General features: G+C 48.9%; 1 protein-coding gene and 2 long non-coding RNA genes across 3 annotated transcripts; all 3 read right to left on the reverse strand.

Annotated features, from left to right (window-relative positions):
* Positions 1–3,455: 3,455 nt before the first annotated feature.
* On the reverse strand, positions 3,456–5,128 carry LOC135286951 (uncharacterized). Its single transcript, XR_010350917.1, has 3 exons — positions 4,858–5,128; positions 4,461–4,711; positions 3,456–3,758 (listed from the first exon to the last, which is right to left on the reverse strand). It is a non-coding gene; the product is annotated as an uncharacterized LOC135286951 (long non-coding RNA).
* A 10,140-nt stretch (positions 5,129–15,268) lies between these two features.
* On the reverse strand, positions 15,269–18,786 carry LOC135287228 (uncharacterized). The gene is made up of 2 exons (XR_010351042.1): positions 16,506–18,786; positions 15,269–16,386 (listed from the first exon to the last, which is right to left on the reverse strand). It is a non-coding gene; the product is annotated as an uncharacterized LOC135287228 (long non-coding RNA).
* An 8-nt stretch (positions 18,787–18,794) lies between these two features.
* UNC5D (unc-5 netrin receptor D) lies at positions 18,795–111,207 on the reverse strand. The gene is made up of 16 exons (XM_064400593.1): positions 110,826–111,207; positions 71,761–71,979; positions 66,542–66,685; positions 63,121–63,224; positions 47,117–47,297; positions 46,772–46,939; positions 45,788–45,952; positions 37,054–37,239; positions 35,074–35,451; positions 33,333–33,417; positions 31,627–31,795; positions 30,524–30,751; positions 27,807–27,956; positions 24,952–25,116; positions 23,084–23,262; positions 18,795–21,298 (listed from the first exon to the last, which is right to left on the reverse strand). The coding sequence occupies exons 1-16, from the start codon at positions 110,908–110,910 to the stop codon at positions 21,097–21,099; spliced, it is 2,808 nt and encodes a 935-aa protein (XP_064256663.1). The 5' UTR covers positions 110,911–111,207; the 3' UTR covers positions 18,795–21,096.
* Between the last annotated feature and the right edge of the window lie 31,438 nt (positions 111,208–142,645).

The raw sequence follows: 142,645 nt of genomic DNA on the forward strand, positions 1-142,645 counted from the left end.
GGTTTCTGCGTTTGTTTCATTTTTTAGGAGCTAATGACATCCCAGCGGGGGCTTGGGTACTCTGACACCTGTGTGACAGGTGATTAACGTGCTTTACCAAAGACTGACTCCAATAAAAACTGAAAATATGCTTTTAACATTAAAAATGTGCTGAAAATGCTTTCCTCCCACTGCTCAGGACAAGGAACATCATGGTTACTTTATTTTATTACTGCACTTCCACAGTTATTTTACTGTTATTTTATTACTGCACTTCCACCATGGTTTGTCCATCCAGGGGTGTAAATAATGCATCAGGATCTCCCTTGGATGATCTCATGGAAACAATTAGATGGCATCACCTAAATACCAGCTTAGCATTACCTGTAGGAAATCTGAGAGCCTCTGAGAAGTTTGGAAAAAATTGTGATGTAAAGGTCATCAGCTGTCAGCTGCCATTAACTGGGAATTTACTCCTGTGGAGTAATTAAGTGGGGTAAAGCGTAAGCCTGAAGAATAAATTGCATCCCACTGTGGGCCTGTCTGTTTTTTAATGATTTGTTGCAGGATTGTTATTTAAAAAATAATAAAAAAGAAAGCATTGCTTGTACTCAATTTACAAAAGGAGCTCATGGAATGTTTATTTCCTCTGAAGAGCTGCTGACAAGAGGAGGGGAGGGCAAACAAAAATCACTGATTAAGCTTTTCCCAACTGTTCAATGGTTTGGAGTGGTTATTGTTGCTGGGATTTTTATTGGAGCTTATTTCCCCAAACAGGTTCTCAGTGGCTCTCAGGTGGAGAGCAGCTAATTCATCAGAACAGGTGGAATTTGGGTTAAATTCACTCAGAAGCTGGTGTGCAACAGGGTGAGCCCTCACAGGGTCAGCTCTGGGGTTTTGGCACTGGTCGCAGGATCCTGCCCACAGCTGCTTTTGTTCCACCCAAGGGGAGACAATTTCTGCAGAGCTGTTCACTGCCTTTGCTGAAAATCCCTTTACAGAACCTCTTTAAACCCGCAGATGATGCTGTGCATATCATTCTGTACTAAATCAAAGTGTGGGATCAAGTGTGAGGTTCACAGCCAGGTTTAGATTCAAAGGCTGGTGCTCCAAGGGCGGTGTTGTTGATGTAGATGAGCATCTACCTTTCAGCACTCAGCTTTGAGTTTCCACAGACTTGGCTTTTTATAAAAAAAAAAAACAGAGCTGAAATAGAGATGGAAGAGGGATAATCCTGACACTGCTTGTGATCTCAGCTGCCTCTGTGACCTTTTCCCGTGGCATTAGCTGGATTCTCAGTGGCTTTGTACTTCCTTCTCCAAATTTCCTGCTGGAAGATGAAAGCTGCTCATGCTCCAGGGAGTAATTGTCCCAATAATTGTGTGCAGGGAACGCCTCTGACCAGAGTGGCCGTGACCTGTGCTGGTGGCAGTGGGCAGACCCCTGGTGTGGGTGGTCTGAGCCCTTCCTGGGCTGCTCAGGCTGTGATCAGCAGCAGGTGGGCTCTGCAGCACATCCCGTGCTGGGCTGTGGGGGACAAGGAGTTAACTGGGGCCTTGGGAGAAGGAGCAGGGTGAGAGCTGAGCGCTGGTTCCTGTGAGGTGAACCCAGGCAGGAGACGGAGAGCAGCTGCAGAGATGGGGTCTGGGGGCTACAGGATGTGCCCTGGGCCGGGTCTGTTCCATGCCAGGTGTGTCCCACGCCAGGCATGTCCCCTGTTGGGTGTGTCCCCCTCTGGGTGCATCCTGTTGGATCCCTGGAGCCAGGTGTGTCCTCTGTTGGGTGTGTCCCCCTCTGGGTGCATCCTGTTGGATCCCTGGCCATGTCCCACACTGGGCGTGCCCTGTGCCAGCTGTGTCCCCTGCTGAGCGTATCCTGATGGCTCCCTGGTGCTGGGTGTGTCCCCTGCTGGGTGTGTTCTGTTTCAGGTGTGTCCCACGCCAGGCATGTCCTCTGTTGGGTGCGTCCTGTGCTGGGCATGTCCTGTTGGATCCCTGGTGCTGCATGTACCACACTGGGTGCGTCCTGTGCTGGGTGTGTCCCCTGCTAGGCGTGTCCTATTGGATCCCTGCTGTTGGGCATGTCCTGTCCTGGGTGTGTCCTGTTGGATCCCTGCTGCTGGGCGTGTCCTGTTCTGGGTGTGTCCTGTGCTGGGTGTGTCCCCTGCTGGGTGTGTCCTGTCCTGGGCATGTCCTATTGGATCCCTGCTGCTGGGCGTGTCCTGTGCTGGGTGTGTCCTGTTGGATCCCTGCTGCTGGGCGTGTCCTATGCTGGGTGTGTCCCCTTTTGGGTGTGTCTCCTCCTGGGTGTGTCCTGTCCTGGGTGTGTCCTGTTGGATCCCTGCTGCTGGGCGTGTCCTGTCCTGGGTGTGTCCCCTTTTGGGTGTGTCTCCTCCTGGGTGTGTCCTGTCCTGGGTGTGTCCTGTTGGATCCCTGCTGCTGGGCGTGTCCTGTGCTGGGTGTGTCCTGTTGGATCCCTGCTGCTGGGCGTGTCCTATGCTGGGTGTGTCCCCTTTTGGGTGTGTCTCCTCCTGGGTGTGTCCTGTCCTGGGTGTGTCCTGTTGGATCCCTGCTGCTGGGCGTGTCCTGTGCTGGGTGTGTCCCCTGCTGGGCGTGTCCTGTGATGGGTGTGTCCCTGCTGGGCATGTCCTGTGCTGGGTGTGTCCCCTTTTGGGTGTGTCTCCTTCTGGGCGTGTCCTCTCCTAGGCATGTCCTGTTGGGTCCCTGCTGTTGGGTGGCTCTGCAGCCAAACCAAACCAAACCCAACCTCCACCCCCCAGCCCCGAGAGCGCCCTGCACCCCTCACTGCAGGTTTGTGGGTGCCCAGCTCCAGGAGCACCACAGGGATGGACGGGCGGGGCAGTCACCAGGGGTTTGTCCCCTGGTTTTGCCAAAGCCACCGGGAGTGTGGCCACGGGGGCTGTGGCTGTGTGGAGCTGATCCCTGGTGGCCTGGGATGGCCCAATCCAGCCAGCAGGGCTTTAATTTAACAACTCCCCAGCAGCGGCTCCCACTCACAGAGATGCTGCAAAGTGATTTTGTGCACTGCTTAATTAAGAGCTGCTTGCAGGAGAAATCCTAATCCATTAGAGGTCGATTTATGCCTTGAAGCAAGGTCAATTTTTCTTTTCCTTGCTTAAATCCGCACAAAGTTGGAACTTTCTCAGTGTGTGAGCTTGATTTTGCTTTTTTATCTGTTTAGAATTTTGCTGTCTGATTGCTGCTGCTCAGCAAATGGTACAGAACATGTCCTGGGTTTTGTGAGTTTTGTTTCTGGTCCACTGCTCTGCCTCGCTCTTGAATAATGAGAACTGGAGAGGGAAGTGTCTGATTTGCCACTTTTGCACCTGTTTTAACCCAGTGTCTCTTTGACACTCATATTTACACACAGATATAGATATAAAACATACATGGAAACATCTTGCACCTTTTCACCAGTGATTTCAGTGCAGTCAAGTGGAGATAAGGAGGAATCTCATATAATTTAATGAAGAAATTGTAAACCCTGAATTTGCAGAAACAGCTGCACGCCATGGTGGGCACCCACCACAGCTTTGCTGTGCCTTTAACTGGTTAAACTGGGATGAAGAGAGCAGGCTGTGCTTTGCAGGAGGATGTTTTTGGAATTCCTCAGCACTGCTGGCTGGCCCTCGGAGATGTCCAGTCATGTCTGATGTGCTTGAGCAGAGCTTGTTGCTAAACCAACCTTGATAATCCCAGCCCCCAGAGGCTGCTGCTCTGCCAGGGATTCATTCCTGCCAGCCTCGGCCTCCACAAACCCTGCCAAGGCAAAAATCACATCCACTTACCACCACTTTGTCAGTACAACACTGAGGAACAGAAAAAAAAAACCCCAAAAAACAACAACTTTTAAAGATGGAGACTAGATAGACTGAAGAAAATTCTGGATGTGTTCTAAACCCAGCCTCAGTGTAGTACAGCTCACTCAGGACACTTGGAGCTGCTTGGCCAATTTCTCCCTACAAAATCTGTTGTTCATGATTTAACCGAAGGAGTTTGGGGTTTCTGTCATTGCAGGCTCTCGTTTGAGGGGCTTTTGCACAAGCGGGGGGCCACCAACTGGGGCTGTGGGCAGCATTCCCTCAGGGTGGGAGAGCATCAGCAGGGGAGCTGGGGAAAGCACATCCCTGAGCCTGACCTGCTATAGACCCTGGGAATTTCTTGAGCTTGAATTTGCAGCAAACCCTGCTGAATTTCTGCAGTTCTCTGTTGCACACCCAGCAAGTTGCATGGGCATGGGAAAACAAGCAGAGAATGAAAAATGCAGTAAAATTCCTTTCCTAAAGAATGAGATCCTTTGAACTGGGCTAATTCCAGCCCGGGGAGGACAAGAGGGGTGCAGGAAGCGGGGCAGGAATTTGTGATTGAAGGTTCCTGGTGAGGAGCAGAGCAGAATTTGCCCAGACTTTGAGTGAACATCATTCCCTGCCAGGCTGGAGATGCCAGCTCTGAAGAATTAACTCTGCATCCTTCAGGGAGTGTGGGCACAGCTGGTGGGGGCTCTGCTGAAAGGAAAAGCCTCTGGCAAGTTCCTGCTCTGCAGGGAGAGGAGCAGGGCTCTGCACAGACAGATGAAGCTGTTGCTCAGGATGGAGCTGCTGTTTTCTGTCCAGCTGCTGCTCACAGAACAATTTGTATTCTCTGAGGGGGCTGCTTTTCCTCTGCCTTCGCTCTCCAAAGTTCAAGCTCCTCTTCTAGAAGTCGCATTTAACCTTTAAGAAACAAGCTGAAGTCGCTGTCCATGACCTTGGAGCACGGGGGCAGAGAGGGGAAGAAATATCACAGTGTCTCACCAGAGACACCTTTAGAAGTACCTAACAAGGCATTTAATTTCAAACGGGAGAAAAGGACACTTAACTGGAGTGACAGGAGCTGGAAAGGGGCAGAGGAACATCCTGCCACAGGCACGCTCAGGACAGGCGGTGACAGGCGCAGGAGCTGGAGTGGCAGCGTCCCTTTTGTCACACAGCCCTGGAAAAGGTGCCAGAGGAACGGAGATAAGAGCAGAGCAGGTGCGGGAGAACGAGCCCGTCCACGTGGCAGGTGACTTTTCACAACGGATGGAAAGGTTATCACCGCGCAGATTGCAGGTGATAGTGCTGGGAGGAAATGTCATTTCTCCCCTCTTTTCTCCCTGCCTTTCTTGTCCTGTTGATCGCTCTGTGACACAAAGAAGGGTCACAGCCGCTGCTTTTGAGCTGTCTGGAGGCAAACGGTGATTGTGATGCAGATGGTTTGTCTGATGTGGTTCGGGGAAGGAACTCGGTCTTTGTGAGGCTCGGAGTGAATAGCAACTCCTGCAGTATTGATCACTAATCTGACAGGAGCAGCAGACAGACCTTCCCCATGGGGAGCGGGGGCAGCTGAGGGTAATTCTGGTGCCTGAGCTGGTCAGGAGTCAGGAGGGGTGTTGGTTGTTTTTTTGTATTTTTGTGGTCTTGCTACAAAGCATATTTCCCAGTTCTAATTCTCTAAAGTACCTAGTCTTTTTTTAAGGTCAGGTTTTGCAACTTGTTGAAACTTATTTCTAGTCCAATCTTTCTCTCAGCAATGTCATCTCTATTCCATGGCCCTCCTAAGCCAGAACACCTCATCTCAGAGTCTGTATACAGATGTACAAGTCTGTGCGAGCCTTTGTCTCAGGTTTAGCTGGGTGTGGTTTCAATTTCCACCCTTCAGAGCTGGGGCAGTTCTGTTCATTGGGAAGTTTTCTTTCTCTCTTCCACAGCCATTCCTCCCTCCAGGAGATCTCTTCTGTTCATGAGCCATTAATTATTAATTATCTTCTGTTCATGGCCAGTGAGTGTCCCTGCATGGCTGATCAAATCCCATCATCCCATTGGGAGATGCTCCGCCCAGGGGAGGAGCCAAGCATTCCTACCTGGATACAATCTGAGGTTTGGGACACCACAGCAGCCTGTGCCCACTGCATTCCCACAGGAGCAGCTTTCTTCTCTCCTGCATTCCCAGAGGGAGACCAGGCCCATCTACTCCTGTGCTGTGCCATCCCTCGGGGGCAGTCGGGATAATTGGAGGTATTGGGGGTCAGCTCCCAACAGAGACCCCAGTGCTCCCCTTTCTGCAGGATCCACTCCCAGTTCTGTGGGATCTGTTCCCCTTTCAGTAGGATCTGCTCCCATTTTCATGGGATTCACTTGAATTTCTGTGGGATCCACTCCCATTTCCGTGGGATCAGCTCCCGTTTCCATGGGATCCTCTTCCCTTTCTGTGGGATCCTCTCCAGTTTCTGTGGGATCCTCTTCCCTTTCTGTGGGATCCTCTCCCTTTTCCATGGGATCCTCTCCCCTTTCTGTGGGATCTGCTCCCATTTCAACAGGATCCTCTCCGGTTTCTGCGGGATCTTCTCCTGTTTCTGTGGCATCCGCTCCCACCGCAGGCCCAGCACGAGGCACCTGCTCTGTCACGGGCATGCTCACCTCTCTGCAGAGCTGTAATTGAGTTAGGGAGGTTACCATGGCAACCCCTGCAATTAATTAAAGTGCCTGGGCACGGGAAGTTTATAGATGCAGAAAACATTTTCATATATAAATAGTGCAATCTGTTTGTGCTCCGAGGATTTGCCCCTTCCCTGGTTCTCCTCTAATCTCAGCTGAAGAATTGAGTTGTTTTGTTTTTTTTTCCCCTGTATTTTTTTTTCCCCTCTGGGGATTGATAAACAACTGAGTTATTGCCCATAAAGTGGGTAAATAAAGTCCCTGCAGTCCGTGTCCACCTGCAGAATGCTGAGTGGGACGATGAGCCTTCCCAGGGCAGCCCAGGCCACTGTCCCCAAGCTCTGCTGTCCCCTGGCTGGGGTACCAGGACAGGGCACTCCCAGCCCAGCCGTGCCACAGGTGGAATGTGTGACCTGGGCAGGCAGCAGTGCCCGGGCTCTGCCCTGCCTTGGGTGCTGTTTTACAGAGGAAAATCAGCAGCCAGGCAGAGCAGTGCCCCATGCCCAGCCCCGTGCCCCCGTGCCCAGCCCCGTGCCCCGGGCCTGCCCTTGGAGCTGCCAATGGCACAGGGAGGTCTTGGCACTTTCCAGGTTTGGTTCTTTCCCCTTCAGTGCCAGCTTTGCTGCTCTTGGTTTTGCTCTGGGCTGGGAGAACTCCATCCTGAGCTCCCTGGGGTCTCTGTGAGGCTCAGGTGGTCTGAGGGCTTGCTGTGCCTCCTGCAGGGAGGGTGGTGGCCCAGATCCCCAGAAACTGGATGTGCTCTGTCCCCAGGATGGACCTGCAGCACCTCCCACCCTCTGAGGGGAGGGCAGAGAGCCCCAGAGAACATTTCCATGCAGGATTTTAATGGAGCCTGGGGTGAGTACAGCTGTGCTCTGCCACCCGTGTGCAAATCAAAGGCACAAATTCAGGATTAACGCTGAAAGGCCCAGCTTTGAGCACTGAGCTGATCTTCAAAAGCCATCGGCTCCTGAGCTGGCTCATCAGAGTGATTATCAAAGCACAAAGGAGCCCCTGCTGCTGTGACAAATTGTCCAGGATCTCACCTGCAGATGGTCCCTGGCAGCCTCAGAGCTCCAGGAGGGGCTGCAGGTGTGGGGGGAGAGGTTGGGAATGCCCCTGCACACCTGAGCACTCCCACAGCAGCTTTTCCAAGGCTCTCCTGCTCAGGGCTGCCTTGTTGGGCTGCAGGAGCTCAGTGTGGAGCCTCAGGGTGGAGCAGCTGATCCCTGTTAAATCTGGGGGCATTTGTGGGGTTGTGATGCAGTGAAAGCCTTGGGCAGGATGGGCAGAGCTGAGGAGGGACAGCTCAGCTCCACCAGGGGCTCAGTGCCAGGTGGGACTGGCAAAAATAATCCCCAAGAGGACAAAACCTCCAGATGCAGAAGGAGAAGAAAAGATGGGTGGTCGTTCTGGCAGAGGAAGGGATTCAGGCTGGCAAACACCTGCAAATACCTGCTGGGTCTGGACCGAGTTTTGTGAATTCAAACTCTGTCTGTTCTTTGTGCTGGCACCTTCAGGAATGGGTGGATGAAGGGTTGGGGACAGCCCCAGCAGTGTCTGAGAGAAACCCCTGAGTTAAAGCTGCTGCCAGGACAGGGACCCGTTCTTGGGGTGGTCTCCAGCCCTTTCCTGCATTTCCACCCCCGGAAGGTGCGGATTTCAGCCCCCGGCGTTATTCCCTTCCTCCCCCTTATTCCATGGTTTTATCCTCGTGTACTCCAGTGCACTGGGGATTTCTAAATGGTGTGTAAAATGAACATCTGCCACCGCAGGGTTGGCACATCTGGAGCCGTTAATTTTTCATTATTTCCCCGTGTTGGAGGTCAGATGTTCACGATGTGGGAACGCAAGAGATTCCACTGGTGGGTTTAATGTCTCTGAAGCAGATAATTCTATTTACAGAAGTGTTTTAAACCCCCCAAACTCTGAGAGCTAACTGCTAGAAAGGTTTCATTTTCTAATTATGTATTTTTTTTTAATCAAGAATCCTGCAGAATTTACCCAAACACCAACCCATTTATGACTTATAAAAGTTTGGAAGGTGGATTATTCTTCTCTCTGTTGTTCCCTGGATGGCTCTGCTGGGCTTTGCTCTATCTCTCATGTGCTTTTTACCTCTTTCCTCTTTTAAGCAGTCACTTATTGGCATTGAGAGTTTGGAAGCAGAACAAATAGAGGTTAAATATGTTAAATATATTAAATATACAGAGCTCTAAGGTAACTTTTTTGGCCCATTGTTGCTTTTCTTTGGTGCCAGCAGGGAGGTGCCCTCATCCCAGGAGCTCTGGAGCTCTCCTAGGGGGAAACTGTGCTGGTTTGGTAAAAAATGATCAGTAAAACTCAGAGTTGTGACCCGTGTGCTGTGCCCTGGCTGAGATTTCAGCTTCCTCCCTGCACCCCAGCCCTTCCCTCCCTGCCCGGGGCTGGGCTCGTCCCTCCTGCTGCTCCCAGCACAGCAAATGTCACCCAAAGGTCACCCAGCAGCACAGAGCTCTGCTGGAGTGGATGCTGCATTTCAATGGGGAGGAAAAAAAAATAAAAAAAATTAAGGAAGAAAGGAGGAAAGTTTTAATTTTCTTGGCATTTGCTGCGTGCGGAGCGGCATCGCCTCGGGCCGGGCTCGGTCTGAGCAGCGCGCTCTGCAGAGCTCAGCCTCTCTCAGGCTCCTCACTTCCACCTGCAAGGACAAACCCAAGGACAGGCGAGGGACAAGGATGGAAGGGACCCAGCTGAGCCTCTGAGGGCAACGTTTTTACCTGAATTGTGGGGCAGGGAGGAGATGCCACCCCGAAATCCTTGCTCCCCTCCAGCCCTCCCCGGTGTCCTGCTCAGCCTGACTGGGATGTTCCCCCTTGAAACCTCTCCAAGCAAAATCATCTCCTGGTTATTCCCGCAGCCAAACGGAGCTCTCCAGTTACAAACCCTGCAGTTGTGTCCAGATTAAGCTCTACCAGCAGAGATCCCTTGTTGAATACCCTGCTTGCTAAAGCTCTGCTGCTTCTCCACCCCGTCCATGCTGAGGAGCACCTCAGAATTATTGAAATAAGTAAAAGGACTCCTCCGTCTCCTTTTTGGACATAAACCTCTGGTGTTTGTGGATTAATTTTCCTAACAGCAGCAGAAAGTCAATTAAAATTCTGACTGGGAAGGGTGCTGTGGTTCCCTTCCCCACACCCTGTCCCTCCCTGGTGGTTTGTGTTTTGTTCTCCCTGCTGTGGAGGGCACTCGGAGCTCTCTGCACACACGGGGCTCATTAAAGCCCTGCTCCAGAGTTTACACAGACTACAGCAAAAGCCTTACACCTAAAAAAGCACGCTGCTCTTTATAAAGTGCATTTCCCCCTGACTCTCCTTCAAGGATGATTTACACCCCAGCTCATTTTCCTAAACAGATGTTGGGTCCTTTAGGAAATATCCTGAACAGGCAGAGCCCGTTTTTTCCACCCTTCTAAAAATCCCATTGCCTGGGATTATTTTATTATTTATTATTTTATTCTATTTATTACAGATAAAAAGAGGAAATGAGGCAGCAGAGGTTGTTACGGGGGACCCTGCTGGAGCAGGAGCCTCACCTCGGGCTGGCTGGAATTGAAATTTTGGGGCTGAATTAATAACGAGCCCAGCTGGGAAATGCTGCCTGTGCCCTGCAGGGCTGGAAACGTCTTCTGACATTAATAAAAAAGGGAGGGGGGTGGTACCTGGGCAGAGCAGGGAATTAAACCCACGGAATAAAAACCTTCCCTGAGCTCCTGACAGGCCGAGGGAGGCTCCTGCTGGCTCTGAAACCTTGCAGGAGGAATTTCACACCTCCCTCCATCCTTCCCAACACTTCCAGGGATTTTTGTTATCTCTGACCAGGGAAATGACCTCATTATCTCCATTTTCATCCCTAACAGCACCAGGGAATGTTCTGGCAGGGTGGTCACAGAGCAGATTAAAAACCAGGGAAAAGCAGAAATGAAGGGTTTTTCCTCCCTCCCCAGCATTGTGTTTGTGGGCAGGTTTCATTGGGCTGGGCTCGGGGAAAGGAGCACCAAAAAACACCCATCCCCACCTCAGGAGCACTAAAACCACTCATCCCCACCTCAGGAGCACCAAAAACCATCCATCCCTGCCTTAGGAGCACCAAAAACATCCATCCCCACCACGGGAGCGCTAAAAACACACATCTCCAGCTCAGGAGCACCAAAACCACCCATCCCCATCTCAGGAGTGCCAAAAACCATCCATCCCCACCTTGGGAACACCAAAAGCCCCCATCCCCACCTTGGGAGCACCAAAAAACACCATCCCTGCCTCGGGAATGCCAAAAACCATCCATCCCCATCTCGGGAATGCCAAAAAACATCCATCCACATCTCAGGAGTGCTAAAAACATTCATCCCTGCCTCAGGAACACCAAAAAAACACCATCCCCACCTCAGGAGCACCAAAATCCCCCATCCCTGCCTCGGGAGCACCAAAAAACATCCATCCCCACCTCAGGAGCACCAAAATCCCCCATCCCTGCCTCGGGAGCAGCGGGGCACTGAGCAGGAGCCTCCTCCAGCTGTGACTCCAAGCAGCTGCTCCTGCCCTGCCCTGGCCCTGCAGCTCAGCCAGGGAGAGGGGGAAATTCTTCCCAGAGATAAATTCACTGCAGAGAGCAAAAGGGGAAGGATAAAAGGGCAGGGAGAGGCTGCCAGGGTGCTCTGACGGGCTGCCAGGTGGGTGATGCACAGCCCGGCCTCTGCTCCTCCATCAGCACCTGAACATCAGCTGGGCTCTGTTTGCCAGGACATTTCCCCTCCCCAGAAAGCCTCTGCTCACACCCCGATGTAATATATGTTATAAAATAATCCCTGCTAGAGGAAATTAAAAGCCACAGCATTTTGTGTACTAAAGGCAGCGTTGGCAACGAGCAGGAAGTGATAAGGATGGAGATCCCACCACCAGGAGGACGACTGTCTCCAGAGATGTGTATTCCAAGGGATTCTTTCCTCTGACAGGAGGAGGCATTTGATAGGCATCATCAATAAGATAATATTCAACGCCAGAAGTTTGTCCCAGAAGATTTTCACCTGACAGGATTTTGGCAATTATTCACCAGTTCCGAGAAACGCAGCAGCAAGAAAGAAAAAAAAAAAAAGAAAGAAACTACGATAATATGCTAAAGAAGGGCCCATTCCAGATCCCAAAAGACTGGATAAAACAAACCCCTTGGAAATGACATCTGGAGACCCACGGGGACTTTGGTGCGATAAAGGATGTTATAGGTAAAACACTGATCTAGCTAATTTTAATAAACATTAAAAGGTAGAATTTATTTGTGACTGATATTTCATCTCTTCAGTTAACAGTCAAGGGCAGCACTGACCCTGGGATCGAAGCTGGGTGAACTCAGATCCGGCTCTATCACACTGAACTGTGCAGCAATCCCCCTCTCCCTTGCTGGTGTGATTTTAAACCATTATATTATATTATATTATATTATATTATATTATATTATATTATATTATATTATATTATATTATTTGAACAATCATATTCTATCAGCACGAATTACCATCATATCCATAACAAGGCCAAATCCTGCGTTTCCCCGACTCTGATCAGAGCCGCATTGCTTGTGGCTTTTTCCAAATCCATACTTTGATTATCTAATAAATTTCCTTAATTATTGAATTGGAGTATTCCTTTGTACCGCCAAGGACAAAGAGCAGCAGCATCACCTCAGCCCAGGCGGGAGGTGCTGAGAGCCCGGGACCAGCTCAGCATTTTGCAGAGCAGTGAATTCAGCCGAGTGCACCCGGCAAGGCCAATAAATGGACACGGCTTGGGTCACTGAGCGCCAAAGTCAGGCTGCTCACGCCACAATTACCGTCATTAACGTGCCCGTTATTGGTGATTGGGGTTGGGAGGGAAAAACAGCGAATTAATACAACGCAGAGTACAAAGGGAAAGCGTTCCAAGCTACAAACAGCAGCACGACCCTGGAAAAAACCCACAGCTTGTTTGGGAAGACAAATCTGCCCTTCCTCTCACTGCGAAGCCAAACGGTGAAGTTCCCTCCCCAGAAATGTGGAATGCAGAGGTGCCAGTGCTGTCACTGCCCCTTAAATGGGGCTGATGGTGACAAATCCTTTCAGGAGCGCTTGTCACTCCTCGGCGAGTTTGTAAATCGAGTCAGAACTTAAGGTACTTCTTCTTGCCTTGCATTTTAATGTTGTTGGTGTTTCCACAAGCCCGGATCTCTGCTCCTCGTTTCCTGCTCAGTCCCAGCTCCCTGAAGCTGACAGGTGCCCGGGATAATGAGCAGTAAATAATTGCTAGCCGTGGGCAAGTGTCTGAGCAAAAACCCGAACATTCCAGGTAATGAGGGGGAAAATTCATCTGCAATCCACCCAGTGGGGCTGGGGAAATCCAGGGTCCTGCTCTGCGAGGTGTTTGTCACCCACAAACGGGCTGGCATTTCTCAGAAAAGCTCAGATGCTAATTAGCACCTTTAAAAATCTGATTTTTTAGCCCAAGACGTCGCGGCAGCTCGCAGACCCTCACAGGAGTGACAGCAGTGCTTCGGGTGTTTCTCGGTGCTGGGTCTCGAGGGGAATTCGTGGATCTGGGCTTTGGGAAGGGCTTTAAGGTCGGGCTGTGCTTCAGGTGAGGCTTCAGAACCTGCCCAGAGCTTGAGGACAATGGGATCAAACAAAGGGAGCTGTGGCTGCTCTGAGGGGAAGATGCTCGGGTGGGGAAGGCACCACCTCTATTTTTTTTCTTTTAATTTCCTCTTTTTTTCCAGATTTTACTTCACTGATGTTGATTTAGGGCTCTGCACTGGAACTTGCAATCAGCACAGAACTCTTGGCCACCAATGTGCACTGGGTTTGATGGGAATGTTTGATTTTACTCCACTCAAAGCAAAATTAGCTGCAAAGCCTCTCCTCCCCACCTCCAGAACACGGTCCTGGAGCTGAACTCAGCTCGGTGAGCAGAGCTTTGAGGGCACAGAGGAATTCTTTTTTGCTGTGGGAATTTTGCCCCGGCCCTGCCGCTCTGCCCACGTTCCTGGAAAGTCTTGAATAATCAAATGGGTCATTTCTGCTCAGCTGCTGTAATTTATTGTCCCACAGAACCCAGATCTTCTGAATGCTAATGAAAAAAATCCCCATCAGCCGGGCTGATGCCATTCTGCTTTATGACCTTATTAAATCTTACACTTTCCTATCATGTGGTGACAATTACTGGAGGACAGGCCAGGGCTCCTGCCACCAACACTCAGCGCTGTCAGCGCCGGGCCCGGGAGATTTACAGCCCTGAGCAGTCCTGAGAGACATTTTTACACTGCTGACAGGATTATATAACAAGAGAAAAGGCCATTAACAAATACAAAGGAACGGGCGGCAGCGAGAGGGCAGGTGGGGAATGGGGCGGTAAATCCCGGCTCTGGCAGCCGGCAATAAAATCACCTTGTGGGAAGATTTAATGAGCTGAGAGGGGGCAGCGCTGGCACCCCGCACAGCCCGGGGCTCAGGGTGGGCACTGGGCACAGCCCGGGCCTGGCTGGGCATGTCTGTGCCAAGGGATGTCCCTCAATTGTCCTGGGATGTCCCTGGGATGTCTCTGGAATGTGGGCACAGGGCCAGGCCCTGGCTGGGCATGTCTGTGCCCCTGGAATGTCTCTGGAATGTCCTGGGATGTCCCCAAGTGCTTTGGGCACAGCCTGGCCCTGGCTGGGCATGTCTGTGCCAAGGGATGTCCCTGAATTATCCTGGGATGTCTCTGGGATGCTCTGGGATGTGGGCACAGGGCCGGGCCCTGGCTGGGCATGTCTGTGCCAAGGAATGTCCCTGAATTGTCCTGGGATGTCCCTGGGATGTCCCTGGAATGTGGGCACAGGGCCAGGCCCTGGCTGGGCATGTCTGTGCCAAGAGATGTCCCTGGGATGTCCCTGAAATGTCCTGGGATGTCCCTGGAATGTGGGCACAGGGCCAGGCCCTGGCTGGGCATGTCTGTGCCCCTGGAATGTCTCTGGAATGTCCTGGGATGTCCCCAAGTGCTTTGGGCACAGCCTGGTCCTGGCTGGACATGTCTGTGCCAAGGGATGTCCCTGAATTGTCCTGGGATGTCCCTGGGATGTCCCTGGAATGTGGGCACAGGGCCGGGCCCTGGCTGGGCATGTCTGTGCCAAAGAATGTCCCTGGGATGTCCTGGGATGTCCCTGGGATGTCCTGGAATGTCCCTGAGTGTGGACACAGCCCGGGCCTGACTGGGGATGTCTGTGCCACTGGGATGTCCCTGGGATGTCCTGCCATATCTTGGAATGTCCCTGAGTGTGGGCACAGCCAGCCCTGTCTGGGCATGTCTGTGCCCTGGGATGTCCCTGGGATGTCCCTGGAATGTCCTGGGATGTCCCCAAGCGCTTTGGGCACAGCCTGGCCCTGGCCGGGGATGTCTGTGCCCCTGGAACATCCTGGGCTAGGAAACAGAGACTCTCTAACACCTCGGAGTCGTCTCTGACCACAGAGATTCCGAGCTCTGCCCTGCCTGGGTTAATGATGGTTTCACTGCTCAGGTGAGAGCCGTGGCCAGGAGCTCACTGTCACCCACTGAGGGCTCATGGTGCCGGGGCTTTGTCCCTCCTTCAGTCTCTGGGATGGCACAGGAAGGGTTCCGGGGGCCTTTCACCACTGCCTGGGGAGGATTGAATAATAAATTATAGGATTCAATTAATAAATAATTAATTAAAACCAAAAAGCCACCCCCAAAGCTCCGTGTGAGCCACCCTTCCCAGTGCCTGGCCTGGTTTGACCCCAGCAGTGACAGGACAGCAGGGTCAGGTGTCAGTAAAAGACTCTTTATTCATAAATAGCTGATATCCAGAATTCCAATCTGTACACCTCTCCCCAAAGGCCGGGGCCACACAGCTCTGAAACTCTACAGAAAACACCCAAAGTGTCCACTTTGACTTCTCCAGGACAATAGAACACAGCTGGTTGGCATTACCAAATATATATATATATATATGTATATATATTTATATATGTACATGTGCTGAAAAAAGAAGCCAGTGCAGCCTTTTCCAAGGAGTCTCTCCCAAGTATTTTCACTGTACAACATTCAGAATTTACATTGATAGAACAAGGCACAGAAAGTGTGGTATGAAGCCAAGGCCATGCTTTTGATCCCGTGTTGTGTCTCCCTTCCCCACTCCTTCAGCTTCACCCCAAGAAGGGTCCAGAGCTCTGCCCTCCTTCACCCCAAACACGCCGAGCCCGGGGCAGGGAGGGATGCTCAGGCAGAGCAGCCAAGGAACGACCTTTTCACAACCTTTTCACTGCAAAAATATAAAGGAGCAGAAGAGAAAACAGGTCTCTCTAGAGGAATACTTGTGGGTTTGGGTTTTTTTTCTCTTTTCAGGAATTATTTATATTTCGTGTTGGGCTGGGTCAAAGTTCCTCCTCCCGTTTTCACCCAAGAGCTGGTCCGAGGTTCTGCAAGTTGAAAATGCAATGGGAATTTTGTTATTTCTTGTCTGACACTGCCCAGAGTCTCACCAGACTGACCAGCACCACGTTTTATCTTCTCCAAATCAGCAGAAGGAGCACACTTCACACATTTCACGTTTTTGTAGCCGTTTATCAGCTGGGATATCGGAGTCACAGCGGGGTGGGGAGCTGGAGGAGCGCCTGGTGAGGGGATGGAGTTGGTGTTCCCAAAGCTGATTGTGAGCCCAGGGTTTGTGTGAGCCCTGCCCAGCTGGGAGAGGCACTCAGGAGCCCTGGGGCTCAGCAGGGGGAGCTGGGCTGGAGGCTGAGGGGGAAAAGATGGAAAAATCCACAGCTTCACCTAAAAATTTGGGGCTGGGCTTTAGGGTTTCCTCCCTCCCCCTCCAATGCCTGAACAAGGGACACATGAAGGGATTCCTTGAGAGGATATCCCCGACAGGGACACCTGGAGGGATTCCTTGAGGAGATATCTCCACAAGGACACTTGAAGGGATTCCTTGAGGACATATCCCAGCCAGGGACACCTGGAAGGATTCCTTGAGGAGATATCTCCAACAGGGACACCTGGAGGGATTCCTTGAGGAGATATCCTGACCAGGGACACTTGCAGGGATTCCTTGAGGAGGTATCCCAGCCAGGGATACCTGGAGGGATTCCTTGAGGAGATATCCCAGCCAGGGACACCCAGAGGGATTCCTTGAGGAGATATCTCCAACAGGGACACCTGGAGGGATTCCTTGAGGAGATATCCTGACCAGGGACACCTGGAGGGATTCCTTGAGGAGATATCCCAGCCAGGGACACCCAGAGGGATTCCTTGAGGAGATATCTCCAACAGGGACACCCAGAGGGATTCCTTGAGGAGATATCTCCAACAGGGACACCTGGAGCGATTCCTTGAGGAGATATCCCAACCAGAGACAGCTAAAGGGATTCCTTGAGGACATATCCCAGCCAGGGACACTTGCAGGGATTCCTTGAGGAGATATCCCAACCATGAGTCAATATTCCCAATTCCAGCATGGGGATGACAGGGGCTGGATGTTCCATTCTGCCAGAGCTGGGAGGGTTTGGGAGGAAACCCCAAACCTTCCCCTCCTGCTGTGCCAGGCTGGGTGCAGGGCACCCCAAACTTCACCAATTCCACCCAAATCCTCGGGCTGGGCAGGGAGGGCTGTGCACACCCCAGCCCCTGCTGGATCAGGAGCAGCGTCCAGGGAGGAATTTCACCAGAGCTCATCCCAGGAATGAACAGCCCCTGGGACACCATGGGCAGGCTCTGGGTGAGGGGTGTTCACCCTCTCCTGCTGTGCCAAGGTGAGAGAGAACTCCCTGGGGGAATCAGCCGAGGAAAGGCCAGAGAGGCAGCCCTGGAGATCATCCCTGGTTGTCAAGGACTTAAATCTCATTTCCTGTTTTCCACTCAGTTAATTACCGGCCAAGAACTAACGCAGCTCTTTGCTGCAATCTGTGTTTTACAGGCAGAAACAGCCTGGAAAATGAGGATTCAGGTGGTGACCAGAAGCCCAGCCCGGTTCCTCCCTTGTTTAACTCCCCGTGGACCTGAGCTGTGCCTTCCTTTTGTGGAAAATTGCAATTGATCAGTTATTGAATGCTTTAAAACTCTCACAGCGCTGCCTTGCAGGTGGAAAAGAAGAATGGACTTGCAGTGTGATGTGAATATCCTGGACCCTGCAAGATCCCTTTTTGGTGATTTATGCTGAATAAGATTCTCTGGAAGGCAGCGGTGCCCAGGCCAGAGAGGGGGAGAGCAGCTGTGGCCAGAGATAAAACCAATGACAAAAGCAGTTCACTGGATTCTAAGAGAATTGTGTTGATATCTCTTCATCTATTACAAAAATCCCAATAAAATTTCTGTGGGAGTGCAGGGCGGTACGAAATGGAAATGAGCTTTATGGTGCTGGCGGAGCTGGGAGTCATTTTTAAAATGCAGCCATTAGTCTGCAATGAGTCATGGCACAGAAATACCTGGGCAAAGTGCTCAGGAAGATGAAAATCTATTAAAGCAGATTCTTTGGTGATGTAAAATCAGAATGGCTCTTTCCCCTGCATGGAGCCAGGGCAGCCACGTGGAATCTACAGGGGGGAAATTCACATTTCTCCTTCTTTTACTTTCTAGTTCGGGCAAATTGTTTTTCAATTATCATAATTTATACAACAGAAGAAAGGAATGAATTTTTAATTTCTGGCCTCTAATCCTTTTCCAGGTGCTCCTCCACATCTGTGTTTTGGGTCAAATCAGATGAATACGTGCACAGATTTCCAAAAGGTCTTTTTAAGAGAAAGGGAGAAAGGAAATAAATATTTGGGGCATTTCTGGTTCATTTGAAGAACACAAGAGCATCAAAGCAGTCAGGAATTGGAAGGAAAGCTCGAGAGTTGTTGATTCAGGGTTCTCAAAGAGTGAAATCAGCAACAAAGGGAAGAAATACCAGGGACAAAAACCTAAAGGGCAGCGTCCAGCTGAGCCCTGCCCCGGGGCATGGGGGAACAACTTCCCTCTGGAATTGTCCAGTTTGGACGTTTATTCCCTTTCAGGACACGACCCCCGTGGGACTGTGGGTGGAACTGGGATTCTGGGGCAGGGCTGGGTCCCTCTGAGCGGGGTGTCCTGCACTGGGAGGGTCTGCAGAGCTCCAGGGCTGGACAGAACCTGAGGAAAGGCAGCAGGGGCTGAGCCCTCGCGGCTCTGGGGCCCCCTTGGGGTGTCGGGGCAGCTCCTGTGGAGCACAGCAGCTCTCAGGAACCCCTGGAGCCGTGCTGGGGACACAAACCCAGCCCGCTCCAGGAGCAGAGCAGCTCTCAGGAACCCCTGCAGGCATTGCAGGGACACAAACCCAGCTCCAGGAGGAGAAATCTCTCAGAAACCCCTGCAGCCGTGCTGGGGACACAAACCCAGCCTGCTCCAGGAGCAGAAAGCTCTCAGGAACCCCTGCAGCCACGCTGGGGACACAAACCTAACCTGCTCCAGGAGGAGAAAGCTCTCAGGAACCCCTGCAGCTCTCAGGAACCCCTGCAGCCACGCTGGGAACACAAACCCAGCCTGCTGCAGGAGCAGAAAGCTCTCAGGAACCCCTGCAGCTCTCAGGAACCCCTGCAGCCGTGCTGGGGACACAAACCCAGCCTGCTGCAGGAGCAGAAAGCTCTCAGGAACCCCTGCAGCCACGCTGGGGACACAAACCCAGCCTGCTCCAGGAGCAGAGCAGCTCTCAGGAGCCCCTGCAGCCACGCTGGGGACACAAACCCAGCCTGCTGCAGGAGCAGAAAGCTCTCAGGAAGCCCTGCAGCCGTGCTGGGGACACAAACCCAGCCTGCTCCTGGAGCAGAGCAGCTCTGGGTGCTCAGAACAAACTCCCTGCTGCAGGCAGAGCGGGGCTGGTTTCCCCGACAACGGCAGCTCGCAGACTCTGCTGGTTCCCCAGTGCCATCCCTTGTTTTGTTTTTTTTTTCTAATGCCTGACATTTTGTCCAACGAAGAACAGGTTTCTGGAGGAGGACTGGCAGTCAGTGGAGATAGAAGTGGAGGAGCATGTGCTGCTGAAAGCAGTGACAGCTTGCAGCCGGTATTTCTGTCTGCCCCGAAACCTGCGCCAGGAGCTTTCCTGCCAGGCTGCAGGAGGTGCTGAGCTGCAGGAAAGCTTTGCACAGGTCTCAGGATTTCCAAGTCTCAGGATTTCCAAGTCTCAGCCTGTTCCTGAGCTGGGCAGGCAGTGACATTGGTGATTTCAGAGCAGCAGGAGCAAGGACAGAGCTGGTGTTGCTGTTGTTGATGTTGTTCAGATTTTCACACTGCAGTCCTGGGTGGAGGAGCAGCTCCAGACTGGACCTGCCCTGGGGGCTGTCGTGATGCTCTCAGCCAAACACGAGGCTAAAACAGCCCCCAAATCCCTGGGCTGGGTTTCCTGCATTTCCACAAAGCTCCCAAAGCCTCGTTTCTGCTCCTGTCTCTCCTGACTGTGCCCCGGCAGCCCCACGGGCTGAGGAGCACCTCGGTTATGGTGAAGGATGTGAGTGAAAGGAATGGACAAAATAATGGTGACATTTGGCTCAGTACCAGCTCCACCAGGCCCTCGCTCACAGTGACAGCTCTTTTTGGTTTGGTTGAAGTCACAAATCATATTTATATGGAATGGGTGAAAAACGAGGCGAATTCTCCAGTTAGATCCTGATTTTGGGGGTAAATGCAATTTGTAACTAAGCCAAGGTAACACAACCAGCTCTGGATCCTGTGAAATTCCCAAATTGTGCAACAAAATCCAGGCCACTGTTGGCAGGGCTGTGTGGGGTTTGTGATTTCAGTCTGAACCCAAACCAAGCCAAAATGAAGCTGTTCTGATTGCCTTCACCTTCAGCTCAGCCACAGAGAATGAAGTAACAAAAATAAATGTCTCAACTTGCTAAAATAGGGCTGGAAATTTCCTGTGTGTTATTTGGTTATTTAAATCCACCCCCAAAGACAGTTTTTTGACTAAGAAAGTTTGCAGACGTAGAAAATTAGAAAATTCCTCTGGCGTGTGCCCACCCCCCAGTCTCAGAGAGAAGGGGTTTGTTCTGGAATTTTGGTAACAGAGCAGGCAGCAAAGCTCTGCAGCAAATGTACATTCATTAAGGGGCTGAATTTTTAAAACACATTATTTGGAATACAAACGATGTGAAATAATTATGAGATCTTCTAATTCCTCAAACATCTGAACAGGATAAGGCCAAATTTTCAGTTTTCCTGTAGCAGACATAAAGTGACAACGTGATAGGATTTTAAACCACTCTCAAAGCGAGAAACCTTTTAACCAGGACCAGCCTCCAGTGGCTCGAAATATCCAACGTTATTTGTTGATTTTCACTAGGCAGTACATGAACACGACTGTTCCTAAACACAGAATAACATTTACCTCCTATGGCTCTGTGTCTCTCTCCCTCCTGCCCCGGCACTGACACGAGTGCAGGTTTGTTTGGGGCACCAAGAGATGGATTTTAAGTGGAGGAGGACAGGGAGGAGCTCGATTTCCTCATCACCAGAGGGTTTTTAGCTTCTGCTGCTCCCGCTGCCACGGAAGTGGGGTGAGTTCCATCCCCACCAACCCTCCTGGCCGGGCTCAGGGCCGGGCTGGCTGTGTGTCCTGCTGGGGCAGAGGGACTAAAGCCCCTTCCTGCTGCAGGGGAACTCGGGCTCCTCCAGCTCGGGCTCTGGCACCTCGGAGGGCTTGGAGTGTGTCCTGCCAATCTCCTCCAGGGCGCAGGCCAGCGAGTCCAGGTCCCCGTCGTGCTGGTGCCGCGCCTCCCACAGGTCCAGGATGACGGCGGAGGGGCTGCTCTGGGTGGCAAAGAAGGAGAGATTCCTGCAGGGAAAGGAGGAAAAGGGATCAGGAAGGAGGTGAGATTTCTGCTGGGAAAGGAGAGAAAAAGGGGTGAGGAAGAAGGAGAGATTCCTGCAGGGAAGGGAGGAAAAAAAGGATAAGGATAAGGAGAGATTCCAGCAGGGAAAGGAGGAAAAGGGATCAGGAATAAGGAGAGATTCCTGCAGGGAAAGGAGGAAAAGGGGTGAAGAAGGAGAAGAGATTCCTGCAGGGAAAGGAGGGAGAAAGGATGAGGAAGAAGGAGAGATTCCTGCAGGGAAAGGAGGAAAAGGGGTGAGGAAGAAGGAGAGATTCCTGCAGGGAAGAGAGGGAAAAAAAGGTGAGGAAGGAGAGTTTCCTTCAGGGAAGGGAAGGGAAAAAGGGGTGAGGAAGAAGGAGAGATTCCTGCAGGGAAAGGAGGAAAAGGGGATAAGGAAGGAGGAGAGATTCCTGCAGGGAAGGGAGGAAAAGGGTGAAGAAGGAGGAGAGATTCCTGCAGGGAAAGGAGAGAAAATGGGGTGAGGAGGAAGGAGAGATTTCTGCTGGGAAAGGAGAGAAAAAGGGGTGAGGAAGGAGAGATTCATGTAGGGAAGGGAAGGGAAAAAGGGGTGAGGAAGAAGGAGAGACTCCTGCAGGGAAAGAGGGGAAAAGGGATGAGGAAGACAGAGAGATGCCTGCAGGGAAAGGAGGGGAAAAGGGATGAGGAAGAAGGAGAGATTCCTGCAGGGAAGGGAGGGAAAAGGGGATGAGGAGCAGCCGATGCTGCAGCTGTGCCCTGTGCCCAGCATCATCGACGTGTTTGGAAAATAAAAACCCTCCAGCAGAGCTGGGGATGAGCTGAGGAGCCGCTGGGGGTGGTGGTTCCTCACGTGGCACCTGCCCAGCTGGCACAGGGACAGTGACCACGAGCCCAGGGTGTCCCCAGGCCCAGCAGTTCTGCCCCTGGGATGGGCAAACAAATCCCTTCTGGGAAGCATCACTAGGAAATACAGCAGGGATGTGACAGGGAGAGGAATTTACAGCAGGTGATGCTTGGGTTGTGCAAAGACACAACGCCTTTTATCTGTGATTTTCTATTTTGTTAATGTGCTGTTTTTAGCACCCTGCAGTGGTGATTTGCACAGAATTTAGTAAAACAAAGTGTTTATCCAAAACTCTTTTTCCTTTGGCTCAGATGTGGCTTATTGAGGCTCCCACACAAAGCAGGAAGCCAATGGAAAGTTACTTTGCTTGATTTAAGTATTCCTCTGCTCTCCTGGGAACGCATTTATAGAGTTTGTGACAATCAGAAAATATTTTTGTGAGGAAGCTGCCTCCGCCAATTTAATTTAGCCAAGCAGAAAAAGCAAAGTAAGAAGTAAATTGGTTTTTACAGCATCTTTCAGTTTTAATAATCATAATATTATTACTCCTAACAGTAGAGCATGACTGTCTCTTTTAAAGATGTCTTTCCCTTAAAAAAAAAAAAATCTGCAGGATTCATTTTGGAATAGGAAATGCACCCATGAGAGCCAAGGGGATTTGTCTGGGGGAACGTGCAGCCTCCTAAGTGCTTCAAACAGCAGTTCAATGATGGACAAAATCCTTCTGCAGCCTTGGACTCCTCAGGGTGGACAGAAGAACGTCCAGCCCAGCAAGAGGAGCTGAAATGACCGAGCCCCACTCAGCCCGTAATTCCCACCCACACCCCTGACACCAGCAGCAAACCAACCAACCAACCAACAACCCCTGAACGGCCCCAAATCCCCATTCCGGGTGCCAACCCCGGTGCCAGGGCGCTGCCATCACCTGCTGATGCTGTTCTTCTGGGCCAGCATCTGCCAGTCCTTGCCCTTGGCGCCAGGCGCGTCGAAGGTGGCGCAGATGCGCTGGCGGATGGAGCGCGGGATCTTGAAGGCCTTGGGGCCCAGCTGGGCGGGGAAGGCGCTGTCCTCGTGGCCAAAGAAGGGGATGTTTTCTCTCTCAGCCTGCAGGGAACGGCAAAGCGAAGCAGGGAAGGGAGAATCAAGCCTCAGGTCGGTTGAAGTGGCAACAGAAAATGGCTGAGCTGAGAGGTGCTTTTGTGAGTTGTGAAAGAACACCTAGAAGGTGTTACTTCACCATCACAAGGACTTGTGCAAAAAAACCCTTTAAAATGGTGGTTTTCCTTCCATGAGTTTTCTTTTTTGGTTATTTTTGTGTTGCAGAGCAGTGCTGGGTTTCTGAATCTTTAATTGCTTAAACCTGAAACACGGACACACAAATTTGTGTTTGTTTCTCTGTCTTTGGGGTTTTTAAATACCTGAATTCTGTAAGCACCTCAGCTCTCCCAGCCTCTCTGGAATCCAGGTCCTTTGTGGATCTGGCCCCTCTTTTCCTGTGGAATCACACCAGCCTTGCATAACAGAGTCAAATTTCAGTGCATTACTCATCGGAGAGTGACACAGCATCAATATTAACCAGCAGCCACGGTGCAGCCTCCATCCACCGTCTGTGACAGGTCCCCAGGGCCAGCCAGGCTCAGCACCCGGTGCTGCAGCTCTGCCCTGGGCTCTGCTCAGGATGCAGAGCAGGAGAAGCTCCTGCCCTGCACGTGTGAGATAAGCACAGCGACCCGGGCGCTGCGGGGATTGTCACGCACGGAGCGGCTCCGGGGGGGAGTTGTCACTCACAGATTTATTTTGCAGTCAAATTATCCTCCCTCTTCAATCACTTGCTGGAGATAGGCATGAGAAAGCCTTCCACAGCAGCAAATCTGCTTGAAGCAGAACGGGAACATGCTCTGGGGACTTGTGTGCAGACAGGGCCCTTAAAAACACAGCAGAGAGGGAGAGCAAGGCAGCAGCAACACGGGCTGGAGACACAGAGAGTGACAAAGGGTTTTATGAAATAACAACAGAGGAGCAGAAAACACTCGGCCAGTCCTGAGGAGTTTTTACACAGGATGATGTTCGTGATGCTCTTGTCCAGCTGCTGCACTCCCTGCTCAGAGCATTTAGGGGTGTAGAGCTCTAATCCAGAAGTATTAATCTGGATTAATGAACAAAGATGCTCAACAATCTAAAAAAATGCAGCTGCTGAAGCTCTCATGGCTGTGGGACACATCAGCAGCTTGCTCAGCTGTAGGTCTGATTTCTTTTATCATGAGCAGGGCCCAGTCCCCACAAGGCAGAGTTTGTACCCCTGTCCCCAATCCTTAGTGCTCTGCAAGGGCTTCTTGCTAGGAAACAGCAGCCACCAACCCAAACAACGAATAATTAAATTATCGATAAATTATTGTTGGTGCTGCAGAGTCTGTCTCTGTGCCTTGATTTCTGCTGGAAATGGGATCTGAAAGGCTTTAAAGACTGCTTCCAGCTTTGAGCAAAAACTACAGGAGGAGGAAAGGACAAAACCGGAGAGAACCGGTGCGCAGAGAGGTGGTGCCCCATCCCTGGGTGGGTCCAAGGGGTGGGATGGTGGAAGGTGGCTCTGCCCATGGCAGGGGTGGGACTGCATGGGCTTTAAGACCTTTCCAAGCCACCCCAACCCAATCCAACCCAACCCAGCCCAACCCAACCCAACCCAACCCAACTCAACCCAACCCAACCCAACTCAACCCAACCCAACCCAACCACCCCAGGATTCTGTTCCGTGACCACAGTGCCCTACAGAGCAGGGGGTGCTGGTGGCCGTACCTCGAGGATGGAGGTCTGCACGTGCAGCAGCTGCTCGTGGCCCTGCAGCTGCCTGACGCACACGGTGCAGCACAGCTGGGTGGTGGCGGGGCTGAAGCGCTCCAGCGAGAAGGCGCCGAGCAGGGGCCGGGGGCTGCCGCGCCACACGCGGGAGAACGGCACCTCCTGTGGGACAGGGACACGTCAGGGGTGGGGACACGGCCAGGGGGTACACAGCCAGTGCTGCTCTGATGGGGTGAGCTCGGTAACGGCCCCTGCATCTCCAACCAAACCAAAAAATGAGGATTGGGTTGATGGAACTGAGGTGTGGCAGTGACCAAGAGCTCAGGAGAACAAGTAACAAGAGACTCTTACAAAAGATGCTTAAAGAGACTTCAAAAAGACGCATTTCACTTCCTCCCCCTTGCCAGGATCAGGATTCCTGTGTCTCCTTGGAATCACCTTGTAACCAGAATCCAAGGAAAGGAGCTTCCCACTGAGAGCTGCCCTGGCCCTGCCAGCCTTCCCTTCTCCACCCCAAAGGAACTGCCCTGGCCCTGCCAGCCTTCCCTTCTCCACCCCAAAGGAACTGCCCTGGCCCTGCCAGCCTTCCCTCCTCAATCCCAAAGGAACTTCCCACCAAGAACTGCCCTGGCCCTGCCATCCCAAAGGAACTTCCCACCAGGAACTGCCCTGGCCCTGCCAGCCCTCCCTTCTCCATCCCAAAGAAACTTCCCACCAGGAACTGCCCTGGCCCTTCCCTCTGTCCCCAGCTCCCTGCCTGTCCCCATGCTGGATCCCCAGCAGCAGTAGTAAGATGCTCCCAGTGATAAAGGAAGCATTAGTAAAATGTTAGAAGTGGAGCAACTGTAATTAGATTTTTTTCAGGGTGATGATCTCTGCTTTCACTCTGAGTGGAAGAATCAGTCAGCTGAAAGGAGTTGTGTGAAACAAAGCAGAGCAGCAAGGAGTGCTGGAACAATGAGTGGTTGGAGTATTCCAGCGATGCTTTCAGCTCCACTCTGAGTTTATAATTAAGCTCCTTGCAGACAGAGGGGCTGTAAATCATCTCATGGCCCCAGGCAGAGCTGGATCCTCCGGGAGATGCAGGATGGGAGGCAGATTTGAGCAGCCAGAGGTGCCTGCCCAGCTCCTGCCGTGCCCATCCCTGCTCTGCCTGCACCACCCACAGCTTGCAGGGATCCCCTGCGGGAAGGGAGCCAAGCCCCGGGCAGCTGCTCGTGCCAGGCCAGGACAAACACAGGCTCTGAGCAGGATCTGCAGGAATCCTGGTGCCACCTGCCACCAGCTGCCTTCCAGCAGCTCCTCAGTGTGATTTATTCATCTGCTCGGCCTCAGAGTGGGATTGCTGCTTGTCTGAGACATCATTTCCATAAATCCTCCTCCCCACGCTGCCCAGGGAGGCTCTGCTGCTGGACCAGAGACATTCCTGGAACAGCCTGTGTTCAGTTGTTCCTGCCAGGCAGCACAAGCAGCTGCTCTCACAGGGTGGGATGTAGGAGAGGAACCCAGGGAACACTGGAAGAAACTCCACGTGCAAAAATAGATCCTTTTCTCTATAAAGAGGCTGGAAGCAAACCAGAGCTGTCACCAGACTTTTCACTGCGAGGGAAGCACCGAGCCAGGGGAGGTTCTGCAGCTCCTGTGAGGAGCAGTGATTGTGTTTCTGAGCTGCCCAAGCCATCCCAGTTACACCAGTTATAAAATGGAAATTTTCCTCTGGGTCAGGGCAGCCCTGGTCAGCCCATTCTGGCAGCAGAGGTTTGGCACAGGTTTTTTCCAGCCCCGAGCCCCTGCTCTGATCAGGCTCGAAGTGGCACTTGGAGGTTGAATTCCAGACATTTATTCTTCGTGTTTGGAGAAGGGATTAGGAGACAATAAAATAATCAAAGTGTGGAGCTCTATAATCTGCTGAGGGCAGAAGTGAATTTGTTGCATTAAGAGGAAACTCCTCTGATTTGATTTTCTGTTGGGCACACACTGGCAGGACTGGGACATCCTAACCCTGCTTGGTTTGGCTTTTAAAAAACAGGTGAGTGAGAAGAACAAGCTAAACACCCAAAAGCTCTTCTCCCTAAGAAGCTGAAAAGGATTAATTTATTTCATTTTTTAAGTTGTAGCCCAAATTATCCCCACGTTGTTAACGAGGAGAGGCTTGCTCTGGCTCTGCCTCTGTGTTTATAACTTTCAGAGCCCATTACCCTCATGTTTTGGGGAACGTGGCAACACATTTAAAACAGGGTTTTTGCCAAAATCCTGGAGGATGCAAAACTGTCTCTGCTTCTGGGAGAAGGGAGATTGTACATTCTAATTGAGTGCTGTGTTTTAAAACCAGCCCACTCCATGTGCCAGCACATTCCTTAGGATTTCCAGTCATCAGAATCCTTGGAAATTCTTCTTTTGTTTTGATTTTTCCTTTTCGGTTTTCAACAGCCTCTCTAATTAATGGAGAAGAGAAAAACCAATTTGCTGCCCTTCAGTTCTAATGCTTGCTCTCTGCGTGCTGTGAGTTGAACTCATGGTTACATTTAAATGTCACTTTGAGCCATATTTCCATAGTTATATCAAAACTGGAATGACACATATTAGAAACATCTTGAGGAGTGGTTAAGTTTGAGCAGGAATATTTGCCTTCTGTTGGAGGCAACTGAAATGGGGGAAAGCACAAGCATTTCTGTCAAATGACAAATTTGCAGCATTCTGGTGTAAACGAAATCTGTGTTTGTCAGAATCAAAAGGCAACATGTTTTTGTTAAATGCTCGGGGGGGGGTTAAAGCTTTTTTAAATCAAAGGAACCTTGGTTCATTTGGGTTTTTTTCCCCAGTGCAGAGGGAAGCAGTGAAATGCCAGGTACCTGACAGGCAGTGAAGGGTTTGATTCTCCACAGGAAGGGAGGCACATCCAGCACTGAGATCTGGAGGCTGCAGGTGTTGCCTTTAAAATGCAGAAGTTTGGGTTCCTCCAGCAACTGTCCCCCTTGGAGTCTTTCATCTGAAACCACTTCCTGCAAGGGAGGAGGAGAGAATATTTCCAGGATCAGGAACAAACCCCAAATCCAGTGAGAATCCCTTTCTGTGGGGGTCCCAGGTTCCCCCCCAGTGGAATGCACAGTGGAGTCTCTCTCGTGGGCAGCTGATGGTGTTTATATTTATAAATATTTGATATTTCCCAGAAGGCTGGGTTTGGGCACTGCCAGCCCCATTTCTGGACAGATAGTGCTGGTTGGACACTGAATTTTTGGCTCTCCGATACCCCCAGTGCAGCCCAGCACAGCTGGGGAACTTCTCTCAGGGCTTTTCAGAGCCCTTAAATGCTTCAGGTGAAATCATTCACTTCCATTTCCCACCTCTGGGGCACTTCCAGAATCACTGGACAAGATCCTGAGCAGAGTGAAGGGCAGACTCTGGGCAGGGGTTTGCACTACAGCCCTCCAGAGCTCTGCTCCAAGAGAAATTTTTATGAAATTCGGTGAATTTAAAACATAACGGCAAAAAAAAAAATCACCCCTGCCGGTACTTGAGCAATGTTTATTCCTGTGCTGCTGCAATAAAAACACCAGCGAGGGAGGAAAGGTTGCAGAAGTCTTTAAAAATCAGCAGGCAAGCAGTGCTTCCAAATTACCTTTCTCAATCCACATAAATTATATCAAATGTGTGTCCATCCGGGGGTTTAGTGCTTGTCAGGACCAAAGTTGTCATTAGAGGAGCCCCTGGAATCACTGTGACCTTCTGCAAATTCAATGCTCCAGCTCTCTGAAACTGCACTAATGGATTTCTATTATAAACTGATTTTTCCAGGCATTTAGGTTGGTTTAACCCCTGGTGGTTGGGTTCGTATGAAGGAAAAAAAATGGGAGATGTCAGTTTTTGGTTTCCAGCCACAGAAGGAGCAGATTATTTCTTAACTATTCTCAGAATTTCTGGAGAATGTTGGATGGTTTTGAATGTTCTGTGAGTGCTGCTCTGCCTTCAGTGACACACCTGGGACTCCTCCAGCAGCAGCACTGGGGTAAAACACCAAAAGGACCTGGGTCTCTTCAATTTTGAGAGCCAGGAGTTTCCAGCACACTCAGAACTTCCCAAAGGCCCAAAGCAGCTGCTGGAGGAGCGAGGAGAATTTTCAGCCAGGCAAAAAGTCAAAACCAAGGGAATTTTGTCTCTTACATAAACCTGCACTGTGCAGGATTAACTGCCAAGCACCACTTGGCAACCCCAACTCCGATATTTTATCCAAAACCTCTATAATTCACCATATTTTATCCAAAAACCTCTGACATTCCACATATTTTATTCAAAAATCTCTGTAATTTCCCATATTTCATCCACAAACCTCTGCAATTCCCCATATTTTATCCAAAAACGTGTGAAATTCCCCATATTTTATCCAAAAACCTCTGAAATTCCCCATATTTTATCAGAAAACCTGTGAAATTCCCCATGTTTTATCCAAAAACCTCTGAAATTCACCATATTTTATCCCAAACCTCTGTAATTCACCATATTTTATCCAAAATCCTCTGAAATTTGCCATATTTTGTCCAAAAATCTCTGTAATTTGTCGTATTTTGTCCACAAGCCTCTTTAATTCGCCATATTTTATCCAAAATCCTCTGAAATTCCCCATATTTTATCAAAAAACCTCTGAAATTTGCCATATTTTATCGCAAAACCTGTGAAATTCCCCATATTTTATCCAAAAGACTCTGAAATTTGCCATATTTTATCCCAAAACCCTCTGAAATTCCCTATATTTCATCCAAAAACCTGTGAAATTCCCCACATTTCACCCAAAACCTGCGGAATTCCCCGTGCTCCCCACTCATCCCCTTGCTCTCAGGGCTGCCTCTCTCCACGAACTCGGCTGTCTCAGTGTCTGCACACACCCTGCTCACTCCTGGCAAGGCAGAGAACTGGTAATTATTCTTCTGATCATTTCCTCCAGACTCATCAGGAAGACACCGGCACCCACTAATTGTCTAAGTGTTATAAAGAGGGTAATTAGGAAGCCATTGTGAGCCTCTAACAATCCTTTTGGTGCCTTGCCTTTTATTAGAAGCTTTTCTTGGAAGCACGGAGGCAGCAGCTCCAGTCAGAGCCGTGTTCCCATTCCTGTGCCACAGCAAGAAAGAAAAATTCACCTCACAACTGTTTGCGTTTCAGTTCCCCAAAGAGCAGCGTTTTGTTAAAGCTCCTGAGTTTACCAAAAGCCAGAGAATGTCATTGTTGTGTCCTGGAACTCGGTGCAGGAAAATAATTCTCATTCCAAAGCCAAGGATTTGCCTTTTTTTTTTAAGGAAATGCAGGATAATTGATTTTTGTAAACTAGGGCTGGGTGAGTTTGGGTAGCTGAGAATGTGGCAAAAAATGAGAGAGCAAACAAGAAACTTTGGCTGCCCTAGAGCTCTCAGTGTAAATCCACAACTGCAGGGAATTTAAGGGATTTATTCTAATGGTGCAGCGGTGCTTAAAAAATCCACTATTCTCATTGGGTTAAGGCTGGGGATGCCCAGGGAGTAAAAGGATTTAATGGGAGAACAAAGCAAGCCCAGAGGAGCAAAGCAAAGCCATTTACCTGGAATGCACAAGGGGTGTTATCCACACAATAAACCCTCAGATTGTAATCCAGAGAATTGCAAGACAGGCAGCCAAAAACGGCGACTTTCAGCTGTCGAACGGCGCAGTCTGAGATGGGTTCCCCAATTAGGGCATAAGTTCCAAAGCTGTTTAAGAGAATGTGACAGGCATAAGGATCCAACAGGCAGTAGCAAGAAGTAGTTTCCTCTTCCACAGACATCACTTCCTGCAAAATGAAATTCAGGTTTAAAGAGAATAAAGCGAAGTCGAATCAATAGGCCTCGACAATAGGAGTCATGGCATTAATTCTTTATTTTTATTCAACTGGAATGCAGAGTGTTGCTGGGAGCCAGGCTGCACTCTCAGGGAAGGGGAGAAGGGGGACTGCTTCCCTGAGTAAATATTCCCAATTTAGCCCTGAGTCAGCAGGAGGATTTATGGCCATGCCCTGCACAGAGCTCGCTGTGTACATACAATAATAATATGATGCCTAAGCAATTTTAGCAGCTTTTTTCAAGTGCTCTTGACTTTCTGGCTAATTTTTTCTCCCCAGTGTCAAGTTAAAAAATTACCTTGAAGGTTAAAGTCAATAAGCAAACCTTGAACAATGGCTGGGGTTTGACTTCCTTCCAGAACACCCATTACAGCCACGTTTCCCTTCCTCAAAAAGTCCCTCTGCTCTGCCTCTGCTGCTCAGTCCTGCTCTGTGTCCCCACGTCCCTGTGTCCATCTGTCCCTCTCCTCAGTGACCCAAGCTGTCTGAGGCCAGCACTGCTGGAGCTGCCCAAGGACTGGAGCTGCCCAAGGACTGAGTAAATGTGAATCAGGAAAATGGGGCTGGGAATGGTTTAAAACACAGCAAAACCCAGGCAGGGGCTCAGAGAGGGACAGGACAGAAGGACAGGCTGCATCCATGGCTGAGCTTTGTACCCATAAACTCCTGCACATCTTGGTGAAACACCCAAAACCAATTCTGCTGCTTCTTCACAAAGTTTTTTCGCCATGATTGTTTCTCCCACATGTTTCTCTGTGTCTATCCCCGCCAGAATCTCTGCACAACCAAGAGTTAACTCCATTTCCACGGGCTGGAGCTGGGCTTACCTCCCACTTGCCCTGCTGGGTCCTCCTTTTGAGGTGGATGCTCCAGTGCTGGGGGTCGGCGTGGGCGCAGTGCGGGATGCTCAGGGCGCACGGGGTGCTCACGGCCAGCTCGGGGGGCCCGCAGCTCACCTCGGGCCCCAGCAGCACCTCGGGGCCCTCCGGCTCCAGGCTTGGGGCAGCAAAGACAAGAGTGGCTGTCAGGAGTGAGAATTCACTGAAAAGATTTCAGTTCAAATCCAAGCACCTCCCTCATCTGCTCATTTCTGCTCGTTTCACGTGGAAGCAGCAGCTGGAGATGAAACAAACCCATTAGACCCCATCTAACTCCAATCAGCGGCCGGTCAGTTTAGGACTCTGGTATTTAAAGTAGGTTTCAATTTGTTTAACCCAAATCCAGCACTGAAATTGCTCTGTGCCAGCCAGCCCAGCTCCAGCTGGTCCCGTCCCCACCGTGCTCTGCCTTCAAACGCTGCCATCAACAATATTTTCGCGGGAGTGAAGATAAAACAAATTATGGCTTAAAAAACACAGGCTCATAAATTCTTCCAGATTGAGTGCGATCTCCCCGCTTTGAAAACCCATTTGCATTCTGCAGGAGGAAGGAGCTCAGTGACTTTTACAGACTCAGGGACAGGGCTGTGCTTGGAATTAGGGCCGGGCCAGGTGGAGCCGTGGCTGTGGATCGGGGACAGGCAGGGGAGATCCCACCTGAGCTCCAGGGATTCTCCTGGGCTCAGTTAATGCTCCATCCCCTGCCTGCTGCCTTCCAGAGATGTGGAATCTGCTTCTCTTCTCTCCCACTCCAACAAAGTGGACCCACTCCCACACCCAAGTGATTTCTGTATCTCTTGGAATAAATCCCCGGGCAGGAGCGGTGCCAGAGTGGAGGAGAATCCCTTGGACACTGAAGCAGCAATTGAAACCTCTTGTCCTGCTGGTTTTGCTGCTGTTTGGTTGTATTTTAATCCATTTGGGTGGTGTGATCCCCATGATTGGTTTCTAAATCACTGGGTGTGCAATTCCCTCTTCAAATGAAAGCAAATGGTGTTTCCAAGATAAAAAATAAGAAGAGGAACCTCAACCAAGGTAAAAATTAGGGAAAGAATCTCAAACAATGTAAAAACAAGAAGGTACAAGAATAAAACCAGGATATAAAAAGGGGAAAAGCCCAAGGTGACTTGGGTACCCCATTCCAGTGCCTGTGCTGACACCCTGACGTGGAGCTGTAGCTGTGGGTGCCCAGAAAATTCCCTTTCCAACCCCCATTCCTGCTAAAGAGAGGCTGGAATGTTCCAGTCTGTGTGTACAAGTGTTGGTGAGAGGGAGACTGCAGGGGAGGGGAAAAAGGCACAACAGGGTAACAAAAAATGGCCAATTCCTTTTTTTCCTTCCTCAAGTGCCACAATAATAAATTCTGCTGAAGCCTCGGTGCTTCCAAGTGTCTGTAGGATTCTCAAGCTAAAAAAAAACCTCAAAGCACCCCCAGAGCCCGAGGTGCTGAGCTCCTCCTGAGCAGGGAGAGGAGAAAGGAGCAGCAGGCACAAGAATTCCAAGGGTTCCAAGGGAGCAGCACTCCAAGGCCATTTCTGTGTCCCTCTCAGGGTGCCAGCAGGGTGGTGACCCCAGCAGTGGGGACAGGAGTGGCTCCTGCATGTCCCACCCCAAACCCGTTAAGGGAGGCAGAGCCATGACCCCGGATCTCTCACCTGGACTCCTTCTGGGTGATGGCCAGGTAGATTTCCCAGGAGCTCTCCTCTGGAATTGCCCCGTGTGGAATCAACAGACTGACCCCTGGAAAAGAGCGAGGGCAGGGCTGACCCTTGGGAAGGGCAGGGGTGTCAGGGACAGGGAGCCCTGAGGGAATGTTCCTCTGCATTCCTCTTCTCACAAAGGAACACAAACTAGCAAAGGAAATAAAGCTGATGCTTTTCCATTAAAGGAAAAGACATCTTATTCCCCAAAAAGCCTGTTGGAAGCTCTTTCCTTTTTGAAATCCCACATTGTGGGATCCCAGGGAATCTCCCCATGGAGATTGTGATCCCCCCTTTGTCCCCACACATCCCAGCTCTTGCAAGTGATCCCATTCTCCTTCCACACCACCAGAGTGGATCAGCAGTTAACAGGGCAGTTTTCCACCGGGTACCACTGCAATTAAACTGCTTTATCTCATTCTCAGGAGAGGGGGGATGTGTTTGGCTTTGCATCTGTCACACCATGCAGAGCCTTGGTGAGGCACTGACTCGATCACACTGGAATTTACAACTGCTTGGCACAGCTGATCTTACATAAAGGCAGCAAGGATTACATAAATTTCAAGTGGACCAAATACATATTTTAATAATCTAATTGATGGGGCTATCATTACATAAAGTAGCTAAATATACAGTATGAGGGAATTCTTAATTCATGCCTTAACTTTGTGCCTCTGCAATGTTCCTTCCTCAGCACAAAACCAGTCTGTGGAGAAATGAAAACATTCCCCACGTTGTGCATGCCTGGGTTGTCACTGTTATCAATCCTCTCTAAACACAAACCACGTTTTTTATGGTAACCTTTAAAGCACCCGTTTTGTGGGACATGAAGGATAAAGCTCTAAATCATCCAGTTCAACCAGAGAGCAGCAGATAATCCTGGAGCCACTGCTCAAACGAAAACAGAGCTGAATTTAAAGTGAATAAATATCACTGGAGTTGAAGGATGATAACACCGAGCTGGCAATGGGGCATCTGGCTTTTTGTGCTGCCTTTTGGGGAGAGAAAACACCCAGGGTAAGGGCTGGGATTTGGGGTGATGCAAACACAGCTGGGCTGTGACCCTGCCAGGCTCTGATCTGCTGTGCAGCTCATTCCACAAACGATCCTGCAGGTCTGAAACACCCCACAAAGCCCCAAGGTCACAAAACTGTCACAAAGCAGAGGGAGCATCTCAGCCTGGGACAGGGGCCCTGCTGTGGGAATCTGGGGAGCTTTTTGCTCCAAGAAAGGGGAACAGGCAGGCAGGAGGGGCAGGAGCTGGGCAGTGGGGCTGTCCCCGGGCCTGGCTGCTGTCCCTGTATCCCCCAGGGCTGTGGGGCTGGAGCTGCTGCTGGAACGTGAGCCCTTTATGTAAGATCCAGGGCCGACCCTTCCCGGGGAGCCTCTCCTTTGGAGCAGCATCCAAGCAAGGCACAGCTTTGATTAATGTGACTTTCATGCTGAAGACATCAAGAGAGGCAGTAATTTAAAACAGTTCAAACAGGCATAATGCCTCTTCAGCCCAGGCTTCCCTCTGATCACTCGTGTCCTGTGTGGGCAACGTGCCCTACTTCCAAAATTTGCATTAACGGGGCCCCTACTTCTTCTTTTTAAAAAAATTCATTTTTAAAAAAAAAATCAGTTATAAAACACTACATCAGGCAGCCTCATCTGAAATTCCTTTATGTGCTTTGATGGTAAAGAAGCCACCCACCTGTGTTGGGGACCACCAGGCGACCCCCCAGGTGCCCGAACAGGGCCGTGCTCCTGAGCTCGCTGCTGCTGGAGATGGAGGCCAGGTTCTGGATGAACATGGCCTTGTTCCTGGCCTGGATGCTCCCGAAGGGCCTGGGGCTGCCGTGGGGGAAGGTGCCAGGGTGGGCCTTGCCGTGGTACTCGGCCCTCTCGGTGACACCCAGGGACACCATGAAGGAGCTCTGCACCTTGACCTTGATGTCGGCCAGGGGGTTGAAGAGGGAGGACTCGGTCATCAGCTCCTTGTCCAGGGGGTCCTGCAGGCAGATGGGGCCGCTGTAGGTCCTGCTGACCGTCAGCTCGGGCTGCAGGGACGAGTTCAGCAGCAGGGAGTTACCTGTGGGGACAGCAGCAGGCATGGAGGGGACACCTCAGCAATCCTGCCACCCTCCCCGAGCTCTCAGAGCCCAAAATCTGACACTCTGTGTTTGGCACGCCTCAGGCAGCTCCAGAGTGCAGAATAATCCAAGGAGGAGCCTCCTTTGGTTGGGATTCACGTCTGTGTGTTTGTCCTTTTGCCTCCCTTGTTGTTTTCTTTCCTTACATTAAACCCCACTGGGTGACAACATCTTCCTGCAGACCTTTTACACAAACCCACAACTTCGTGCCTGAGGGAAACTGGGCTGAAAGGGAGGTGGGACAAGAGTGATACAGGGAAGACACCACAGTTATTCATTTTGAGGTGTTTTACCTCAGAAAACACCCTGAAAAATGAGGAGTGGATGGATTTAGGGCCTGAATCCTCTGGCTGCTTGGTTTTGTGGTGGGGTCTTTTTCTTTGTTTGGTTGGGAATTTTCAGAGCATCCAGAATGAAAGGTTTTAAGCATTAAGCCAAGCAAACAATTCCCCAGACTCAAAACAAGATTCAGACTGAACCACAAAGGAAAACATTCTTGTTTGAGACAGTCATTGAGATTTACACAGCCCTAATTAAAGGTTTGGATTTAGAAATGGATGAATGAACTTCCTTCAAACGTCCTTGTCTGCCAAGCCCTTTTGCCAATTTCTTGCAAGTCATGCTTGGTGAGGAACGTCTTCAGGAAATAAAGAAACTGTAAAAACAACCCCACAAAACCCCCCCAAACAAACTCTGCAACATATTTCCCTTTTCTGAAGAGAGAACAGAGACATGGGGACACTTTCACACCCTGCCCACGCTCCCACCCACCCACAATCAGGCAGGTCTGAGGTAGAATGGCAGCACAGAATCAATAAACATCCTGCTTTCATCCCCGCTTCTCTCCCTCCCCACCTTCCTGTTCGGAGGGAATAACATTCCTGGAAACCTGAGAGCTGCTTTTAGTAAAGGTTTTGTCCATATTTTATGGCACTGGTGGTGTTTTCTAGAGCTTTAGGGGTCCAGTCTTACACACATTGATTTCCCTCAGTGCCTGTGTTACAGCAGCTTACAAAACACTTCCAGCTGGGGGGCTGAGATTATCAGGAAAAGAATAATTCCTTTTATTGGAGGGAAGGAAAGCTCTGTAACTGAGAACAGGAGGAGCTCCAGCTGTGGTGCCTGGGCTTGCTCTGATTCGGTTGCTTTGCTTTAATTTGAGCTTTTCCTAAATCAGTGTAGGAGCTGGGGATTTTGGAAGGGACACGCGGATTTTGGAAGGAACACGGGGATTTTGGAAGGGACGTGGGGATTTTGGAAGGGATATGGCGATTTTGGAAGGGACATGGCGATTTTGGAAGGGACGTGGGGATTTTGGAAGGGACATGGCGATTTTGGAAGGGACATGGCGATTTTGGATGCTGGACAGCACTCCTAAAGCATCTGGAGTGTGGCCAAGGAGGATCCTGTGTTTGTGGGCCAGAGCAGAGCCAATTCCAGGTCGCTGTCCCTGCCCTGGCTGCCCCAAACCCCCTCCCCAAACGCAGGCGAGCCTGAGCAGCGGGAGCTCTGCAGAGAAGAAAGGAAATCGCCGCACTAACCTTGTCTGACTGTTTTAAAATTAAAAGTCTGGAAGCCTCCCGTGAGTGCAGAGGAATCAATGACATCCACGCCGTACTCACTCTGACTGCGCCGGTACAGGGTCACCCCCAGCGCCAGCACGGCCACCGCCAGCACCGCCGCCGCCAGCCCCGAGTACAGCGCCACGTCCCCGCCGCGCTCCACGTCTGTGGGACAGAGCTGTGTCAGGGACAGGGACAGGGGACATGGGGATGTGGGGGACATGGGGGGTGTGGGGGATGTGGGGGGACAAGAGCTGTGTCAGGGACAGGGGACATGGGGACACATGGGGACATGGGGGGTGTGGGGGGACAAGAACTGCAGAAGGGACAAGGGACATGGGGGATGTGGGGGGACAAGCGCTGTGTCAGGGACAGGGGACACGGGGACATGGGGGGTGTGGGGGATGTGGGGGGACAAGAGCCATGTCAGGGACAGGGGCACGGGACATGGGGACAGGGGGATGGGGGGGTGTGGGGGACATGGAGGGGGACAAGAGCCGTGTAAGGGACAGGGACGGGGGGGTGTGGGGGACATGGGGGGTGTGGGGGACAAGAGTTGTGTCAGTGACAGGGGACACGGGGGATGTGCAGGGACAGGAACTGTATCAGGGATGGGACATGGGGACATGGGAGACAAGGGGATATGGGGGGTGTGGGGGGGACAAGAACTGCATCAGGGATAGGGGACATGAAGGATGTGGGGATATGGGGAATGTGGGGGGACAAGAGCTGCGTCAGGGACAGGGGACATGGGGGACATGGTGGATGTGTGGGATGTGGGGGGACAAGAGCTGTGTCACGGACAGGGGACATGGGGGATGTGGGGGGATAAGAACTGTGTCAGGGACAGGAGACATGGGGACATGGGGGACGTGAGGGGAAGAGAACTGCGTCGGGGACAGGGGACATGGGGGGTGTGGGGGGACAAGAGCTCTGTCAGGGACAGGGGACATGGGGACATGGGGATATGGGGGTCAAGAATTGCATCAGGAATAGGGAACATGGGGATATGGTGGACACAGGGGGACATGGGGGATGTGGGGGGACAAGAACTCTGTCAGGGACAGGGGACACAGGGACGTGGGGGATGTAGGGGGACCATTTAACCAAGAAAATACTCCTGCAGAATTTCTGCTGTATTTTCAAGTAATCTCCAAATAAAAAACAGTTCTGCTTTTAACACGTTCACAACTTGCTGGGAAGGAAAAAGAAAAGCCACCAAGTCTGCATGGAAGCATCAGCTCTGGGGAGGAATCCTCCTTCTGTGGCAGGCCAGGAAACCACATTGAACAAACTTGTAAGGTGACAAAATTCAGCTTCCTAGAACAATTCCATTGCCACACAGAGTTTGTTGGTTTTTTTTTTCCCCTGAAACCTTTTATTTCCATGAGATCCCCCCTTGAAAAATGCTGTAAAGAGAATTTTAAGCTCAGTTAGGGATTGCAGAGAGTGAGACACTGGCTGACAATGCAACAATGGCAGAGGCCAGGCAGAAAAAGCAAATGCAAAGCCCCAGGGTCACGAAGGCAAACTGGAAACATCTCAGATGGGACCAAAACAACACAAAGCCCAGTCCAAAGCCCCACTCCCACAGCTCTGCTTTGTTCCCCAGCACCAGGTGCAGAAAAGGAAGCACAGGCAATAATTACATTTCTATTTCTTCCAATTTCCTATTCCCAAGTTGCTTTGTTGTTACAGGGAATTAATTACGAAATGCTATTGTTGAGTTAATTTCTGTGGGTAATTAGAGCAATGAATGAGGCGGGAGGAGGGAGGGGATGGATCTCCACAAACCCAGGAACAATTGGGGTCTTTCCCTTCCCGGGGAGAGCTCGTGGGTTTTGCAGCATCTCTAACTCTTCCCTTTGGATCATTGCTTTAAAAAAGGAAAGTGCTGGAAATGGGAATTACCCCTCCTGCCTTGCTGGGATGAGAAACGATTGAGTCTGAGATGCAGAAATATCCTGGCAGGAAAAGCTTCCAGCCCCAGCACAGCAGGGGAGGATCCCAGAGCTGAGCTCCTGCTCCCCTCCTCAGGTGCTCACTGTAATTGCCATTTCTGGCCCTAAATCCCCTCAGGTGCTTCAGCATCTCCTTTTCCATCGATTCCCTTTCAGGCAATTCCCCTTCCCCACTTTTAAACTGTTGTCCGTGGATTAAAGATGAGAAGGGGGGCACAAAATCCAAAAAACTGGGAGCAGTTTGACTCAAGCAAAATCCTTCTGAGGAGAAGAATTCTCTTTTCATTGACTCTGAAGTGTCTCCAGGGCTTGAACTGGAGCCTGGTCCATAAATTTGATGATTAAAACCTCTCACAGGAATTCTTGCTGAGGGTCCTTCCCTGCAGTGAGTTGGTCATGGCTCTGTTCCCACAGCCAGGAAAATGCCCCACAAACCTCAGGGAACACAGAGCTCAGAGGCAGAGGATCCTTCCCAGGCTTTAGTGGGGTTTTAAACAGCTTCATGCTAAAAGGGCAAACCCAGAGCAACTCATATTCCTTGAATTATTCCAGGGAACACAACTCCATGAGAAAGGAGCCTTTATTTTTGGTTTGGGATTTAGAAACAACCACTATTTGTTTTTTGTTTTGTTTTGTTTTGTTTTTTTTAAGTAATTTTTACCTCTTCACCTTCTGATCTTTTCTTTTGGAGAATCCCTTCCCCGGGAGATGACTGGAAATTAAGGGAAGGAGGAAGACGTGGGAAATCTGGGGGAGCAGGGTGAAGTTCAGCTTTTCTTTTTTTCCCAGAAGGGAACAAAGTGGAAACCAAGCAAACAAACCAGAAAAGCAAACATTTATAGTCCACCAATTATTCCTTAATGAGCTGTGTCCTCCCGGCCCAGGGGTGGGAGGGACCCTGGCAGGCACCACAAATTTTATCCCTTTCTGCTCCAGGATCCTTGTTTGTGGTAATTGCAACCCATTTTTCACTCCACCTCCTGCCACTGTTACACAACATTTATTGAAAGCACATTTGATGGTAATGAAGTTTCTATTAACTATGATTAAGTTTCATAAAGCACCTGAAGATAATTTAAGATGTGCAGGAGCAGAAAGTGAAACATTTGGTTTAGTGCATTAGGAGAGGTAATTGATTAAATTATCTCATTTACAAGGAGAGCTTTGCAGGAGCTGTGCAGGGCCCTCCTCCCCAGCTCCAGCAGTAGATCCCAGAGGTTCTTCCCAGGGATGGGCTCTTCCCCATCCCTCCCACAGCCCAAAATCCTTCTCCTCACTCTTGGAGCACGGGGATCACGAGTCAGGAGCTCAGGGAAGAAATCCTCCAGGCTGTCCCTCAATGATCTTCATCCCTGGCTCTGATTTTGCATCCCTGATGAGTGGGGAAGTCCTGGAGCAGCTCCTGTGAGCTCTGTGTCCCTGCCCCAGGGTGGAACTGAGCCCTTTCCATCTCCAAATCATCCCCACCGCAGCTCGTTTTTGGGTAAATCACAGAATCCAGAGATTTCACTGGGATTCTCTCAGTTTCCTCTGTGAAATGGAACTGCACAGACAAAAAAGTGAGCCCGCTACCAGAGCAGTGGCCCATCAGGGCTGATTTTGGGGACACCCAGACAAACCCAAAGGTTCAAGGCATCCTCAGCCCCTTTTGCAGATTTTGGGTATCCTGAGAGAAAACTAAGCACCAGGAATGTAAAATCACAGAATCACCAAGGGTGGAAAAGCCCTCGGAGATCACCAAGCACCACCAAGGGCAGCACCAGCCACGGCCCCAGGTGGCACCTCCAGGGGTGGGCACCTCCTGGGCATCCCCTGCCAATGCTCTGCAGCTCTTTCCAGGGGGAAATTCCTGCTGATGTCCCACCCTGGCACAGCTCAGGGCCCTTTCCATGAGGAAATTCCTGCTGATGTCCCACCCTGGCACAGCTCAAGGCCATTTCTAGGGGAAATTCCTGCTGATATCTAACCCTGGCACAGCTCAAGGCCCTTTTCATGGTGAAATTCCTGCTGATGTCCCACCCTGGCACAGCTCAAGGCCCTTTCCAGGGGGAAATTCCTGCTGATGTCCCACCCTGGCACAGCTCAGGGCCCTTTCCATGAGGAAATTCCTGCTGATGTCCCACCCTGGCACAGCTCAAGGCCCTTTTCATGGTGAAATTCCTGCTGATGTCCCACCCTGGCACAGCTCAAGACCCTTTCCAGGGGGAAATTCCTGCTGATGTCCCACCCTGGCACAGCTCAAGGCCCTTTCCAGGGGGAAATTCCTGCTGATGTCCCACCCTGGCACAGCTCAAGGCCCTTTCCAGGGGGAAATTCCTGCTGATGTCCCACCCTGGCACAGCTCAAGGCCATTCCCTCTCCTCCTGGCCCTCGTCCCCCTGGTCTCCTGCCCTGTTGGGGTGGCAGAGCTGCAGGTGCAGGACAGCAGCCCTGGGATGATCCCAGGCACAGAAACACCCTCCAGGTGAGACAGGAGGGAGCTGAGCAGGGCCAGAGCCAGCAGCAGAACCAGATCTGCACCAGGAACCCCAAACTCTTGCAGAAATTCCTTTTTTTCCTAATTCCAGGTGCTGCAGAGGTCGATCCCGAGCCGAGCCAGGGCTCCCTGTCAGGAATTGGTGGGGATGAGCACTCCCCTGGCTCGCTGAACCTGGGATCACACAGCTGCTTTCAGCACATGCTAAAGCCTCTCATAAAACCTTGGCTCCTACTTAGCTCCTAAACAAATAACCCAAACGGCAGAGGAGACGAGGAAAATCATATTTACAAGAGAAAAAAAAAAGATCTTTGGGATTTTATTTCATGAGGAGGTTTTTTATCTGAGAGGGAGAGGGAGAGGGAGAAAGAGAGAAAGTTGCACTTAATAAATTTACATGGAGCATATCTATCTCCTATATTGCTTCTGTCTCACTCTATAAATGAAACATTTTCTCCTCGTTTGCTGACAATATGAATATTTTATGTTGTCCATGTTTTTCTCTTCATCTTCTCTTTTTTTTTTTCCCCTCTAAATCCCTATCAGGAAGTTCCTTTGCAGCAATTTCTCACTTGGTTAATTCAGGTTATTTGTTGGCTCTATTGGATGCTGTTGTTTATTTACACCTCAGCAAGAAGGAAGTTCAATACCTTGCAGTGGATCATTGGCAAAGAGACTCAGGTCAGAATTAATGATTCCTTTGTGTGTGTGATCTATGGAAAGGCTGGTGATGGGCACTTCAATTAGTTATAAGATATAAAAATGCCCAGTTTATTCACATTTTTGTACTAAACACCCCCAATAATGGCACCTCTCCGTGTGTACATGAACACACACATCCATGTGCCCCCAGCAGATGGAAATATGGGACAAAAGGGGTTTTCTGTGGAACTGCAGCTCTCAAAAATTACCCTTCCCTGCCTCATGCCAATCACTTGAGTCATCATTTATAACCTAAAACCTGCCAAAGTTATCCCTAAAATTGGGAGAGTCAGGCACATTATGAGGCTCCTCTCTTCATTTTAATGTTTGTGAGGCTGCTCAGTTTAGAAATACTTAACCCAGAAGATCACTGGATTTTTGGCTCCTCACCAAAAACCCGGTGGGATGAGGTTTTTATTTCCCTGCCCAAGGCTGGTTTTGGTTTTGCAGGAAAATGAGGCACAAAATGACCCAGAGAGGAGGGTCAGACTGGAGTCTGCAGTGGAGCAAAGCCTTCCCTGCTGCTGGCTGCACCAAACTGCAAAGATTTCCCGTGGAAATGGAGATTCCTGGGTCCAGGAGCCTCCTGGCAACAGCAGCAGCACTGCTTGGAAAATGGAAAACAAAATGATTTGTGATTGTGCTGTGATTATTCGGGGTGCATTAGTAAAAACATGTTTGCAGGTCGGTCCTTGTGGCCCTACTTGTTTGTTTTGGTTTTGGGCACTGAGAGAAGAAATCAATAGGTTTTGAAGTCGGGAAAAATAACTTTAAAGCAAACAGATAAAAGTAAAACAAAAAGCTCTCAAAAAAACAACAACCCTCTCTTTTATTAAGCAAAGAGAAAGCTTTCACCTCTGCAGGAAAGAGAGAGAAATCCAGCCTGGCAAAGCATCCAACTGGGAATACTGGGAGGGAATAAACACTGGGAGAACAAACATGTAGAAGACCAGTGAGGTACTGGGACTGTCTGGGGCCCAGGGAATCGATCTGGCAGCCCTGGAAATCTTTCATCCCCACATGAATCTTCTTCCTGCATCCAAGTCTGGGTCTGCACAAGAGTTGTAAGTTCCAGGAGAAAATCCCTGAAGGAAAAGCTCTTCCAGCTGCTCCTCAGCAAGGGCTGGACCTTTGGGATCCTCCCAGGGGATCCAAGGCCAGAGGGAGCTCTGGGATGTTCCTCAGTGGTGTCTTGGGGTTATTCCCCAACTCTCCAGTCAGGGACTGAATAAAGAACCCCAGAGTTGATCCATTTTATCCCCGTTCCATTCTCTGCCTCCCAAGGATCAGGATTTTCCCAGGCTGGCTCTTCCCTGGCACCCTCCATTCCCATCCTCCCCTTCAGCTCATCCTGATTTGTTAACCAAAGGAATGTTGCTATTTCTGCCTCACAGAAGGAGCAAAGTTAACGAGTTGTGCCTGATAAAAAACCTCCAAGAGATTGGTTTGCTGTGGCTCAGGGCTGCATTTCCTCCACAATTCCCCACGGGATGAGAAGCGGAGCAGGAAAGGCACATACTGGAAGATGAACAGGGGAGAAGAGATTTTTTTTTTTAAAAAATAGGCTAATTGCATCAATTCCTGTTAGCTGAGGAAGCAATTACAACCCTAAAAACAACGAGGACATAGGGACAGCTCCAGCTCGAGCCATGAAGGAGGGACAGGATGACACCTGGAGGGAGAGGATTAACCTGGAGGGACAGGATGACACCTGGAGGGACAGGATCAACCTGGAGGGACAGGATCAACCTGGAGGGAGAGGATGACACCTGGAGGGACAGGATCACACCTGGAGGGACAGGATCACACCTGGAGGGACAGGATGACACCTGGAGGGACAGGATCACACCTGGAGGGACAGGATCACACCTGGAGGGAGAGGATTAACCTGGAGGTGGAAGGAGCAGCAGACACAGAACTCTCCAGTCCAGCTGGACCCACAGGGAAATGCAGCTCCTGGAGCACAGGACAGGGCTTGGAGCCACCTGGGACAGGGGAAGGTGTCCATGGAAGGTGTCTCCATGGAGGAGAGTGGGACTGCAGGGCTTTAAGGTCCCTTCCCACCCAAATCAGGGTTCTGGGACTCCGGGAAAAGGAGGGAATGAGTTTGTGTGGCCCCAAAGGCCTCGCAGGGCAGAGCTGAGCCAGCTCCCTCAGTGCCAGAGGCTCCCTGGCACAGTCCTGGCCCTGTCCCTGTGCCCCCAGGCATGGGTGGGGTGTGGCAGTGCCCCCACAGTGGGTAAAGGAGGGAATTTGGGGCAGGACAGGAGCATTTCCCACTGGCAGTGCTCCTTCAGGCAGTGACCTGAGTGGGGCCACCTTGAGCTGGCCCTGGGGACACCACTGACAAAGCCAGGGGGTGGCAGGTCCCCTCTGCTGTCACACCTCCACTTGCAGCCTCAGCTGCTGCTCCTCACGCCCTTCCCACGTCCTCCTGCCAGCCCCCCACAGATATGCTGATGGGATGGATTTGGGATTGAGCCAGCCATCAGCAGGAATAGGAATTCATCAATGGAGAGGAGAGAGACCCCAGGAAACATCCCAGTCCCTGAGAGCTGAGTGAATGGCACTGCTCCCAAACCTCTCTGGTTATTCTTTCTTGAAACACAGGGAAGGAAAAAGAAATTAAATTACATTTCTGTCCTTGGCTACCTTGGAGCTGTTCTGTAGCCCTGGGAATTTTAAGTGCTGGGATCCACAGCCAGAGTGCTGAGTGTTCCCTCCCACCAAACCCCAGCAAAATCTGATTGCAGCTCTCAGCTCAGGTACCTCTGAAGCCTGAATAAATACACAGGATGCTCTCTGCCACTGGGAAAGTATTAAAATCTCAGGGCAGAAAAAAAACCAGAGTTCATTTTGTTTATAAGAGAAAAGGCAACGCAGAACTACAGAAACAAGGACAGAGGGCTGGTTAAACACAACATTACAGAAAACAGACACATCCTTGTTTACATCTCCCAGCCCTGGCACTCCTGATGGCTCCCAGGGCTGCTGTTCCACCTGACGAGGTGACAGCCCCTCCACAGGGACAGGAGCAGGCTCAGGGCAGGGATAAACTCACAAATTCCTCCCGTGTGCGGAGCCTGCGCAGCTGCAGGGCTGCTCTGCCCAGCTCCCGTGCTGGGGGCAGCAGCAGCTTCCCAGTGCCAGATGCTTCCCAGACACTGGTGAAGGGCAAAGCCTTTCCCAGGGAGCTGCAGATCTGCCTGGCTTTAACTCCTGCTAAAGGCAGCAAAAGGAGCAAACTCCGACCTTGACCGGCTCCTGCACCCGCAGCTCTCCCGGGGGCTTTGCCCGTTTGCTTGCAGGGAAAGGCTGAGGAAGCACATTTGGTCGTGGAGGTGTGAGTTCCACCCTGCAACCCCCCTGGATTTGGGATTTTAGCATCACCTGATCATTCACAGGCAGAGAATGAACAACGCAAATCCATAGACCCGGAAAACTTCAAACTCCGCACGAAAAACCAAAAAGCCACCTCCCTTTTCACGGGAAGAGCTCCGACACAAGACCCACGCAGCTTCCCTGGCCTTCAGGCCATGCCAAACCCCGTTCCCAGCCCCGTGGCACAGCTCACCTTGGATGCAGAGCCCCTCGGTGCAGTTCTCGGACTCCTGGCTCAGGCCCTCGCAGTGCTTGCCGCCGTTGCGCGGGGCGGGCGCGGCGCACTCCCGCACGCGCAGGTGCTCGCACTCGGGGCTGCACACCGACCACTCGCTCCACACCTCCCAGCCGCCGTCCACTGCGGGCCCAGGGAAGCACAGTCAGCTCTGCCTGCCTCGCCAGGGAGCGCCTGCAGCAGCCCTGTTTCATCGCTGCCCTCCGTAACTCTGCTTCTAAGCCAACTTTCGCAAGATAATTAATGCTTTTAACAAAGTTCTTATCTCAGGTGTTGCCATGATATTTTATGAAAAATCCTTTGCTAGGATTTTTTCCCTCCTGAGGAGCTGAAGGCCTCAGGAAAGAAATGTAAACAATAACTATCTGCTGCTTGGAATGCAACAGGTGCAGCTGTGATTGGTGCATGTTGGTTGTTTCTAATTAAGAGCCAATCACAGATGCAGCTGCATCGGACTCTGAGAGTCACAAGATTTTGTAATGCATTCTATTCTTATTCTTTCAAACCTTCTGATGATATTTTCTCTCTATTATTTTAGTACAATTTTAATGTAGTATTTATATATATATATGTATATATCATAATATAATAAACCAGCCTTCTGAGAAACATGGAGTCAAGCCTCGCGTCTCCACACACTGGGAATCCCCAACGCTCAGGTTTCTGTGTTTCTCTTTCTGGTGTTGTTAACATCGGCTCCCTTCCCTGCATTAACCCCAGACCCCACCCAGGTTCCTTATTTCTCCCCCTGAGCAGGGTTTTGGTGGTGCCAGGGTAAGATCCAGCCTGCCCACATGTAGCTGGCACTGCACCCACACCCACACCAGGCTCGGCCTAAACACGCTGCATTTCCCGTTCCCTTCCCAACTCCCTGCTGCTGCTTCCCACCGAAAGCTGTCCCGTAACTGCAGCCCCCGAAGCCCTCCCTGGCCAGGGACTCACCGGGGCAGAGGGAGGTGCAGGTGATTTTCTGCACGGACATGCCCTCGCAGAAGGCTCCCCCGTTGAGGGGCGCGGGGTTGGTGCAGGTGCGCGAGCGTTTCTGCCAGCCCCGGCCGCAGCGCGCGTTGCAGCTGGACCACTCCGTCCACGAGGACCAGCCCCCGTTCACTGCAAAAAATCAACGTGGGGGGAGCTGAGGGGCTGTGCCAGAGCCAAACCCACCCAGCGGGAAGGGCTTGGGTGATCCTGAGTGTGCCAGGTTTGAGTGAGTGCAGCGACAGCAGCACAAATCAAAGCAGGGCACAGCAGGCACGGCCACCTCTGCCCCCCAGCCCTGTCACTGACCATAGACCACCACGGTGGCTGACAGGCTCCTCCTCTTGGCCACGATGTTGGCAGCCATGCAGGTGTAGTTGCCCGAGTCGGACAGGCGCGCCTGGCGGATGATGAGGTTGTGGTCGGCCCTGGTGTCGATGTTCTCGTCCAGGTTGGAATCGATGGGCTCCTCGTTCTTCAGCCACTCCACCTGGCAGGGAGGAGCACAGGAAAACGTGGAGCAGGCCAAAGGCATCTCATGACCTCGTTAATTGGATGGGAAAATGCTTCCTTTGGCTGGTAACTTAGAAAAGCTGATTTTTCCTCAAGGAACATGGAATAAAATCTCAGCTGAGAGAGAATAGAAATTTCTCCCAACAATATTTTTACATATTGCTTCTGCTGCACCATGCATTGGATGTTCAAATACTTGGACAACTACCAGTTCTATAAAACAGATAATAAGTATTATCAATTCCACTTTTTTTTGTGAAGAAACAAGAAAATGAAAATTGCCTGACATGGCACAGGGGAAGAGCCGAGTCATCATAACAGATTCCCAGCTGACACAAACATCCTGAGAACAGAGGCCATTAGTGTTTGCTGCCACGGTCCATAAACCCCCTGAAAGGCTGTGCACGATGTGTTCCAATCCATCTTCTGCAGTTCACCACCCAACGTCTCTGAGCGCGCCCAGGAATCACCGCAAGGCGCCTTTCCGCTCGAAACATTAACAGAAAATAGTTAAGGCATGGCAAGCTGCTGTCACAGGAGAGCAAAATTAAAAATAGAAATAAAATCAACGGATTCTATTAAAAGACCAAAGAGCAGGGGGTTGTTTTAACAGCTTTTCTAGATCTGGAGGAGCTCTGGCTGTGCCCTGCAGTCAAACTCCCTTCTCCACTCCCTTTAGATGAATAACCTTGTTTAGCAACTTGTGGAAGGACTTGGAACTTTGTGGTAATGAGCTTATGGCTGTGGTAGCTGCAGGCATTCATTAGCACTCAGCTCTGCGCAGATGGGCTGCAATTTGTACATTTTCCAGTTCCTAAACAAATCTGCAAACGCTGACCATCAAAGCCAATTACGTTTGGTGCCAGGCAGCAGATTCCCCTCCACAGCAGCACTCCCGGCTTTGCTGGGACAGATCCAGCCCTGCACATCCCGGCCAAGGGCTGCAAACTCACCTGGAAAAGGCTCCGGGTCTGGGACACCTCATCCCACACGGTGGCTATGGAATGAAATCATGATTTGACACATCTGTGCAAATGTGATTTACCCGAGGGGGAGGTTCAGAATCACACTGAAAACGGGGGAAAGATTTGAGCTCTGTGATCCCTTTGCCATCTCTCTGTCCTCCTGTGTCCAACCCTCCCTCCCAGCCAGGGGACACTTCCCCTGTGCCTGCAGGAGCCTGGGCACAGCTCAGGAGCAGGGACCAAGCAGCTGTGCTAAATCCAGCCATGCCAAACCTTTCCCTGGACAAAATCCCTGGGAGTGTGTTCCAGCCACGCCAAACCTTTTCCAGCCATGCCAAACCTTTCCCTGGACAAAATCCCTGGGACTGTGTTCCAGCCATGCCAGACCTTTTCTTGGGCAATATCCCTGGGAGTGTGTTCCAGCCATGCCAAACCTTTCCCGGGACAATATCCCTGGGAGTTCCAGTCATGCCAAACCTTCCCCTGGACAAAATCCCTGGGAGTTCCAGCCATGACAAACCTTCCCCTGGACAAAATCCTTGGGCGTTCCAGTCATGCCAGACCTTCCCCTGGACAAAATCCTTGGGCGTTCCAGCCATGCCAGACTTCTCCCTGGACAATATCCTGGAAGTTCCAGCCATGCCAGACCTTCCCCTGGACAAAATCCCTGGGAGTTCCAGCCATGCCAGACCTTCCCCTGGACAACATCCTGGGAGTTCCAGCCATGCCAGACTTCTCCCTGGACAATATCCTGGAAGTTCCAGCCATGCCAGACCTTCCCCTGAACAAAATCCTTGGGAGTTCCAGCCATGCCAGACTTTTCCCTCGACAATATCCTGGAAGTTCCAGCCATGCCAGACCTTCCTCTGGACAATATCCCTTGGATTTTGTTCCCTTTCCCTGTGGTCTAAAGACACAGAACAACCAAGTAATCCACTCACTATTCAGTTTCCCTTCTGCAGTTAACCTTAACAGCAATTATCCGAGGGGGTTTCAGCAAAGAAATTAGGAATTCAATTTAAATTATGGAGCAGCCGCACGGGCATAAATCAAGTGACAGGAGTTCGATGTGAACACACTTTATGTGCAGTGAAATGGGCAGAGAAATGACAAACACGGCCAGCATTCCCAGAGTCCATTATTTCACAAGTGTGTTTATAAATGTTGACTCTCCTCAGGCCAGGGGATTTCTGGGTGGTGAGAGAGGTTCAAGGGCCCCGTTCCTGTCAGCCTCAGCCTTGGAGGGAGCACACGCTGATCCTGTGTGTGCTGAGTCTGGGAATGAGGGGTTTGATGAGCAGCAAACATTAAAACATTTACATTAAAGCAGAGCATTTCAAAGAATGATGATCCCAGCAAAGGGAGAACATTAAGCAGACAGAACATAAACACCAAAGTGTCGGGACGTGAGATCAAACCCTGATTTTCAGGGAAGATGGCACTGCCAGTGCTCCCCTCATTCCAGCCCCCCTTCCCTGAGAAAACCAGGTTTATCCAAGGCCATCCCCTGCTCTGCCTCAGCAGATGGAGGGTTTCAGAGATAGAGAACCAAGGGATGGATTTATGGGATAAAAATACATTTAAAGGAGTCGTGATGACAAAAGATGTTTGTCACTGGCAGGGATGTAACCTTTGGGAAACTTCAGCCCCCGCACAAACACTCACAAAGCAACCAGGGAAAATAAAAGCAGCCAAGAACCTAAAACATCTCCCCCTGGGATGAATGATGGGGTCTGGACTGCAGTGTCTGAAGAGCAAACCCCAAACTCCTCAGAGTTTCACTTCCCTCACCCCAGAGGTCACACAGTTAATTGTACCTGAATTAAAATCCTTTTCCTTTTAAGAATTGATGATATGGAACCAGACTTTAACCTGCTATAAAATGCTGTAGGTTTGTAGAAAAAGATCTGGTTTTTTTCCCTCTGAAATTCAATCTGCTCAGAATTAAACCCCCCTCCCCAGTTTCCAAGCAGGGCTGATCACATCAGGATCTGCAGCTCGGGGGCACCAGGGATTAACTGGGCCCCTCCCTGGGTGGCAGCAGCCCAATTAGCATCATCATAAATTTGTCCCAGTTACAGAAAGCAATTACCACAGACCGGCTTATGGATTATCAGAGCAAAATCAGCTCAACACCCCAGAGCCTGGGCAGATTATGGGAGTTAGAGAACTCTTCTCCCTGAAAAACAAAGCTTATCCCAACTCATCCACTAAGAGTTCCTCACCAGTCGCTTCTGATGGACATTCAAACATCCCAAAACCTGGGCCTGAATTTTTGGCTTTTTTTGGTGACCTGGTTTGAGATACCAACCAGATTTAACACCTGATGCAGCTCCCAGCCCTCGTGGGCACAGTGATAATTCAGGAGGTCAGCAGACAAAGGGCCTCCTGTCCCTGCTTTGGGATTATCCTCTGCTGCCCTTTAAACACAGCCTGTGCCTTCCCCATGGCCAGTCCCAAAAACATCCACACCCCACAGGACGCAGTGACAGTGCCAGCTCCTCCTCAGGGGACTGTCACATTCATATTTTCTGAAAAATCCCTTCACCCAGGATTTTTCTCCTGGGAAACTGAGACTCCTCCAAGAAAAAGGAAAACAATTTTATCTCATTTGCTTCTCCTGTGTTGTGCTCCTTTGGAATGTGATTGGAGCTTGTTTACCCACAGGTGATTGTTTCATTGGGTTCTACTGTAAATTATTTTGACTTATTGGCCAATCAGGGCCAAGCTGTGTTGGGACTCTAGAGAGGGTCACAAGTTTCCATTATTATCTTTTTAGCCTTCTGTAAGTATCCTTTCTGTATTCTTTATATAATATAGTTTAGTATTCTTTAATATAATACAGTATCATAAAATAATGAATTAGCCTTCTGAGAACATGGAGTCAGATTCATCATTACTTCCTTCATTGAGGCACCCCACAAACACAATAGGGGACAAGCAATGGCTTCCTGACCCCAGGTAAAAGCTCAGGATTTGGGATGGGGAAGGAAGATGACTCAGGACAGCACAAAGGGTTCTTGTTCCAGTCCATGGCGATGTTTTCCCCTCTCTCTCAGGTGGAAAAGCAGCAAAAACCTCCTCACCTTTCTCTAACATGGAACTCCTGCTCCTAAAAATTCAGGCTGGAGGAATGTTCCTGGCTGTTGCAGCTGGAATTCAGACGGGGATGGGCAGAGCAGGTCCCCCGTTGTCACAGTTTCATCTTCCACCCCGAGACTCAAACCAGGAGGGGAATCCTCTGGTTTAACACGAACCCAAGTGCTGCACACGCTCCTCCCTGCCTTTATTATTGTGATTTTATCAACACCATCACAAGCCATTAATCCTGCAGCAGAGCCCCTCACAACAGCCGGAGCAGGTCAGCTGTACCTGCTGCATTCCATTTAAATTAATCCACTGAGAGAACTCTGCTCTTGAATCATTTAATCGCAGCGCTGTCACACCAGGCTGGTAAGCATATTTTTCCTTCATTAGATTGAATATATAATCTCATTACAGGAATCTGACACGCTGACTAACCCATAAATCAGCTGGAGGAGGCTCTGCTCCGAGGGGAGGCACTTGGTGGTGGCCAGAGGGATCAGCTGAGAGCTCCAGTGCTGCCCATGCCCATTTCTGGGTGGTTATTCCCACTGCAGGGAAGGTTTTCCTGCACAAACCTCCACCAGCAAGGGGAGACATCCTCGTTTGTGGCCACAGCTCCTCCTCTGAGCTCTGCTCCCTCTGAAATCCCAACCAAAGACCCAGAGGAGGGAACGCAGGCCAGCATGGGAGGGGGTGAGTCAAAACTCAATTCAAATATGGTTTGGGGTGGGTATGAAGGGAGAGGTGACAGCCTGGACGTGTGCATCAATTTATAGTGGTAGAGGTGGGCAAGGAGCTGACTCAGCCAGGCTATTTTGGATCCCTGGGATGAGGAGCCATTGCTAAAAATGCCACTGCTAATGGTACCTTGTCTGCTTGGTGAAGACATCATCAGATCCCAAATAAGTTTATCTTTATTCCTATTTTTGGAGTGTCTACCATTAACTGGAGCACTGGTTTTTATCTCCATGCTCAAATGATGACCAAATCAGCGTTAATAACCCCAAAGGTCATTAGGGGTGGGAGTTTCCCAGTGGGACAGAGCACACACGTGGCCTGACTTCAGTTACGGGATGGTGAGCAGAGATAAAGGATCCTGCTGCAGCTCAGATCCCTGTCCCTACCGAGCTCAGCGGTGCAGGTGAGCAGCTGAACCTCAGCCTTTGTTTTGCTAAATGGCTCCGAATTGAAGGATACAGAGAAACCCACGGATCTCCTTTGAAACTGTTCTCAGCACACGATATTCGGACAGTAATTAAAGTGCTGCTGACACTGAAAAGCCCTCTTTAGATAAGGCTTGCGGGTTCTGCCTGTCCTGATAGGCAGGATCACATTTATATAGGAAATGCTTGGAGATAAGGAGAACATCACAGAAAGCTTTCAGTAATTGAAACCAAAGCCTTCCAAGGCTGTAATTTCACCGTTCCCTCGCGTTCTGGGGGATCAGCAATACCTGACAATGTTCATTTTTGTTAGCACCTTCAGATGGGAGAAACTCAAGGACGCAACTGTGAGATCTTGTAGGAGCCACAGAACGACCTGCGTTGGGAGAGGCCTGACAGATCACTGAACACCTTTAGATTCGTTAAAGAATCATCTTTTTGCTGGAAATAGTATTTATTATCTTCACCTGATAGACCCCAAACTACAGAAATACAATTGTTAGTTAACAAATGTGTGACGCTTGCCATGTCACCGACTACTAAATGCAACAGGCACGAGATTCCCGACTTCCTGCTTTCTCTTTTAATGCTGTTTACAATTAAAAGAGGTGTTGATCTCTGTGCCCAGAGGCAGAACATTCCCCGAACCATGAAAGCATTTCAGTGTCACCACTGGTGGGGCCTCCAGCTGGTTCAGTCCCCACCTCCATCACTGCGAACTTCCCAAATCCCTGCAGGACGCACTCACACAATCATCCCCATGATTACAAACACAACGATAAAGTCTCACAACTTCTCCTTTCATGTTCAAGCATTCAAAATTAAAACCATTTCTGGCAACAGGGCGAGAGAAAACAGACACGGCTGCAAAGCAGCACATCAAACCCAGAGAGGCCCCAGAGCACATGTCTGTATAAAAAGGAATTATCTATTCAGGAGAACTACAAAGTTATCTCCCTTCTTTCTTCTTTTCAGTTTAGCAATCTAATTCAGAAGTGCTTTGCTCCAGCATTTCTATTTCATGACCTCGCTACCTCCTGGCTGTATTGATTTATTCACAAATCTCAGAAGGAAAACAAACATTTTTTCTGCAGGAAGAAAACCCTGCACAGCTCCCCTGCCTGCCTGAGAGGCAGCACAGCCCCTCATCCAAGGGCTGTGTCCAATAAAGGGGAGATGTGCAGGGACTGAAGAGCCCCCAAGGGCTGCAAAATGGACAAAATCAGCAGGAGAGGCACCTGGAGATGCTGCTGAGGGGGTGGCAGCAGGGCTGGGAGTGCCACTGATTGGGGAAACTGGTGCAGGGACAGAGGGGACAAATGGGGTGACAGGTTTAACACACTCAGGAGGACAGGGAAGAGTCCAGAGTGTCCAGCAGGGCCTTGGGGCAGCACTGGAGGGAACCCAGGGGTGGGAGGGGAAGGGCTGGAGCAGCTCCAGGCTGGAGGAGCAGCTCTGCCCTCAGCCCTGGGGAGTCCTGGCCACTCCTGGAGCTCCAACCACCCGCAATTCTCCTGCTGCCAGGAGAAATTCCACAGCAGGAACACCTGGAGCAGCAGGTGACAAAGGACAAAGTGTGGCTGAAGGTGTAACAGCACACAAAATAAATGGAATTTGGAAATGGAACTGGTTTTGTGCTGTGCACAACAAACACCTCAAACAAAACAAGTCTAACTGATGCCGAATTTTATAGAATAGAGGCTGACACATCATTAGACACATTTGTTATAAAATCAGTCCAGACCAGCATGTCCTGTACGAGCCATGACAGCTCTCAATCTTTGCTGAATGGGAAACTATAAAAGTTATGAATTTGCTCTTAAAAGCGCTAAAAAATTACAAATTTGCTCTTAAAAGCTCAATCTAAATATCAGATCAATCACAAATGAGACACTGCACATACCCAGGCTGGGTCCTGAGAGTGAAATATCTCCGGTGAGAAATGAATCAAATTTATTGTACTTGTAACCAATATCCCTTAAAAGCAAAGCAAATATTGCTATTGCAGATCCATAAGCACCTGGCCAAATGCAGGCTGTTTGCACTGAGCAATCGCACCCCTCTCTGTGACTGCAGCAGGATTCACGGCAGGCTGCAACTCTCAGCCTGCTTTGCTGGGGTGTTTTACTGCAGCCCCATTATCCTGCCCGTTTTAGTGAGCGTGTGCCAGCCCCATAAATACACAAACCTATGTAAAACAGGCCCTCCCTGCTTCTGGAGTCCTCGCAGCTTTTGAATTTTATGTGGGTTTCGTGTTGTGCTGATGTGCTCGCAGTGAAATGCGTGCTGCCCAGAAGAGAAATGATTTTACATTTCCATTAAAAGCCCTGGCAGTAAATAAACCCGTGGAACTCAGGCAGATATTCCTGGGAACATCTACAGCACTCCATTAAAATGTCAGAATCTGTGTTAAACATTTGAAAAAGCAGCACTGGATACAACACATTTAAATCTTAAATATATGCATATATTATGTGATAAAGATATTTTAGAGTATTTCACAAACCTCTGCAGAGCACTCAACAGTAATAGTTCAGTAACAGTAAACTATCAGTAATCGTTTAGCACAACAGCTGCCCTTTTATTACACAAGAAACCCAAACCCAAAACAAAAACAAGGCAAACAAAAAGAACCTGAAACTCAAAACTCCCAAGAACTCCACCACAAGCAGAGCAGACAGGAGGTGTAGGGAGAGCTGTGCTAATGCTCAAATATCAGGTTTGTGTGAGGGTTCATTCATAAAAAGGCATTTAGGGTGAATTTTAGGGCTCAGGTTTGCACCTTGTGCCTCACAATGGGCTTGGCTGCTGCTCCATCCCAAGGTTTCCAGGTGGGAATTGGCTCCCCCAGCTTCTCCCTGCAGGTCCCCTCACCATCCCAAGGTTTCCCAGTGGGAATTGGCTCCCCCAGCTCCTCCCTGGAGGTCCAAAGGCCCTCAGCATCATTCAATGAAGATAAGCAGAGTCCAGCAAGCTAAAGGTCGGGTTTGGGTTCATTAATTTGAAATCCTGAGGTTTTTAAACATTTATCTCTACTATCAGGGCTATGTGGCACTTTAATACCAGGCAGGGACATTTCTGAGGGGCAGGAAGAGCAGTGGTGATGGAATTTATGAACCCCCCTGGGGCAGCTTTAGCCCCATTTCACAGCACCCTCAGTCTCACACCTGCAGATTTCAGATGTCCCCTCTCCATATCACACCTGCAGATTTCAGATGTCCCCTCTCCATATCACACCTGCAGATTTCAGATGTCCCCTTCCCACATCACACCTGCAGATTTCAGATGTCCCCTTCCCACATCACACCTGCAGATTTCAGATGTCCCCTCTCCACATCACACCTGCAGATTTCAGATGTCCCCTTTCCACATCACACCTGCAGATTTCAGATGTCCCCTCTCCACATCACACCTGCAGATTTCAGGTGTCCCATTCCCACATCACACCTGCAGATTTCAGATGTCCCCTCTCCACATCACACCTGCAGATTTCAGATGTCCCCTCTCCACATCACACCTGCAGATTTCAGATCTCCCCTTCCCACATCACACCCAGACCTCAAGGAGGTGACAAACCACTCCTGGAGCTTCACTCCAGTGCAGGGAATGGCAGCTCCCTGTCCAACTGAGGGAACATTTAAAAACCCGATTTTCAAGCCCACTGAATGAAACAGGAACAAGCCCTGACAGCTGAGAAATCTGAATCCCATTTGTCACCGATGGAGGAGGCAGCAGTGACACTCCCCGGCACCCCACCACACCTGCCTGAAGGATTACCAGCTACCTAAACACCTTTTTTTTTGCTGCTGTACCCGACAGAATTAATATTTTACACTCTGAGGCACAAATAAGGCCGAACACACAGCTCAGAGATTATCCCAAACTTCATTAAATGGGTGTTGACCAAGGATTTTCCAGGTTACAGCTCATCCCTGCTTTGACAGCAGCCCCAGGGCTGGGGGAAGCAGGAGCTGGAAGGAATTACCAGCGAGGAGGGTGGAATTCATTGTGTTTGCCACTGCTGCAGGACCTGTCAGTCACCCTGATGCCTCCTGAGCTGCTCAGGGTGACAGAACAGAGGTGTCCCTGCTCCTCATTGCAGGGAAATGCTCCTGTCACTGATTCCAGCTGAGGCCAGGGAGAGGAAACCCCTCTGGCAGAGCTCAGGGGAGCACTGAGGGGTGACTGAGGGGTGACCTGCCAGCACTGGGGGTGTGAAATCCCTCCAGAGCTGCTCTGGACAGTGGGGAAATGGGAATGAGCAGCTCTGCACCACGTCAGGGACACAGAGCATCACAGGCAATGGGGGGTTCTCAGGGGTAAGGGCTCTGTACCCATTTAGGAACTCAGAGCCTCATCCTCCACTGCACTTGGGGGATGATTTGAAGCTGAGAGCTCTCTGTGAGCTGGGTGAGCCCACCTGGCTGCCTCAGCAGTGAGAACTGCCAGGGTCTCTGTGACCCTGCAAGGGAAGGGTTACAGCCTGCCAGCAGTGCCAAACACCACTCCAGTCTCTTTTCTTTGTGCCTTCTCCCTCACCCCAAAAAATGAAGAGTTTCAAGAAACTGAAGAGGGCACAGACTGGAGAAAAACTATTTAAAGAAACAGTTAAAGGTCAGCTAAGAAGATAAGCAAAGAATGTGTCATGAAATTCGCTTGAGGAGAGGAACAAAAGATAAAGGAAGAGAAGTAACAAAAGCTCTTTTTCTCTACTGTACTGTGCAGAATGCAGCAGAGCCTATGGAAAGGTCAGAATTGCATGAACAGGAAGCAAACCCAACCCATGGCCTGAGGTTCTGAGGGTCCTGCGTGCCTGACCCCAGGCAGGGCTGCACAATTTGCCCTTGGTAAAGCTGATCGGGGCTGGGCTGAGTGAAAAGGAGATTTTGGGGAGCAAACAGAGAGAGCTCTGAGCTCTGCGGGGGCTCCCCAATGTCTCCTCTGCTCTCTGTGGGCTCAGCTGGGCCTCACTTGCTGCAGTTTCCCCCTCTCAGCCTCCAGGCTGAGCTGAGCCGTTCTCAGGGCCAGGAGATGAGCATTTTGTGCAGGGGGGGCATTTTGTGCCAGGCTGGAGGTCAAAGATGTGCCCTGAAAGTCACCTCAGAGCAGCGTGAGGCTCCTCGGGGCTGCGAGCCAGGAGCGCCCCGTGAGCAGGTGCTGAGGGAATGACAGAGTTACAATAACCCAGACTGACACAGGACACAGCAAACACCCCCAAACCAGCACTGCCCGAGGCTGAGGAACGCTCTGCCTCAATAATTCCATGATTTTTTAATGAATGATGCAGGCTGAGGGAGGGTTTTTCCCTGGTGGGAGGGCAGGGACAGCTGCAGGTGATGGCCCCGGAGGAAATGCCCCATGTGCTGTGTCCCTGCAAACACAGCTTTGACATGTCCTGGTGACAGAGAAGCCACTGTTCCCTTCCCTGGCAAACACAGCTTTGAAATGTCCTGGTGACAGAGAAGCCACTGTTCCCTTCGCAGATTCCTCCCCGAAATTCCCCAGAGCACCGGCTGTGCCCAGGCAGCAAGGCCGGCCCTGCGAGGGGCCTGCAAGGCCCAGTTGTGGCAAAATCAACATTGCACAGTCTCTGAGGGAACTCCCCTCCCTTTCCCCTCATTTTCAGCAGTGACAAAAGCAGAATTATTTCCCCTGAGCCCTGAGGAGTGAAACACCCCAGGCCTGCCATCGGGCCCAGGGCTCGGAGGCCATGTCCCCACCTGGGTCCCTGAGGGTCCCTCAGGAGCACAGCCTGAGCCAAGGACACAATTCCTGCTCCCAATTCCTCAATATCTCCCTGAGATATTATTATTATTATTATCCTAAATAGCTCCTTGAGGGTCCCTCAGGAGCACAGCCCGAGCCAAGGACACAGTTCCTCAGTATCTCCCCATGGGGGCTGCTGAGGACTTGGAGCAGCACAGCCCAAACCAAGGACACAAATCCTGCTCACAATTCCTGTACACAATTCCTCAAAATCTCCCTGAGATATTATTATTATCCTAAATATCTCCCTGAGGGTCTGTCAGAAGCACACCCTTAGCCAAAGGACAGAATTCCTGCACACAATTCCTCAATATCTCCCCATGGGAGCTGCTGAGGACTTGGAGGAGCACAGCCCGAGCCAAAGGACACAATTCCTGCTCACAATTCCTGCTCACAATTCTTCAATATCTCCCTGAGATATTATTATTATCCTAAATGTCTCCCTGAGGGTCCCTCAGGAGCACACCCTCAGCCAAAGGACAAAATTCCTAAATATCTCCCTGCAGAAGCTGCTGAGGGACTGGAGGAGCACAGCCTGAGCCAAAGGACACAATTCCTGCTCACAATTCCTGCTCACAATTCCTGCTCACAATTCCTGCTCACAATTCCTCAATATCTCCCTGCAGAAGGGCTGCTGAGTGACTGGGACACAATTCCTGCTCACAGTTGCTGCTCACAATTCCTCAATATCTCCCTACAGAAGCTGCTGAGGGACTCAGCCCAGAGCTGACTCCTGCCCAGGCCAGCTCCCATCAACAGTGAATAAAAGGCTCTGGTCCCACCGAGCCCGTGCCAGCAGAGACTCTCCAGAGCTGAATCAACATTTGCCTCAGCGGGGGATTTTCAGCTGCTCTATTTAAATGCTGAATTTTCTTTTTCATTTCGATGCTTAACTCATAAAAACTGAATTTATTTGGGTTGGGTGCCGATGCCTGCAAGCACAGCTGCTCACCAGCTCTCTCTGCTTGCTATGTAAATGCATGAGAAGAGGATTTAAAAGCCTTTTCCAACCTGCCCAGCACTGGGATTTGGGTTTTCTTCCTCTCTTCCTGCGGTGCTGATGCACCCAGGGTGCCCTAAAGCCCAGCACCGTCCCAAAAGGTGTAAAAAGGTCTCATTCCCTGCTTTGTAGAGAACTCTGGAGATGGGAAACCTGCTCCCAAAGAGTGCAGAGGCAGAAATAAACCCAGGGGTGTTGTAGGGGCAGAAATAAATCCAGGGTGGGCAGAAATAAACCCACAGGGGCTGTAGGGGCAGAAATAAATCCAGGGTGGGCAGAAATAAATCCAGGGGGGCTGTAGGGGCAGAAATAAATCCAGGGTGGGCAGAAATAAATCCAGGGTGGGTATAAGGGCAGAAATAAATCCAGAATGGGTAGAAATAAACCCAGGAGTGCCTGAAGGGGCAGAAATAAACCCATGGTGTCATGCAGAGAGGCTGAGGGCAGCTGATCTGGACCTGCCCAGGAAAAGCAGCAGCTTCAGGAGCAGAGCCAGGCGCTCCAGGATGTGGTACCTGGGGTTATCTCTTCAGAGGCAGGTGCCTGTCCCTGGATCCAGGATGGTTTCAGCATTCCCAGACTATTTGAAAGGGTAAAACAAGAAGTAAGACCTCAGTCACTGCGTTCTCTCCACTGCTGCTGCCACAGGAGGATTTGGTGCTCCCAAAGCCAGGGATACCCACAGAGTTCCAGGCCCCAGAGGGGGACTTTGGCTTCATGGGAGTGCCACCAAACCCTCAAGAAGGGGTTGCAGCCTCGGGGAGCTGCTCCTTGATCAGGTGTGGCCAGCAGGAGCAGCTGGGATGTGCTGCTGAGGGAGCCAGGGCTTGTCCAGCTGGGTCTGAGGCAGCCCTGGAAGAGCTGAATTGGAATTTTAGTGCTCCCTGTCTGTAATGCCTGGATTTTGCTCTCACTGGTGTGCTCCTCAGCTTAAAAACCGTGTACACACTGAACTGTGTGAGCAGGGCAGCCCCAGAATTTCCCCAGTGCTGGGAAATTGATTTACACAATCTGGATTTTGAGCCATTTTCACTTCAGACATGCTCAAACCGTGGATCCAGCCCTTTAATCCATATTCCCCTAACTGGTTTTATGCTTGTTTTGTGCACAAATGAACACATGTAAAAGCAAACTTAATCTGGGTATTCCCATTGCTGCTGTCTCCTTCTGGAGCAGATGGTAGGAACAGACACTGCTCCCCACAAAACTTCATTTGCAGGAATTCTGCTCCAGGGAGCCCTGATTGGGATTTCTGTGCTGTCCCAGCCCACAGATAAATAATTAAGTAATGGGATTAGCAAAGAGAGGCACCACTGGCCCCAAATAAGCAAACTCCAACAGCATTCCTGAAGCTCTGCACCTGGAATAACCAAATTCTGACAGCATTCCTGAAGTTCTGCAATTAGAATAACCCAACTCTGACAGCATTCCTGGAGCTCTGCACTGCAATAACCAAACTCTGACAGCATTCCTGAAGTTCTGCACCTGGAATAACCAAACTCTGACAGCATTCCTGAAGTTCTGCACTGGAATAACCAAATTCTGACAGCATTCCTGAAGTTCTGCACCTGGAATAACGAAATTCTGACAGCATTCCTGAAGTTCTGCACCTGGAATAACCAAACTCTGACAGCATTCCTGAAGCTCTGCTCCTGGAATAACCAAACTCTGACAGCATTCCTGAAGTTCTGCACCTGGAATAACCAAACTCTGACAGCATTCCTGAAGTTCTGCACCTGGAATAACCAAATTCTCACAGCATTCCTGAAGTTCTGCAATTAGCATAAGCAAATTCTGACAGCATTCATGAAGTTCTGCACTGCAATAACAAAACTCTGACAGCATTCCTGAAGTTCTGCACCTGGAATAACCAAACTCTGACAGCATTCCTGAAGTTCTGCACTGCAATAACCAAACTCTGACTGCATTCCTGAAGTTCTGCACCTGGAATAACCAAATTCTGACAGCATTCCTGGAGCTCTGCACTGCAATAACCAAACTCTGACAGCATTCCTGAAGCTCTGCACTTGGAATAACCAAACCCTCCCCAGGGAGGGGCTCTGGCACGGAGCAGGGGTGGGCTGGAGCCTCCTTCCCCCTTGTTTCCAGTTCTCTTAGGCTGAGCAAACACCGACAATGCCCCAGTCAGCACCCACTCTGCATCTCGTGAAACACCAGAGCAGCTCCTTTGTCCCCAGTTATTTCCAGCCTTATGTTTCCATCCAGGGCCGCATCCAAACTCTAATGAAATCAATTCTTGGATCAGAACCAGGGATTTGCTGCCAGCACTGGGGTTTGAAACCCTCAGCACCGCTCAGCACCCACGGAACAATCGCTGAGGGAGCCTTTGTGGCTCAGTTATTCCCCGGTGTTAATCAGGGCAGGCTGTGCTTCAACTCTGAATAAAGCTGAGTTTATCCCCCAGCCCAGAGCCAGGCCTGCTCTAACGGGTTTAACCCACTTTCTAAAGACACTGAATTATTTCCAGCAGACTCTTTACCTCGATGAGCCCAGAATTAGCCCAGGCCTTTATGGGACATTTTATTGGCCAAAGCAAATGTGACCTGGTGAGATTTACCAGCTTTATTAGCAGCAATAACAATTTTACTGTCAACAGCAGTAAATCAGGGTTCGTTGGGAACTCCACCACTTTTATCTGGAGCAAGCAATTAAAATGTCAGGTTTTCATTGGACATAATTCCTACCTTCCACAGAAGACAGACTCCCTGCTTAAGTGGGGAATGTAAAGCTGGCAGTTCAAAGAAATTTAAAATTCTCAGTAAAACTCAATGAGACCAAGGGTGTTTGGGGAGCCACACCTGTGGAGGTTTATTTTGTCTACAAACCAGATCCATTTTCCAGAGCACACATTCAGCAATCCTGGCAATTCGCTGCAATACAACACCCATTTTCCTGGTAAGGAGTGAAAATACAGAGAGCTGAGGAGGAGGTGGGAGCACTGACAATAAAGCACACCAGAAACCTGGACACAAACCCAGCCACTCGCTGAGCCCTTCTCTGTCTCATTTTCCTCTCCTTTAGCACTTCTGCCTCACTGATGGCGCCTCTGCATTTCTCCTCTTTATTTCCAGGGACATCTGCTCCAATCCCTTCTCATTAACTAAAAGCACCCATTTCTCTGGGGTTTATTTTCCTTTTCTTCCTCCGGTTATTACCAACCCCAGCCACGCTGGGGATAAGGGGCAAAAACCAACTCCTGAGTGATCCAAGTGCTCTCATTCCCCAGAAGGTGCTGCAGAGAACTGCAGGGTGCAATTAAAAATTCAACATTTCCTTGGGTTTTAAAGCCCCTGCAGCAGATTTTTTGACATGACCCACTCGAACCTCTCCCTCCAAGAGCAGCCTGGTTATTGCCATTTTAAGGCATCCCTGTGGTTTTCCTGTTAAGATCCAGCTCTCATCACAAAAAGCCTGTTTAAAGCAAAGCCAAACTCCACCAAATTAATACTTGCAGCAGATTTTCTCTCCCCAGCAACCATTTATCACAATATTTTTAGGTTTGCCTTTTACTTTGTCTTGTTTTTCGAAGAGAAAAGTAATTCTTGGGAAAATGTGCAACAATCTGCTTTCAGTTTGAAAGCACAGGACTTGAAAATTGTCTGAAAACCAGGATTTTTCAGCAAACAGTCCAGAATTTGGATAAAAAGCCACACTTCTGTAAATCTAGTGCATCAAAAAAGGAACTTGAAGCATTCTGGGGGAGAAGAGCACCGGGATCGACACCACACAGGAGCTGAGCCCTGTGCTTCCCCCATCCAAAGCTTTTTCTTATGCCCCTGTGCCCACCCCAAAGCTCACCTCGGCCGCGGGGACGCCCTCGGGGGGCCGGCAGTGCAGGACAATCATCCCCTCGATGGGAACCTCCTTGCCCTGGGGGTCTTGCTCGAAGTTCTTCCTTAGATCTGCAGGGTGGGAGGAAAGAATTCATCAGGACTGGCATTCCTTGGATGCAAGGGTTCACCAGGACTGGCATTCCTTGGATTCAAGGGTTCACCAGGACTGGCATTCCTTTGATTCAAGGGTTCACCAGGACTGGCATTCCTTGAATGCACAAATTCATCAGGACTGGCATTCCTTTGATTCAAGGGTTCACCAGGACTGGCATTCCTTGAATGCATGAATTCACCAGGACTGGCATTCCTTGGATTCAAGGGTTCACCAGGACTGGCATTCCTGCCCCAAAGCTCCAGGGGGTGCAGGGTGGGTGCCCCTGGCACTCCCAGAGCTCCAGGACACCCCCATCCCTGGATCCCATCACCTTCAGCTGTGTCCCCATTTCTTCCCTCTCCAAACCCACCTGTGTTTGACACAAAGCAAGGCCAGGTTCCAGCCCTGCACCCCATGTCCAGAACCTTCCCACAATTCAGAATTCCGTGCAGGAGCAGCGTGGAATCCCCAGGGTGCTGTGGGCTGGGATTGAATTGGATCCAGCCTGGCTGGGCCATGCCCTGCTCAGAGCAGTGTCTGAATCCTGATCTGTGCAGATCTCACCCTGAGAGCTGCAGGGGGAAGGAGAAAGGGGCTGGGAGCAATTCAGAGGATCCTAGAAAAGAGCTTTGAGATCATTAAGTCCAACCCGTCACTTAATTCCACACTGGGACAAACTGCTCCACCCAGACACCGCTGGCAGGTGATCACTGAGCTTTGGAAATGTCTCAGAGCTGCTGCAGCACCTGAGGGTGTCTGGGCAGACAGAACGGGCACAAAGGAAACCTGGATCCAGCTGGGATCCCAAACACACCCAGGAATCCCTGGAGCTCCCCGGCTGTGGAAGCAAAGCAAACCCTCAGGGATGTGATTCCTGCTGGGGGATGTTCCTTTCGGAGCTCTCATTGTGTTCCCAGCGTCTCAGGCTCCACGGTGGGGATTTACTGACTTCATTCCCTGCCTTGCTCACAGCTGATGAAATACGGCCCTGGCACTGCATTTTCCAAAATGCATTCAGAATTATCTGAGCGAGCTGCTGCCTGCAGAAAGATGCTCACAGTGCCTGCATGCTCCTTTCCATGATTCTTTGTTAATGTTGATTTTTCTCCCCTCAGACAACCAATTTCTTTTCCAGTGCTCTCTTTAAGAAGGCATTCATTAACAGCCAGGCTGCGCTTGTGCCTACAAATGCCTTTATTAGGGTGAAAAATGGAGCAGGATCCCTTTGCTCTGCCTTCCCCACTATCACAAAGAAATACTCACCTGCTTCTTTGGAGAAATATAAAGTGCTGCAACACTGTGGACTTGACTCACAATTCAGAAACGTTGGGAATTCAGTGCAAAATAAAAAAAAAAAAAAAGGGGGATGAAATAAAGCTGCCGGTTCCTCAGTGCCCATCCCAGAGGGGCTGGGAGAATGTTCTGGGTTCTCTCAGAGGTTGGACCTGCAGGGTGTCATCCCTGATCCTCCCAGGGTGTTCCCCAAGCCATAAATCCCACCCCAGCATGTTCCTGCTGTGCCTGAGGAGCCCCTTCAGCTCTGCCCTCCGGAATTGCTGCTTTTCCCAGCAAACCACTCAGCTTTGAGCACAAAATAGCCCAGGAAGGGGCAGAGAGGAGCTCAGCTCCCACACAAAGCCTCCAGGCACCCCCAGAGCCCTCCAGGCCGAGCTGAAGAGCCTCTCCAGAGCGCTCTGGGGTTAATGGGGTCTCGGGGCACTGGCAAGAAGAACTGCTCCCACAGTGAGGGGTTGAAAAGCCCCAGCACACGGCTCCTCCTGCTCCTGCTCACGCTGAGCCTGGCTCAAATTGCCATTTTGTGGGGCTGGGAAATCACAGCGCGGAGAAAAGTCAATAAAAATTCAATTCAGATAAAGGTCCTTTCAGCTCGGCAATGCAGGGGAATTATTGGCTCAGTGTTATGACAGTTAATGCAGTGAAATAAAAAATTGAATTTACACGTATTTAGACATTCAGACTGAATCAGCCAACAAAAAAAAATCCGCCGTTAATGAAATGAAGCTTTTCTTACACTGTCCTTTTACTTCTGACAAATGTTTGTTTTATCCTGTTAAATGTTTACCCTGGTAAAAGACACCTTTTTCTATTGTCAGGAGCTGCTGGAACACTCCCTGGGAAGTCTCCCTTCAGGTTCTCCCTTTGCTCCTGCCCTCCTCTCCCAGGGAATGTTTCTCCCAGCTTTTTGTAGGCTGCACCTCCTTTCCCAGGAGAGCAAAGGGAAGATCTGAGCTGGGGGCTCAAGGGAAAGGGGCTCACCACAGACTGGGGGAAGCAATCCCTGAATTCTCCTCTGGCAGGCTCTGGTTCTGCCAGGAAAACACCCCAGGTCTGATTCCAGGAATGGGATGAGGCTTGGAGCAGCTCCTGGTGACAGCTGTGTTTGGGGTCGTGTCTCCACTGTCCCTCTGGCTATGGGGGATTTGGAACATTTCCCTTTTTGCAGCTCCCAGTGACAGTTCTGTGTTTGGGGTCCTGTCCCTGCTGTCCCTCTGGCTATGGGGCATTTGGAACATTTCCCTTTTTGCAGCTCCCAGTGACAGTTCTGTGTTTGGGGTCGTGTCTCCACTGTCCCTCTGGCTATGGGGGATTTGGAACATTTCCCTTTTTGCAGCTCCCAGTGACAGTTCTGTGTTTGGGGTCCTGTCCCTGCTGTCCCTCTGGCTGTGGGGCATTTGGAACATTTCCCTTTTTGCAGCTCCCAGTGACAGTTCTGTGTTTGGGGTCCTGTCCCTGCTGTCCCTTTGGCTGTGGGGCATTTGGAACATTTCCCTTTTTGCAGCTGCCAATGACAATTTTGTGTTTGGGGTCCTGTCCGTGCTGTCCCTTTGGTTGTGGGGCATTTAGAACATTTCCCTTTTTGCAGCTCCTCGTGACAGTTCTGTGTTTGGGATCCTGTCCCTCTGGCTGTGGGGCATTTGGAGCATTTCCCTTTTTGCAGCTCCAGCAGGGTCTGTGGGTGGTGAGTGACGACCCCACAGCACATCAAGGACATGAGGAGAGGAAGATCATCCGCCACCTTCCCCCAAGTCTCCATGGGCAGCAGCCCCATGGTTCCTTCCCTGCCAAGGCCAGCTCAGGATTCCCGTGGCAGCCTCCCTCCCTCTCTTTGGGACGGCTCTATCCCAAGAAAGGAGGGAAGGTGTTTTTCCCTCTGCTGACACCCGTGGTTCCCGGGATGCTCCTGCAGGGGCAGAGGAGCACACCCACTGCTGTTTAACCCCAAAGGTGCGTTCCCACCCCTCAGAGCCCCAGGGAAGCAGCGTTTACTCACAAGCGATGCGCACGGACGCCTTCCTGCTCTTGGAGGTGCCCAGGTGGCTCCAGGCCACGCACTGGCACCAGTAATCCTCGGGGCCGTGGAAATCCTCCACCTGCTGCCTCGTCACGTTGATGGAGACCTCCCGCACCTTCAGCCCTGAGCGGGGAGAGGCACAGAATCAGCGGGACACAAACCTGCCCTTTAATCAGCAGTGCCCTTTTCAATCAGGGCAAAGCCTTAATTACTTATGCAACAATGTAGTGCCACTAATTAAATTCTGTAAGATGAGCGGGTTGTAATGCACAAAGTTCCAGGAATTGCCCCCACTGTGATCTTTGCAACTCCTCCCTCAGAATCCTCATCCCTGGTGCCTCCTTCAGCCAGGATGTTTGTCTGGATTCGATCATGTACAATAAAAATGTCTTTAAAGGACACCTCCATGCTCTTGCAAAGCTGTGGCCCCTCAGACCAGGAGCATTTCCCCCACACAGAGCCCAAAGGTAAATTCCAGACTCCAGGATCCTCCCACACCTTTCCTGTGGCACCCCTGGGATGTTCCCCAGACCTGCAGCCACCTCGGCATGGCAGCCTTGGGAGAGGAAATCCAATCCAAACCTGGCACTGGGAACCATTTGAAAGAGTCAGAAAAAACATTAAATGAAAATAGAAAACATTCAGGCCTTGTTCCTCCTCCTCTCTCCTCCAGCACAGTCCCCTGGCAGTTATTTCCCCTCCACTGGAAATGGAGGCAAACCCAATCTCACCGTATTTCATGCCTGTGGAGTTTATAAAGCAGCAAGAATTCTAAACCTGAACTCCATAAAAATTGGCTTCCACTTAATCTCAGGCATCATTAACAGCTGGGCAGGCACTCCTCAAAGGCACTGGGAAGTCACTGTGCTCCTCTGGCAAGAGGAGGGACAGGGTTCACTGGGGATGCTCCAAGAGGGGAAGCTCAGACAAGCTTTAAATCCTGTACAAAAATACAGAATATTTGATACTTTTCCAGCGGCAGGAAAAGGGGATTTTTACTTCTTTTCATTAAGCCTGGCTTACAATGAAACCCAAAGACAGGGACAAACCCTTGACAGCTCCCCAAGTTGTCTCCAGAATGCCTTCAGTCCCTCAAATATTTATTCCCATGCAACAAACAAACACAGGTTTTCTGGCTGCTTTTTGTTTCCCCCGTGTTGATGCTGTTTTTAACAAAACTGTTTACAAAGCCTCCCTTTATTTCCTGACACGGTGACAACAAACCCTGAGGAACAAAGGCTCTGCCAGAGACCCTGCCAGGAAAACGCACCCCCTGAACAAAACCATCCCTGCTCTGCCAGCCAAAAATCCTTGGATTCTGGCATGAAAAGGTTTTGCAGAGTGATCTGTCCAGGTTTAAGGTAAGAGAAGCTCCAGGGAGTTCCCTCAGAGGGGACAGAGCGGGGCTGCCCTGGCTGAGGGTTTGGGATCCCATTCCCACCGGGAGCAGCTTCCTGGGGGGAAAACCCTCCCTGGATTATCCAGAGCTGTGCTGACCCCACTCACACCCCCAGCCCCTGCTCCCTTCCCTCCTGAGCTGCTCTGGGGATTTTGGGAAGCAGCAAAGAGAGGCAGAGGTGTGGGAGCTGCCCCAGCACCGCCCCTGCCCACAATGACAGGGTTTTGATACCAAACAAGAAGAAGTCATCACTTGATGATGAATTTTGAACAAGCTGAAACCGTTTCTTGGCTCCGGGGTGCTGCAAATTTCTGAGCAGGCGTCAGTGAATTCAGGCATTTACAGCTCCAGATTTATTAAGGTGGAATATTCTCCAGCCCAGCTCTTCCTTTCATTGACACGGCGCTTAATTAATCTATAAATCAGCCTGTATTTAATGTGGCAAACAAAGAGCACAAAGGTTTGGGGAAGCTGGTGGTTCAGCGTTTTGAGAATGGGCCAGGTAGGAATTCAGGTCCTCTTAAAGGTCTCCCAGTTCACCTATAGACAAAATAAATGCATCCAAAACTGCAGAATCTTGGAATTGTTGGGGCTGGACAGGACCACTGGAGAACACGGGGTCTTTGGGGGAAGTTATGCTTTGTTTATGGAGAAAGTACAGCTATTTCCATTTGTTTTAGGAGCAACGACACAAAGCAAACCTATTGGGAGGAGAGGAATACTCTGCATTTATCACCCCCGTATTTCACCAGCGCACACATCCACCTCCCCTCTGCACCTCGGGAACCACCGGGAAAATCCTTCACGGGGAGTGACACCGGGTGAAAAATCCCTGCAAATCAAAGCAGGCACCTCGTAAAGCACCGCGACATTTTACCTGCGACTCCAATAATTCCAATAAGCACCGCGAGCCCAACCCTTTAAATTATTGTGCAAATTAGAACCATCATCTTTTGTTTTACAGTAGAGCCGTGCAGAATATCAAGTGCTGGCTGTGGCACTGAAATGCTAATGGGCTCTGCTGGATGCTCGAGCTGCACAGACCGGTGCTGGCAGCAGATGAATAATTGCTCTCCGTGTACTAAACACAACGGAGCTGCAGAGAACTTCGGCATTTGTCAGCTTTATTTGTTTAAATGAGAAAAACACTGACAGCAGTTATTGCTGTAATCCTTCCAGTTATCAGGCAAGGAAACTCTGCGAGCGGGGCTGAGCCTCTGCTGAACCCCAAGCTGAAACAGCCAGGCAGGTTCTGGAGCGTGCAGGAAATGCAGCAGAGGGAAATTCATCAGCCCCTAATTACCAGACTTTCATCACAGCAGCATCCACGAGCTCGGCTCTCCCTTGATGAGGCAGAGCACGGAGAGAACAAAGTCCCTGCTCTGTCACGCTTGGGAATAAACAGGAAAAGCAGAGGCAGAGCAGCAAAGCCACCACGGGGACACTCCAGGCAAAGCCTTCCAGACATCCCCAGGCAGCAGCAGAGCCCTGCAAAACCTTCCCTGTCCTGCTGCTCCTGCTCACAGACACTCCTGGGCTGCTCCGAGCCTTTATTCCTCTCCTGTGAAACCAAAATCATGGAAAACTGGGCTCTGTGCCCATCACGGTGACAAAGCCACCTGTGGGGAGTCTCTGCCTTGGGACACCCCGAGTGCCACTGCAGCCCCTCTGCCAGGAGCTCCCACAGGAGCTCAGACCCGTTCCCTCCATCCAGCAGCAAACTCCTCCAGCCCGGGGCTCTGGGTGCTGCTCTTCACCACTCCCCCCAACCTCTCGGGACTCTGATCCCTCACACGCAGGGGAAGGATGCAGAGGGTCAGACCCTTCCAGTGCAGTGAGGCCCCAGAACCCCCTTTAACCAAAATCTCCGCTTCTGGCACCGATCCCAGAGCAGTTTTCCAGCTGGAGCAGAGCCGGGCTGTGCCTGGGGACAGACTCAGCTGTGGCCCAGACTGGACTCCAGAAATGAGGGCACTGCCAAAAACCCCAACAGCTGCTGCTCCCCGGAGGCTGAGGAAGAGTTCCAAAGGCATTCCTGGCCATGGATGGGATCATGGTGAGAGAATTCCCCTCAGTGCTGCCTCTCTCTGCATTTTTGTGCCCTGAGGAGCATTCTGGGAACACCTGGACACCGCCCTGCAGCGTTTTGGGTCCAGACTTTTGGGGCATCTGCAGCCCTGGGCTAAGTCCAGCCCTGCAGCGTTTCTGTGGTCAGGGGCTGGCACCAGATGAATTTTCTCCCAATCCAAACCATTCCACGATCCCAGCCCTGCTGCTCCGTGTCTCAAACCTCAACGTTACCGATGCCGTTTAAACCCCAGCTCGTGTTACCAATCTTGGTTTGTTCTGTTATTAACCCAACGCTTAGAAAACATAATTGCAGCACTCACAGAGAGATTTTCTGTAACCATATGGAAGGAAAGCTTTTAGGGACGACATTTCTCCCATATTGATTCAGCAGTGCCTTTAGAAGTAAAGGTTATGCCTATTAAATTATTTCTGAAAAGGTAACTGCAAAAATTAAAATTCATTCAGATTAGCATTTACAAAAAAACCCCTCTAATACGAAACTTCTTCAGAATGTGTCACTTCAAAAGAATGCCAAGCACTACTTTAAGAGGTGTAACTTCTTTTTAAATGGCATTTTTGCCTCTAAAAAAGGAATTTCTTGTGTTGCTGGAGAAGGTGTTGTACACAGAGCGCTGCTGCCAAGGCTGGGGGTTGCCTAGCAATGCTGGGAGGGGAGAGGGGAGAAAGCAATAACAACCAGAATTGTGGAGCCACAGCATTAAATTGGTCTGCAATACTTATCAGCTAAATGAGAGAAGCTACAGGCTGTGCTCCGAGCTGATAAAATCTCTTGATCACTCCCAAATCTCTCCCTTCCCCTCTTCTCATCCACACGCACTGGGCACTGGGGATTTCTCCTGCTCGGGTTATTCCCACCCCAATTCCTGCCCTGGCTGGGGCTGGGGGCAAACCCCAGGGTCCAACCCAACAAAAATCCCATAAAAACTGGGGCTGGGGGCAAACCCAGCAGGAATCCCACAAAAAATGGGACTGGGGGGAAACCAGGATCCAACCCAGCAGGAATCCCTAAAAACGACTTTCCCTATTTCCAGCTCCTGTTCCAAAGGGAAGCAGAGGAACCCCAGGTCCCTGCAGAGCTGCCTGGCGGGGTCAGGGCTGGGATTCCCACTGGGGCTGTCCTGGGAGTAACTCCTGGTGACCTGGGAGTAACTCCTGGTGACCTGGGAGTAACTCCTGCTCAACTGGGAGCAGCTCCTGGTGACGTGGGAGCAGCTCCTGGTGACCTGGGAGTAACTCCTGCTCATCTGGGGGCAATTCCTGCTCACCTGGAAGCAGCTCCTGCTTATTCTATTTGCAGGGTCCCCCGTGGCAGGAAGGAATGATGAGTCTGACTCCATGTTCTCAGAAGGCTAATTTATTATTTTATGATACTATATTATATTAAAGAATGCTATACTAAGCTATGCTAAAGAATACAGAAAGGATACAGACAGAAGGCTGAAAAGATAATAATGAAACTCGTGACTCTTTGCAGGGTCCTGACACAGCTTGGCTCTGATTGGCCAATAAGTCCAAACAATTCACATGAAACCAATGAAACAATCACCTGTGGGTAAACAATCCCCAACCACATTCCAAAGCAGCAAAACACAGGAGAAGCAAATCAGATAATTACTGTTTTCCTTTTTCTCTGTGGCTTCTCAGCTTCCCAGGAGAAAAATCCTGGGCGAAGGGATTTTCAGAAGACATGAATGTGACACCTGCTCACCTGTGGCCTCGTCCAGGCTCTCGTGGGAGACATGCTCGTTCTGGTGCACCCACTCCCCGTTGCACTTGAAGAAGATCTGCATGGCGGGCACGGCCCTGCAGCGCAGCACGATGGGGTTGCTCTTGATGATGTAGGAATCGTCCGGCTCCTCCAGGAAATGGGGCAGGGTCCCCGGGGCCGAGGGGATGGACTCGGGCAGGGCCTCGCTGTTCTCATTTCCTGAAAGGCAACCAGAGGAAAATTCCATTTTTCATTATTTTTCTAGCATCTCGTTTTATTGCTGGAGTGAAAAATCAATTTTGGGTTTTATTTAGGATTGGTTTTACTCTGGGTTTTATTTAGGGTTGGTTTTACTCCAGGTTTTATTTAGGATCGGTTTTACTCCAGGAGTGTCTGCAGAGCTGCCGGGTTGGGCTTTGAAAGGACACGCACATGGAGGAAAAAAATCAAATAATTTCAGTGTAAGGGCTGCCAAATGCCGCAAAACAGCATCAAAACCACCAGAAAACAGGTGGGGAACTGAGGGTTCAGAAGCTGCAGGATGTGAAGGGAGAAGTTTTCAGCACTTCTCCTCATCCTCTCAGATCTGTGATCCTCAGCTGCCATCAGGGGCCAAGGGCATCCCTTCAGGATGAGGAAGGTCCCTCAGTTCCCGAATTCCTGAGGCTTTGCCTTTGGAACAGCTCCCACCCTGTCAAACCCTCGTTGCTGCTGTCAAACCCAGGAAATTCCCATTGATCTCCGGCAATGCTGAATTCATTTCAGCACCTTGTCTGTTTTTTGGCGAAAATTCAGAGGAAAGCGACAAATGTGGGTGAGAAGGGATTGATTCCTGCAGGGAGATCAGAGAGCAGCGAGCACAGCCAGGGGGGAGAACAGGACACGTGGAAAATCTTTTTTTTTTTTTCAAATTAAAGAGTGTGAGGATGAAGGGAGCCGGGAGGGAACAGCTGAGGGCACGAGGAGGTGATGGAACCCAAAGCAATGAAATTAAGGCAGATGAAAGGGAATTGTGGTGCTGTGAAGGAAACGGAGCCCTTCCCGTGTCTAGGAGGCAACAGAAGAACGAGAACTTTGTTTTATTTCTATTAAATCAGGGAGCTGCCCCTCAGCACGGAGCTCTGAGTGTGCAAACACCCCCAGAGCCCTGCTGGGAGATCACAGCCACCCTCCAAGGCCTGCAGTGCTTTCAGCCCCTTCTCAGGGTGCTTTAAAAAACACCATCACAACTTCCAGTGTTTTCCTCCCCAACGCTGATGCCAATTTCCATCTTGTCAATCTTCGGCAGCGCTGCGTCCCTGCAGGCTCTTTTCAATCCCAGTTTTGTAGGAAAGGACAAAAAATGTCTGAAGATTTTGGCGAGGCTGGGAACTCCCAGGCTCCCACCAAGGCTCCAGCAGCCCCGGGGTGGAGGGGGAGCAGCGGCCGAGTCCGTGAGGATCCCCCAGCTGCAGAACTCCCAGTGACCCCGAGTTATTCCACTGAATTTGCTATTTAGGGCAAGGCACGGGGGAGGAAATCCCAGCCCCACTGAAACCAGGGCGGATCTCTCCTGGCAGGTTGTGTCTGGAATGGGTGATCTGGATTTTTTTTTGGCAGATTTTGGGGCTGGGAGTGGCTCCCTCCCCATGAAAATCTCTCACATGGCCAGGTAAATCCAGGTGCATCTTTTCCCTTTGGCGTTTTCCTTTGGAAATCCAAAGCAGCACACACAAAAGCAGGAATGATTCCCCATCCCCTCACACTCACACAGGTATTTCTGTGTTTTACACCTGGAATTGCCTGAATTCCTGCTGCCAGGACATTCCTGCTCAGGTGGAGGACATTATTTATCCCTGGATAAATAACATTTTCCCATTTACCTCCCCAAAATGCCCTTAATATTCAGGATTTTACCTCAATGACTCTTCCTCTTGTGATCACCTCTATTGTGCCCTAACTTGAATTCAGAATTCCCTTTCCCCCAGAGCTGATTGCAAATCCCTGAGGTTTTCCATGTCAATTTTTGGGATTCAGGTCCTTCAGAGCTACCCCAAAAAAAAAAAATCTGTTTTGTAGCAGCAGCAAATGACAGAAGAGCAAAGCCTGACACACAATTCTTGTGGGTTTCATTCCTGGAAAATTACCTTTCAGGAAGGGTTTTGTGTTTTATGCTCTGCACGTGAGGCCAAAAGGGACTTTAAATCTTTTCATGACAATAATAGGAATGAAAAAGAAAGGAGGGGGGAAAAAAAAAGTTAGGAACAAACATTAAATTCTTCTCTGAAATAAACACACTGCTGTTGTCAGAACACATTAGGAGATCTGGACAGCAGCAGACAGGGATGAGTCAGTATTTCAAAACTGATTTGGATAATTTAGATGTTAAAATGAGATCTTAAACCAGTGAAAAGCTGTGAGTTCTGAAATACCTTTTTCATTTCAAATTAAGAATTATTAAAAGTGAACAGCATTATTCTTTTTGTATTAAAAAAACCCAAACGAGAGCTAAGGTGTCCTCAACAAACCAAGTAACTCATGATAAAAGCAAATAAATCTGGCAATAAATTGTGCAGAGACTTTCCCCAAGTGTCCAAACACAACTTCTCTTACACTTTGTGGTACCAGAAAAACAAAGCTCTAAAAGTCCCAGATGGGGCTGAATTCCCCTGGCTGATCCAGCAGCGGGGATCAGAGGGAGCTCTCTTCCCTCTCTGCTTGGGATTTGGGATTTGGGATTTTCCCTCTCTGCCTGGGATTTGGGATTTGGGATTTTCCCTCTCTGCCCAAGATCTGGGATTTCCTTCCCTTTGCTCGGGGTTTGGGATTTGGGATTTTCTCTCTCTGACCAAGATTTGGGATTTGCCCCTCTCTGCCCGAGATTTAGGATTTCCCTCTCTCCCCCTTCTCTGCCCAGGTTTGGGATTTCCCTCTCTCTACCCAGAATTTGGGATTTCCCTCTCTCTGCCCAGGTTTGGGATTTCCCTCTCTCTACCCAGAATTTGGGATTTCCCTCTCTCTGCCCAGGTTTGGGATTTCCCTCTCTCCGCCCAAGATTTGGGATTTCCCTTTCTCTGCCAGGTTTGGAATCTCCCTGATTTATGGGACTGCCCTGAAGCAATTCCTCTACAGGGACACAGGAGCCGTTCCCACACAAAAACATTCCCAGTTCCCTCCAGCCTCCTTGTCCTGCTCAGGAATTCCTCCCCTTTTCCTCCTTTTCCCTGGATTTATAAATCCTGCCAGCAGCACTGGGTTGTTCACTGCTGCTTGGGATGTTTGCTGCCCCTTTTTCCAGAAGGAAAAATACTTTTCCCAGAAGGAAAAAGTCTTTTCCCAGCTGGACCCATCCAGGAGCACAAACACAACTGGAGATGACCAATATTCCAAATATTCCCATTCCTCCCTTTCCATCTGTCCATCCTCGTGATCCCTGCTGGATTTTAACCCCCTGCAGCCCGGATTTCCACCAGCACCAAACAATTTCAAGCGTCAGCTTCGCCAGGGGAGGCAGGGGATGGAAAAATAAAAAGCCTGTTCCAGAATAGAGCATTTCCTCCTGCCTGGAACGGTTTCCATGATGAAACCGGAGTCGTTATTCAGTCAGGAAAGCAGCTCGGGGAGATTTGCCTACATTTGCTTAACCAGATGACCCCGGCCCCCACGCGCAGTGGGTTTTTTGGAAGGAGCTCAGAAATGGGTGGAAATGGCAGATTTTGTTGCCCACGTGAAATCCTGGATTGTCTCTGTTGTTTGCCCTGGTTTGCTGAGGGCCCAGGACGGGGTACAGAGCAAAGGCTAAATGCGAGAGCCAGGAACAAATCCCTTCCCACCCCAAAGGGACCTCCCAGCTCATCTGGTTCCTCCCCTGCATGGGCAGGGAACCTTCCACCACACCAGCTCACTTATCTGCATTTATTGCTATTTTTTCAATGCTTTTAGCAGAATTCCTGGTTTTTTCCTGGCTGCTGTGCAGCCCAAAGCCAGATTTAGTTTCATTATGAACTTCAAATGCCTCTGCTCAACAATACAGTGGATTTTTTAGTGTTGGCATTTTCCTTATGAGGAAGAACCCTCAATAAATCGGTGAGGCCTCAATAAATGAACGAACCCTCAATTAATCAGTGAACCTCTCAATAAATCAATGAATTCTCAATAAATCTATGAATCCTCAATAGGTCAATGAAACCCTCAGCACACCCAGCACTTCCAGGGGCAGGTGCTCCTCAGGGAGCTTTGGTGGGGACACAGGGATCTGTAAAATCCCAGCCCAGCTCATTCCTGTGTTCCTCTCACTCCCAAAATCCCAGCCCAGCTCATCCCTGTGTTCCAGAATTCCCAGCCCAGCTCATCCCTGGGTTCCCATCACTCCCAAATTCCCAGCCCAGCTCATTCCTGTGTTCCCAAATTTCCAAATTCCCAGCCCAGCTCATCCCTGTGTTCCTATCACTCCCAAATTCCCAGCCCAGCTTATCCCTGTGTTCCTAAATTCCCAGCCCAGCTCATCCCTGTGTTCCCATTGCTCCCAAATTCCCAGCCCAGCTCATTCCTGTGTTCCCAAATTCCCAAATTCCCAGCCCAGCTCATCCCTGTGTTCCCATCATCCAGAATTCCCACCCCACACTGAGATCCACAAGTGCTGCAGCTCCATCCCACCCCTGATATCCCACATTAACCCCCCTGCTTCCCATGGATATAAAGGATAAACTTCCAGAGGCTCTGCCGTAATCCTTCCCATCAAATATTTGGGCGACAGGTGGAAAATTGTTCTGCCAGCTGAAGAAGACAAAATCCATCCCTCCCGGCAATTTTCCGCAGTGAAAACTCCAAAAAATGAACGTGCAATAAGTTGTGGAAATAAATCTGGACTTTAAAAAGAAAAAAGTAAATCCCCCAGCAGCGAGCCGGGGATCTTCAGGCACGAACCCCGCTTATCTGGGAGTTAAAAATCTCATTTCTCCTGCTGAGTGCCAGGTGGAGACACTTGAGGCTGTCACCTCTGCTGCTGGGATCATCCTGAGGTTTTTGGGGACACTGAGCACCCCTGGGGACACTGAGGACACCGGGGGACATTCCCTGTGGCTCTGGAGCCAGCCTGGAGGTGGCTGTGGGGCAGGGAAAGGGACAAACCCTGCCTGGGTCAGGGTGGGACCCTGAGAGGGACAGAGGAGCTGGAGCAGCCCCTGGACTCTGCTCTGAGCCTGGAGCGAAGCCAAGGCTGGGCCAGCTCCTCCCGTCCCTGCCAGGAGCACACCCGGGGTCCCTGATGGAGCAGGGATGTTCTCTGTTCCCCAGACATTCCCAGTTCTGGTGTTTTCCTCACACAGCTCCTTCCCCCCAGCACCAAGGGCACCCAAATCCCTGCTCACACAGAGCCTGCCTGAGAGTGGCACCAGGATGGGCTGTGGCTGCCCTGCCACACACAGAACTGCTCCTCTGCAGGCAGGGCTCCTCTGGAAGGGCTTTCCTGCCACTTCCCTAATCCTCACCACCTTCTCTGCCATTTCCCTAATCCTCATCTCTTCCTTCTCTGTCATTTCCCCAATCTTCATCTCCTTCTCTGCCATTTCCCCAATCCTCACCTTCTCCTTTGCCATTTCCCTAATCCTCATTTCCTCCTTTCCCCAATCCGCATCTCCTCCTTTGCCATTTCCCCAATCCTCACCTCCTCCTTCTCTTCCATTTCCCCAATCCTCATCTCCTCCTTTCCCCAATCCTCATCTCCTCCTTCCCCCAATCCTCATCTCCTCCTTCCCCCAATCCTCACCTTCTCCTTTGCCATTTCCCCAATCGTTACCTTCTCCTTTCCCCAATCCTCATCTCCTTTCCCCAATCCTCATCTCCTCCTTTCCCCAGTCCTCATCTCCTCCTTTCCCCAGTCCTCATCTCCTCCTTTCTGTCTCCTCTCCAAAGCCCCAGCCCTCAATCCCTGTGCCACTGGCCCCCCTCCCTCACACCTTTGTTCCCAGAAAAAAGAAGGAAATTTAACACATCCCACCTTACCCACCAATTCCAGCCCGGTTCTCCTCTGGCTCTGTCAGAACCACTCTGAGAATGTCAGACCCATTTAATGAACTTGAATTCCATGGAATTTATGAAGGGAATTTCCACCAACCACCCATCCCTGGCTGCAGGAGGGAAGGGCATCTATTTTCCCCAGTGAGAATTAATTTGTTGATAAAACATTGCTGGCCCTTCCTGTGCCACAGAGATGAATGTGCATCCTATTGTAATCCCTTCTGCATCCTGAATGTATTTATATCCCAGCTACACTTATTTATAAAAATGATGTATTACATTTATTAAATATTAAGTGGGTTACAAACTTGAAGAATCTTTCATACATTTATTTAACATCTAGTTGTTTTTTTTTTTCCTTTGAGCAATATGCAAGCAATATAAATCTTTAAAGGGAAGAAGGATCCTCCAGCACCCCAAATAGATCTGTAACTAAAAGTGTCCCAGCACGGGGTGTGTGAGGAGTCTCAGACTTCCCTCAGTGACTGACCGGACCTGCTGCCCTCAACAATTCCAGCCAGGAGCCCTGAGCAGAGCATTTCTGTCCAAAGCCATCAAAAATGCCATTTCTGGCCCAGCAGAGAGGCTGCAGAGCTCACCCTGAGCCTGCTGAATTCACCCACAAACCCCTCCCCGTGCTCCAGGCCTCCAGGAGAAATGGGTGAGCAAAGCAAGGAGGGGACTCCCCAAATTAACTCCTCTCCTGCTCCAAATTTCCTGTCTCACCTGCTCATGTGGGTCCCTGCCTCGTTCCCTGTGTCTCTGATGAGATCTGGGTTCAGTAAATCTTAATTACTGAGACAACGATATGGAAATGCTCATTTGGTAAAAAAACCCCACAAAAGGAGCTCAGAGAGAAATTCAGCTTCATTTCAGCCAGGCTGAGAGAGAAACCAGGCTCCAAAAACGGGGCTTCATTCCAGTGCTGAGAGCTCGGGAGCACAGCAATAATAAATGAGGGAATTACAATTTAGGGACACTCAGGGCTGAGTGAGACATCACAGTGCAACTCTCAACAACCGAGCCCGAAATCCCCGACGAGCTCATTAAAACTGGACTGAGCAATGCTGCAGCTCCTCCAGGTGACTCTGAATTGCTGAGGAAATTGGGCCCATTAAGTATTAATAGACATAATTCCAACATGCAGTGCACAATTTAAACAGGAGTTTAGAGGAGAAGGTTTGCAACCCAGATTTCCCAGTTCCTGTAAAATCCTGTACTGGCTGTATTGGCAGGAATTTCCAGTCCTCGTTGCGCTTTGCACAAATTGAATTTAATGATGGATCTTCACAGTCTGAAATTTTATTTCATTGTGATTGGGGAAACAAACTTTATCTGCAGTTAAACAATAGAGTTTGGGATGTAAAATTTTACAATGCTTTTTCTAACAGAACAAATTTGGGATTTCTGCCCAGTTTTTGAAGTGTCCAATGTCCCTGACAACACGAAATATCCAATTAATTGATGTTTTCTACATGCGCAGAGAGACTGAGCCACAGATGTTTCAGATCTCTCTGTAAATTCCATCAAAGCAACAAGTGACATTTAAGGAATATTTCAATGTTGTGTTTGCAGCAGCTGAACACGGCAAACAAGGAGGGGGAGCTGGGCACTGGAGCAGTTTTGGGTTCCACACCCAGCCTGTTCTGGCTGCTTCTTTTGTGCTTTTTCAGGGTATTCAGCTACAAATATTTCCTGAAACAGCACTAGAATTAAACAGCAAAGCATATTGCTAAATAATATTGCTGCAGACCTGTGAGGCCTTGGATTTATTGATGTTTGTAGCTCCCATCAGCTGTTTCGTGCAGATTTCGGAGCTGCCCTCCAGGTAATGTTTGGATAAGGGAATATTTTGCAGTTCTTCTTTCACCTTTCCCTTTCCACTCAGGTAATTTTGGATAAAGCAATGAGATACCCCACAGGAAACAGGAGAGCAAAGCCAACCCCACCATCCCCTGGTTTGGGAGGGCGAAAACCTCGCTGCCTGCCCCAGGACATCACAGCCTCACACTCAGGGCTTCCCCCATGGGATTTTCTGGAACTTTCCCCCTTTTTTCCCACCTAAAGCCAGCCCAGGGTGAGCAGGACGGAGCCACCTGAGACCTCCCCAGCTCATCCCCCACCCCAGTCCCATTTCGGTGATAAACCCACCCCAACCCACCCCCCAGGAGCTGTTTTCCCATTTCCCAACTCATTCCCGTCGCCCCCCACCCCATTTCCCTCGGCAGTGAATCACAGCCCGGGCTGGTGACGCTCCCCTGACTCTGCTGTCACCACCTCACCTCCCCTCCCTGTCACTTCTGCTTGCTGTCCCCATCAGCAGCTTCAGCTGCCTGTTTACTCAGCCCCCCGTGGGGGAAGGAACAAAAGAACCCCCCCAAAAAACAAAGGGAAAGAGAAAAACATCCCCCAAAAAAAGCCCCATTTGGAAACGCTCTCCCGCAGGAACCTCCCACACCCGCCGCCCCTACAGCTGACGGTTTTGTGCAGCACAAAGATTAATAATTTTCAAAACCTGACATTTTCCATCTGAATCACAAGCTACTTTTGTGAGAAATCTTTTCCATATCCTGCTCCATGCTGCTTCTCACGCTGAAGGGCATTTTAGGCTGGTGAAACGCTTTTGTCATGGTAAAGACCCGGCGGATTTCCAGCTGGTGGCTCTGCAGAGGAACCGCTGCTGCCAGCACCAAAGGATCCCAAAGGATCCTCATTTCCCGACCACATTCCCTGCCCTGAGATGCTCAGGCACACCTTGGAGAGCTCCAGCTCTCCCACCCTTCCCCGCCTCCCCTCAAAGCAAAGCCCTTCTGCTGTCCCAGCTCCCCCTTCCCCATTTCCAGCCTGGCCTCCAGCAGTTTTACTCAATATTGCAGCGTTGGTGGTGTTTGTGAGGGTCCCGGGATGAGGGAAGAGATGAATCTGCCTCCACATTTCTTAGAAGTTTGATTTATTATAAGAAATTATATACTAAAACTATACTAAACTACAAAGGACACAGACAGAAGGCCAGAAAAGAATGAATAATAAAAACCCGTGACAGACCAAAGAGTCCGACACAGCTGGACTGGGATTGGTCATTAATTAAAAACAATTCACATGGAACCGATCAAAGAGGCACCTGCCACATTCCAAAGCAGCAGAACACAAGGAGATGAGATCAGATAATATTGTTTTTCTTTTCCTCTGAGGCTTCTCATCTTCCCAGGAGAAGAAATCCTGGTGAAGGGATTTTTCATAAAAAATCACTGTGACACTGCAGTTTCTGATCTGTTACAGAATCCCTACAAGGCTTTTACGACAATTTTTTAAGGAATTTTACAAAATTCTACAGAATGTTCCAGATCTCCATGAAGGCCCCTGCAGGTGACGCCAGCTCTGGGATCTCCAGGATTTGCTGATGGGAAAAAATTCCTGCCTGTGGGATCAGGGAACACCAACCCCTTTTGCTTCAACATTTCATGAAGGGCCAGCCCAGCATCCTGAGAACGCCTCCTTTACCCCTTAAGACCAGAGGAAACATTCAGAGTGAGATTTTGGGTTGATTTCTAAAGGAATATTTTTGCTTTTCCTTTTTTTTTTTGGCCTCCATGAAATCAGAATTTCCCCTGCTATCGCTCAGTTAACAACCCCAATTTCTTTTCTGCGCGGGAAAGGCAACGCCAGGACCCAAACAGCTTTTCCAGCAGATAAAAGGCTCTGAGAAAAAGGGAAGGGAGGGCAGTGATTTTCCTCAGGTCCTGCTCAGGACTGAACTCCTGGCAGAGAACAAAGCCGCCCCTTCAGATCCCAATTCACACTTCAATTTTCCTGAACCTTGTAATACAAGTCATTACATCCTCCATGACTTATCCTCAAATTGCTGGTAATTTTTATGTTGAACAAGCACCCATTTGCAGGGGTTTTCGTGCCATTAGGAGCAGGAATATTCCAATTTGGAAGTGGAGGCTGATGGCTGGAGAGGCAGAATGGCTCAGAAATACAGAATACACACCTTGGGAGTGAATGCTGGGGGGTTTTATAGCACCCAGAGCTGGAAACCTGATGAAAATCTGCTTTTATTTTGTCCCTAACAGGACAGGGGGAGAGGACGAGCAGCCACCTCTGCTCTCCCACAACTCACCAGCCGCTCTCAGAACAAAAAGCAGCAATAACATCCCACAACATTCCCATTTTTTCTCCCCCAGCACACCAAAAATTACAGAGGCTGACATTAAAATCTCCTTCCAGCTCCCTGGACAGGATATTTCAGCTGAGCTCCTCAGTGCTGGGACTCGTGGGGTTTATGGGGGGCAATAAAATCTCCAGTGCTGGGTGAGGGTCCAGCTCCCCTGGAGCAGCTCAGGATGGACAGGATGGTCGTAGTTATGACATTTTCTGAAAAATCCTTTTGCCAGGGTTTTTCTCCTGAGGAGCCTCAGGAAAGAAATGTAAACAATAACTGTCTGCTGCTGTGGAATGCAACAAGTGCATCTTCCATTGGTGCATGTGGATTGTTTTCACTTGTGTCGAGGCTGTGAGCAATCACAAAATTTTATTAATCATTCCATCCTATTCTTGTTCTTTCAAACCTTCTCACGATCTTTTTCTCTCTGTTCTTTTGGTGTCGTTTTAACGTAGCATTTTAATATAATATATATCATGAGATAACAAACCAGCCTTCTGAAAACACGAAATCAAGGCTCCCAACAGATGGTGACCCAGCAGTGTCCCCCTGCTTCCATCCTTCCCCACCTGGATTTCACACCCTGCTGCATTCCCACCCCACCCCTGGTTTTTGGGATGCTCTCCCAGTTCTCAGTTTGCTGCTGCTCCCCTTGGGAGGCGTCAGGAGGTGAGGTTGGCTCAGCTCATCCAGCACATCAAACCCTGCTGGAACCATCCCTTGCTGGTGCTGTGAGCAGCTGAAAATGGAAAAAAAACCCCCAAAACCCAAAAAACAACAACAACAACAAAAAAACTCCCACAAAAAAACCAAAACCAAAAAAACCCAAACCCAAAGCAAGAAAAAAACCCCACAAAACCAAAAAAACCCAACAAAAATAATAAAAAATAACAAAAATCATTACCCAAATATATATTATATTATATTATATTATATTATATTATATTATATTATATTATATTATATTATATTATATTATATTATATTATATTATATTCTATTCTATTCTATTCTATTCTATTCTATTCTATTCTATTCTATTATATTATATTATATTATATTATATGTAAAATTATTAACAAATATATATATTGAAAACAACAAAAATTATTAACATTATTAATTATTAACAAAAATTAATAACAAAAAATAACAACCCCCCCAAAACAACAAAAAATAAAAACGAAGAAAACACCCCAAAAATAACAAAAGATAACCAAAAATAACCCCCAGGTGGTGCCAGCAGCGCTGAGCCCCCGTTCAGGCTGAAGCACCTGCTTGGCTTCAGCTTGTGCTGAGCTCTTTTCCCACCCTGGGTAATCTGGGAATGCACTCCGGGGGTGCTGGGGGTGTCTGAGCCCCCCAGAATTTGGAACTCTGAACAGGGCTGGGTTCAGACACACCAGGGAGGGCTGGAATTCCCCCGTCCCTGCTCCTCCCCGTGGCACCAGCTGTGATGGAGCAGCATCCCTGCGAGGTTTCTGTGGTGGAAAACTACAAATTCCTGCTGGAAAACCTCAAATTCCTGCTGGAAAACCTCAAATTCCTGCTGGAAACCTTCAAATTCCTGCTGGAAACCCTCAAATTCCTGCTGGAAAACCTCAAATTCCTGCTGGAAACCTTCAAATTCCTGCTGGAAAACCTCAAATTCCTGCTGGAAAACCTTCAAATTCCTGCTGGAAAACCTCAAATTCCTGCTGGAAACCTTCAAATTCCTGCTGGAAACCCTCAAATTCCTGCTGGAAAACCTTCAAATTCCTGCTGGAAAACCTCAAATTCCTGCTGGAAAACCTTCAAATTCCTGCTGGAAAACCTCAAATTCCTGCTGGAAACCCTCAAATTCCTGCTGGAAAACCTCAAATTCCTGCTGAAAACCTTCAAATTCCTGCTGGAAACCCTCAAATTCCTGCTGGAAACCTTCAAATTCCTGCTGGAAACCCTCAAATTCCTGCTGGAAAACCTCAAATTCCTGCTGGAAACCCTCAAATTCCTGCTGGAAACCCTCAAATTCCTGCTGTTTCCCAGCTGGATGCCCCGATGAGCCAGAGTGAGACACGGCAGGGCACAAACCTCCAACAAAAGCAGCAAATCTGTTCTGGGGCTGCAGCCTCAGCTTTGTGTCACCCGTGGGAGCAGCCGTGCCCGAGCAGCGCTCGGTGCCACGTTTCGTGTTGGGAGAGGAGAACAGAGAGGAGCGCCAGCGGTGACAATTCGTTATTAATAATGTACAGAGCCCTTCGTCGTCAGCTCAGCCAGCCTGGCAGACGTGAGGCATCCCCGGGCTTTGCTCCGAGGCAGAACAAAGTGCAGAGGGTTTCATCTCACCCCTAAACAAAGTGCAGAGGGTTTCATCTCACCCCTAAACAAAGTGCAGAGGGTTTCGTCTCACCCCTAAACAAAGTTTCATCTGTCTGAACAAAGTGCAGAGAGTTTCATCTCACCCCTAAACAAAGTGCAGAGGGTTTCATCTCACCCCTAAACAAAGTGGAGAGGTTTCCTCTGACTTCTAAACAAAGTGCAGAGGGTTTCGTCTCACCCCTAAACAAAGTGCAGAGGGTTTCATCTGACCTCTGAAAAAAGTGCAAAGGGTTTCATCTGTAAGTCTGCCCAAAGTTTCTCTCATCTGCCCCACCTCTGTGGTCATTCAATAAAGCCATCACGACCCCCGCTCGTAGAACGGACTGTGACACCATCTCACCCCTAAACAAAGTGCAGAGGGTTTCATCTGACCTCTAAACAAAAGTGCAGAGTGTTTTGTCTCACCTCTAAACAAAATGCAGAGGGTTTCATCTCACCTCTAAACAAAGGGCAGAGGGTTTCCTCTGTAAGTCTCTGTCCAAAGTTTCTCTCATCTGCCCCACCTCTGTGGTCATTCAGTCAAGGTGCATTTGTTTTGATTGACTGCAATCCCCTTTTCCGTGTGGTTTTTGCACTCTGAGATCAGTAAAATGAACCATCATAACCCCCGCTCGTAGAGCGGATTGTGACATCATTTCACCTCTAAACAAAGTACAGAGGGTTTCCTCTCACCTCTAAACAAAGTACAGAGGGTTTCCTCTCACCTCTAAACACCAACTGATCCTGAAGAGCCTTGGGAATGTCACTGGGGCCGTGCCTTGGATAAGGACAGGCTGCTGAGCAGGAATCTTCCCCAGACCTTCCTGAGTGTCCCAGAAGAAGCAAGAACTCATCCCAAGGAGTTGCTCCCATCCATCCATCCATGGCCATCCCTTGTTTGCCCCATCCCAGAACTGTCCCCAGATGGAAGCTGATCCTAAAGAGCCTTGGGAATGTCACTGGGGCCGTGCCTTGGACAGGGAGAGGCTGCTGAGCAGGAATCCTCCCCAGACCCACCCTGAGTGTCCCAGGAGCAGCAAGAACTCATCCCAAGGAGCTGCTCCCATCCATCCATCCATCCATGGATCCATCCATCCATCCCTCAAGCTGTTTCCATCCATCCCTTGTTTACCCCATCCCAGAACTGTCCCTGGATGGAAGCTGATCCTGAAGAGCCTTGGGAATGTCACTGGGGCTGTGCCTTGGACAGGGAGAGGCTGCTGAGCAGGAATCATCCCCAGACCTGCCCTGAGTGTCCCAGGAGTGACACCAGAACTCGTCCCAGCTCATCCCAAGGAGCTGCTCCCATCCATCCATCCATCCATCCATCCATCCATCCATCCATCCATCCATCCATCCATCCATCCATCCATCCATCCCTCATTCACCCCATCCCAGAACTGCCCCTGGCTGCAAAGCTGCTCCCCTCCACCCCACGCTGTTCCTTGGAGCTTTAGGAGGGGAGGAGAAGCCCCCTGGGACGTGCCACCCCCCGAGGCCCCGCAGAACCCCCGGGGAGCAGCAAACAGCCCGGGCCGGGCTCTGCCCCCACGCTCTGCTCATCTGTCAGCAAAAGCTGGCGAAGAACTGGGAATTATTCAGGAGCCCTGCTCCAGTGCCCTGTGAACAATATCCTTTTCATATCTGCAGCATGATAAAATCACTTGTTACTGCACTGCTGCCTGAGTCATCCTCTGGCAGCGTTATTAACCCCGCGCTCGCAGCCTGCTCGGGGACTCGGAGCCCTTTTGTTCCAAGACTTGGAGATTTATTTGTCAAGTCTGACAGCTCTGATCTCCTCTTGCAGTGCCTGAACAGGAATTTATGAAATCATGAGCTGCAGGAAATAGCCAAAATCACAGCAAGGGTTGATTTGGAAACGAGGAGGAGATAAACAACATGGAGATAATAATCTGCATTTCCATAAGAAAAGGCTCGCTAAAAAGATCTGAAAGCATCCAGGAACAGGGCAGTGACAGATCTCACGTGTGCTTAACATGTGGTTTATAGAGTTTTAAGAAGATATAAAAACATTTAAACTCCATCCAGGCATCTTTCATTCTGGATCTTGAGAAATCAACAGGTACGAATGAGACACACTCAGTGTAAAAATGAGATTGTCTTTGCTCTTGCCCACGTGCCAAGATGAGCGCTGTTACCTTCAATACACAAGCTTCGAAAACAAGCCCTGGGCGTCATTAACATTAACAGGGCTCATCAGGGCAGTGCTGTGACATTTTAAAGCCGTTTTTCATCACAAAACTCCATCATCTCTGGTGAGAAACACAACCCGTGGGCACAGGTAGCACAGTTCACCACCAGGACCTCACCCAACACAAATAAACCGATTAATCAGAGCCTGCTCACCCCAAATCCAGGAATGCCACACTCTGGGTGCCCTCAGCCAGCATTTTGGGGATGTTGGGTGTTTGAGCACAAACCACAAAGGACAGAAATCAGAGCCAGCCCCCTCTGCTGTGAAGTTTTGTGTCTTATTTAAACCAGGAACCAAATACCCAGATCTTGGGATTTATGGACGCCCAGAACCAGCTCTAGCACTGGGCTGGATGTTAAAGCTGAGCCCAGTGCCCACCCTGAGCCAGCCCTGCCAGGCCTCGGGGTCCCCCTGGGCACCCCCAGCCCCAGCAGGAGCTGCTCTGTCCCTGTGAGAAGAAATCAAAGATGAGCCCAGCTTTGCCAAAGCCCAGCCCTCAGCCCATCCACCCTCCTCCACCAGGCAGGGCTCAAGTGGAGAGGAGCAGCAGTGGATAAAAAGTGCAGAAACACCACCCAGGCTGTGCTTGCTGGGCTCTTAATTCGGTAAATAAATAAATTAACTCCGTTGGGATTAAAGGCTGCGTGTGCTGGGGAGGGATCCCCAGGCACAGCTGGCCTCAGACACAGCTCAACCCCCCTGCTGCCCCTCTGGCAGCATTAAAAGGGGTTTGAAAACTCCGGAGCTCCAAATGCAGCCCTTTTTATGGTTTTAGCGAGTCTTAACTGCACAAACAGGGGATGTGTGTCCTAAGGGGAGAAGCAGCAGTGCAATAATAGCCCGAGATCTGGTGGAATACTCTGTTAATTAGGCTGAGCTCAGCCCCAAAAGGCACATTCTGTCTCGTTTTTTGAGGGCTAATTAAGAATAATATCGAGGGTGGGGGAAAAAAAATCCCCACGAAATCCCCGTGTCTGAATTAAGCAGGAGAAGGGGCTCTGCTGCAGGGGCTCTTGCAGGACTGAGAGGATTTTCCATTCTGGCCACCCCCCCCTTGATCTGCTTTTTAACTAATGCGCACTGGGTGGTGAATATTTAATAAGTTTTCCTCGTGGTGGTGTAAAATCTGGCCATAAAATGAAGCAAAAGAGGAAATAAGGATGCTCAGAGGTTGGGTTTGCCAAGCACTCTCTGGTCAGAGGTTCATTTCAGGAGAACTCGGAACCAGCTTTGAAAAAAAACCCAAACAAAACCCCAGAAAGTCCAACCAAGCAACAATTCATGGTCAGGTACCCCCAGTATTCCCAGTGCTGGAATGTGAATCCCAAAGCCTGGAGTTTGCAGTGTTTGGCAGAGGTGAGGAGCAGCCTTTTGGGTTTGTCAGAGCACATTAAATCCCTTTTTCCCCTGGAGTTAAACACCACAACCACGATGGGCAGCAACGGTTTCAGTGGGAAAATCCCATTTGGAATTCCAGGGTGGAGGTGGCAATTCCTTGTGGGGGAGTTTCTCCATCAGCACAGCACAAGGAACAGGCCAAAACCAGCAAAATTATCCCTAATCCAAGGGATTGCCAGGGTTGAGGAACACCCCTAGCCCAGGGAGGAGCTCCTGTCCCCCTCTGAGCAGAGATGAAAGATTCCCTGTCTGGAAAATTCCCTTGTCACTGTCGTATTCTCCGGAAAAATCCCTTTGCCCAGGATTTCTCTCCTGGGAAGCTGAGAAGCCTCAGAGAAAAATGTAAACAATAATTATCTGATTTGCTTCTCCTGTGTTTTGCTGCTTTGGAATGTGGTTGGTGTTTGTTTCATTGGTTGCATGTGAATTATTTTGACTTATTGGCCAATGACGGCCAAGCTGTGTCGGGACTCTGGAAAAAGTCATGAGTTTTTCATTATTATCTTTTAGCCTTCTGTAAGTATCCTTTCTGTATCCTTTAGTATAGTTTAGTATAGCATTCTTTGATATAATCTAGATCATAAAATAATAAATGAGCCTTCTAAGAACACAGATTCATTCCTTCCTCCTTCGTCCTGGGGACCCCTCAAATACCACATTCCCTGTCTGGAATTGCACAGCCAGGATGCAGCAAAGCCCTGGCAAACCCAGCAGTGCCTGGCTCTGAGTCCAGCCGTGAATTAAATGTTGTGGAGAACTTTCCACGTGCTCCCCTGTCATGCACAACACAACACCCCACAGGCCCCGCAGGGAAAAGGGACAAAAGGAGCAGTAGGGAAGTGGCAAAAGGAGGGAAAAAAACCTGTTCAGCAATCCTTAATGAGGTCCTGCTGGTCTCTGGCTGGAGCTTCTGAGAGCAAGGCACAGAAATTCCACCTAATTACAACAAAAATCCTCACGTACAAACGGGATCCAGTCTGGTTTTTAAGGTGACAATGGACTGTTCCTTTTGTGAGTGACTGCAATGTCAGAGCGACTGAGTAACAAATCCCTTCCTCATTTTTATCCCATTTCTGTTTGAAACCCTGGAATTTAAATCAGTTTTGTTTGGAATGGACACGGCCTTACTCCTGCCTGCTCTTTCTTTGGCTCAAGAACGGGACTTTGCACCTGGGCACAGCTCTGCCTGGCAGTGGCATTGTCAGGGGAGTGAGAAAAGTGCTTTTTGAGGAAAAAAAAAAAAAACACAAAAAGGAGGCCAGAGAGGAGCCTGATGGTGGCTCCTGGCCGTGCCTGGATAACCTTGCCCCCAGCCTTAGGCAGAGCTTTGTGCTCCAGAGGCAGGAGAGGAGCTGGGGGTGACGAAGAAGCAGCAGTGCCCCCTGCCCCTGCCCTTTGCCCCGAGGCTGTCGGGCCATTCCTGCCTGCAAACATCAATTTTGGGAGCTGCAGGAACCTGCTCTGCCTTCTGCCCTGCCCACGGGAGCTGCTGCAGCTGAGCCTAGCCAGGACTGTGCTCAGTAAAACACAAACTGGTTAATAAAGCACAAACTGGTTAATAAAACACAGACTGAGCCGGGGGAACAGGCTTATTCCAGGGGAGGAATAAATTCCAGGATAAATTCACCTTGTCCCCGCTGCAGGACGAGATCCCTGGAGCTGCACCTGAACTCCTGGCATTCCCTTTCCCCTGGACAGCAGTTATTCCCTTTTCCCTGTCATTCCCTTTTCCCTGTCCCTGGAAGCAGTCATTCCCTTTTTCCTGTAATTCCCTTTTCCCTCTCATTCCCATTTTCCTGTCCCTTTGACAGCAGTTATTCCCTTGTCCCTGTCATTCCCTTTTCCCTCTCATTCCCTTTTCCTGTCCCCTGGACAGCAGTTATTCCCTTTTCCCTGTCATTCCCTGGACAGCAGTTATTCCCTTTTCCCCTCTCATTCCCATTTCCCTGTCCCTGGACAGCAGTTATTCCCTTTTCCCTCATTCCCTTTCCCCTGTCATTCCCATTTCCCTGTCCCCTGGACAGCAGTCACACTGCCAGCACTTTTTATCTCTTGTTAAAAGCAATATAAAAATTTTATCTCTTCCTCTGTAGCCACATAAACAGGGAAAGCAAAACACGGCCGCCCTGGGGAGAATTTGGACGGCCTGGCCCTGTTTGTTTCCTAAACCTCCCTTTTTATGGCGCCTGCATTGTCCGTGTGAAATGTCACCTGTGCTGGTGGCCATAAACCCCCCCTGCCGCCGGGACAGCAGTCAGGGGACAGGGACAGCACGAAGCAAGAATTGCTGCCTTTAATATTAATTAGTGCCAAGCTGAGGCACATCAAGGTGGTTTTTGCTGCCTCCTGGCCAGCCCTGAGGCGCCTGGAACAAAACAATCCTGGAACAATCCAGCTCTGGGGCTGGCATGGCCCCAAACCCCAAACCCAAACCCCAAATCCTGCGGGTCCAGGGCTCGGCATAAGGCGAATCCCGGCAGGGAAAATGAGCAGCAAAGTTTAGCCTGGCACGGAAAGTTGCTAAAATGATAATTACAGGAAACAAAAATCCCACTGCCTCTCAAAGGAACAGATGATTCAGCCACATTTAGCTGCTTTGGGGGAAAATACCGGCTGGTGGGGTCCCGTTCCCACAAACGCTCCCAGCGGCACCTCCAGCCTGCCCAGTATGGCAGCTCCCAGCAGCTCCAGTCTGCCCAGTGTGGCACCTCCGGTCTGCCCAGTACAGCACTCCCAGTGTGCCCAGTACAGCAGCTCCTGTCTGCCCAGTCTGCCCAGTCTAGCACCCCCAGTCTGCCCAGTACAGCACTCCCAGTCTGCCCAGTACAGCAGCTCCAGTCTGCCCAGTCTAGCACCCCCAGTCTGCCCAGTACAGCACTCCCAGTCTGCCCAGTACAGCAGCTCCAGTCTGCCCAGTACAGCACCCCCAGTCTGCCCAGTACAGCAGCTCCAGTCTGCCCAGTCTAGCACCCCCAGTCTGCCCAGTACAGCACTCCCAGTCTGCCCAGTACAGCAGCTCCAGTCTGCCCAGTCTAGCACCCCCAGTCTGCCCAGTACAACACTCCCAGTCTGCCCAGTACGGCAGCTCCATTCTGCTCAGTACGGCAGCTCCCAGCACCCCCGGTCTGCCCAGTAGAGCAACTCCAGTCTGCCCAGTACAGCAGCTCCAGCCTGTGCAGTACAGCCTCTCCAGTCTGCCCAGTACAGCACTCCCAGTGTGCCCAGTGGAGCAGCTCCAGCCTGCCCAGTCTTCCCAGTCTAGCACCCCCAGTCTGCCCAGTATGGCAGCTCCAGTCTGCCCAGTACAGCAGCTCCCAGCACCCCCAGTGTGCCCAGTACAGCACCTACAGTCTGCCCAGTTCAGCACCCCCAGTCTGCCCAGTAACAGCACTCCCAGTCTGCCCAGTATGGCAGCTCCCAGTTGCTCTGGAGCCTCCCTCGCTCAGGATCATCCCCTCCACCCCACGAAGCCCCACACCTGGCTCAGGTGAGCAGGAGCTCCTAGGGAGAGCCGGGACAATTAGCAGGACAACAATTATCGGGATAACGATCCCGAGCCACCAGCCCGCCCCACCAGAGGCAAAATTCCCATTTTGGGGAAGGCTGCGGGGCTCCCTGCAGGGCTCTGACTGATGGCGCCGTAATTCGCTGTCACCTCCACGTTCCCCACTTCACGGATTTCCAAATGACACCGGAATTGTGTTGTTTGCACTTTTAATCTTGTAAAAACCTCTCCGGCAGCCACACGCGTTCCACGGGGGAGGATTCCTAATTTATGTAAAGTATTACAGAAAATGATCTATATGACAGTTTGGTGTAAAATGCTAAATGCAAGTCATTACTCACTGAAGATAATTTGAGAGTATTGTGTCAGGGGAGACATTAGATTGCAGAGGATAAAAAGTTGGAATAGGTATTCACATATTTATCCACATTTGCATAATCAACTGCAGGAGGTGGTGGCGGTTCTCCTGGGCCCAACTAACAGACAATGAACTCAACAGCACTTGGGAAACTTTCCATTATTTCCCAAACTATTCACACAATTCCTGTTTTGTTGTTGTTGTTGTTTTGGTTGGTTGGTTGGTTTTTGTTTATTCGAATGGGTTTTGTTTGTTTGTTTGCTTTGTTTTTTGGGCTTCTTTTTGGTTTGGGTTTTTTTTTTGTGGTGGGTGAAGTTTTCTTTTTTTAGGTTTTTTTTTTTTGGTTGTTGTTGTTTTTATTTTGGTTTGGGGTTTTTTGTGGTTTTTTTGGTTTGGTTTGGTTTGATTTTTTGTCTTCCAAAGGCAGCTGCAGTTCCTATCCCCAAAAACACCCATTCCTGGATTCTAGTGGTGTTTGGAAGCAGCCAAAGCTGGTCCCAGCTGGCTGAGGGGATGGGGATGCTGCAGGGGCAGTTTGGTACCTGCTCAATTAAACATTTCTCCAGCTCTGCAGTGGGAGGATTTATCCCTCACTCTCCATGTTCTCAGAAGGCTGATTTATTATTTTATGATCGATATTATATTAAAGAATACTAAACTAAACTATGACAAAGAATACAGAAAGGATATTTACAGAAGGCTAAAAAGATAATAATGAAAACTCGTGATTCTCCAGAGTCTGACACAGCTTGGCACTGATTGGCCAATAAATAAAAACAATTCACAAGAAACCAATGAAACAATCACCTGTGGGTAAACAATCTCCAACCACATTCCAAAGGAGCAAAACACAGGAGAAGCAAATGAGAAAATTGTTTCCCTTTTTCTCTGAGGCTTCTCAGCTTCCCAGGAGAGAAATCCTGGCGAAGGGATTTTTCCAGAAAATGTGACAGTGACAAGCCTTGGGCAGCCCCTCCCTGCTCCATCCCCCAGCAGACACAAAGCTCCCAGTGAGTCCTCACAGACATTTTCCCAGCTCGTGGATTCTAAAAGAACACGACAGAGGAGCTGCTCCGATGCTGCGCGGAAGAGTCGTCGTAAATTAAAAATTAAAAAGTATTCAGCAGCTCCAGAAAGAGTTCAAGCCCATCTGTTACTGTAAATTACCTTTTGTTCCTTTATCTTAATGGAACCATATGCCAGGGGCTGGGAGCTGACAGCTGAGGCTCCTCTCTGCCTGTCTCCAGCTTGGGATCCACAATTAACACCCAGCTTTAATCACCACCTCACACGCTCTGCACTGCCTGGCAGGGCTAGGGCAGAGCCCTGGGCACGATCCCAAGGTGTGATCAGGAAAATCTGCAGCTCCTGCACTCCTTCCCTGCAGCTCCCCTTGCTTTGCTGGCTCACTGTTATTTATAACAAAAAATTTCCATGAATCCACAGTGATTAAAGTTCATTTGGAGTTCCTGAAGTTTCTGTGACATCCCCCAATGAACCTGGATTCGTGGAGCTCCACCAGCTCATGAGGACCACAGAGTGTTTTCCCAATTAACTGAGATGTAATAAATAAAAATTCCTGTTGGATGAGTGAGGAACCCCTTGTTCTTCTGGCTCATTGTCATTTATAACAAATAATTTCATGAATCCACAACAATTAAAGTTGTAGATTCATGAAAATAAAGTTCATTTGGAACTGAAGTTTCTGTTCATTGAAGTTTCTGTGACATCCCCCAATGAACCTGGATTTGTGTAGCTCCAGCAGCTCACCAGGACCACGGAGTGTTTTCCCAATTAACTGAGATGTAATAAATTAAAAATTGCCACTGGGTGGGTGGGAACAGCACACACCTGACCCCCCTGGAGAGGCACAGGTGGGAAACCTCATCCTGGCAGGAGAGGAGACCCTGCACCAACCCAGAGAAATGCAAGATTTGGGCACTCAAGGAATTCCAGCATCCCCCTCAGCTCTGACCCCCAGAACCGCACACCAGGCCTGGGTTTAAGACATAAAACCTAAAAAAACTTTCAAAAGAAACCCCGGGGGTTTGACAATCTCGCTGTTTTGCTCCTTTTCCGTTTAAAATCCCACTCAGGAGCTCTCGGGAGACACAAAGATGGGCTTAGCCCAAGCTGATCCCAGCATTTTCCTCCTTGAGGATCAGCCTCAATGCTGGAGTGTTAAAGGCTGGAAATGAGGGGTTGATAAGGACAGCAAAGCACATCTCCCTCCCTCCCTCCCTCCCTCCTTAATCTCCCCCAGGGTTTATCTGGTCACAGCCCAGCCAGGCTGGGTGATCCCAACCCAGCCCAGCTGCTGAAATCTGCTGGAGTTGGGAAATTGTCCCTCGCTGTCCCCTCCCCAGCCTGGCCAGCCCTGCACTCCTGGCCTGTTTCCAGCCATTATTCACCCGCAAAATGTGACATTTCCCAGCCTTAATAGCACCAAAAATGTCCTGTTTGCAGGCATTATTTACCCTCCAAATGTGACATTTCCCAGCCTTAACGAGCCAACAGTGTTACAGGAGTAAAAAAAGTCAATTTGTGTGCAGCCACCCTCAAACCCAAACAAAAGAAAAACAAACAGAAAAAAAAAACCAAAAAAACCCCAACAACAACAAAACCAAACAAACAAAAAAAACAAAAACAACCAAACCCAAAAAAACCCCAAAAAACCAACCAAACAAACAAAAACAATCCCAAACCAATCCAAACCAAACAAAAACCTCAAACCCAAAATCTGGGATAAGGATTTACCCCAAACCTTGGGATGAAGATTTACCTCAAAATCCAGGATGAGGATTTACCCCGAACCTTGGGATGAGGATTTACCCCAAAATCTAGGATGAGGGTTTACCCCAAAACCTGGAATGAGGATTTACCCCAATCATCAGAACCTTCCCAGAGGCCAAACACACAATTGAAAACCAAAATAAAATAAGAATTAGAATAAAAATTAAAATAAAATAAAATAAAATAAAATAAAATAAAATAAAATAAAATAAAATAAAATAAAAATAAAATAAAATAAAAATAAAATGAAAATTAGCCGTCCTGTGGGGGACACAAATGCTCCCTTCCTGATGTGACACCTGGGTCACACGGAGCCTGGCAGGGACGAGCAGAGCCCTCCCTGCAGCTCCCCAATTTCCATCTTCCTCCCCGGGGTTCTGGGGGTGCCAGGGGGGTCTGGGGGCACTCCCTGTGCCCTGTGCAGGGCTGAGCCAGCCCTGCAGCCTCTCCCCAGGAAAGCAGCGAGTTCTCCTCTCCTAAAAGGGAGATTCCAGCTCAAAACAGGGAAAGGATTTTTGGTGGAAGTTCCTGCAGGAAAATGGCAATATCCAATGTTAGGGCACATTGGAAAGGGAAATAATCCCCCAAAGTGCTGCTGTCCTGCCCAAAATCCCCTCTGGGAGCAGCCAGAGCTGCACATCCCCACAGCCAGGAAGGGATGGATGCATCCACACCTCTCCTGGTCATTAATAATAATAATAATTAATAATAAACTGCTTCTCCAGCAGGAAAGGATGGAAGGAAACGTGAGGGGGAGCTCTGGGTGTCCACCCTCGGTGTCACCTCCACCACAGAAATTATCAGCTCTGTAATTTTTTGAAACATTTTACTATTAAAGCCTGAAATGTATTCGGAGCACCAAATGACACCTCCACTAAATGTGCTTTTCCAGCCCCTAGCCAAGTTTAAAAATAAACTTTGCATCTGTTAGCATTCTATTTCTGCATAAAAGAGAGCAGAACAAATCCTTGTAATTTTCAAGATAAAATACTCCACTGAAGATAATGCCACTGCACCACTGCTGGAGAACTTCACAGCAGCCAAGGCTCCGTGCTGTAAACCCTTTTATGAGCCTTTAGTGCTTGGAAATGAAATTGTAAATGGGGAAGCGCAGATTGCTTTGATTTAGGAAATTGTTGCCATTAAAGAGTTTACAAAGAACCTGGTGCTGTCCCCGAGGTGTCGGGGAAAGAGCTCCCAACTCCTCCTGGAAATCATTGATATTCCAGGGCTGCTGCTCAGGGCAGCAGGAAAAATCCTGAGCAGTCCTGGAGACCCAGGAGAGAGAGACAGAGAGAGGTCAGCTCTACTGCAAGAGAGGAAAAGGGAAAAAAAGGAAAAAGGAAAAAGGAAAAAGGAAAAAGGAAAAAGGAAAGGAAAGGAAAGGAAAGGAAAGGAAAGGAAAGGAAAGGAAAGGAAAGGAAAGGAAAGGAAAGGAAAGGAAAGGAAAGGAAAGGAAAGGAAAGGAAAGGAAAGGAAAGGAAAGGAAAGGAAAGGAAAGGGGAAGAGGGGAAAAGGGGAAGAGGGGAAAAGGGGAAAAGGGGAAAAGGAAAAGGAAAGTTAAATGCAAAGTTAAATGAAAAGTTAAATGAAAAGTTAAAGGAAAATGAAAAGGAAAAGGAGAAGGAAAAGGAAAAGTTAAAGGAAAAGGAAAAAGAAAAGGAAAGTTAAAGGAAAAGGAAAAGGAAAAGGAAAAGGAAAAGGAAAAGGAAAAGGAAAAGGAAGCTTTATTTGGAGCACGTGGGTTACCAGGCTCTCCAGTCACTGAAGCAGAGTGCCCAAATCCCAGTGTACATGGAATTCTCCCTCTCAGTTTGCTCTCTGCCTCTGGCCTGGGCAGAGGGACAAAGGCAGGAGCAGACACTCAAAGTGAAGAGGCACCTCGAGCAGACCCCGATCTCCTCAGCAGCACCAAGTGCCCACTCCAGGACACAAAGCCAAGGGTTTAAACGAACTGGAAATTGCTGCTTGCTGGGAAACTCCTGACACAGGTAAGATAAATTCCTCCAGGATGCATTCAGGAGTCCAAATGCATCAAATAACCTCAGCTGATCTGCTCTTTAAGTTGTTTTCCAGGCCGTTTCTCCTGGGCTGCTGACCTGAGAATTCCCTTTCAGTGGGGACAGAGGGGAGGGAAAAGCTCTGCAGCCACAGCAGAGGGCAGACACCAGGGCAGGCAGAGACAACAGCCAGAGAAAAGTGCAAGGTATTAGCCAGAAAGGCTCCAGAAAAATAAAAATAAAATAAAAATTTTAAAAAAATATTTAAAAACCTTGCAAAATTGCCTCGGTGAGGAAACACAAACCCAGCAGCTCCCCCCAGGCTTTGCCAGGAGCAAACCCCGAGCAGGTGAGCAGGAAAATGAAGCTCCTGATCCCACTGGAGCCATCCCAAAGCCATCCAGGGGTCTCAGCAGTTTGGGGCAGCCCCAGCCTCCAATTCCATCCTCGCTTGGCTCCACTGGAGGGAAATTCGGAGCCCTGCCTGGCTTAGGGCAGAATTCCTGCCTGGATTGGTCCCACCTTGCCACAATTGCACCCCAACCTCACAGCAGCACCAGGAACAGCTGGGTCTGCACCTGGAGGGAAAGGAATCAACTGGATGGAGATTCCTGGAAGCACTTTGGGGTCCTGACCCTTCCCAAACCATTTTACAGACACTGGATCTCCACAGCTGCCAGGAAATCGGCATTCTGAGAGGAACAGAGGATTTGTCTTTCCCAACAAACTGTGGGTCTGGTGGTGAATAAACAGCACTGGGAGAGAAAAGAAACAATGGGGAGGATTCCACTGATTGATGAATGGAAAAAGATGTTTGCTTTTACAAATAAACTTTAGGGTAGCTGATAAATGAAATTGGACATTGAAAGATGAAAGAAACAATGGGGGGAAACCACTAAATTCCACAAGAATTAAAAATTAAAAGGGAGGGTTGTACATTAGAGGGGAATGTTCAGTATCAGGTGTTCTGGGAAGTCTGAACCTCTCAAGTGCCTCAGAAATGGGGAAAGAGAGAAGGGAAATGCAGCCAGGAAATTGGGATAAAAGGGAGGCTGCATCCTCCAAAAATGTGAGAGAGCCCAGGGGAATTCCCCATGGTCTCTCCCTTTATTGGAATAAAGTAAAAGGACTCCTCTCTCTCCTTTTGGACATAAACCTCTGGTGTTTGTGGATTCATTTTCCTGACAATTCCAACAAAAGCCAACCTTCAGCCATGCCAGGGCTCCCAGGAAGCCTCAGATTCCAGGGACCCCTCCTGGGGCAGGGCTGAGACCCAGAGCTCCCCCAGACCCTCCACAGCAGGAGCTGTGGGACAAATGGGATGGTGACTGTCCCCCTGCCACCCCAGAGTGCCACTGCTGCTGCCACCCCTCACCTCCAGCCCTCCCGGCCCCAGGTGGAACAGGGAAAATGCAGCTTGGGGTTTGGGAACGGGGAAAATGCAGTTTGGGGTTTGGGAACAGGGAAATGCACTTTGGGGTTTGGGAACAGGGAAATGCAGCTTGGAGTTTGGGAACATCGAGATTTAGGAACAGGGAAATGCAGTTTGGGGTTTGAGAACAGGGAAATGCAGCTTGGAGTTTGGGAACAGGGAAATGCAGCTTGGAGTTTGGGAACATCAAGATTTAGGAACAGGCAAATGCAGCTTGGGAACAGGGAAATGCAGTTTGGGGTTTGGGAACATTGAAGTTTGAGAACAGGGAAATGCAGCTTGGGGTTTGGGAACATTGAGATTTAGGAAAAGGGAAATGCAGTTCAGGAACAGGGAAAATGCAGTTTGGGGTTTGAGAACAGGGAAATGCAGTTTGGGGTTTGAGAACAGGGAAATGCAGTTTGGGAACAGGGAAATGCAGTTTGGGGTCCCCCCTGGCCCTCCCAGCCCTGCTGCTCCTCAGGGCCCACCCTGGGGTGCTCCAGGGGAAGCTCCAGTGAAACCCATGCTGGGTGAGACACAAACCCCCCACGAGGGACGTTTTTATCAGCAAATTCTTTCCCACCGACTCTGGAATTTCTCCCTTGTTTGATCCTTTAATATTAAAGACGCTTTTGTGCCTCAAAGGTGTAAAATCAAGGACTTTGTTTCCAGGCTTCTGGCAAAGCCTCCCTGCCAGAGCTCTGATCCTGGGGTTCAGAGCAGGAGGAAATTTCAGTGCTTCAAGCAGGTTGTTATTTTTTTTTAATATCGCCATCCATTAACAGAGCTCTGAGACCTAAATATTGATTGCCTTTTGACGTGTTATTGATCACCACTGTTTCATGCAATTTATTCCCACAGCCATTACTCAACTTTAAATTAAGTACAATAATTATTTCAATTATTTAAAATGGAATTATTAGTTAAATTACAAGCAGCGGCAGTTTAAGTTGTTATGAATAAATAACAATTTAGGAGGTCAACAAGTGTTTTAATTGGTTTTTAATTTGTACGTGCCAAGTATCATCTCAGAGTAATGAGAAGAGAATGGATCCAGATCCAGAGGTGAGTTTTCAGACCAGATGTTACCAGGGCAGCTTTTCACTGTTCTGACACTGCCCAGACCCAATCTCATCTTGAATTAAGTAATTGGCTCCTGGGCCAGATAAAAGGGGCCTGGACAAGCACTCGATTTTCCCTTTTATCTTCTTTGAGGACAATAATTTGTTCTGCATTCAGAGCTGTGTTCATGCCCTCGTTCCTCCCACGGCATCACTGCTTTGAATGGGGAGAGAGAGAGAAAAAATCACAACAAACCCAAGGGTTCAGGGCCGGAGCAGCTGCAGGAATTGGCATTTCCAGGGCTGAGCTCTGGAAGGTTTTGCTCCCTCTGACCATCAATAATTGCTCTGCTCTGGCCCAGCAGCTTTAACCTGAAAATCACCTGGCCCAGGGCTGGGGACTGGTGTGTGCAGAGGCTTTTTTTGTCTTTTTCTGACCCAAAACCAGCCCTGGCACAGCTCCTGGTGGCAGCTCCAACACCCTGCCTGCCCCTGACAAACACCCTAGGAAAACACGGCCATAAATCCCCAAATTGCCATTTCCTGCAGCTTTTACTGCCAGAGCTCCCCAGGTTCCTCAGGACACCTTCCAGGTTAAATAAAGAGCAAAAAACAACGAGCTTGCAGAAACTCAGCGTGGCCCATAAAACATTTTAACTGAGCACTCCTTCAAACACAACCTTTGGCACTCCCAGCTCGCTGCAAAGGCAGGTTTGGCCCAGCTGCAGATTTGCCTGGCTCACATCCATCCAGGCAAGCCTCTTGCCGGTTCGAAGTTTTTAAAACCAGACCCAAACCTGGTTTCAAAGCCCAAAAGCTTCAATGCTCCTTCTGTGTGAAAAACACCAATCAATTTTTTTTTTAAATTCATGAGTTTTTCATCAATATTCTTTCTAACTTTCTGTCTGTATCCTTTCTCTAGTCTTTAATGTAGTTTAGTAAAATATAACATAATACAATAAAATATAATAAATAAAATAAAATAAAATGGAATAACTATAATAAATATAATAAAATAACTATAATAAATATAATAGAATAACTATAACTAACTATAATTAATATAATATAATATAATATCCTTTTAAAAACATGAAGTCAGATTCAATCATTCCTCCTTCATCCTGGGGACCCCACAAATACCACAACATTATTTCATTATTATTATTCTTGTTATTAGTAATATAATTTTCATAAGTATCATCCTTATTATCATTATTATTAATTAATAAGTTGGTATTGTATATTTATTATTTTATTAATTTTTATTTATTTTTATTTATTTTTATTTTATTTTATTTTTATTATTTCCTCCCAAGCACTCAGAGGATTTTTATTTTGAATTGTTTGTGAGGAAAGGGCCCATTCTGAACTGGATTTTATTTTATTTTATTTTATTTTATTTTATTTTATTTTATTTTATTTTATTTTATTTTATTTTATTGTATTGTATTGTATTTTTATTTTATTATTTTATTTTATTCCCTCCCGAGCACTCAGAGGATTTTTCTTCCTAATTATTTGTGAGGAGAGGGCCCGTTCAGAGCTGGTTTTTATTATATTTAATTTTATTTTAATTTTTATTTTATTTTATTTTATTTTATTTTATTTTATTTTATTTTATTTTATTTTATTTTATTTTATTTTATTTTATTTTATTTTATTTTATTTTATTTTATTTTATTCCAAGCACTCCGAGGATTTTTATTCCTAATTATTTGCGAGGAGAGGCCCATTCTGAACCGCTTTTGGAGGATCCTGAGCTCGGGATCCACCTCGGAGGGGTCTGAGCACTGCTGCACACTGCAGGAGCCCAGCCCGGGACGCTGCCGGCCCGCGGTGGCAGTGGGTGACATTCCCCCCGCGGTGGCAGTGGGTGACATTCCCCCCGCGGTGGCAGTGGGTGACATTCCCCCCGCGGGGGCAGTGGGTGACATTTCCCCCGCGGTGGCAGTGGGTGACATTCCCCCCGCGGTGGCAGTGGGTGACATTCCCCCCGCGGTGGCAGTGGGTGACATTCCCACAGGCAGGCACAGCAGGGCGCAGGGACAGGGATGTCCCGCTAGGTTCGTGCCAGCCCGGGAGGCTGCAGGGCAGAGGTGGTGGCTGATGAACCGCGCTGACAGCGCTAATCCAGCGGAAAAAACCTCAGCTCACATGCAATTAAATCACTCTTTAAAGGGGGGAAAAAACCCAGCAGGACAACTGTGAGCAAACTCTGGAATTCTCTGCCCTCCCTGGAGCCCTTCCCGGGGGAAAATCCCGTTTGTGCCTCGGAGATCCAGCCCTGAGCCTGTCCCTGCCCGCTCAGGGGGAACTCACCACGGATGTTCTCAGAGATTTTGTTTTAAAAATGAGAAAACACCAAAAACCTCCCTGGGCTGCTCAGACCCTCCTTGTGTCCTCAGCACAGAGCCCCAACCCAGCCCAGGCTCCCTTTGCTGGGACTTTTCCTGCTCCAGAGTTCCTGCTTTGGGGTTTTTTCCTGCCAGGATTTCCTGTTCCAGAGTCCCAGTTTGTTGGTTTATTTCCTGGTCTGGAGTCCCCATTTGTTGGTTTTTTTCCTGCCAGGATTTCCTGATCCAGAGTCCCAGTTTGTTGGGGTTATTTTCCTGCTGGGTTTTCCTCTTCCAGAGTCTCTGGTGTGGGTTTCTTCCTGTTCCAAAGTCCCTGCTTTGGGTTTTTTTCCTGTTCCATAGTCCCTGCTTTGGGTTGTTTTTCCATGTTCCATAGTCCTGGTTTGGGTTTTTTTCCTGTTCCAGAGTCCCTGCTTTGGGTTTTTTTCCTGCCAGGATTTCCTGTTCCAGAGTCCCAATTTGTTGGTTTATTTCCTGGTCTGGAGTCCCCATTTGTTGGTTTTTTTCCTGACAGGATTCCCTATTCCAGAGTCCCTGGTTTGGGTTTTTTTCCTGTTCCAAAGTCCCTGCTTTGGGTTTTTTTTCCTGCTCCAGAGTCCCTGCTTTGGGGTTTTTTTCCTGGTCTGGAGTCCCCATTTGTTGGTTTTTTTTCCTGACAAGATTCTCTGTTCCAGAGTCCCTCATTGTAGGTTTTTTCCTTTTCCAGAGCCACTGGTTTTGGGTTTTGGGTTTTTCCTGTTCCAGAGCCCCTGGTTTTGGGGTTTTCCTGTTCCAGAGTCCCTGAGTTTGGGTTTTTCCTGTCAGTTTTTCCTGTTCCAGAGTCCCTTGTTTGGGTTTTTCCCTGTTTTGGTTTTTTTTCCTGTTTGTTGGCATTTGCTGCCAGCCCAGGAGGGTTCTGGGGAGCCCCTGAGGCTCTCAGGCTGTCACAAAGGGGGATGTCACACCCCAGGGCCCTTTTCCCCAAAGTTTCCCTCATTCCTGGGGCTGTGGCCAGGAATTCTTCTCTGGAAGGAGAGGGAATTTGGGCAGCAATGTTTTGGGGTCACAAACCCCCAAAGGAGGAGACTCCAGCTCCCCCAAACCCCTCACTGCCATTCCAGGGCTGGGTCCTGCACACACACAGGGAAACCCTGCAGCCAGCACAGGAAATCTGATTTTAGGGCTTTCAGGAGAGCTCTGGGAACGGGCAGATCCACCAGGAGCAGGGCCTGGAATAATCCAAAGAAAGATTCCTGATGCTTTTCCCCCACATCCCCTGTCCCTGGCAGGAATTCCGAGCACTCAGGTGCTCTCACCTGCCTGGGTGGCCAAGGAAAGGCTCTGCTCACCCCAAAGTTCTGGGTTTGGTCTTTTTTTAATCCACAAAAAAGCATAAAACGAAACTTCTGGGGCTAATTAAAGAGAAGGTGATGGGGTTTAAGTCCCTGGGCAGTCCCTGCCAGCCTTGAGAGCGTTAATTGTGTGCACTGAGAGCCCACAAATCCACCCTGCTGCTGATGGAAGGAGCCTGCAGCAGGCTGGGTTTATTTATTTATTTATTATTCCGAGGGGGTGTGAGCAAGGCAAACCCCGAGCCCCAGCACCTCCAGGTGAAGCAGCGCTGTTGTGCCAATTATCTGAAGCCTAATTAAGCACAGAGGATCGCTGTCTGTGCAGCGTTCTGGAAATAAAAATCTGCTTTTCATCTGGCAAAGCCTCCCGGGGATAACCAAACTTCCACTCCCAAGGTGTGACCTGGGCTGGGAAGGGAGGGAAACAGGGATGCAAATCTCTGGGAAGGGAGGAAAAGAGGAATAGAAATCCCTGGGAAAGGAGGAAAAGAGGAATAGAAATCCTTGGGAAGGGAGGAAAAGAAGAACACAAACTCCTGAGAAGGGAGGAAAAGAGGAATGAAAATCTCTGGGAAGGAGGAAAAGAGGAATAGAAATCCCTGGGAAAGGAGGAAAAGAGGAATACAAATCCATGGAAAAGGAGGAAAAGAGGAACACAAATCCATGGAAGGGGATAAAAGGAGGAATAGAAATCCTTGGGAAGGGAGGAAAAGAGGAACAGAGATCCCTGGGAAGGGAGGAAAAGAGGAATAGAAACCTCTGGGAAGAGAGGAAAAGAGGAATGGAAATATCTGGGAAGGGATGAAAAAGAGGAATAGAAACCCCTGGGAAGGGAGGAAAAGAGGAATACAAATCCATGGAAAGGGAGAAAAGGAGAAATAGAAATCCTTGGGAAAGGAGGAAAAGAGGAAAACAAACCCATGGGAAGGGAGGAAAAGAAAAGAGAAACAGAAATCCCTGCATTTCAGCACCTTCACTGCAAACCAAGTGGGAAGAATCCATGGCTCCATTTGTTGTGTTAATCCACCAGTTTTAGATAAAATTCTCCTCAAATGCTCCCAAAAAGTCCCTTTTGTTCCCAGCTGAGCCCCTGGCATCAGCAGCTCTCCAGGACTAATTGGTCCTCACCAAATCACAGAAATGCCTCTGCCACCCTCAGCCCCAACTTCAGCAGGGTTTAAAAAATTGGTAAATAGGCCTGAGGAGCCCCGTGCTGCAGCTGCCCTCGAGGAGAGGCCATTTCTGCACTTTCATTTTCATTTTAATGCAATTTAAGACATTCAGCTCAAGCTGGTCCCTTGGAGAGGCTCTGCACCATCCCAGCCCCTCAGTCTGCAGGGAGGGGCCAATGTTTGATTATTTCCTTCTCATTTAGGCTCTGATCCATTTTGCCTTCCTGGACACGGATTAAACTGTTGGGAAATGAGTGAAAATTGCCTGCAGGAGGGCAGAGTTTTGTTCCTGTGGGGCTGCAGAAGTCGCTGTCACCCCTGGGAGCATCGCAGGAAATCTCCGGCAGCAGCAGAGCCAGGCCTGGGCCAATTTCCCTGCCAGGATTTGCCTGGATTTTGGGGATTTTTGAAGCAGATCCCTCTCAGAGCAACCAACGAAACCCAGAAATATCCCCTGCTTTTGGGGGCAGGACAAACACAAACATCCCACACCTTTCCTGGAGGTGGAGAAGGAAAAAAGGAGGAAAATCCTTCAGCTCATCCTCTGCCTTCCTCCCCTACCTCAGCCGTGGGGACATTGGCCATAAAATTGATTTTATTTTGTTTTAGACCAAGTGCCAGCCACTTACAGAGGTTTGCTGATTTGGGGGCTATTTAATAAAAAGCTATTTAATAAAATAGCTTACAGAGGTTTGCTGATTGGGGGCTGTTTAATAAAAAGCTGAAATGAACTCCCAGCAGTCTGGGGTTGTAGAGCCCAGCACGTTTCACCTCCTGCCCCCTCTGAATCCCCCCAAAAAGGATCAGGGGCTGTTTTATTCCCAGCACCCCAAGCCACACCTGGAGCTGCTACCCAGGAGGGGAAATCATTCCAATAATCACATTTTAGAAGCTTCTCTTTTTCTCCCTCACCTCTCAAACACCAAAATCCTTTCCCAGAAATCAGAGTGAGGGGAGCAGAGGCTGAGTGAGCCCAGGAAAATTGGGGATTGAGCTGGTGCTTCTGGATGGGGAATTGAGCCTTCCCCGAGCAATTTTGCCCCCTTTTATTCCAGCTCTGGCCCAGGGCTGATCCCAGAGGAGCTCAGCCCTAAATCCAGCAGTTTTCCAGGCAGGATGAGCTCCTGGGGCACTCCCAGCTGTGCTGGTATTTCATTTACCCAGCTATTTAATGCCATTAAACACCAGCAAGGCAGACTGGAGGGCTCCAGGCTCCAAAAAGTGATTTTTAAAAACCAGAGAAGATTTTCTGGAGTTCCCTTTAAGAGCAGGCACTGAGGGTATCTGTGACCCTGAAAAGCAGGAGTTGGGGTGCTCAGAGCTGCTCCAGGGTTTGATGTGCCAGGGCCAGGCTGGCACACAGAAAACTCTGGTGGCAGCAGCCCCAGGTGAAAGGCAGCAGCTCTGCTCACCTCCAGGTGTGGAATTCATCCTGGAAAAATGTGATTTATGCTGGGCTCTCTGGGGCTGAGATAAGTCAAATAGAACAAAAGGCACATTGGGCCTGTTTGCTAAAAAAAAAAACACCAAAAAACCACAATAATTCCAAGCAGTTACCGTGTAATTTTCCAGAGGAGAAGAAGTCTTTGCAGAATAATCAGTTCTTAAAGAAATCTCACAACAATAATCCTCCCAAATCCTGCTCCCCAGACGTCTGCAGCAGAGGCTTTGCAGCTCTCAGGAAGCACGAGGAGGTTCCCCAGCCCAGAGAACATTTCCCTGCAGAAACGATGCCTTGAGCCCCAGCTTTCTTATTTTTCACATTCTGTAATTAGGCCGTGATTCTGAGCTTGGTGTTAAGTGTTTGCATGTTCTCTTCACACGGTGGGGAGACAAAATAATTCCTTCTTCAGTTTAAGAACAAGGGCAAGCTCCAGGCCCAAAAAATATAAACAACTGAATTGGAGAGAGAAAAACAAGCAGGATGGGACTTCATAACCTAAAGCTGGAATTGGACAATTAACTCCAATACGCAAATGGAGCAGAACTTATAAAAGTGACAGACCTCGTGAGTGGTCGTGCAAAATTACCCACAGCAGCAGGAAAAAAAATAAAAATTAATCAGGGATGATGATGATGTCAAAGTGTAATTAAGGGTAATTCCCTGCATGGAAATTCCTAGAAGTATTTGGCACTGAACAATATTGGGCAGGTCACTGGATTTAATAAAAATCTCTTAATTAAGAACATTTTTGAGTGGTTGAAAAGGCCACGAAAGGCAGGGAGAGAAAGGTGATGGAAAGTTTCATCACCTTTGTGCAGGTAAATTCTGGGTGCTCAGGCTCCTCTCTGGCAGCCCCAAAAAGTGATTTATTGCTGGGAGCTGATGGGACACAAACCCTCCCCAGGCCCTGCGTGGCACAGGCAGAGCATTAAAAATATAAATAGAAAATGAAGCATTTCTGGGTTTGAGGCAGATGAATGTGACCATCTGCTCCAGCAGCATCCCAAAGCCTCTGAAACAGCAGCCTCTGGTGTCAACATCCTGCTCCTTCCCTGCACTCCACCTTCAACCAGAAGCAGGGCTAAAAATACAGAAAAGCCACAGCCAGGGGCCCCGGGGCCTCCTCTGCTCTGTCATTCTCCATCTCAGCATAAATCACATTATTTGTGCTTGGAACACACCCTGACAAGGGTCAGTGCTCTAAGCCAGACCAGATATTCCTGTCCAAAGCCAGGCCTTGCCACTTTTGTCTCTGAATCCTCTCCCAAATTCTGTCACAGCACATCGCAGACACAGCCACAAGCACAGAGGAAACACAGAACTCCAAACCTGGCACTCCTGCACACCCAGCTCTGCCATCCTGCTCTCCAGAGCCCCCAGATTCCCGTGGTTTGGAGGAAATAATCCTTGTTCCAAAAGCCTGAGAGCCCCAAAATGCCAGCAAAGCTCCAGCACCTGCTGGGTGATCCTGGGAGATGGGGATGGGCAGCCCCTGAACCCCCAGGGGAGGGAGCTCATTCCCTGGGAGGTTTAAATGATACCAAAAAATGAAATTCAGGAATATTAATATAAATATTGACAGGGAAGCCCACAGGAGGCACTGCGGGGGTTTGGAGGAAATAATCCTTGCTCCAAAAGCCTGAGAGCCCCCAAAATGCAGCTCCAGGACCTGCAGGGTGATCCTGGGAGATGGGGATGGGCAGCCCCTGAACCCCCAGGGGAGGGAGCTCATTCCCTGGGAGGTTTAAATGATACCAAAAAATGAAATTCAGGAATAATAAATGTAAATATTGACAGGGAGGCCCACAGGAGGCACTGCGGGGGGTGGGAGGACAGCTGGGAGCAGAGCGTGTGGCTGTTATTTAATGAGCTCTTCGTCCTAACGAGCCCAAGATCCAGAATTTCCTGCAGGGAGCCACTGGAGCAGAGCCAGGAGAGGCTCCAAGAGCACCCAGGTCCTGCCTGGGTTTGGGTTTATCCCGTGCCAAGCCCAGGGCTGGGTTATCAACACCCCAGCTGGGCTGCTGGTAACTCCTGGAGAGCAGATCAATCAATCAGGGACTGGATTACCCTGTGTTTTTATTGATTATCCTGTGTTATTATTGATTATCCCATGTTATTATCAATTATCCCGTGTTATTATTAATTATCCCGTGTTATTTTTGAGATTAGCTTGTGTTATTATTGATACTAGCCTGTGTTATCATTGAGATTATCCTGGGTTATTATTGATTATCCTGGGTTATCATTGAGATTAGCCTCTGTTTTTATTGATTAGCCTGTGTTTTCATTGATACTAGCCTGTGTTATTATCGATTATCCCGTGTTATTATTGAGATTAGCCTGTTATTATCGATTACCCTGTGTTATCATTGATTATCCTGTGTTATTATTGATAGTAACCTGTGTTATTATTGAATATCCCATGTCATTATTGATCATCTTATGTTATTATCAATTATCCTGTGTTATTAATAATTATCCTGTGTTATTATTGAGATTAGCCTGTGTTATTATCGATTATCCCGTGTTATTATTGATTATCCCATGTCATTATTGATCATATTGTGTTATTATCAAATATCCTGTGTTATTTTTAATTATCCTGTGTTATTATTGAGACTAGCCTGCGTTATTATTGATACAGGACCTGTGCCCTCAGCCGGGACTGGCACAGCACAAATGTCCCACCCAGAGCTGCTGAATGTCCCCAAACCGCCCCAAACCTGCCCCTGGAGCAGAGATGGGCACAGCCAAGGAGCAGCAGCCCCCGGTGGCTCCGGCCCTGCCCCAGTCCCAGCCCCTTTGGGATGAACAACTGGGAGCTCATCCAATTCCTGTCATTAAAAACAGGACAAAAGGGCCAATCTGGGCCCCCCAGGCTCATCCCCACACCAGCACAAGTTGCTGGTTTTACCCAAACCCAGCCTTGTTGCTCTGGAGAATTTTTTCTTTCTTTTCTGTAAGCACGCAGCTCTCTGAATAGCAGAGATCAGAGCTTCTCATGGCCAAAAAAAAAAAAAAGCAATTAAAAACTCCCCAAAGCCACAGGAATGCTCGGAGATCTCTGCTCCAACAGCTCCCACCCCATTCCTTCAGGTGGCTTCGTTTTATCGGCAGTTAAATCCCCAAACAACGCTGGTTTAGCACCAAACCAAACAGGAAAATCCCCAAACAACGCTGGTTTAGCACCAAACCAAACAGGAAAATCCTCAAACAACGCTGGTTTAGCACCAAACCAAACAGGAAAATCCTCAAACAATGCTGGTTTAGCACCAAACCCACTCGGATCTCCGTGATCTGAGCTCGGGGTGTGGGGACTGAAATGCAGCAGGGAATTTACAGAATTCACAGAATTCCAGTCAGAGACGTGCAGCTCAAAATGAGTTCGGAGGCACCAGTGAGATAATAAATATTAGTGACTCTCTCTTGCAGTTACAAGCCTGTCAGGGCGATTTTTTCCTGTAAAAACACAAGCCCAGAGCTATCCATGTATATTCATTCCAACAGATTTCAAACGCCATGCCAGGGGTTTCTACAACTGCTCCATTTGTCTTTAATCCCCGCTCAGAACAGAAATCTGAGCACAATCTGTCTCTGAGGCAGCTTTGAGACAACTTCATAAAGCAAAACCTCCCAGCTCCGGGCGTGGAGCTGAGCTTTAACTGCTCCAGCCAGAGCTGCCAGGGAGCACCGCCACCAAAGTGCCCCAAAATCGCTGCTCTGCCTCACAGCCATGCCCAAAACTCTGCCCCAGCCCAGAACTCCAAACCTCCAACCTGGCGAGTTTTAATTAAAGAGCTGGGATTTGTTGCTTGGCAGCACCAGAAGCATCCTCCAGCCCTGTGCTCTGAAATTCCAGCTCCTGACCACACTTCCCCCAGAGGAAGAGCTGCCAGGGGTTCCCAGGTGGGAGGCGCAGAAGGCACCGAGCATCCCCATCACCGATTTGGGCGCACGGTTCCCTCTGCAGGCACCGGTGCTTCTCGATCAAAGTGTAATAAAAACCGGGAATTTCTCTTTTCCGTTCTACTCTCGTCATTTATTTCCCTGCCCTCTAAGCTGGCGGGGTTCTGGGGGTTGGTTGGGGGTTTTTTCCTCCCCCAAAACACCACATTTTGTCTTTTACACAAAATCCTCCTCTGCTGGAGCCGTAATTCAGGGAGAGCTCCGGGCAGGGAGGCTCAGCACCTGTGGCCAGCTGGCACAAGCCCGTGGCTACCTGAGGATGCTCTCCCCTGCAGAGAGCAGAGCCCAGAAATCCCATCCGAAGGAAAATGGAAGCGCAGACACGCCGGGCGCGCAAAGGGAGAGCTCCGCTGCTGAGGAACCTGCGAGGAGCCGCAAAGTCTGATCGCTGCGCTGTGAGAAAGGAGGGAGCGCGTGTGCCCAACATCACAGAGCCGAGCACCGCAGCAGGAGCCTTCCTCCGACAGGGAGGACCGAGCCCCGGCCGCACCTCCCCGCACTGCCAGAAGCCCAGGCAAGGTGCGGGACCCGGCGGTGAGGGGGAGGTCTATCCCCCTGCTGACATCCTCCGGCTGGCTGCCCTGAAGAGGTGACTGCCCTCCGGCCATTTACCAGCGAAAAGTGAAATAAAATCACCAAAAAACCCGGCTCGGAGCATCTCCAATGCCTGCCTGGCACACGGCAAACAGATCCACCCGCGCACGGAAAACGGATCCAGCATCGGCCGGAGGCACCCGGGGGATGAGACCGCGCTGCCCGCGGGGTCCCGGAGCCTCCCGGAGCCCGTCCCGGGACAGCCCGAGCGGTGTCCGGGCAGGGGCAGAGCCAGAGCCAGCCCCGGCTCCGCGGGATGCCCGCGGCTGCGGCAGCGCACAGCGCGGAGCGCTCCGCAGCCTGCGGGGATGCGCTGCGCCCCGAGGACCCGAACGGCTGCGACCACCCCGGGACCACCCCGGGATCATCCCGGGACCACCCCGGGATCATCCCGGGACCACCCCGGGACCACTCCGGGACCACCCCGGGATCATCCCGGGACCACCCCGGGACCACCCCGGGATCATCCCGGGACCACCCCGGGACCCCCAGCGCGGCCCGGCGCCGTCGCCTCCGGTGCCCGCGGCGGTGCGGGTGTTTCTCCGGGAGATGGGATGTGGATGTTCTTCCCAGAGATGGGATGTGGATGTTTTTCCCGGTGCTGGGATGCGGGTGTTTCTCCCGGAAAAGGGATAGCAGATGTTTTTCCCAGCGCTGGGATGCCGGATTTCTCCCGGCGCTAGCATAGCGAATGTTTCTCGCAGAGGTGGGATGCGGGATTTCTGCCGGAGCAGGGATAGCGGATGTTTTTCCCGGGGCTGGCATGCGGGATTTCTCCCGGAGCAGGGATAGCGGATGTTTCTCCCGGCGCTGGGACAGCGGATGTTTTTCCCGGCGGGTCCCCGCATCCCTCCCGCTCCCCCATCCTCTGGCGCTCCCCCGGCCCCGCAGCAAGCGGTGCGAGACCCCCGCACCGCACAGTCGCCCTGGGGCGGGCAGGACGAGCCCCGCTTACCTCGCAGCGCGGCCGTCCAGCTGCACAGCCCCAGCAGCAGCAGCAGCAGCAGCCGCCGGTGCAGGCGCGGGGCTCCTCCGCCCATGCTGAGCCCGCAGCGCCGGGGATGGAGCCCCGGGATGCGGAGCCCCGGGATGTCGAGCCGTGGATGGAGCTGCGGGATGCGGAGCCCCGGGATGCGGAGCCGAGCTCCAGCCAGAGAATCGCCCGGGGTTTTGGGCGGTTTGGGGGTTTTTTTCCCCGCTCCTCTCCCCGGCGCTCTCTCGCCGCTCGGCTCCCGGGTTTGCGGCTCTGCGGGGCCGAGGTGCGGGCTCCGCTCCCCGCTCCGGCCGCCGCCGACTCCGGGGCCGCGGCGCGCTCCCGCATCACTAATGAGCCGCCCCTCCCCCCGCAGCCAATTAGGGGCGCGCGGGGCGGGTCCTGCCGGCGGCGCGCGCGCAGGTTTGGGGGGGGGGGGGGGGTGGGGACATGCGACACCCCCCCACCCCTCCCCCCGCCCTTCCCCCCAAAAGTGCGGCGGGGGAGGGGCACCCAGGTGAGCTGGGACACGCCCAGGTGCGAAGGGACACGCCCAGGTGTGCGGTGGGGACACGCCCAGATGTGCGGGATGCGTGTGAGGACACAGCCAGATGTGCGGGATGTGGGTGGGGACACTCCCAGTTGTGCTGGGACACGCCCAGATGTGCGGGATGTGGGTAGGGACATGCCCAGGTGTGCGGTGGGGACACGCCCAGGGCACCGCCCCACACCGTCCCCACCCCGGAGGTGCGGGACCTGCCAGCCCCGACCCGGGAGAGCCCCTGGAAGCAGCTCCAAGGCTCCCCCACATTCCCGAGGCCAGGCGGTGACACCCAGGCTGTGACACCCAAGGGCGGCCCCCTGCCCTCCGTACCCCTCTCCACCCTTTAAACTCACACATCTGGGCCCAAACCCCCAAAAACTCATCCCTGTGCCCAGGAGCGAGATGAAAAAGCCCCCCAAGCCCACCCCCCATTCTGGGCCGTTGTTATCAATATTGCAGGGGGCTGTGATCTAAAATTCTGTTTCTTGCCCGCAGCAGCAGCAGCAGTTTCCCTTCCCCAGCTAATTGCACATCAATATTTTTATCACACACCTGATCAGGACACACCACGAGGGTCCAAGCCCAGGAACTGCCTGAGTGAAACCACGGCTGCTCTGCTCTGGGAGAGGTTGGGAAGCAGAGGCAGCACCTGGAGGAGGAATTGTGGCCGTGAAGAACGGCAGCTCTGCCAGGCTCTGCCCTTGGATCCAGCCAGGGCACAGGATTTGGGGAATTTGTGGTGTTTTCTTTCCAGTGGGCAGAGGGGGAGAGGAAAGGGGCAAAATCACGGGGAATCTGGTGTGTCAGAGCTGTGTGGGACATAGACCCTGCAGAAACCGGGCAGGAGAAGGCACAAAGTGAGATTTGATGCTCAGGAGTGGAGATTCCCCCAGCACAGGGCAGGAGCAGCCAGGCCCTGTTTGCATCGTGGTGCCTGCAGGGAATTCTGGCTGTGGAAGGGGAGCACGGTGGAATCCCTGGCCAAGACGTTGCAATTTTTTGTCCATCCCCCTTTTATTTTGGAAATCAACTCCATTTCCATCCCACTTTTGGAAATCAACTCAATTTCCATCACCCTTTTGGAAAATAACTCCATTTCCATCAGGGTCCAGCCCAGAGCAGAGTTCAGGGCTCATCCTCCTTTTGGAAATCAGCTCTGTTTCCATCAGGTGTTGAGCAGACCTCAGGGATAATCCTTTTTCTTTTGGAAACCAACTCCATTTCCATTCCCTCTTGGAAATAAACTTCATTTCCATTGGGGTCCAGAGCAGAGCTCAGTACTCTTTTGGAGTTCAACTCCATTTCTGTCAGATGTTGAGCAGAGCTTAGGGCTCATACCCTTTCTTTAGGAAATAAACTCAATTTCCATTCCCCCTTTTGGAAATCAACTCCATTTCCACCCTCCTTTTGTAAATAAACTCCATTTCTATCAGGTGTTGAGCAGAGCTCAGGGTTCATACCCTTTGTTTTGGAAATAATAAACTCCATTTCCACCCCCTTTTGGAGATCAACTCCATTTCCATCAGGTGTTGAGCAGAGCTCAAGGCTCATCCCTTTTCTTTTGGAAATAAACTCCATTTTCACCCCAATTTTAGAAATAAACTCCATTTCTACCCCATTTTGGAAACAAACTCCATTTCCACCTCCTTTTGGAAATAAACTCCATTTCCATCAGGTGTTGAGCAGAGCTCAGGGCTAATTCCTTTTATTTGGAAATCAACTCCATTTCCATCCTCTTTTGGAAATAAACCTTGTTTCCATTGGGGTCCAGAGCAGAGCTCAGGGTTCATCCCTCTTTTGGAAATCAACTCCATTTCCACCCTGTTTTGGAAATAAACTCAATTTCCATCAGGTGTTGAGCAGAGTTCAGGGCTCATCCCCTTTCTTTTGGAAACCAACTCCATTTCCATCCCCCTTTTGGAAATCAACTCAATTTCCACCCCATTTTTGAAATAAACTCCATTTCTATCAGGTGTTGAGCAGAGCTCAGGGTTCATACCCTTTGTTTTGGAAATAATAAACTCCATTTCACCCCTTTTGGAAATCAGCTCCATTTCCATCAGGTGTTGAGCAGAGCTCAAGGCTCATCCCCTTTCTTTTGGAAATCAACTCCATTTTCACCCCAATTTTAGAAATAAACTCCATTTCTACCTCATTTTGGAAACAAACTCCATTTCCACCTCCTTTTGGAAATCAACGCCATTTCCATCAGGTGTTGAGCAGAGCTCAGGGCTCATACCCTTTGTTTTGGAAATAATAAACTCCATTTCCACACCCTTTTGGAGATCAACTCCATTTCCACACCCTGTTTTGGAAATAAACTCCATTTCCATCAGGTGTTGAGCAGAGTTCAGGGCTCATCCCCTTTCTTTTGGAAACCAACTCCATTTCCATCACCCTTTTGGAAATCAACTCAATTTCCACCCCCTTTTTGAAATAAACTCCATTTCCATCAGGTGTTGAGCAGAGTTCAGGGTTCATCGATGCCCTTTCTTTTGGAAACCAACTCCATTTCCACCCCTTTTTGGAAATCAACTCCATTTCACCCCTTTTGGAAATCAGCTCCATTTCCATCAGGTGTTGAGCAGAGCTTAGGGCTCATCCCCTTTCTTTTGGAAATCAACTCCATTTCCACCCCTTTTTGGAAATAAACTCCATTTTCACCCCATTTTGGAAATCAGCTCCATTTCCACCTCCTTTTGGAAATCAGCTCCATTTCCATCAGGTGTTGAGCAGAGTTCGGGGCTCATCCCCTTTCTTTTGGAAATAAACTCCATTTTCACCCCATTTTGGAAATCAGCTCCATTTCACCCCTTTTGGAAATCAGCTCCATTTCCACGGGCCCAGGGCAGAGCTCGGGGCTCATCCCCCTCCGTGCTGGAGCAGCTGCACTGAGCTCAGCCCACCCCAGCCTCCCCAGCCCCAAACCCCGCTCGTTCCTCAAGTTTTGGGGGGCTCAGTCAGCACCAAACGTGCTGCCTGGAAGAGGCAGTGAGGACGCAGCAGGGTCGGTTCCACCTCCTGAAGAGCAGGGCTCAGCACCTGCTCCTCCTGCAGGCTCCCTTTGTGCTGCCTTCAGGAGGAAACAAATAATTAAAGCAAAGGGAATTTGTAAACAGAATTTTAAGAGAGAGAGAAGGGGGAAAAATCAATGTGTGAGCACATCACATCAGAAGATTTCTTATTTCCTCGCCAACGTGTGTTTGTCAGGCTCCAGCTCTCAATGAGGAGCAGCGCTGCAAGGGCATGGAGCAAATATATGAAAAATACATTTTCTTCAACAGCCTTTTAGGTCATTTCTCTGTGTTTGATGCTGCCAATGAAATAAAAATAATAATAAAAATAATAATAAAAATAAAACAACCCCAAACCAAACCAAAACCCCACGGAGGGGCAGAGCTGGGCAGCTCCACGGGGAAGTTTTCACGTGGCAGAGCATCCTCCCGAGCCTGCCCACGTCAGTGCAGCCACTTCTGCCTCGAGCCCCACTAATTATGGATTTTTGCCTACGCCACGGAGTCTGTGTTTGGTGCTTCAGATAAAAATACCGAGTCCTCAGTTTATAACGCAGCTCTGATGGGGAAGGAGAGAGCAAAAGTAGAAATAAGGGCAGCAGCTGTGGCTTCAATCAGCGCACTTGGAAATGGAAATAAGCAGAATATTCCACAAAAATAAAATCTTGGGGTGAGCAGCTCCTTCTGAGCTGCAGCTCAAGCTGAAGTTATCCGTCCTTTAGCGCTGCTAGAATCAACAACAATGCAGAATAAACAGAAACGAAGCTCTGTGCACAGCGGGGCCCTCAGTGGTTCCAGGAATGGAGGCCTGCTCCACCTCCCACATCTGCAGCTGGAATTTCCTGGAAGCTCCGAGCCCAGGTTTGAGGCAGCTGCATCAAAACCCCACCAGAAAAATAAAATAAAAACAAAATAAAAACTAAAAAGGAAAAAGTCGCTTTGGTTTGGCCTTGCCTGCACAATTTGAGCAGTTGCAGAACGCGCCTGGGAGGGGCAGAGAGGCTCCAGAATCCAAAATCTGCACCCACAGGAACCCCTGGGCTCCTTTCCCCCATCTCAGGTTTGTTCTTGTGCCCCCAGCCAGGCACTGAGGAGACTCCTGCAATCCTCATTAACTCACTGAACTTCCCAGCTGCAGGGGAAATCTTCGTGGGGAGGAGACGCCAATATCCCGATGGTTTTCAAAAACCCAGAGAGCTGCAGGCTGAAATAATAAAATAATATAAAATAAATTAAATAAAAAATAAAATAAAATAAAATAAAATAAAATAAAATAAAAAATTAAAATAAAATATTAAAATAAATAAATAAAAGAAAATAAAAACTAAAATAAAAATAAATTAAAAATGAAAATAAATAAAATAAAGAAAATAAAATATAAAATATAAAGTATAAAATAAAAAATTAAAAATAAAATAAAAAATGAAAATAAATAAAATAAAGAAAAGAAAATAAAAAATTATAAAATATAAAATAAATTTAAAAATAAAATAAAAATAAAAATAAAATAAAATATGAAAATAAATAAATAAAAATAAAATAAAATAAATAATTAAAATAAATAAAAGAAAAATTTTAAAAAAATAAAAATAAAATAGAAATCCTGGAGGCCCAGCAGGACATTCCAGCTGGGCTTGCAGCGGCTCTCTGCTCAAAGCTCTGCAGCCAGGTGAGCTCAGTGTGGGGGTGGCTGTGTGATGGATGCCCTCGGAGCTGCCCACCTGTGCCGTGCCATAAATCAGCATTTCCATCACCCGCGTGTCAGAGGGCTGGGGATGCAGATGAAAGGCAGCTGCCTCCTTGTGCTGCCCTGGCACATGAAAACATCCCCGCGATGCCAGAGCCGCTGCTCCAAGGATAAAAGAGAATAAAAGCACCTGAACCATTGATGTTCGTCACGGGGAGCGGCTGCAAGTGTTCACACCTGAGCGACAGGTAAATAATGCAGAGAGAGCAGAACACCCCAGGAAGGACAAATCTCGGGAATTCCGGGAGCGCTGAAGGGCTCCAACCCAGATCATGTGCAGATAAAAGTGTCCTCAGGACACCGGGAATACCCCAAGCTGCTCAAAGTCAGCTTTCTCCTCCTCTGCCCTGGCGTTTGGGACACTCTCCAGCTGCCCCTGCTGTCCCAAACTCACAGAGGTGGAGGAGTTTAGGATCCCCTGGTGTTCACAGAGCACATTCCCTCATTCCTGCCCTGCTCTGGCAGGCCTGGAATAAAATCAGATAGTTCTGAACATTCCCTTATCCCTGCCCTGCTCTGCCAGGCCTGGAATAAAATCAGATCGTTCTGAACATTCCCTTATCCCTGCCCTGCTCTGGCAGGCCTGGAATAAAATCAGATCGTTCTGAACACTCCCTCATCCCTGCCCTGCTCTGGCAGACCTGGAATAAAATCAGATAGTTCTGAACATTCCCTCATCCCTGCCCTGTCCAGGATCCTGCTCTGCCAGGCTGGGAATAAAAACAGGTATTGGTGATTTAGTTCTGAACGCATTCCCCTAAGCCTGCCCTGCTCCACCAGGCCTGGAATAAAATCACATAGTTCTGAACATTCCCTCATCCCTTCCCCGTTCAGGATCCCGCTCTGCCCAGCCAGCAATAAAATCAGATATTGGAGATTAGTCTTGAACACATTCCCTCATCTCTGCCCTGTCCAGGATCCTGCTCTGAAAGGCTGGAAATAAAAACAGGTATTGGAGATTAGTTCTGAACATTCCCTCATCCCTGTCCCACTCTGCCAGGCTGGGAATAAAAACAGGTATTGGTGATTTAGTTCTTGACATTCCCTTATCCCTGCCCCATCCAGGATCCCGCTCTGCCAGGCTGCAATAAAAACACAGATTGGATATTTGGATATTTGGATATTTGGATATTCTGTGCAACCCTTTCCCCATCCCTGCCCCTGGAATTCCCTCCTCAGCCCGGGGTCCCTGTGTGCCCCCAGCCCAGGGGGTTCTGTGCACCCACAGCTCCTCCTGGGACCTTCTGCCCCTCCCAGGTGACATTCCCACAGCTCACGCTGCAGGATTTCCAAATTCATAACGGAATTTCCAGAATCCATGGCACCAAAGAAAAGTTTGATAATTTTCTTCTCCTCTTGTGCAGCACCCCTCCCTCCCCTCCTCACGGCTGGGCTTTCCAGGAAGCATTCCCGTGGGTCTGTGTCTTTGTGTGCCTTTGAAAATCCCACAAAGTAACAAATTTCTGCCCCCAGCAGCAAGACACAAACTGGATGCAGCCCCCAGAGGAGCCCTGGCACAGAGAATTGCCACAGAATTTCAAGAGAACACCTCTGGTGGCCTTGAACCAGCGAGCCCAGGCTGCTCTGCAGCCCTTGGGAGCAGCTCCCATTTGCATTTTGCAGCCCCCTCAAGCTTTGTGCTCTTTTGTTTCCATATCTATAAATAAATAATATAAAAAAAATAGATATAAAAGCCCTTTTATTTCAAAGGATAAACTTCATCCTCCTCAGAGATGAGGAAAAAACTCTTTAAAAACCCTCACGATGTTTCTCTAAACAATTCCCAGCCACTTGCTTTCAAGTGAAGTCCTCATTTGATCTGTCACAAGCCAGCAGCTCTGATGAGCTGAAAATCGATATTATTTTTTAAATTCATTAATCCGAGATGAAATACAATGCAATTATTTGCATTTCCCTGTGTTTGCTCGTTCCAAAGAGCGCAGGGCAAAGTGGATCTGCTAAAAAGTAAAATACTGGAGTTGTTGGCTGAGCTCAGGGTGGGGAATGTGCATTTACACCCAGGGGGAGAAGGTCACAGCTGGATTTCACTCATTGATTTTAGGAATCCTAAAACTCAGGTATTTAGAAAATGTCATAATCTTCATACCTGATTTGCTGTTGGATTTGTAATTTGGGGAAAATCAGCCACACTTAAATTTCACCTGCAGCATTTCCTCCAACCGGGCGAGGCAGAATTCCCACTTCAGCACCCATCATTATTTAATTATTATGTCATTCCAGACCTTTTTTTAGACTTTTTTAGACTTGTCCCTGCTTTGGTCCCACCTCCAGTGGCACATCCCAGGGGTGTGGATAACCAGGGAGATGAGGGAGGCCGGGAGGTGGCACTGAGAGCTCTGGGCTGGGGGGCACAGTGGGGATGGGGCACAACCTCTTCCACCCTCAGAGACCCTGGGATTGTGCAAGGGATCACTGACAAAATCTGAATTTCCTCTGGACACTGCCCCAGGAGCCTGGGAAGGAGACAGCTTATTGTAATTAGGAAATATTTGCCTTCTGATTGTGGCGGCGTGAATTATAGCACCTGCACTGTCCCACCCTTCTCACGAGGCTGAAAATGGAATGAAAGCTCCGAAAACGCCTCTCAGCTGCCCCAACTCTGGGTCAGGAAAAGGGAATTGTCCGACAGCTCCCGAGCACTTCTGGCTGCGTGCAGCAGAGGGAAGCAGCCGGCCCCGGAACGTGCTCGGCCACCCAATTTAAAGATTTCCTTTCGCCTCAGCTCTGGGCTCGCTGCAAGGGGATGAAAGAGAAACAGGAATTTCCTCTGGCTTTAGGGAAAGCTCCCCGAGCTCAGGAAAAGCAGCCCAGCAAAGCGGGATGCAGGGTTTTGCTTTGTTTGTCCAGACCTTGCTTCAGGTGTTGGTGTTTTACCAGAAAAAACTTACTGCAAAAAAAAAAACTTCATCAGATCTTGAGAGTCTCTTAAGAATTACCAAAAAATCTGCTTTTCTGAATGGAAATACATCCCCAGGTCCAGCTGCTGGCAGATAAAGGAGGGGAAGTTTTGCCTGCCATAGATTTGAAGTATTTAAAGTTCGACATTTTATGTCTTTGGTGTGATATACCTACACACAGGAACCAAACATTGCATAAAATTCACCTTTGGACCCTTTTCTCCCACAGTTCTGGTGTTTATCATTCCAATAAATCAGAGGAATGAAATGTATTTAATCTCCCTTCACATTTCTAGGAGGCACCAGAGCCCCCAGAGGTGTTTCCTGCACGGGGATTGCAATTCCCAGGCAGGTCAGGGACGGCTGTGACACTGAAATTGGATTTTCCTGACCACAAGGCTGGGATTTGCCTGCCCTGCTCCCTCCCCACCTCTCCAGGAAGGCTTCAAGGCCAAACATTCCTCAAAATTCCCAGGCGAATCATCCAGGGCCATCACTGATCTATTTTAATTCTCATGACAAGAAATTTGTGAAAGATGTAACACAACAAACCCCAGAGCAGGAAATGATGCGCACAGATTTGGGAATTTTGGGGTTTTCCAGGGGATTTTCCCTTCAGCTTCAAGCCAGGGCCCTCCTTTCTGCCTCGAGTCCCCTTTAATGCCTCAATTCCCCTTCCTGCCCTGTGCCCAGGAAGCTGAAGGAGACAATTCCTCCATCCTGCTATAAAGAAGATTTGTGGGAAGGGAGGCAGAAGGAGACAGCCCAGGTAGGAATAATTATGAAGCTGTTAAAAGCCCAGATCATATGATAAAACCCTAAGACTAAATTGCTTTGAAATACAGATTTCTTCCTTTCCTCAACACTTAAGGTAAAATAATATTAAATAACGGCTGTCTCGGGTTAGATCTAAAGGTTAAAGGCTGGTAATTACTGATTATTTAAAGGGTGGCTGTAATGAACTAAGACAAAGAGACTCACATTTCTAAACCAGGACTATATTTTAAGGTGGGAATGTGACTGCCAGGAAATTGCTCTTGGGTTTGGAGCCAAGCTGAGATTTGCAATAAAATTCTCCCAGACCCAGGAAATGTGCAGGGCTCCAGTTCAGGACGCTGCTGCTTTCAGATCAAAACACAGATATTTCTTTAGTAGGAAGTTTGTATTTCCCATGCTGGTAAAAACCCACATTTTATAAATGCAGGAGTTTTGCAGGGTAAGACACAAACCCAATTCTTCCAGCGCGGTGTCAGGGAAATCTGCACTGCAAGTGACATGACCTTGATAGGAAGAAAGAACTTAAAGCCAATCTCATCAGTGTGTATTAATTATGTCACCGAGGCACAGCATCACATCAGGCTTTTAGAACGTGATCCCCAGCAAGGGAATAAACCCCAAAAATTCTCAGCCATGCAGAGAATTTAATTTCCTTTAACCTCTCATTTCAAAGCCAATCGTGACACAAATCACTTTTGTTTAGCTTTTAAAAGATACAAAATACACGCAAAGGAACAAAACAAAGCAAGGAAAAGTGCTAAGATTAATCAGGAAAAACTTCTCTGAGGTTTCTATTGGGCAACTCAGTGCTTCAAAAATATTAACTTCAGCTTTGCTGAGTAAAAGTAATTATTTTCCCTTAAGTCAGCTGATTCCTGGAGCCTTTTCATCCACTGTCATCTCTTGTTCTTTGGGATATTCACAGAACTCGCCGCGGTTGCGTTGTGGAGGTTACAGAATGAAATTCCAATTTAGAAGATGCTTAGTGCTGGAAAACTTTGGGCACTGGCTGGGGGGCAGCTCCTGCTTTGAAGTGCTCCCTCTGTGCCTTCAAAGGCTGCCAAGGGCCCCAGAGGAGAGGCAAGAAGCTCCAAAAGCTCCAAAAGTGGGAAATGAGCTCGTGTGGAGCTCCCTGCCTGCCTGGAGAGCTGCACAGCCCCATCCCAGAGGGAGCCTTGGGGAGGAATTCAGGGGGTCCCACAGAATCCCAGGATGGAGGAGTATTGTTGTAAGGTGACCCAAATCCGGGGAAAAAATGTGCTCTGACTCCGTGATTTGGAAGTCTAAACAATTGCTTTATTAAACTATACTATGGTCCATTAATACTATATTAAATTACACATTAAATAATACTAAAGAAAAACCCGTGACTGAGGCAGTCAGACACAGCTCTGAGTGTCTGGCTCGTCACTCAAAACAACTTTCACCCCTGTCCAATTAACAAATCACTTCAGGTAAACAATCTCCATAGCACATTCCACATGTGCAAAAGCAGTAACAGTGAATAGATATGAGAATTGTTTTTCCCTTTTTCTCTCTGCTTCTCACTGCCTTCCCAGGAGAAATCCTTAGGAAGTTGTTCCTGCTGCTCTCTGTGAAGAGAGCTGTGGCCACAAACGAGGTTGGAACAGATCTTGGAGCCCAACCTATGACCCAACACCTCCTGTTTCTGCAGTGAGAACACAGCCAGTCCCAGCCCAGCCCCAGAGGTGCTGTGCTCCAAAATCCTGTGCTCTGCATCACAAAACCTGACTCTCCCATCACTAACGACCAAAAGGAGAGGTGCAAACCGTCCCAAACCAGCTCGGTTCTAGCCTCCCAGTTCATTTCAGCTCTAGGTTTTGGGTTTTTTGGGATCCATCAGCAGAGTCCACCGGTTCTTCCCTTCCCCTACAACTTCCAAGTGAAGTTCCATCCAGCAACAGCTGATTAATGTGTTAGCAGAACACTCCTCTGCCTTCTCCCTCTACCAGATAAAAGCCATTTATTACCCTGTCCCTCTCCAGGCTGATGCTGCCGAGATGCCAGGCCGGGGAATCTCACCTGGCTCTCCCATATTGTCATTTTAATTAAAGCCACATCCTGGAAATGGCTGCTGCTGCTGAAGCCCTGATAAAGATCCCTTATCAGAAAGCAGCGGATTTGTGATGCTATCTGGGCCAGCCCATGATTGCCTGCCAGAACAAAGGGGATGGTATTAAACAAACCCCTTAGCTCCCCGTGGGGCAGAGGATGAAAACCACACCGGGATCCTTCCTCTCCCTGGGTCACACTGAGAAAAGGAGGAGCTGCTGCTGCTGCCTCACCGAGGAAAGTTTCACTCCTCTGCTGCCATTTATTAGAGGAGAAACACCAACTTTAATATCAATTAACTCCTGGGGATGATGGCTCCTGAGGGCCTGCCAGGGTGGTTCATTAAAAACACAGAGTGACTGTGTTTGCTTTCCCAAATAAACCCAGCTCTGCCTCCCTTTCCCAAAGCCAGGTCTGCTTTCCTTTCCCAAACCCATCTCTGCCTCCCTTTCCCAAACCCAGCTCTGCCTCCCTTTCCCAAACCCAGCTCTGCTTCCCAAACCCAGCTCTGCCTCCCTTTCCCAAACCCAGCTCTGTTTGCCTTTCCCAAACAAACCCAGCTCTGCCTCCCTTTCCAAAACCCAGCTCTGCTTCCCTTTCCCTTCCCAGCCCCAGCTCTGTTTCCCCAGGAACAGCTTCACCTTCTCCCCGTTTTGGTTTCTTGATCTCCCCTGGCACAGAATTCCCCTGGCAGGGAATTGCCACAGCCAGGTTTCTTTGCCTTGATCCCATCCTGGATCCCAAACAGCCCCAGGCGGCTCCTGGGCTTTGTGCAGCAGTTCCAGCTGAGGCAGAGCCCGAGGCTTCTCCCATTTCTGTGTTTTTTCACCAAACCAACCCTTTATTTCTCAGTAACCAGCCCAGCTGTGGCTCTGGCCAGCCCAGAGCTGATGCAGCAGAAGGAGCTGCTGCTCCTGTCCTCCCCCAAAAACCACCTCAGCTCCTGGGACCTCACAGCCACCAGCAGCATAAAAAACCCTCCCACCCCTGATCACCCCGGGATGAAGAGACAACCCAAAATTTCTGGGAATTCAGCCCTTCCAAATGAAGTTTCAGACCAGTAATAGTGGTTAAATTCATCATAAGAAGTGAAATTGTACAAGGAGGAATTAATTGAGACCCCCAAACAGGTTTCAAACTGCAGCTGTAGGAAAGAAGAGTTTCTAGGCAAATGTCAGAGTCATCAGTAGCTTCCCTAAAATGCATGTTCTATCTCAAAACAAAAAAAAAATCATGAAAGAAAAGTCACCAAAGGGAGCTGGCAGCTGATAAAAACATTACTCCCAATAAACTCAAGCACTGTAGCAGGTATAAGATGGAAATTCATCAGAACTTAATGAATTGGTCCTTAAAAAACCCCTTATCTTCCTCATCCATATGCATTTTGGTGGGATAACAATTCCAGATCCATTTTAAAGGGCTGCCAGCTCTGTTTGATGTGCTTCCCTCTCATCCCGGTGGCAGCAGGAGCCCCCGAGGCCTCCCAGGAGTCACTTCCCAGGATTTGTGTGGTACCAGCTCCATCTATTGATGGAGAGGAGGGACACTGAGGGGATCCCAGTGGCCTCTGTGCCCCAAACCAGCATCCTGAGGGAACTGGGGTGCTCTGGGACTGTTGGACACTCAGGAACTGGGGGGCTGTGGGGTCTGGTTTAGCTGAAGAATTGTGGTGCTGTGGGTTTGTCTTAAACTGAGGAATTGGGGTGCTGTGGGTTTGCTTTAGCTGAGGGATTTGAGGTGCTTTGGGTTTTTTTTTTTTAACTGAAGAATTGAGGTGTTGTGGGTTTGTTTTAGATGAAGGAGGAGGCCCTGTGGATCTGTTTTACACTCAGGAATTGGGGTGCTGTGGGTTTGTTTTACACTCAGGAACTGGGGTGCTGTGGGTTTGTTTTAGCTGAAGGAATTGGGGTGCTGTGGGTCTGTTTTACACTCAGGATTAGGGTGCTGTGGGTTTGTTTTAGCTGAGGGATTTGAGTTGCTTTGGGTTTTTTTTTTAAACTGAAGAATTGAGGTGTTGTGGGTTTGTTTTAGATTAAGGAATTGAGATGCTGTGGCTTTGTTGAGGTGCTGTGGGTTTGTTTTAGCTGAGGGAATTGAGGCCCTGTGGATCTGTTTTACACTCAGGAACTGAGGCCCTGTGGGTTTGTCGAGGTGCTGTGGGGCTGTTTTACACTCAGGAATTGGGGTGGTGTGGGTTTGTTTTAGCTGAAGGAATTGGGATATTATGGATCTGTTTTAAACTGAAAAATTGAGGCACTGTGGGTTTGTTTTAGCTGAAGGAATTGGGATGTTGTGGATCTGTTTTACACTCAGGAACTGAGGCCCTGTGGGTTTGCTGAAGTGCTGTGGGTTTCTTCTCCTTCCACAGGGGCATTTCCCTACAATATTTGCCCCCAAATCCCAAATTCACCAGCCCACTTGGTTCACTTTGGCATCCCAGCTCCTGCCATTATCAGCATTTTCTCCTGAGCCATCACGTCGGAGACAGAATAAAAAAGAACCCTTAAGATGAACTCCCAACCCTTGCATTTTCCAACCTCTTCGTTTCCAAATCATCTCAAAATAAGTGTGATATTGCAAGACAAGGCAGCAGAGTTCACAGGGACTGGGAAGGATTTCCTTGGCCGGTGGCAGCTGCAGCACAAAAAGGTGTGAATGTCCCTGGCTTCACACATTCTTTGTTGTTCCCAGCGATTTCCTTCGGTTTCTTTTGCCCCCGTCCCTAAATTTGTAGTGCACAGAAAATACAACAAAGAATATTTCCTCATTTTCTCTCAGGCTGTCCCTAAGTAATATCTAATTTTATTTAATAGAAATAAAGAAACTTCTGCATTTCGACCATGTTTTTCTGTCAAAAACCTTCAGCCAAAGCTGAACATCTCCCCAAGCACCCGACATTTCTGCTGTCAAACTCCAGTTGCTATGGAAAGAATTCTGCTCGTGCTCCAAAACAAAACAAGTCACCTTCAGAAGATTTTACAAGGGCAATTCCCCCGGGATAATTAGCCAGGATATTCAGAGCCATTCCTCCTCTTCCCAAAAGTGCCAGGGGAGCTCAGCAGCTTCCACCCCCAGGTCCTGTGGCTGCCGTGGATCCCGCAGAGCCCGGATTTCCAGGGACACCTGCAGGGAGAAGGGCCCAAAATCCAGAATTAAAGAGTGAAGGGGAGGAAAAGGTGGGACCTGATCCCTGCAGGGAGCGATTCCCCTTTGGGATGGGGCTGACATTTCCTCCAGGCTCCCAAATATTCATCCTCAGCCCTGGCCCCTGGGAGATGCAGGAGATCCACTCAGCCCAGGCAGGGAACCATCCTCCCATATATAATGTTATATTACATATTTATATTATATTATATTAATTATATTAATTATATTATATTATATTATATCATATCATATCATATCATATATCATATCATATATTATATTAATTTTATCATATAACATCACATTACATCACATTACACTACATAATATAATATAACATAATATTACATTATATTGCATTATACAGAGGCTATAATAATATATAATAAATATATATAAATATAATAAAGAAATATAAATATAAAGCCTTTTAAATATAAAACATTTTAAATATAAAGCCTGCTAAAAAAGCCTTTGAATTATTTTAAATAGAAGCATTTAAAGACTCCTCAGAAGCTCATGGTGTGAAAGCAGAGTGCAGTCACAAGTGGCTGTGGGACAGCACACAGGGACAATGTCACAAGATTTTATTATCCTTCCCTTCCCTTCCCTTCCCTTCCCTTCCCTTCCCTTCCCTTCCCTTCCCTTCCCTTCCCTTCCCTTCCCTTCCCTTCCCTTCCCTTCCCTTCCCTTCCCTTCCCTTCCCTTCCCTTCCCTTCCCTTCCCTTCCCTTCCCTTCCCTTCCCTTCCCTTCCCTTCCCTTCCCTTCCCTTCCCTTCCCTTCCCTTCCCTCTGATAAATCTTTTATTTCTATCATTTTTTGTATAGTTTTAGTACAGCATTTTAATACAATATCATAATATAATGAATCAGCCTTCTGAAACACGGAGTCAAGACTCTCATCTCTTCTCTCATCCTGGGACCCTCAAATTCAACCATTGAAGTTGTTTTTCAGTTTTCTTGCAGTGGAAAATTCTGGGACCTTTTTTCTACTTGCAACATTTGCTGACTTGTTTGCCTGTGCTTCTTCCTGCTTGGTAAAAACATCTTCTTGTTTGAGGTGGGTTTATCCTTTGCTCTAGGTGATAAAAACCCCTTCTAGCTAACAGACCCTTTGTGTCCTTGGTTATCCAGCAAGTGTGGCTCAGCAATTCTTTTCTTCTGTATCAAACCTTGCTTCCATCTCTATTTCTCATTCAAATTCTACATTCAAAAATCTTTCTGCTAAGCACACATATCTGTGAGAGTTCCTTGTCAAACTTTCATCCTTCCCAACAGGGAGGCTCTGGAATGATCCTTCCCCTTTGTTCTTCTACGATGGAACTCCTCACCCACCACCAACCACGGGTTTTTGCTGACGATTTGCCAAGAAAAGGCAAGGTCTGGGAAGGGTGACTCCCTCCTGACCCCAAGTTCAGGACTCACAGATCCATTCAGCTTCAGCTGCAGGGCAGGACAAAGTGAAGCACTTCAATGTCACCGGGGAGAGGGACAGGAAATGAGTTCGGAGCTTCAGGAATTTCAGTTTTAGGATCTGTGTCTATATTGGATGTATGATGTAACACACACATATATATATATATTGCAAAATCTTCTATTTGATGCCTCAGCACTCAGGGCTTTGCTCATGCAATGCTGCCTTCAGCACCAGAGCATTTTGTGCCAGAAAAACGTGGTTTTTGTTTTAATTTCCCATGGAGTGCAGATGTGAGGCTGCAAAAGGAATAAACCCAAAGGGGCCAGAGCAGTTCCCCTTGCCCACTTCCCAGTGCCCTCCCCTCCCACTCCCTCTCTCCAAAAATATTTTATTTCTGTCTGTTCCATTTTGTTGTTATGAGAACAAAAGAATTAAAAATGACTCCAGGAACCAGCCCATTATCTCGTGGCAGTAATTCAATTAAAGCTGCTAACACCAGGCCAGGCACCCCAAGGGTCTGCAGTGTGCACAGGAGTTTTGGGTCATTCCTGCTGCAGCAAGGAACATTTTTTTTCCCTTTTCCACATGAATGCCTGAAACCCCCTTGGGGAATGTTCGACCCTGTCAGAACAGAGGCAGGGAGATTTTTAAGGAACAGTTGTGTGAACGAGTAGGACAAAATCCATGAAGAGCGAGCAGGAGAAAGAGAAATTCTGTTTGAGCTCTAAAATGGAGCCAGAGGAGCCCTGGATTCAGGAATGTGTGGACACGGATGCACATCCCTCTTTCCCTGTGTGCCAGAATTCCCTTCCTGCCCTTCCCACTGCTCTCACTCATCTGGGATTTCCTGGATTTGCTGATTCCCCCCCTCCAAAAAAAACAGGAATGGATAAACACCCCCCAAACCAACTCAAACCACCCAAACTAACCAAACCAGCCCAAACCAACCCAAACCAGCAGCACAGCATCGCCCAGGGCCCTGCAAAATGCTTTTCTTTGGCTTAAACGAGAGCTAAAAGCAGAGAGACTTCACCCAAACTCCTGGCAGAGCCCGGGAATGTTTCCCTGCCACCACCAGAGCTCCACGAGGCAGCAGAAAAAGCTCCTCCATGAATTTTTCAGCAGCTATCACTGAAATGAAAAGCCCTGTGCAGTCCCTGCGGGGAGGCAGGGCAGCCTGTGATATTTCTCTTTTTTTTGTTTTTTTGTTTTTTTTTTTTTTCCCCAGCAGTGCCGGGGAGTTCTGCAGCCAGAATTCCAGCTGTGGCTGGCACAGGTGTTAAATGGGAATGCTGCTGCCCAACAGCCTGCACAGGATGCTCTCCCCAGGCTTCCCCACATCAGGATTGGGAATTAAAACCATCCTGAGATCCTCTAAACGCTTGGAGACATTTATGTGTCATTTAGAGTCAGGCATGGGCCAAGGCCAAGTTCCTCAGCAGTTTCTTTCACCAGATCCTTCTCAGAAAGCAGAAATTTTGTCTCTTTTTTGGACACTCTGCCCATTAAATTCCTCTTGCCTTGTACTGCTTTGCCTCTATAACTTTTAAACCCCTGAAAGAACATAAAGTTAAAATTTTAATGGCATTTCAGCAGAACCTCTTTGAATTTTGTATTAGATCTCAATTTAGCCTCCAGTAAAGCCTTTGGAAAAAAAATAAAAAATCCGATGCTTAAAAATGTAATAATCATACAGGAACCTTCCAAAGCCAGCATCAAATAGAATAAAATATATTTTATTAATGATACAATTCATAAAATTACCGGCCCTGCCACTCTGTGCCCGCAGGAGAGACTTCCTGGGCTGGGTTTTAATTTTATTGCACATCCAGGAGCTCTGGGTTCGTTCTGATTTCACCCTGGCTGCTGGGGGTGCTCCATGGGCTGGGGGATCCGAGGGGAATTGGCCATTTCAGGGATTTTTGCCAGGAAATTCCAGCTATGAGAGTAATAAAAATTTAAAAGTATTTTAGGAGTGCTTGGTTGGGGTTTTCCTTCTGTAGGGAAGGGTGTGGAGACATCAAAAGCTTCACTGTAAACCTCTGAATTCCCAATAAAACTGGGAATTCACTCCTTGCTTGGGGAAATGACTGAGCAGAATCCTGAATTCCCAATAAAACCCTGGGAATTCACTCCTTTCTTGGAAAAATAACTGAGCAGAGCCCTGAATTTCCAATAAAAGTGGGAATTGACTCCTTGCTGAGGGAAATGACTGAGCAGAATCCTGAATTCCCAATAAAAAAATTCCTCAATGGATCCACCTTGGGGAGCACAAGAGCCCAGCCAGGGCTGCATCCAGGATGAACCAAAGTGGTCCCAAAATGAACCCAAAATGAACCAAAATTGTCCCAAAATGAACCAAAATTATCCCAAAATGAACAAAAATTATCCCAAAATGCACGACCGCTCACAGGGTCTCTCACTTTTAAAAGTTCTGCTTCATTTGCATCTTGGAGTTAATTGTCCAATTATACCTTTAGGTTGCAAAGTCTCATCCTGCTTGTTTTTCTCTCTTCAATTCACCCTTTTTTATACTTTTTGGGCCTGAAATTTGGGTCATTTGTCCTTGGTCCCCAGCTAGAGAAGGAATTGTTTTGTCTCTGTGCAGAGAGCTCACCAACACTTAATGTGAAGCTCAGAACTACAACTAAAGCAGCACAGAATGTGAAAAATAGAAAAGCTCAAACCTGAGGCATCGGAAGGGCTGAGAGCTTCACTCATTACTGGGAATTGTCGTTTTTCATTCCAAATTCCTGTCAGAGCTGGGACAGGAGCAGCCAACCTCACCTCAGGGCTCCAGAGAGCAGCTCCAGCCTGAGGGAGCTGCGAGGGTTGAACACAGCAAAAACACAGCCTGAGCTCTTAAATCCCAAACTACCCCAAACAGACAGAGCTCAACATCCTGAAAATGCTTTTGGGATATTCCAGCCTGGATATCCCACAGGCTGCAATACCCCAAATTTTCCCCACAAGTCTGGAAGAGCCAGAGCTGCGATGGCAGGGATTTTCTGAGCTCTTCTCACCCTGCAATCCTTCCCAGTGCAAACAAACAAATAATTAGGGAAGGAAGAGGAAGATTTGCAAATATTTGCACTCTGAATGTCAAAGCTGAAAGAATGAGGGAGGATTTCTCTCCCCCATGGACACTTCCCAGGCAGCAATTACACACAAGTGCAGTTTACAAGATCCCTTTCATTGTCTGTTTGCTCAGGCGACACTTTCTGGGTTTGTAAACAGCGCTGCAAACCCGAATTTAAGGAGCTGTGAAGTCGGAGAATAATTTATCACTGAAAATCTGCCAAAAAAACCAATTAGGAGAATTTGTTCTTCATTTAAAGCATGGCTGCAGCCCGCTCAGCACGGGAGGCTGACGGGAATGCGCATCCCTGGTTTCCAGCTCTCCCAGGGGCATCCACAGGGCTGGGAAGTGTCTGCTCGACCAAAATCAGGGATTCATCCAAAAATTCCTGTGACAGGGCTGTCCCCAGGAGCAGGGACAGGGGACAGGTTAAACCCTGCCAGGTGTGGGCAGTGCTGCTGTCAGGACAGATCAGGGAGGCTCTGCTGAAGTCACACTCAGTGCTGGCTCCAGCTCAGGATAAACCCAGCTCTGACACCAAAACTTCACCAGCTCCCATGTGACAAACTCAGCCCTGATAGCAAAACTTCACCAGACCAGAGCTGATGAACTCAGCACTGACACCAGGAATTCACCAGCCCAGAGCAGACAAACTCAGCCCTGGCACCAATATTTCAGCAGCTCCCATCTGATAAATTCAGCCCCAACACCAAAACTTCAGCAGCTCTGAGCTGATAAACTCAGTCCTGGCACCAAAATTTCATCAGCCCAGAGTTGATAAACTCAGCACTGACACCAAACTTCACCAGTTCCCATCTGATAAAATCAGCCCCAACACCAAAACTTCACCAGCCCAGAGCTGATGAACTCAGCACTGACACCAGGAATTCACCAGGTCAGAGTTGATAAACTCAGCCCTGACACCAAAACTTCACCAGCCCCATCTGATAAAATCAGCCCCAACACCAAAACTTCAGCAGCTCTGAGTTGATAAACTCAGTCCTGACTCCAGGAATTTACCAGTTCCCATCCGATAAACTCAACCGTGACACCAAACTTCACCAGCTCCCATCTGATAAACACAGTCCAGACACCAAAACTTCACCAGCTCTGAGCTGATAAATTCAGCCCTGAAACCAAAACCTCACCAGCTCCCATCTGATAAAATCAGCCCCAACACCAAAACTTCACCAGCCCAGAGCAGACAAACTCAGCCCCAACACCAAAACTTCACCAGCCCAGAGCAGACAAACTCAGCCCCAACACCAAAACTTCAGCAGCCCAGAGCAGACAAACTCAGCCCCAACACCAAAACTTCAGCAGCCCAGAGCAGACAAACTCAGCCCTGACACCAAACTTCAGCAGCCCAGAGCAGACAAACTCAGCCCCAACACCAAAACTTCAGCAGCCCAGAGCAGACAAACTCAGCCCCAACACCAAAACTTCAGCAGCCCAGAGCAGACAAACTCAGCCCTGACACCAAACTTCAGCAGCCCAGAGCAGACAAACTCAGCCCCAACACCAAAACTTCAGCAGCCCAGAGCAGACAAACTCAGCCCTGACACCAAACTTCAGCAGCCCCATCTGGTAACTCAGCCCCAACACCAAACCCGCCCTTGTTCCAATCCCTGCCCGAAGCAGGACCAGGTGGGGCTGGGCGCTGAGGGCAGGGCTTGAGCTCCAGGCACAAAAATTTGGGGCACTTTTGTGTCTCTGGCAGCTCCTGCTACACTGATTTGTTGTTCAGTGCTTTGGGTGGCTCTGCTGAGAGCTGCAGGAGGAGCAGCAAAAATTCTCATTTCCCCCTGCAGAAAATCATAGAAAAACAACGGGAGAGCAGGGCCCAGGGCTGGGGAATTTAAATCCTCCAGGGTAAAGGAGGCAGCTCCTTCCTGCTGCCCCAGCAGAGAGAGGAGACACAGAGGGAAGGCTGGGGAGACCAAGGGGTTTTATCATTAATAACAATGATTACTTAATCATTATCATTATTATAAGCTGATTATCAACAGATTATCTCCAACAGGAAGAGCTGTTGGAAGCCTGGCAGTAAATAGGAAAATTAATAATTACTATTATCATATTTCTATAATTACTATTATTTATTATCATTACTATTATTTATATAATTACTATTGTTACTTTACTATTATATGAACAATTACTACTATTATTATTATCATAATATTACTATTACTGTTATTGTTATACTAGTAGTAATATTATGATAATAATAGCAACAGTAATACGATAATTATAGTAATAGAACAATAATTATAATAATAGTAATATGATAATACTAGTAATAATAGTACATTAATAGTAATAGTAATATATAAAAATTAACGAAAATAATAAAATAATAACAAAATTTACAATGGTAATTACAGTAATATTAATGACATAATAATAATAATAATAATAATAATAATAATAATAATAATAATAATAATAATAATAATAATAATAATAATGATTATTATGATGATGAAAACAACCAGAAATTGGGGTGCTAGCTGGAAAAGGCTCCCAGGCACCCAGGCAGGCCAAGGCATGGCTCCAAGCCTGGAATTCCAGCAATTCTGAGCAGATGGTTCTGAGCAGAGCCAGGCAAAGGGCACTGTCGGAATAAAAATGCTGATTATTATTCCAGCAAACAGATGGGGAGGGCTGAGCCCGAGCAGGGCCACTTGTAAAACACTCGGGGAGTGCAGGGAAGTGAAGGCATTCTGTGTGGAGGAGCGCAGGGAGCTGCAGGGAGACATTCCTCCTCATGCAGGTTATTAAATCACCGAGGTGCTGGTGATTATTATGAAATAATGCTGATTGTTCTGGAAGGAAGGGCGATTTGTGAGGAATTACAAGTTCCTCTGCAGCGCGCTATGTTCCCAGCCCAAAGTGCCACCAGCCCTGCCAAGGAGTCCGTCAAGTTTCTCCTCCTCCAGAAAAGAATGCAAAACAATAATTATTTACAGAAAAGTGCGTGAGAAAGTTCATTACAAGAATATAAACATCAGAAGGATTAGAAGAACTTAGAAGAACAGGGTGACAGCCACCAGCCCTGCCAAGGAGTGTGACAAGAGCCACCCTTCCCAGGACAGAGCTGGAATTCCCACACTCCATTCACTGCCCAGGGCAGGGAAGATTTAACACCCACAAATGTCAAATTGTGCAAACACGGCAGAGGAGCCCCAGCGTGGCACCGACTGCTCTATTTATTAGCTGAGCACCATGCCACGTGAATTGAGTTATTGCTGCTCTCCCGTCACTGTGGGACACGCAGTAGAAAGAGGAGGATACTGGATTTTTTGAGGTAAAAAAGAGGGGAGTTTAATTTCTGACTTGAACATTTATAGGTTTTTAAAAGTGACAGTGGATTGGAGGATGGCAGTGCCACCTCTCCAATGACACAATCAACAGTCCATCAAGTTTCTCCTCCCCCAGAAAAGAATGCAAAACAAAAATTATTTACAGAAAAGTGCGTGAGAAAGTTCATTACAAGAATGAAAACATCAGAAGGCTGAGAAGAACTTAGAAGAACAGGGTGACAGCCACCAGCCCTGCCAAGGAGTGTGACAAGAGCCACTCTCCCCAGGACAGAGCTGGAATTCCCACACTCCATTCACTGCCCAGGGCAGGGATGATTTAACACCCACAAATGTCAAATTGTGCAAACACGGCAGAGGAGCCCCAGCGTGGCACCGACTGCTCTATTTATTAGCTGAGCACCATGCCACTTGAATTGAGTTATTGCTGCTCTCCTGTCACTTTAGGACACAAAGTAGAAAGAGGAGGATACTGGATTTTTTAAGGTAAAAAAGAGAGGAGTTTAATTTCTGACTTGATTAGATTTTTAAAAGTGACAGTGGATTGGAGGGTGGCAGTGCCACCTCTCCAAAGAAACTGGACAAAATAACTGTGAAAAACGCCCATCGCTTGTTTTTAAGATTTTAAAATTTTAATAGTAATAAAATGCCTATAAAAATAGTGATATAATTAGAGTAATACAATTGGAACAATTGAGATCAGGACAATACAAGACAATAAAAACAAAGAGTTACAGACAGTCCGGGTACCTTTTCTGGGCAAAATAAGCCCGAAAAAGGACCCACGTTAACAGAGGATTAACCCTTAAAAACAACAGCCTGTTGCATATTCATACACCTCATCCATGATGCATAAATTCCATTCAAAGAAAGGATTCTGGCTGGTCAGTGTCAGCTTCTTCCTCTGAATCCTGACTGCGTCTCACGGCTGAGCGAGGTGGGAAGTAGTTCGTTTCTTCTGATAATGGGGCAATAAATTCTCTTTCTCTGAATGATTTAGGTGTCCTGTGACTGCTATCAGGTCCGAGTCCTTTCTTTAGGAAAAAAAAGTATCCTACATAGCACAGCTTCTATTTTAACATTATGTTATAATCTAAAACATGTTTAACACACTACTTAAGAAAATTAATACAGCAACTTTCTACCATAACACATATAATATTCATTTTAATATTTGTGAAAAGCCAATCATAAAATATGCATTTTTCACACTAACAGTTCATCAAATTTCTCTTTCTCCAGAAAAGAATGCCAAACAATTAATTATTTACATAAATTCTGTGAGTATGTTTGTTACAAGAATGTAAACATCAGACGGCTGAGAAGAACTCAAAAAACCAGGGTGACACTCTTCCCTTGAAGCAGAGCAAAAATAATCCAGGTTGGGATGGATTGAAGCCATTCCATGCTGCAGAATCATTCTTCTCCAGGCTAAGTGCAGGCGTGGAATTTAAAGTGGGAAATTGAGATCTCCCATAAATTTCCCTCCACACTCAAAGGCTGTCTGGGTAATTAAGAGCCTGAATTTACTGTTTGCTGTCCAAGGGCACAGAAATGTTACACCCTGGAGCTGTGGAACACCTTGGGGCTGGAATTAAGTTGAAACCTCCACATAATGTAAAGATAGCTCAGACTGACAGATCTTAGATATCAACTCATGTTCTGAGCTTTTTTTTTATTTATTTATTTCAGTATTTACCACCCTCCCTTTGAAAAGCTGCTAAATTCAGCTGCTTGTAGCAGATCTGGAGAGTTTTGCACTTTCAAGCCCTTTCCCATCCCGTATCGATTATCAGAGAGCATTTCACATTATCATTCTGCCAAGTTTCCACCCAGCTGAATCATAAATCCCCCCCATCGATCCCTGGAATGATTAAACCACGAGTCTGGACCCCCAGGCCTGGAGCAGAACTCGGGGAGAGCAACACAGGGCTTTAATTAGGCTTGATTGGGCCTGGAGCTCCATCAGAAAGCAGACACAGGCTTTGTTCCTCCTCCCAATTTCCTCCCCTTAAAACCACTGGTGACATGAGGGGATTCTGGTCAAAGTAACCAAATCCATTTTTTGGGGACTCTGTGCCTGATTCTGGGGATGGAGGGGCTGCTCAGGACACTCCAGGGGTGGCTCTGCACAGCAAATCCCTAAATCTCCTCAATTATTTCATTATTTCACTCCTTTCACCCCCTGAGCACCTTGGCAATAACATCAGCCCAAGGAGCAGCCCAAGGGTGCCTGGATTTGCAAAGCCAGGCCCAGCATCAGCCCAGCCTAGCAAAGCCAGGCCCAGCAGCAGCCTCAGTGAAGGACAGAGCTTTGCTGCCATTCTTCTCCTTCCCGAGACACCAGCCCAGGTCTCCTTGGCTGCTCAGCTAATCCTTCCTCTGTCTTGGAGAAGAGATATGTTTTTGTCACTTCCTCCTGCTGATAAGACTTGTATCAAAGTTGGGGGGGGGAGCGAATTGCAATTTTTCAATTTAAAAGCCTGCTGGTATCAGCCGGAGCCTTGGTTAAACAAATCCCTGGTGAGGCGAGAGATAAGAGGCAACATTTTTGTGTATTAAATAGGAGATGTTTCCCCTGCTATAGGCAGCAAATAAATATCTGAGAATTCCTTCTCGTGCTCATTGATAATGACCGACTAAATAGTGCAATTAATGAGATAGCAGCCAATTAGCTGCGCTCTGCTTTGGCTGCTCTCAGGGCTGGTGGGAGCTGACAAAGACATCTCCAGCCCGATCTGGGAGCGCTTCCCTGCTCCGTGGCACTCAGCTGTCAGTGCCTGGCAGGTCCTGGAAGGGCAGACACACACAGGAGCAGCGCCAGCGCCACGGGGGAAATGGAATTCCTGCATTATCCTGGGGGTTTCCTAATTAACCAGCGGTGTTTTAATCAAAGGAGCAATCAAGTGCACCTGTAGCATAACTGTCTGTAAAAGAACAATAAGTTTCTTATTATTGATCAGCCTTCTGCAATCCATGGAGTATTATTAGCAATATACTATTGGTAATAATATTATACCAATATTATTATGCTGTAATATAATAGAACAATATTATTACCAATAATATTGGTCTAGTATATTATAGTATAATAATATTGGTATAATATTATTTATTTATATAGCTATTTATATATAAAATATACATTTATATATATATATGTATATATATATATAAAACTCTCTCTCTATATATATATATAAACCTATACCAATATTATTACCAATATAATATAGGTCTAATATTATTATATATATAACTATATATAAATAAAAAAAGACTAAAACTAAATATAAATATATATATATATAACTATACCAATATTATTACCAATATAATATTGGTCTAGTATATTCTAATATAATAATATTGGTATAATATTACTTTATATATAACTATATATAAAAAACTAAATAGAAAACGAAACATAAAACTAAATATAAATATACCAATACCAGTATTATTACCAATATAATATTGGTCTAGTATATTATAGTATAATAATATTGGTATAATAATATTTTATATATAACTATATATAAAATTAAATAGAAATAGAAAATTTTAATATATATTATATATATAAACTATACCAATATGATTACAAATACATTATTGGTGTGTACCAATTTTTACCTTGCTGGGGACCCATTTACGAGGGTAGAGCAGCAGCCAGGCAGGATGGGCACATTCCCCCATCATTCCCCTGGGAATGCTCATGGACAATTTAATTTTAACCCTTTGGTGACAGGTCCTGCACCAGAACCCCCTGCAGGCACCTGGGGCCTCTCCCCGCTCAATAATCAAAGCAGCCGTGGGGAATTGGGAGCTCTGAGCTCGCAGCTCCCGGGCTTTGCCTTCCCACAGCGCAGAAATTCAGGGAAAAACCGGATTGGGATCTCACCCGTTCCCTTTTGAAGTGAGACTCTGCCCATTTTCATTGCTGTGGGCACTCTGCTCCCGTTCCCTCGGCAGCTGAGTGGCAATTCTGGGAATGTTCACAGCCCTGAGCTGCCCCAGCTCCCCTCCTGCCCCATAAACCCCGAGGAGTTTGTTGTTATTTTTATGGAGTTATTCTGCTGGGCCTGGATTTATTCATTTCAATGACTGCTGGCTTCTTGAAGGGCTGGATTATTTCGTGGAGACTTCCACTTTATGTTCTTTACAAATGAAATCTTTCACAGTTACACGGTGTTATTTTTATTTATATTTTATTCTCTCTTCCTGGCTATTTAGAATAAACTGCTTGCCACAGCCCCGGGAGAAAAATCCTTCAAAGCTAATGACCTTGTTAAAGGTTCACTCATCACAGTAAAATGTCAAACAAGGTACTTTAAGGTAGCAGAGCTGGATGCCAAATGTAGCTTTACATTATTATTTAGGGGGAAAAAAGCTGCAGCAAACCCACACCTAGAGGTAGGGCTGTCGATTCCATGCATTTAAATGTCATTCTTGGCCATTTCTTGGCATTTTATGTCAGGTTGAATATAACAGGGACTCCACCAACATAAGTTAACAGAGCTGCTTCTGCCACTAAACATTGCTTTGCCCTGGAAAAAGGCACAAATGAGGGTTTTGCAGGGAGAAAGGTCCGCAGGATTAAGGGTTTAATTTATTTTTGGGTAAGCACTGCTGTCTCAGGGGAGGCAGCTCAGCCAGCTGAGTGCTCCCACCTCACCCTGCAGGAGAAGCAGCCCCAAAAACCTTCACAAGGTTCCTGACAGGGACTCTCTGGTGCTCAGACTCTCCCCGAAGCTCTGGGCTGGAAAACGGGCTGGAACCCCAAATCCTGCCAGGCATCCAGAGGTTTTATGGGGTGGAACCCCAAATCCTGCCAGGCCTCCAGGGGTTTTATGGGCTGGAACCCCCAAATCCTGTCTGGAACCCCCAAATCCTGCCAGGCCTCCAGGGGTTTTATGGGCTGGAACCCCCAAATCCTGTCTGGAACCCCCAAATCCTGCCAGGCCTCCAGGGGTTTTATGGGCTAGAACCCCCAAATCCTGCCAGGCCTCCAGGGGTTTTGTGGGCTGGAACCCCCAAATCCTGGCTGAAATCCTAAATCCTGCCAGGCCTCCAGGGGTTTTATGGGCTGGAACCCCAAATCCTGCCAGGCCTCCAGGGGTTTTGTGGGTTGGAACCCCCAAATCCTGGCTGGAACCCCAAATTCTGCCAGGCCTCCAGGGGTTTTATGGGGTGGAACCCCAAATCCTGCCAGGCCTCCAGGGGTTTTATGGGCTGGAACCCCAAATCCTGGCTGGAACCCCAAATCCTGGCAGGCCTCCAGGGGTTTTGTGGGTTGGAACCCCCAAATCCTGGCTGGAACCCCAAATCCTGGCTGGAACCCCAAATCCTGCCAGGCCTCCATGGGTTTTGTGGGCTGCAACCCCCAAATCCTGGCTGAAACCCTAAATCCTGCCAGGCCTCCAGGGGTTTTGTGGGCTGGAACCCCCAAATCCTGTCTGGAACCCCCAAATCCTGCCAGGCCTCCAGGGGTTTTATGGGCTGGAACCCCCAAATCCTGTCTGGAACCCCCAAATCCTGCCAGGCCTCCAGGGGTTTTATAGGCTGGAACCCCAAATCCTGCCAGGCTTCCATGGGCTTTGTGGGCTGGAACCCCAAATCCTGCCAGGCCTCCAGGGGTTTTATGGGCTAGAACCCCCAAATCCTGCCAGGCCTCCAGGGGTTTTGTGGGCTGGAACCCCCAAATCCTGGCTGAAATCCTAAATCCTGCCAGGCCTCCAGGGGTTTTATGGGCTGGAACCCCAAATCCTGCCAGGCCTCCAGGGGTTTTGTGGGTTGGAACCCCCAAATCCTGGCTGGAACCCCAAATTCTGCCAGGCCTCCAGGGGTTTTATGGGCTGGAATCCCCAAATCCTGTCTCGAACCCCCAAATCCTGCCAGGCCTCCAGGGGTTTTATGGGCTGGAACCCCCAAATCCTGTCTGGAACCCCCAAATCCTGCCAGGCCTCCAGGGGTTTTATAGGCTGGAACCCCAAATCCTGCCAGGCTTCCATGGGCTTTGTGGGCTGGAACCCCAAATCCTGCCAGGCCTCCAGGGGTTTTATGGGCTAGAACCCCCAAATCCTGCCAGGCCTCCAGGGGTTTTGTGGGCTGGAACCCCCAAATCCTGGCTGAAATCCTAAATCCTGCCAGGCCTCCAGGGGTTTTATGGGCTGGAACCCCAAATCCTGCCAGGCCTCCAGGGGTTTTGTGGGTTGGAACCCCCAAATCCTGGCTGGAACCCCAAATTCTGCCAGGCCTCCAGGGGTTTTATGGGCTGGAATCCCCAAATCCTGTCTCGAACCCCCAAATCCTGCCAGGCCTCCAGGGGTTTTATGGGCTGGAACCCCCAAATCCTGCCAGGCCTCCAGGGGTTTTATGGGCTGGAACCCCCAAATCTTGCCAGGCCTCCAGGGGTTTTATGCCAATCCTTGTAAGAGCTGGATTTTAATCCTAAAGGAGATGGTGGTGGCTCAGCCTAAGGTGGAAGACCCAGGAAGGGCTTGGAGGACACACAGAGGATGAGGCTTGAGGGCACCTGGGCGTGGAGGGAAGGACAAAAATCCCTCTTTGGCCTGACAAAATTCCAAATGTGTGGCTGCCACCACGGTGCCAGCAGGGATTTCTGTGCTGATGCACTCAGAAATTTCCAGATTTCACATTTCCATGGTGATTGCACCCAGAAGTTTCCAGATTTCACGCTTCTGTTCTGATGGCACTCACAAATTCCCAGATTTCACATTTCTGTACTGAGGCACTCAGAAATTTCTAGATCTCACATTTCTCTGCTGAGGCACTCAGAAATTTCCAGATTTCTCATTTCCATGGTGAGGCACTCAGAAGTGTTCAGATTTCACATTTCCATGGTGATGTCACTCAGAAATTTCCAGATTTCACAGCAATTTTCAGGTTCACTCCATGAAGAGTAAGGCAGAACCTTACTCCCAACTCATGCCCAGCTTTTATTCCAAATTCTTTGGGCCTCCAGAGCTGCTCTCCTGGAGGAGATGAGATCCCAAAGCCTTTTCCACCTGAACCCTGCCACAGCCCAGAACTGGAGTTGGGCAGTAATTAAATTCCTGGGCATTGCACACCAGTGTAATGTGTTAATAAAAAAGTAATTGCACCTCCATTGTTTCTGCAGGTTTGGGTAATTACGTGGCACTTCCATTCCTCTGAACTCACTCCCAGCAAGGGCTCCCCTCACCATCTGCTGATATTTAATTAATATATGCTAAATGTCCTGCTATATTATTAAATCTCATTTAGAAGTGTCCTCAGCTCAGTATAGGGCTGCCCATATTGCACCAGGATGAGCTGGGACCTCGCCACGTGTTTCAATAATTCAGATTAAAAAAGGCTCATTAATGAAAGATAGGTGTTATCTTCCCCCCTAAAAATGAGCAAAAGGGGAGGACAATTATTCCAGAAATGTAATGAAATACCTGGAGATTTCCCAGAGGTAAAATTGATCTCAAAATCCTTAAGCAGCACCAGCTCTGACAGTCCTGGCTGAGGGCAGGCAATGCCAGGAGCTGCAGATTCCCTTTGGGGCTGGCAATAAACCCATAGGGAGAAAATAGGAATAATAAACCCATAGGGAGAAAATAGGGAGAAAATAGGAATAAAACCAGGAAGAATATAGGAATAAAGCCAATAGGGAGAATTTAGGGAGAAAATAGGAATAAACCCATAGGGAGAATATGGGAATATACACAATAGGGAGAGTATAGGAATAAACTCATAGGGAGAATATAGGGAAAAAATAGGAATAAACACAACAGGGAGACTATTGGGAGAAAATAGGAATAATCCCATAGGGAGAATTTAGGGAGAATATAGGAATAAACCCCTAGAGAGGATATAGGAATAAACCCATAGGGAGAATTTAGGGACAATATAGGGAGAAAATAGGAATAAACACAACAGAGAGAATATTGGGAGAATACAGGAATAAAGCCATAGGGAGAATTTAGGAATAAAGCCATCAGGAGAGTTTAGGGAGAAAATAGGAATAAAGCCAATGGGAGAGTTTAGGGAGAAAATAGGAATAAAGCCAATGGGAGAGGCCTGCTATTCCCAAATCCCAGATTTGCCCCAGGCCATGCCGTGGGGGAGCCAGCCAGGACGAGCTGGTGTTCCTGAGCATCACTTCCTGCCAGATTTGTGTTTTTCCCTCAGCAGAAATGTCACCAAGGAGATTTTTCCAGCTGTTCCTGCACAGCTCGGAGTGCCAGCCCAAATATCCCTGCACGTGGAAAATGGGGAAAACATGGGGGAGAAATGGGACAGAACCAGGAAAAAAATCTCATTTCTTGGAAAAACCACAAGGATCAAAGATTCCAGAAGTGTCCAGGGTGAGGGAAAGAGCAGGGAGGGAGCATCCAGACCTGGCCGAAGGCAAAGGGAAGCTGAAGTCAATTAATGTCATCATTTCACTGTTTCCTCACTATTCCATGTGATAATTAGATAATATTTAATAATAAGCTATTAAAACCTGGGAGAGCAATGACTGCCAGTGCATTAACTCCCAATATGAGCTGCATTCCAGAATTCCAGCCATTTTTAAATCCTGTTTTAAAGAACTGCAGGTTTGTCTCATCTTGTTTTGCCTGAGCTGTTGTGGATTTCCTTTCTGAGCCCTGGGCAGTGTCTGGGTGCCCTCAGGGGTCTCAGGATGTGCAGAAATGAAAAGATAAATCTGCTTTATGAGGATTTTGAGCAGTACCTGGATGCCCACAGCCCCCAGGGTTTGCAGGGTGTGAAGAAATGAAAATATAATTTCCATTATGATCCCCTGAGCAGTGTCTGGGTGCCCCCAGGGTGTGCAGAAACGAAAAGATAATTTGGTTTATGAGCCCTGGGCAGTGCCCAGGTGCCCACAGCCCCCAGGGTGTCCCAGCTGGCAGCAGGACAAACACCCCAAAAATGCTCTGGTGGCTGCAGGAGGCACCAGGTGAATCACAGAGAGGGCTCTGCTGTCATCTGCTGTACCAAACCCTGAGGGCAGGGAGGAGGGGAACAAACCCACAATAATTTCTAACAAGCTCTCTGTGCAGGTTGAACTCTGCCTGGGTAATTTGTTTATTGCTGGTTTTGGTGAGTAACTTCATTCCTCACAAAGATCTGCTCAAAAGCTGATTTTAATTTTATTAATTAATTTAATTTTATGATCTGTCTCGATGAATAAAAGCAAGAACACAGAAGTGGCTCCTTGTACATCATGAAGAGAGAGGGTGTTTCCTAAGCTGCCACAGGAATGTTAAATAAAAGCCACCAAAAGCCCCCAAAAGAGCAGGATCCTGTCCAGGACATGGCACACACCTCCTCCCCCATTTCCATATTGGCTTTGAGGGAACACTTAAAAATAATAACTTGATTTAATTAGCTAATGTGAAGGGAGAGATGAGGATTAGCAGCTGATTAAAATGCTTGCAGAAAACAGTTATGATTAAGTGAATTAATCCTCCAAGAAAGCCAAGGCAGCAGATAAATCCTGCTTTGGAGCCCAGCGCTCAGAAGGCTCCTCATGCCCTGAGAAGGCTCCTCAAGAGCCCAGATTTATTCAGAAATCCAGAGGGACCTGCCCTGCACTCAGACAAAACCACAGCCAGAGCAGAATCCATCCCCCAGCTCTTTATTCCAGAGTTTCATGTCAGAGTGTGGCCATGAAAGAGCTTCTGCAGCTGCAATTGCAGCGCAGGAATTTCCATGAGCTATTTCGTGAATTAATCTGATTTCCCGTCTCTCTGAGCAGCTGCCC

The sequence above is a fragment of the Passer domesticus genome, chromosome 28, assembly GCF_036417665.1.
Source record: "Passer domesticus isolate bPasDom1 chromosome 28, bPasDom1.hap1, whole genome shotgun sequence".
In the NCBI taxonomy this organism is placed as follows: domain Eukaryota; kingdom Metazoa; phylum Chordata; class Aves; order Passeriformes; family Passeridae; genus Passer; species Passer domesticus.

Bases quoted from the DNA above. Each gene is read 5' to 3' on its own strand.
- UNC5D (XM_064400593.1), bottom strand. From the start codon at position 110,910: ATGGGCGGAGGAGCCCCGCGCCTGCACCGGCGGCTGCTGCTGCTGCTG. The intron at 47,298-63,120 runs GTGAGCTTTGGG...CCTCCCTGCCAG, and splicing joins AGGGCGTCCCCGCGGCCGAG to GTGGAGTGGCTGAAGAACGA. The intron at 27,957-30,523 runs GTAAATGGCTTT...CCTCCCTTGCAG, and splicing joins ACACCCCTTGTGCATTCCAG to GAAGTGGTTTCAGATGAAAG.